Source organism: Rhinoraja longicauda, chromosome 13, assembly GCF_053455715.1.
Source record: "Rhinoraja longicauda isolate Sanriku21f chromosome 13, sRhiLon1.1, whole genome shotgun sequence".
Classification (NCBI taxonomy): domain Eukaryota; kingdom Metazoa; phylum Chordata; class Chondrichthyes; order Rajiformes; family Arhynchobatidae; genus Rhinoraja; species Rhinoraja longicauda.
Genome location: NC_135965.1, coordinates 31,226,523 through 31,346,836, shown reverse-complemented (window position 1 = coordinate 31,346,836; position 120,314 = coordinate 31,226,523). Strand labels below are relative to the sequence as shown.

The 120,314-nt window shown below is 42.0% G+C and overlaps 3 protein-coding genes and 2 non-coding genes across 6 annotated transcripts; 4 read left to right on the top strand and 1 right to left on the bottom strand.

Annotated features, from left to right (window-relative positions):
- Nucleotides 1–3,032: 3,032 nt before the first annotated feature.
- Nucleotides 3,033–37,735, top strand: atg16l1 (ATG16 autophagy related 16-like 1 (S. cerevisiae)). Of its 2 annotated transcripts, XM_078410725.1 has the most exons (18): nt 3,033–3,173; nt 3,338–3,431; nt 5,827–5,929; nt 8,590–8,663; nt 9,249–9,500; nt 12,343–12,408; nt 12,913–12,999; nt 13,781–13,831; nt 16,322–16,427; nt 21,802–21,907; nt 24,120–24,190; nt 25,214–25,285; nt 26,391–26,511; nt 29,278–29,383; nt 29,886–30,035; nt 30,550–30,597; nt 32,519–32,620; nt 33,668–37,735. In XM_078410725.1, the coding sequence occupies exons 1-18, from the start codon at nt 3,074–3,076 to the stop codon at nt 33,759–33,761; spliced, it is 1,803 nt and encodes a 600-aa protein (XP_078266851.1). In that variant the 5' UTR covers nt 3,033–3,073; the 3' UTR covers nt 33,762–37,735. The 2 variants fall into 2 exon arrangements, with proteins under 2 accessions (XP_078266851.1, XP_078266852.1); XM_078410726.1 differs by lacking the exon at nt 13,781–13,831.
- Nucleotides 22,889–23,165, top strand: LOC144599730 (small Cajal body-specific RNA 6). The gene has a single exon (XR_013548030.1).
- LOC144599731 (small Cajal body-specific RNA 6) lies at nt 25,676–25,941 on the top strand. Its single transcript, XR_013548031.1, has one exon.
- Nucleotides 37,736–43,973: 6,238 nt separating the features above from the next.
- On the top strand, nt 43,974–74,079 carry LOC144599075 (S-arrestin-like). Its single transcript, XM_078409797.1, has 16 exons — nt 43,974–44,115; nt 46,470–46,569; nt 52,400–52,460; nt 54,292–54,336; nt 56,924–57,120; nt 57,218–57,277; nt 59,478–59,545; nt 61,226–61,361; nt 61,949–62,033; nt 63,050–63,122; nt 64,093–64,230; nt 66,436–66,513; nt 68,060–68,083; nt 68,969–69,015; nt 71,393–71,552; nt 73,995–74,079. The coding sequence occupies exons 2-16, from the start codon at nt 46,504–46,506 to the stop codon at nt 74,077–74,079; spliced, it is 1,323 nt and encodes a 440-aa protein (XP_078265923.1). The 5' UTR covers nt 43,974–44,115; nt 46,470–46,503.
- Nucleotides 74,080–89,257: 15,178 nt separating this feature from the next.
- Nucleotides 89,258–110,329, bottom strand: LOC144599212 (beta-arrestin-1-like). The gene is made up of 12 exons (XM_078409970.1): nt 110,151–110,329; nt 107,053–107,198; nt 105,858–105,918; nt 103,768–103,812; nt 102,978–103,177; nt 100,223–100,282; nt 99,441–99,514; nt 97,098–97,233; nt 96,343–96,427; nt 92,728–92,800; nt 91,981–92,118; nt 89,258–89,339 (listed from the first exon to the last, which is right to left on the bottom strand). Exons 2-12 carry the CDS (start codon nt 107,167–107,169, stop codon nt 89,258–89,260), a joined length of 1,071 nt encoding a protein of 356 aa, XP_078266096.1. The 5' UTR covers nt 107,170–107,198; nt 110,151–110,329.
- Between the last annotated feature and the right edge of the window lie 9,985 nt (nt 110,330–120,314).

Here is a 120,314-nt window from a genome sequence, read left to right as displayed (position 1 = left end):
CGCACAGATTTATGAGGATGTTGCCAGGAATTTAGGGCCTGAGCAAGCCATGACTTTATTCCTTGGAGCACAGGATGAGGGGTAAGCTATTAGAGGTATCAAAGATCATGAGGGTGATAGGGCGAATGCAGTCTTTCACCCAGCATAGGGAATTAACCAGAGGTCAAAGGGTTACGGTGAGGGGGGAAAGGTTTAGCAGGAACCTTAGAAGCAGGTTTTTCCACACAGAGCGAGGTAGGAATATGGAACGAGCTGTATGAAGAGGTAGTTGAGGCAGGTATTGGAATAACAGTTCAAAGACATTTGAACCGGTAAACGAATAGGAAAGGTTTGGAGTGATATGGGCCAAACGTGGACCAGTGGGACTAGTGTAGATGGAGTATCTTGGTCAGCATGGGAAAGTTGGGCCAAAGGGCATGTTTCCTTGTTGCATGACTCTAAGACTCCAGTGTAAAACATACAATTAGAAAACACACCCATGGTAGTGCAAGAAGTGGTCAGTACTGTTCCCTTGCCAAGACGGTATTTGTGTTGTGCAGGACCCTTCAAGAACTTGATGGTTGTCAACATTTTGAGTCAGGATCCTGCTTCTGGCACACGGAGAACTGCTGATTGAGAGAGTGGATCCAGCGGAGGACGAAGAAGAATTGCAGTCAGTGGCACATTTGGAAAAGTGAGGCCCAAAGCTGTGGGGGAGATGGAGAAAGACCTAGGAGGTACTGATGCATGGCAGAGATGGTAGAGTGTAGGACATGGAGGGAAAGACGTTGGGAGAAGTGGTGAATTGAGTGTACGTACCCAAAATCCTGGCTGAGACCGAGCACGTAAATAGAGCTGGAGTCCATGTGGACAAGATGGCAGCAAAGGCAAGTACTGAGGAAGGACCCATGGCTGTGGTAGTGAGTCTTAATGAGAAAGTGGTTGAAGGGCAGAAGAACAGTGGAAACAGTCAAGAGAGTGGGACTTGCAGACCGCCTGGTTGCTGATGCAGTCTTGATCCTAAACATCATCCATCCTTTAGCCTCCACAGATGCTGCCTGAACTGTGGCATTCCTCCAGCAGTTTTGTTCTTTTGCTCCAGATTTCAGCATCTGCACACTATTGTGTTTCCAATAATTAATAACAATTGAGTCCAAATTTATTTCACCAGAGATAAAATAATAAGCAGTAATTACTACCACAAGTTCGTGGCAAGCATACGGTCTGTTTAAGAGGATGCCATATTAATAAGAAAGGAGAAATGATGAGACATTATTCCAATGGGATGAAGTTGGGGGTAAAGGAGTCTTGTTTGTAGCATACGTCCTGTTGAAGGCCAAATAAACTGTCCTGTTATAGTACATTTGAGCTAAATCTACGAATGATTCAATTCAATGATTCGCTGATACTTTATTGTCACATGTACCTAGCTAGGTAGTGAAATATATTGTTTTGCATACAACCTGGTAAAATCATATCGCAGACCCCACCTAGGCAGTGCATAGGTGTCGTCACATTTGGCGCCGACAAAGTTCCAAAAAGATCACTGCAAGTGGCAGCAGCCCCCTCCCCTCCCCTCCCCCCCCCCCCCCTCCCCCCCCCCCCCCTCCCCTCCCCTCCCCCCCCCCCCCTCCCCTCCCCTCCCCCCCCCCCCCTCCCCTCCCCTCCCCCCCCCCCCCCCCCCCCCCCCACCACCACCACCACCACCACCACCATCAGGTCTCCCATCGTTCTCGGCGGCTCCCTGCCCTGCCAGATGCAAATGCATGCATGCAGAGTATTTAAGACTGGGACCAGGAGCACAGAATTGGAAGACAAGTGTGTAAAATTAGCAGACACCATGCTCTGCAAAGGAATATCTTATTCCTTTCAGAATCATGAGGTTTGTGATATAGAGCAGTCTGAAAGAGTAATAAACGGTCTGCTGAATCACAGATTTTGAAAAGCTGGATGAATGTCTGATCTGGAACAGGATTAGTGCTAAGTATAAATATAATCTGATGTATGGAATACAAGATGATTCCAGTGTCATGCCAAGGACAGACACTGAACAGAAGCCAATAATATTGGGTTATAAATTACGAGATTGATCTCTTGAATCAGGAAATATTTATACACAAATTTACAATAAATGGAATGTGAGGGTTACGTGTTCAGGGGCTGGAAAAGTGAATATTCTTGAGAATAGGGAATATGTTAAATATTAAGTGTAGGAAGGAACTGCAGATGCTGGTTTAAACCAAAGATAGACACAAAATGCTCAAGTAATTCAGAGGGACAGGCAGCATCTCTGAATAGAAGGAATGGGTGACATTTCAGGTCGAGACCCTTCTTCGGATTGAGAGTCAGGGGAGAGGGAAACAAGAGATATGGAAGAGTAAGGTGTGAAAAACGAAGAGACTGAAAATGTAAAATAGTTCATTGTTAGTTCGGGGAAGATGACAATGAGGCATACACTGTAAATTTTAATCGGGGCAGTGAGACTGGTCGGAGAACTAGGATAGGGGATGGATTGAGAGAGGGAAAGCGAGGGTTACTTGAAGTTAGAGAAATCAATATTCATACCGCTGGGTTGTAAGCGAAATACGAGGTGTTGTTCCCCCAATTTGCGTTGGGCCTCATTCTGACAGTGGAAGAGGCCCAGGACAGAAATGTCAGTGTGGGAATGGGAGGGAGAGCTAAAGTGTTTAGCAACTGGGAGATTGTGAAGGTCTCTAGGCACACTGAGCGGAGGTGTTGAGCGAAAGGAACGCTGAGCCTGAGCTTGGTCGCGCCGATATGTGGCAGTCCGGACCTGGTACAGCAGATCATGAGGTTGGAGGAGGTGCAAGTGAACCTGTGCCTCATCTAGGTAGATTCTTGATTAGTGCGGGTGTCAAGGGTTATGGGGAGAAGGCAGGAGAATTGGGGTTGAGAGCGCAAGATACATCAGGCAAGATTGAACGGCGGCGGAGTAGACTTGATGGGCCGAATGCGCTAATTCTTGCTCCGATCACATGAATTTATGACTCCTTGCAGCTGATGTTCCGGCGGTCGCGGGGCAGCCTGGTGGGTGCGACGCTGCGCCGGGAGCGGTGGAGGACCCCGAGCCAAGATGGCGGCGGCGACAGCGCGCTGGCGGAGGCACATCAGCGAGCAGCTTCGGCTCCGCGACCGGCTGCAGTGCCAGGCCTTCGAGGACCTGGTCCAGGCGTGTGAGTGCGATGGGGCCCGGCTCGATGGGCGGGCGAGGCCTCGGTCTGTGGAACGAAACTGGCCCGCCTATGCTGGGCCCGGTCGCGGTGACTTTACCGGTGTCAGGTGGGAGGGAGGGAGCGGGCGGGCGAACACCATCTAACATTGAACCTTGCCTCTGCAGACAATAAACTTCTGGAGAAATCCGACCTGCAAACTGTCCTCGCCGGGAGGTTTCAGGGTGAGAAATATGAGCTCCACAACAGATCCGACATTAGGTAGGTTGCGTGAGCGAGCGCTTTAATTAGGTTTTAACCATAGATGTGTGGCTGGTTTATTCAAATGTATTACATATAATGCCTTGTTGAAAATGAGTTTTGAATTTGCTTCCATCGTTCAAGTTCTTTTTTCAGATGATACCCCTTCTGGCAAGAAAAACAGAACAAAATATATATCTTGCCTCATCTCACCCTGTCCTCTGGTCATGGATTTTGGGATGGCTTTATCTTTTGCTTACACTATAAAGAGCCCCTCATTCTGAATGCCGTTCAAACTCTTCTAAGAGTTCAGTTCTCTGAAGGAAAATTAAGCCAACTTTTCTAGTCTCTTCAGGTAACTTGGACCTGACATATCACCCTCTCTACGACCTTGGCATCCTTAGAACGGTGACTCTTTTCCAATGGAAGTGGCTACTTGGAGGTATTTAAAAATGTCACATATCTTACCCCACACCAGATCCCATTTGATCGTCATTCTCTGCTCTTTGACCAATTGTAATTCTCTATTCACCAATAGCTTGATTCCAAAAGTTTTTTTTCATCTTTTGTTGTATAACTTTCAGACCTACAAAGATCTTGCATCATCTGCATTTGAGCCTCAATCCAATCATTTGATCGTGTTGGTAGTTGTATCTTCGTCTCTCTAGATGCCTATAATCGGAACTTTCTTCTGTTAAACTTCCCCCTTTTATAAACTCCATAATTTGTTTTTGGCTGTAACCAAAATAAATACAGTTCCTATTTATGTTCATTCTCCTCCAGTGAAATGCCTGTTGCCTTTCTCTTTATTGAAGTCACGCTTAAACTAACAGGGCAGGGGGATGGGACCCAATGCAAGGAGACCAACGGACATAAAGGAGGACAGAAGTAAAAGGTAGAAGGGAGATAAGAAAAACTAACCTGAAAGCTGTGTGCCTTAACACGAGGAGCATTCGAAATAAGGTGGATGAATTGAATGCGCAGTTAGTAGTTAAGGGATATGATATCGTTGGAATTACGGAGATATGGCTCCAGGGTAACCAAGGCTGGGAGCTAAACATGCAGGGGTATTTGATATTCAGGAAGAATAGACAGAAAGAAAGAGGTGGTGGGGTGGCATTGCTGGTTAAAGAGGAGATTAATGCAATAGCAAGGGGAGACATTAGCTTGGATGTTGTAGAATCGGTATGGGTAGAACTGCGAAATAGCCAAGGGCAGAAAATGCTTGTTGGAGTGGTATACAGACCACCAAACAGCAGTAGGGAGGTTGGGGATAGCATCAAGCAGGAAATTAGGGATGTGTGTAGCAAAGGTACAGCAGTTATCATGGGTGACTTTAATCTACATAGAGTTTGGGCCAACCAAATTGGTAACAGTGCTGAGGAGGAGGATTTCCTGGAATGTATACGGGATGGGTTTTTAAACCAATATGTAGAGGAACCGACCAGAGGGCAGGCCATCCTAAACTGGGTATTGTGTCATGAGGAAGGATTAGTTAGCGATCTTCTGCAAGGCCCCTTGGGCAACAGTGACCATAATATGGTGGAATTCTGCATTAGGATGGAGAGTGACGCGGTTAATTCAGAGACTAAGGTCCTGAACTTGAATAAAGGAGACTTTGAAGGTATGAGATGGAAATTGGCTAGGATAGACTGGCAAATTATACTTAAAGGGTTGACAGTGGAGATACAATGGCGAAGATTTAAAGACTACATGGATGAACTCCAGAAATTGTCTGACGAAAAACTAAAACTGGGAAGGCGGCTCAACCATGGCTGATGAGGGAAATCAAGGATCGTGTTAAAGCAAGGCAGTGAAGAAAGCCAATGGCATGTTGGCCTTCATTGTGAGAGGATTTGAGTTCAGGAGCAAGGAGGTCCTACTGCAATTGTCCAGAACCCTGGTGAGACTGTACCCGGAGTATTGTGTGCAATTTTGGTTTCCTAATTGAGGAAGGACATTATTGCTATTGAGGGACTGCAGCATAGGTTCACCAGGGTAATTCCCGGGATGCTTGGACTGATGTATGATGGAAGAATGGATCAACTGGGCTTGTATTCACTGGAATTTAGAAGGATGAGAGAGGATCTTATAGAAACATATAACATTCTGAAGGGATTGGATAGGCTAGATGCAGGAAAAGTGTTCCCCATGTTGGGGGAAATTTATCCACCCCTTCTTGCCCCCTTCCTCCCGCCAAGAAAGAGAAAATTGTGTCCCTTGTCGTCAAAGCCTCTTGGGTGAAGTCGTGCACAAGGGGTGGAAAGCAGCAGTCACAAAACCTCCGGTCAAACACAAAATCTGTACATTGAATTGGAGGGGAGAAGCATTTGCATGGCTAGAATTGTGCGTTAATCCTTTTTGTCCAAAATTGATTTGTTTTTAATGTTTCCTGCTACTTTTCCTGGTGATTCAGTCCATTATCAGATGGGGTACAGGATGAGATGACGCATGTAGTTGCACAGATGCGGATCCGTCACCAGGAAGAGCTCACTGAGCTCCACAAGAAGCGTGGTGAGGTATGTGCGTGCGTCTTGCATTATTGTCTTTTGGTCCATTAGCTCGCATATGGCTACGAGAGCAAAGAACAACAAAGTGCTGGCGGAACTCAGCAGGTCAGGCAGCATCTGTGGTGGTAGATGTACAGACTCTTTGTTGGGACCTTCTTTACATAACCTCAACATAGTCTGTCGTCCCCCGCCACAGATGCTGCCTGGCCTGCTGATTTCCTCCAGCAAATTGATTTTTGCTCAAGTTTCCCGCATTTGCAGTCTCTTGTGCCTCCATTATAACGGCTACTTGTTTGCTGGCTTTGTGTGGTTATTTTGCTGTTTGACTGCCTGGAAGCCACTTGACTCTCCTTTCATCTTGGTGCTGGCTCCCTGCAACAGCTGCGTAAGCAGTTCCCACCACTAAATTCATTTCGATCTGCAGTTTTTAATGCTTTGAAAAAGGGTTAGAGAAATCATCGGACAAAGTCAGCATGGGGTGAAATCATCGGACAAAGTCAGCATGGATTTATGAAAGGCAAATCATGCCTGACGAATCTTATAGAATTTTTCGAGGATGTAACTAGTAGAGTGGATAAGGGAGAACCAGTCGATGTGTTATATCTGGACTTTCAGAAGGCCTTCGACAAGGTCCCACATAGGAGATTGGGGTACAAACTTAAAGCACAAGGTATTGGGGGTTCAGTGTTGAGGTGGATAGAGAATTGGTTGGCGGACAGGAAGCAAAGAGTAGGAATAAACGGGTCCTTTTCGGAATGGCAGGCAGTGACTAGTGGGGTACCGCAAGGCTCAGTGCTGGGACCCCAGTTATTTACAATATATATTAATGATTTGGACGAGGGAATTGAATGCAATATCTCTAAGTTTGCGGATGACACGAAGCTGGGTGGCAGTGTTAGCTGCGAGGAGGATGCTAAGAGGCTGCAGAGTGACTTGGATAGATTAGGACAGTGGGCAAATGCATGGCAGATGCAATATAATGTGGATAAATGTGAGGTTATCCACTTTGGCGGCAAGAACAGGAAAGCAGAGTATTACCTGAATGGTGGCCAATTAGGAAAAGGGGAGATGCAACGTGACCTGGGTGTCATGGTGCACCAGTCATTGAAAGCAAGCGTGCAGGTGCAGCAGGCAGTGAAGAAAGCGAATGGTATGTTAGCATTCATAGCAAGAGGATTTGAGTATAGGAGCAGGGAGGTTCTGCTGCAGTTGTACAGGGCCTTGGTGAGACCGCACCTGGAGTATTGTGTACAGTTTTGGTCTCCTAATCTGAGGAAAGACATTCTCGCCTTAGAGGAAGTACAGAGAAGATTCACCAGATTGATCCCTGGAATGGCAGGACTTTCATATGAAGAAAGACTGGATAGACTAGGCTTATACTCGCTGGAATTTAGAAGACTGAGGGGGGATCTTATTGAAACATATAAAATTCTTAAGGGGTTGGAGAGGCTAGATGCGGGAAGATTGTTCCCGATGTTGGGGAAGTCCAGAACCAGGGGTCACAGCTTAAGGATAAGGGGGAAGTCTTTTAGGACCGAGATGAGAAAACATTTCTTCACACAGAGAGTGGTGAGTCTGTGGAATTCTCTGCCACAGAAGGTAGTTGAGGCCAGTTAATTGGCTATATTTAAGAGGGAGTTAGATGTGGCCCTTGTGGCTAAAGGGATCAGGGGGTATGGAGAGAAGGCAGGTACAGGATGCTGAGCTGCATGATCAGCCATGATCATATTGAATGGCGGTGCAGGCTCGAAGGGCTGAATGGCCTACTCCTGCACCTATTTTCTATGTTTCTATCTGATTCTCAAGGGGCGAATAGGTTTGAAACTGAAAACTGATTCTTTTGTGACTAGCACAGCTGGTTGACCAGTGGGAAGTGTGGTGAGTGTAACAGCTTTCCTTAGCTGATTCACTGGAGTCATTTCCATTATCGTGACTTGGGATTTCAGTGAGAGTGAAAATGGTGGTCATAGTTTTTTCTTCTTGTAAGGGGGTTGACCTTTGTGAAAAAAAAAATCAAAAAATCACCTTGTTATAATTGAAGTTCCACCAGGAGGCACCTCAGACCTTCCTGGATTTGTAAACTTCATTGTGGCACTCATTTCATTTACATTGGAGGAAAAACAATATATGTTTTTGAAAGAGCCTCATCTTAGAATGGAGAGTTTCCTTAAATACCTACTGTTGGAAGTGATTGGGCAGATTGATTCAACGTGGCAAATAATTTGAATTAGAGCCCTTTAAAGATTTTTGTAAATACTTTTAAGGCACTATGTTACGTCGTGCTTAGTGTAGAGATATAGCATGGAAACAGCCCCTTGTCCATGTCTGGACCATTGATCATCCATTCACAATAGTTCTATATTATCCCACTTTCTCATCCACTCCCTGCACACGAGGGGCAATTAACCTACAAAGTTCCATGTCTTTGGGATGTGGGAGGAAATCAGAGCACCTGAGAAAACACACATGGTCACAGAAAGAAAGTGCAAACTCCACTCAGACAGCACCCGTGGTCAGGATTGAACCCAGTCTTTGGCGCTGGGAGGCTGCAGTTCTATCAGCTGTGTCACTGTTGCCCATTTGAAGGGGGGGGGTTGGAGGTTGTTTGATGCTTTCACTGTAATCTCGCCAAGCCAAAGGTTTTGTGACTGTTTTTGCTCCTCTTTTAGCTTGCCCAGAATGTCATTGAACTTAACATCCAACTGCAGCAAAAGGACAAAGAGATCCATGCCAATGAAGCAAAGTAAGTGACACTTAATAATGATTGAGAGTCATTTCCCTACCTTTATCAAATTTGAAGCTTTCTCTTTTTATATGGATTGTAGGTGCTGGTACGTCATTTAAGCATCAGAAGCAAGACATCGAAGCATAACATCATCTTACAACCCTTGGGTGTTCCTTTATAGCAGAGCCTAAATAAGTAGTGATTAAGAGGAGGAATAATATAACCCTTGGATGTGAGGACCAGTCATTCGCTTTGCACTTGAGATCATGGCTGAGATCAGTTCAGATAGAAGTAAAATGATTGCAGTGACTCTTGATTTGTGAGCCAAGATATTAAATTGGTGGTCACTAACTGTTCAGTGATGTCTTTGAGGAGACGTAAAAGACCAGGCAGACCTTAGACTGACCAACTGCCCATATCTCCTTTATCGGAGTGGAATAAGATGCAGCCTTTGAAACGATCCGCTAATGAGTGGTGACTGTGCTGATGTTGTAAAAATGGAATACAATTGTAATCTTGCTTCTCTGCCTTATTTCTCTTTTAAACATGTTTGTGCTGTCTTTCTGGAAATTGTAATTCTCAGCCTCTTTGTTTTTATTGAAGGATGGCTGACTATGAGAAACAGATACAGCAACTGAGTAATGAGTGTCAGGAGCTGCGAAGCAAGCTCCAGGAGCTGGAGCAAGCCAATCAGACACTGAAGGATGAATATGATGCTCTCCAGATTACTTTCACAGCCCTTGAAGAGAAGCTACGGAAAACATCCGATGAAAACCGGGAGCTAATCACACGCTGGATGGCTGAGAAAGCACAGGAAGCTAATCGACTAAATGCAGAAAATGAGAAGGATACATGGTACAATTTAGACTTAATGTCAATGCTCCTTTATATAGTTATCCTCCTGATAGAACTAAGGCAGTGTTGCAGACAAGGCTGGGTTTTTTGCTCATCCTTGAGTACTGGCAGTCCATACCTTCGTGAATGTTAAATTAAAATAAGTTAGGAATCAACTAGAGATGACTGAAAGTAAACTAGATCAAATTAGTTGATTCCTCTCTCATAAGTGAAGCCTACAACTTTCATTTCTTTTCCAGTCACTACCCAAACATGTGTAATTAAGATCGCTATAGTGCAGCCCATAAACCACTTAACACTGGAATTACCACTATCCTGTTTATATTAAAACCACTCAACATTTTTCCATGATTGAACAAGATTGCCTTCTGGAATGCATATATAGTGTATATTTGCTAATCTGATGTTGAAAGTTTGAAATATATAGTATTATTTATAATATACATAATAAATAGATAGTATTAGCCCCACTGATAAGAAACTGACTGATAAGAAACCTTTCGTGGCACTGGTTTATGTTTGGCACTGTTGTTTGAATGTTGAGCACATAAATGGCAGATACCTAACCAGCTCTTTTTTTGGACAGAGTCAGGTATTTGTCAGTGAATCTTCCAAGTACCAACTTTTTGGACATTCTCCCTATAAATCTCATGTGAACTGGTGGGTTTTGGATGTTGTACTTTATTTCTGTATCAGGGAATTAGCAGGGATGCCAAGGAATTGCAATAGCGCTGCAATATTATTTTTGTAGTTTGCATTAGGACTAAAAATTGCGGTAGGTGGAAAAGACTACATACAAAAATCTAGGTATCAAAAATTTTAATTAATATAATAAAACAATCAATTCTGAAGGGCCAGTTTGCAGAAGAGAAACTAGCCAGATTTCCATCACCGCTGAGAACTGCCTTTGTGCTGAACTCCAAAGGCACTTGCCTCAGGGCCCCACCCTCACTTGAGAGAAACAAGGAATTCTTCTACATCCCGCAGCTCCGCTCTTGCTCCCCCTCCCCCCACTCGCAACAAGGACAGGATCCCCCTCGTTCTCACCTTCCACCCCACCAGCCAGCGGATCCAACATATCATCCACCAACATTTCTGTCACCTACAGCGGGACCCCACCACTGGCCATATCTTCCCATTCCCTCCCCTCTCTGCGTTCCGCAGACTGTTCCCTCCGTAACTCCCTGGTCCACTTGTCCCTTCCTACCCAAACCACCCCAACCCCGGGCACTTTCCCCTGCAACCGCACGAGATGCAACACCTGTCCCTTTACCTCCCCCCTCAACTCCATCAAAGGACCTAAACAGTCTTTCCAGGTGAGACAGAGGTTCACCTGCACCTCCTCCAACCTCATCTATTGCATCCGCTGCTCTAGATGTCAACTTATTTATATCGGCGAAACCAAGCGCAGGCTTGGCGATCGCTTCGCTGAACACCTGCGCTCGGTCCGCATTAACAAAACTGATCTCCCGGTGGCCCAGCACTTTAACTCCCCCTCCCATTCCCAGTCTGACCTCTCTGTCATGGGCCTCATCCAGTGCCATAGTGAGGCCCGCCGGAAATTGGAGGAGCAGCACCTCATATTTCGCCTGGGCAGTTTGCAGCCCGGTGGTATGAACGTCGACTTCTCCAACTTCAGATAGCTCCTCTGTCCCTCCCTTCCCCTCCTCCTTCCCAGATCTCCCTCTATCTTCCTGTCTCCACCTATATCCTTCCTTTGTCCCGCCCCCCTGACATCAGTCTGAAGAAGGGTCTCGACCCAAAACGTCACCCATTCCTTCTCTCCCGAGATGCTGCCTGACCTGCTGAGTTACTGTGAATAAAAGGAATTGCAGATGCTGGTTTACAAAAAAAAGAATCAAAGTGCTGGAGTTACTCAATGGGTCAGGCAGCATAGCATCTCTGAAGGACATGGACGGGTGACGTTTTGTGTCAGGACCCTTCTTCAGACAGATGGTGGTGGGCGGGGAAGAAAACTGGAAGAAAGCAGCAGGCCAAAGCCTGACAAATGATAGGTGCATGCAGGTGAGGGGAATTTTGATAGGCAGGTCGTTGGACAAAGGTCCAGAGATGAAGAGACAAAAAGTGCAGAGCTGGAGCAGCATGAATCATAGATGGGGTGCAGTGAGAGAGGGTCTCGCAGAACTTCCATCAGAGAGAGGAGAGCTTCTTCAAAGTAAGCCTACTTTGAGGAGATTTTGCAGTGGAGCAATACACTTGAAGTTGCTCTGTGCAGGACACTATAATGGCTTGAACTGGTTACATGCTGGGTGCTGCAAGCAACCACTCTGCTATATTCTAGTTGTTCGACACAGAAAATTCTCGAACAGTTTAATCACTTGGCTCCAGAAGGCAATGCTTGAGCTACTTTAATTATGGAGTGTCCCTGTTGCAAAGTGTGCAAATATCAATCTTTTTGTCTTGGAGAATAAATTAAAAGAATGGTTTATGGTGGAAATATGTGGTTTCATATGTGACCCCAAATAAATGTGAGCAATTAATTCTAAATCCCTCAGCGAACAGTCAGGTGGTGCAGCATGGAACTGTAACACAAAGGTTACCAAGTTAGCACGGGAGCATAATGCAGGATTGCTGGCCAAGTAAAGTGGTGGCATATTGAATGTGTGTGGGAGCAGACAGCTCATATTCGGTAATGAAACCATTGAATATAAAAGCTTCAGTCTGAGGTAAATGTTGCACATACCACACTGACGGACATTTGGCTTCTTTACCAAGTGTTCTTTTTGGACCTGATTTCTGTCGTGAAGTTGCCCATTGCTCGTTTGTCTCAGATAACTTTTGTTACTTATTCATGTTTCCTGCACCTTTTTTTCTTCCTCAGGAAACGCCATGCAAAGCTCAAAAAGGATCTGGCTGAGGCTGCCAAAGAACCGTTGAATATTGATCCGTGAGTCACACATGTTGTCATGAGTTACTTTTGTTGAAGTAATCCCTGTAGTGCGTGAGTGGAATTTGCCATCTCACTTGCAGCTTTCGCCAGTGGTTTTCTATTGTAACCTCAGTATCTCGATGTTAGTGAAACTTTGAGACAAATTACATAAGAGATTCTGTTTGCTGTCTGCAGTTATCTTTTTTTTCAAAACTACTTAACAAATGAGAACAATAATCTTGTGGAAAAATTGACTTTGCTTCTAGTTGCAGCTGAAGCATCTTCACATTGTGCATGCAAATATCAATCTTTCTGGCTTGAAGAATAAAATGAAAAAATGGTTCATGGTGCAAAGCCTTCAAACCCATGTTGAGAGTCTCCATTGAAATAACTGATTATCTGTAATAATTCTGAGCAGGTATGATGTTCGTGCTACAGTTCCATCACAATGGTCTCTGCTGGTAACCCATACAAATGGAGTAGAAGACTTATGGTTGCTTTTTTTCCTGCTCTGATTGGCAGTGACGATGATATAGAGGTGCTTGGCGAAGAAGGGCCGGACACAGCGGAAGAAACATCACCGATGCGAGCTAAGCACAGGACTCCCAGGTGAGTGCCCGATATCTATGAATTACAGGGAGGCATGAAGTCCATAATGTGAGACTGTAAACGTTTCTTCTGCCAACGATTGTGACCTGCAATACTTCCCCATTGTTTTGTGGGTTTTTTTACACAGTCAATCAGATCCTGCAATATTACTGGCTGCTTGTAGTGTTTCAATGAAACAAGTGTTCAGAGAACTTGCATAATGTTACCTTTTAGTAAAATCCAAAATTAAATGCTTGATGTTAATCTAACATTATGACTACCATAACCATTGTTCTTGCAACTATTTTGTGGGTTAGTCATGCCTGCTCATCATCCGCCCTTTATTCCTCAGTCTTTTCTCTTCCCACAAATAAAAAATTCTCTTTTTATCATCCTCCATTAATTCCCCTTTGACAGCAAAAAAACCCTCCTGACCTGACACCCTTTTCTTTCGTTTTTCTTGGGAATTATCACAGAGAACACTGTAATTTAGCTCAGTCCTGTTAATTCCTTTATAATCTTAATGAATATGATCTAGTTTCTTATACTTTCTTTGGAAGTTTCATTGTTAGAGTTGAGAGACCATTTTTCTGTCTTTGTATGGTAGGGACTATTGGACAATTTTGTGATCTCGAATTACAAACTAAAGGTGAGTACACTTTAGGTGTAGAAGGGTCCCTGACACAAAATTTCACCTGTCCATGATCTTCCCAGATGCTGCCTGACCCGCTGAGTTACTCCAGCACTTTGGCTCTTTTTTTCTAAACATCTGCAACCATTATTTCTGTTCTGCTTTGTACAGAAGGACGTCACAGGCATCTGGACTCTTGGATTCTATTGGTAATATCTTTGGGTACGTTAAGAATTTATTTTCCCTGTTTCTTTTTTAATGATTAGTGTATTTCAGATCTGATTTACCTTGATATTTGCTCAATCATATATATGAGCTCTGTTTCTTGTTAATGATTATACATCTCTGCTCATCCTGTTCCATACCTAACAAAGAACCTCTACCGACCATTTATGATATTAATTGGTTAACATTTTACTCGGGGTTGTGTTGCCTCTATTCCCCATCTACAGAAATTAACTCAAGTTTAAGATGCTTGTTCATTGAATACACTACACAGTTTATAAAGGGACTTTGAAGAGAGTTTGTGAACATACCAGTAGAAGGCATTTTGTTGCCAGTGCACAGTGACGGGAACTTTGACCAAATGCCTTCATCATTTTTTAAGTTGACGTTCAATCCTGTAAAAATATGTTGGGTCATACTCAATGTGAGCACTTGCCAACATATCCCAGGTCAGCCATTTGTATCCCACTAATTTTTCTCTATTGCCAGTTGCAAAACTTTTTGTGCCTTTTCTTTCTGACAATTCGCAATGCACATCGCAAAAACTCTGTTACAATAAGGGAAGGATCTTGCGCTTCACAGTGAGCTTTTAAACCTGGTCTCATATAGTTATACAGCTCAGAAATGGGCCCTTTGGCCGACAGTTGATTACTGAGTTAATTCCATTTGTCTGCATTTGGCACATACTCCTTTAAACCTTTCCTATGCATGTACATGTCTAAATGTCTTTAAAATGTTATAATCATACCCACCTCTCCCACTTAATCTAGGATTTTTTTCTGCATTCCCACCAACATGAGAAAGTTGCCACCGGGGACCCTTTAAATCTTTCCTTACACCCTTAAACCTTCCAGTTTTAGACTCCTTTTAGACTCCTTTTATCCTGGGGAAAAAGGCTATGACTATTCACATTTTCTATGCCTCTTGTGATTTTGTATATCTTTATAAGGACACCTCTCAGTGTCCTATGCTCCAGGGATAAAAGCCCCACCATCCTGTCACTGTCCCTGAATCCGGAGGTGAGCGTTTTCATACTTCTATACCTTTTGTCCGATGGGAGAGGGGAGAAGAGCGAGTGGCCAGGATGCGACTCATTCTTGATTGCAGGGGCAGCGTGAGGTATAAATGGAATCAATGGAAGGAAGGTTGGTTTGTGTGATGATCTGGGTTGCGTCCACAAATTGCTGCAATCGCTTGCGGTCTTGGATGGAACTGTTCCCAAACCAAGCTGCGATGCAGCCCGATAAAATGCTTTCTATGGCGCATCTAGAAGTTATATATCGATGGTCTGGGAGAAGTCGTTGGTGATATTTACTCCTTGGAATTTGAAGTTTTAAACCATCTCTACTTCAGCGCCATCAGAAGGCATAAGGCGTACTTGTCTTCATTGGTTGGGGTATATAATATAAGAGTGGGACCTTATGATGCAACTTAACAAAACACTGGTTAGTGTAGGAAGGAACTGCAGATGCTGGTTTAAATTGAAGCTACACAAAATGCTAAAGTAACTCAGCGGGACCGGCAACATCTCTGGAGAGAAGGAATGGGTGACGTTTCGGGTCGAGACCCTTCTTCAGATTGATGTAGTTAGACTGTTTTTGGAGCATTGTGTACTATTCTGGTTACCATACTTTCGGAATGGTTTGGTTGGTGGGAGTGCAGGGGAGATTCACTGGAATGTTGTATGGATTGAGATTCTTTAATTATGGGGAGAGATTGGACAAGTTGAACTTGTTTTCCATGGAGCGTTGGAGATTGAAGAGTGACTTGATAAATATAAGATTATGAAAAGCATGAATAAGGTAGACAGACAAAAAAAAACCCTTGATAGGGTTATCTAAAACAAGCCATAAGTAAGGTGAGGGAAAGGATTTTTAAATTGGATCTGATGGAAAAGTTTTTACAGAGAGTTGTTGATGTCTGGAACACAACTATAAGAGGTGATGTTAGAATCCGATACAATCACTATCTTTGAGACATTTAGACAGATACTTAAATAGGTAAGGCATAGAAAGATACAGTCCAAATGCAAACAAATGAGACCAGTACAGATGGACAAAAAGATGGGTATGGACGTGAAGTGGTCGATCGACCGACTCTGCTACAAGACTAAGGTTATACGGTCAACTCCTAAGGTGTAACTTCGGCAAACCTTGTAGTAAGCAGGAATGGAATCTGGCTTACCCCCACTTCAACAACTGAGACCAGTTAATCTCCTTGGTATTATTGACTAACTTAGAAGAGACTGGCATTGCAATTGGATCTTCCAGTCAATGTAGAACGTATTTCTCCAACGGGCACTTCTAACTTAGTACTTTATTTGACCATAATATTTCTGTGTCAATAACATAATGAGTTTCTTTGTGCTTTCATGTCAGAGCACCTATTTAAATACATACTTTGTACTGTGTGTTTGCACCTGATTTTTTATCTTGCTGTTTCTGAAGGTGCTGAGTAAATGAAATGTTCTGTGTTTTCTGCCATTAGAAAACGATCACCCACGTTACACGGGAATGTGATTGATGCCTCCGATGTCTGTGCTGGACCTTGTAATAATCAGACGCAATTACCTACCACACCACTCCACATGTTTGTGAGTATGCCATCAAAGGAAAGGTTAGAAATACATGAAGGGTCAAGTAATACAATAGGACCCTCGCAATAACGAACCAGGGGATGCAGGATGGTGTCTGTTATTGCCGGTTGTCCACTACAGTCGAGAGCGAGAGGCAAAGTTTAACCCGAGGCCGGGAGGGAATAAGCTCGGCTTTGGGGGGAGGGGGGGGTTAAACCCCGAGAATTCATAGTCTTGGGAGACACCGAGCCCATGGCCTCACATGCAGTGTGCTGAGGACAGGTCTTGTACTCACGCCACCTTCATGCTGCTTGTTCTCTCCACTCTTGCGACTGGAAGCACACCACGTGGCACCTGGGTCCACTATAACCTAAATCTACTATATCAGGGTACATTGTTGCGAGAGTTTACTGTACTATACAAATGAAATGTGTTGCAACGAGAGAAACCTCACATGGAGCATAAATACCACTTTAATCATTTTGAACAATAAACCTATTTCTGTACTGTAAATTATATGTGACATCAAAAGGGCGCTAGTTTTTCAGAGTGCCATTTTGAGTCCCGATTGTAAGCAATGAAATGTGGGCTGAGTTTTCATTTAATGATGATGGTGCAGAATTGTCAAAAAGCTAACCGTGACCTTAGAAACATAGAAAATAGGTGCAGGAGGAGGCCATTCGGCCCATCGAGCCAGCACCTCCATTCATTGTGATCATGGCTGATCATCCACAATCGGTAACCTGTGCCCAACTTCTTCCCATATCCCGTGATTCCACTAGCCCCCAGAGCTCTATCTAACTCTCTCTTAAATTCATCCAGTGATTTGGCCTCCACAGCCCTTCCACAAATTCACAACTCTCTGGGTGAAAATGTTCCTTTTCACCTCAGTTTTAAATAGCCTCCCCTTATTCTAAGACTGTGGCCCCTGATTCTGGACTCCCCCAACATTGGGAACATTTTTTCTGCCACTAGCTTGTCCAGTCCTTTTATAATTTTATATGCCTCTATAAGATCCCCTCTCATCCTTCTATACTCCAGTGAATACAAGCCTAGTCTTTTCAATCTTTCCTCGTATGACAGTCCCGCCACCCCAGGGATCAATCTCGTGAACCTACGCTACACTTCCTCAATTACAAGGATGTCCTTCCTCAAATTAGGAGACCAAAACTGTACACAATACTCCAGATGTGGTCTTACCAGGGCCCTATTACAACTGCAGAAGAATCTCTTTACTCCTATACTGAAATCTTCTCGTTATGGCCAACATGCCATTAGCTTTCTTCACTGCCTGCTGTACCTGCACACCAACTTTCAGTGACTGGTGTACAAGGACACCCAGGTCTTGCTGCACATCCATCTTACCTAACCTGACACCATTGTGATAATAATCTGTCTCCTTTTTGCCGCCAAAGTGGATAACCTCACATTTATCTACATTATCATGCATCTGCCCACTCACTCAACCTGTCCAGGTCACCTTGCAACCTCCTAACATCCTCTTCACAGTTCACACTGCCACCCAGCTTTGTGTCATCTGCAAACTTGCTAGTATTACTTCTAAATCCTTCATCCAAATCATTAATATATATGGTAAATGCCCAACACGAGCCTTGAGGCACTCCACTCACCACTGCCTGCCATTCTGAAAAGGCCATTCTGAAAAGGACCCGTTGCCGCAGAACTGTAATAACATTACATTATAAATCACATTATCCTAATTCAGCTCATTTGCCCAATGCTGATTCTCAGCATCACAATCCCATCAGTTCTATTCCGCTTATCTCCTTCTCACCCAAATTATTTTTCTCACATGTCACAATTACATTGTCAATGTGTTTAACGGGCAAACATGTTGAATTGATTTCTGATTTACCTGTTAATTGTGACTCAATACATACAGTCAAGATACAGTTGAGAATATCCATTTGGCCAGATTATCCTGATATTTCACCTCATTATCCAGATTCGAAATTATTTTGTTTCCCTATCCAGGAGATCTTTCTATGTATCAATCACACTGCATGGGACAATCACCTGATGTTTATATGATTTCCCGGATTCAACACAGGCATGTGAAGTTTCCGTGGATTTCCGCGTTTCTAAAATCTATTTTCCGCGCTTTTTGCATGATTTCCGCGTTTTCACTTTGCCAAAATCGCGTTTATCAATGGAAAAATCGGATTAAAAAAAGAACCCCGTTCTACACCTCGCGCAAGCGGTCAGCTCTTTTCCTCTTTTTTTTTTACCTCACTCACATGCCTGGTTCCTGTGGATTGGAGGGTAGCTAATGTTATCCCACTATTCAAGAAAGGAGGGAGAGAGAAAGCAGAGAATTATAGACCATTAGCCTGACATTGGTGGTGGGGAAGATGCTGGTGTCAATTATTAAAGATATAATAGCGGCACATTTAAATAGCAGTACAGGATCGGTCCAAATCAGCATGGATTTACGAAGGGGAAATCATGCTTGACTAATCTTCCGGGATTTTTGAGGATAGAACAAGTAAAATGGACAATGGAGAGCCAGTCGATGTGGACTTTCAGAAAGCCCCACACAGGAGATTAGTGGGCAAAATTAGAGCACATGGTATTGGGGGTAGGATATTGACATGGATAGAAAATTGGTTGGCAGACAGGAAACAAAGAGTAGGGATTAACGGGTCCCTTTCAGAATGGCAGGCAGTGACTAGTGGGGTACCGCAAGGCTCGGTGCTGGGACTGCAGCTATTTACAATATACATTAACGACTTAGATAAAGGAATTAAAAGTAACATGAGCAAATGTGCGGACGGCACAAAGCTGGGTGGCAGTGTGAACTGTGAAGAAGATGCTCTGAGGATGCAGGGTGACTTGGACAGGTTTGGTGAGTGGGCAGATGCATGGCAGATGCAGTATAATGAAGTTAAATGTGAGGTTATAAACTTTGGTGGCAAGAACGGGAAGACAGATTATTATCTGCATGGTGTCAGGTTAGGAAAAGGAAGTACAAGAAGACCTGGGTGTCCTTGTACATCAGTCACTGAAAGTAAGCATGCAGGTACAACAGGCAGTGAAGAAAGCTAATGGCATGTTCGCCTTCATAAGGAGAGGAGTTGAGTATAGGAGCAAAGAGGTCCTTCTGCAGTTGTACGGGGCCCTGGTGAGACCGCACCTGGAGTATTGTGTGCAGTTTTGGTCTCCTAATTTGAGGAAGGACATTCTTGCTATTGAGGGAGTGCAGCGTAGGTTCACGAGGTTAATTCCCGGGATGGTGGGACTGTCATATGTTGAAAGAATGGAGCGACTGGGCTTGTATTCACTAGAATTTAGATGAGAGGGGATCTTATAGAAATATATAAAATTATTAAGGGATTGGACATGCTAGATGCAGGAAACATGTTTCCGATGTTGGGGGAGTCCAGAACCAGTGGCCACAGTTTAAGAATAAGAGGTAGGCTATTTAGAACTGAGGCGAGGAAAAACATTTTCACACAGTTGTGAATTTGTGGATTTCTCTGCCTCAGAAGGCAGTGGAGGCTGATTCACTGGATGCATTCAAAAGAGAGTTAGATAGAGCTCTTGGGGTTAGTGGAATCAAGGGGTATTGGGAGAAGGCAGGAACGGGGTAATGATTGTGGATGATCAGCCATGATCACTTTGAATGGCGGTGCTGGCTCAAAGCGCTGAATGGCCTACCCCTACACCTATTGACTGTGTATGTAAAATTTGCCTTCATAATTTACTCTGACAAAAAAAGAGTCAAAACCAGATTACAATCATAAAGTACTTCATTAGCATTGTCACTGTTTAAATATAAGAAACATAGCAGCCAATTACTGCCTCGCAACAGTGAGAAAAATGACCAAATTAACTGTGTTGGTGGATGGATAATTGAGACAAGTCAGTAAAAAGAACTCTTTACAACAGATATTTAACATGCAGTCAGGAGATCAAATGGGGACTTAGGTGCGGTTTTGAGATTAGTTTAACAAACAGGAAATAAAGTGTTAAAATAAATGGGTAATTTTAGAATTGGTGGGATAAAACTCAAATAATGCCACAAGAATCAGTGCATGGGTCTCGACTATTTGTAATCCTTCTCAATGTCTTGGATTTAAGCAAGCTTTCTAATAATAGCTAAGTAGGAGGAGAATTAAATAGGTCATGAAGGGATGTAAATGGATGGTAGCAGATGAATATAACACTGATTACAGAAAGTTGACATGCAGAATTGATTGAGGAGACTGCGCCTTATGAGGAATCGGTGGTTCTCATTGAAATATAAGATTCTCAGATTTTGGTACTGATGCTGTTGTAATTTTCCATACTTGCTTCAGCCTCAAGGTCATACTTGCAGGACTGAATTGAAATTTATTTGAATGGGTGTGTACTTTTGGAATTCTCTACCTCGGAAGGGTGTGCATGCTTAGTTGTGTATAGTCAAGATTGAGATCAGTGGATTTCTGGAAGCTAAAGGAATCGAGGGATATGTAGATTGTGCAGCAATATAGAATTGAAGGTGAAGATCACCTAATAACTTGCTGGCATTGACCACATGGCCCACCATCATGTTTCATCAGCTTCTATTAACATTGCATTGAAACTTCATAATTGCAGTTTTCTCACATTGCTGCACTGAAAGGTCAATCGCTGCACATTGAGATGTCATCAGTAGGATGCGACACCTATGATTTCCTGACGGGTCTGTGTGATGTTCAGTTGTAAGTTACCCATAGAAAATATAGCTTTGACAAACTGAGATTAAGGATGCGTTGAACAGTATTAAGTTTTAGTCTTAGAGATACAATATGGAAACAGGCCCTTCATCCTCCAGAGTCAACCCGACCAGCAATCAACCTTACACTCGTTTTATCCTACACACTTTACAGGAGCCAATTAACCTACAAACCTGCACGTCTTTGTAACGTGTGAGGAAACCAAGCATCCATTAAAACCCACGCGGTCACAGGGAGAACATGCAAACTCCGTACCGACAGCGCCTGTAATCAGGATCAAATCTGGGCCTCTGGCGCTGTAAGGCAGCAACTCCATCACTGTGCTAATGTGCCACCCTAAGATTGTTGACTAGGATTTGCTACATTGTCAAGTGTCAACATTGGCAGACCCATGTGGAGTAAATGTGAAAGAGCAGACAATTTTGGATTGGTCTGGCTAGGCTCCTACAGCTTGGTCAGTACTGTATTGGTGCAAAGTAGTAGTGTTCATTTAGCCTTTCTCCTCGAGCTTCTGAAACTTGCTCAAGTAGTTGTAATTATTCCTTCCTTTCCATGTTGTAATTTTATATTCGGCTGTGGTACAATTCTCGTACCTAAACCCCTTAAGAAAGTGATTTGATGAGTTTTTTCAATGGGTTTTTTTTCTGACCTTATCTCTGGATTTTATTTATCAGGACGCTCATGATGGAGAGGTGAATGCAGTCAAATTTAGCCCAAGGTCCCGAATAGTGGTGACTGGTGGGACAGACAGAAAGGTTAAACTGTGGGAGATCTCCTCGGGTAAGTGTAAACAAAACTTTGATTTAGAGTGTATGCTGTTTGGAGGGTTGATTCATTTCAATCTAATAGTGAATTTAATAGAGCACCCCCTGATTCTGTTTCCTGGGCCCACTTTACTGTTTTTATTATGTTTTTATGGTGCTCTAAGGTGCTCTGTATTTCTTATTCATTGATATTGACGTCTTCTCGTGTATTTATTTTGCTCGCTTAACATGATATAATCCTTGAGAACCCAGCTGCTTTTTCCTGATTCTTCCCTCTAAGCGATGACTCCTTTTAGGGAGGGTTCCCACCAAGCTTTTTCCATGTACTGAGTGCGATTGATTGTCTGGTGTGTGAGCCAGTTGACTATCCTGTCACTGGGTGGGGTTGCTGGGCAAGTTTAGTTATATAGCACATTTCAGCAACCAGGCAATTCAAAGTGCTTTGCAAAAAACATTAAAGAGCAGTTAAAAGCAATTAAAAACAGTCATTAAAGAGAATAGAAAAAAAAACCAAGCTAAAATAGAATAAGATAGGTATAAAATACAAAATTAAAAGTTACAGTGCGGTGAAAGAAATGAATAATTATTTGATTTGATAAAAGGCAGCGTCAAACAGAATAGTCTTCAGCCTCGATTTAAAAGAACTGAGAGTTGCAGCGGACCTGCAGTTTTCTGGGAGTTTGTTCCATATATGTGGTGCATAAAAACTAAACGCTGCTTCTCCATGTTGCATCTGGTCTTTTAAATCTTACATCTGGTCTTGATGCTGTCCTCATTCATCTTTGTCAAATGAACACCCTAAGTAGTGGTCGAGAAACCCAGCTGAATAGTTCCTGCGTAATACTTACACATCCTTTCCGGACTCTGAATGCGAGCTACGTACTTCCTGCCTGGTCAACAGAATCTTGTGTGTTTATCAACAAGGTATTTGATGCAGACTATTACTAACATTTGTTCCCTTGTGCAAGTGTATCTTCATAAATGTATAAAGTAATGAGGTCAATGATGATAAGTAAAAGGTCCGATAGCACTTTATTAAATGCCCACAAGCCAGCTAGCTCCCAGGAGATCCTATCTTTCCCATCCTGCTCAAGGTGTGCTGTGATGGTAGTAGACTTCCTGACAGTAACTGTGCCACTGATTTAGTTGACATTCTCAAAGAGGAATTTAGAGTGTCTTCATAATGGGCATCACACAAAACTGGCAGCCCAGGAGCTTTGGGTATTGTGGGGATTTACCTCTGGTGCATGACTGCAAGTTTTCAAGCTGAGACCTCCATTTAAAGAGTGAAGTACATGTGAAATTTAAATAATGGAAAAATATTGATGGCTCTATCTGTAATTGGGCTTCTTGCCCAGTACTTGCATGCAAATGCCACAGTGTGAAACACTTGAATCCACTAAGTAATTTGTTTAGAACATTTTGTTCATGATCCTAATGAAAATATATCCATTTTCTGGAAGCCAATATCTGAGATTTAGAAGATTGCTTTGGAGGTTGATCCAGTGCTTAGGAACAAAAGCTGTGGGACCTTTTGCTGGTGGTGATAAATGTTATTATTTCTAAGTTCTTCCGTTCCCTTTTTTGATCCTCACTCAAGTTCTCGCCTTTCACCCGCAACTTTACTGCTCGTGTTCATTCTTCATTTGTGAGGCAATGAAATAAATGAGATGTCCCTATGCTCGAGGCTGCCCTTGGTCATGGATTCAGGCTGAATCGTCAATTTGATGTCCGGCTGCCAAACCCAAGACTTTGAATCCAGTTGTAGTAGAATTAGTTTCTTTGAGGCATCATACTGGGAACCTAACTCTATCAAAGCCACACTGTATGTAGCCTGGGGAGGGCCTAATGATGAGCTGAATTAACACATTCCCAGCACTGAAATCTGGCAGCCTAAGCACAAGGTTTCATGACAGTACATATAAGAAGATAACTGAAGATGCTGGTACAAATCGAAGGTATTTATTCACAAAATGCTGGAGTAACTCAGCAGGTCAGGCAGCATTTTTTCAAGATGTGGTCGTAGAGTAGGAGGGGAGGAGAAATCACAGAGGGGGAGCAACCTTTCAAGATGTGGTTGTGGAGTAGGAGGGCAGGAGAAATCACAGAGGGGGAGCAACTTTTCAAGATGTGGTGCCTGACCTGCTGAGTTACTCCAGCATTTTGTGAATAAATACCTCATGACAGTACATGCTGGATACTGACATGCTGCTGTTTGTTCCCTGTAGGAAGATGTGAACTGAAGAGCTCTCTAGCTGGCAGTAATGCTGGAATTACCAGTCTTGAATTTGACAGCACAGTAAGTGAGAGTTCATCTACTTTGTGACTTTACTTGATGTTTACCAAAGCTGAGATGCTTTTTTTCCCCAAAAAAGACATTCCACCTTCATTCCCTGTAATCCCTCAAGTGAATTTTCCAAGGATTTAAGCAATCTTCATATGCATTAACTGAGTACATGTTTCTCAATTTTGATCTCAAGGAACTGTCTAGATCTATTTTACATTGGCAGCATAATGAAAGAGCCTAATCCTGTCATTATCCATTATCTGTGTTAACTTTCAACTGACAAAAAGTTAGCTTAATGTGGAAGACCCCGAAGAACACGGATATTTTCAATGAAGCAGTGTAGAGGATGACCTTGTGTGGCTAACTCCAGTATGTAATTGAGGGCAGTTTATATAGGTCATTGTCAAGTGTGCTTTGTTCTGCTTGTAACCAGTGTCGTAACTGATTTTGGAAATCTCCACAGACTTTGCTCTTAAGTTCTGAAAACAGTTCTGCTGTCCTGGTTGAATTGACCTTGCCTGTAAAGCAGATACAGCAGGGAAACTGATCTTTGTGCCCAGCTCGTCCATGACAATTACGATACCTATCTTAATCCTTCCGCCAGTGTTTGGCCTATTTTCCTCTAAACGTTTCCTCTGCATGTATCTATCCAAATGTCTTTTAAATGTTGTAATTGTGCCTGCCTCGTCCCACTCCTCTGGCAATTCATTGCGTATACCCACCACCCTTTGTGTGAATAAATTGCTTCTCAGTCCCCCTTTAAATCTTCCCTTCTCACCTTGAACCTATGTCCTTTTATTTCAACACTCCTAACCTGGGCAAAAGACAGGGATCATCGACCCTGTGTGTGCCCATTATCTTATGAACCTTCAGAAGGTAAACCCTCAGCCTCCTTCGCCCCAGGGAAAACAGTTCTGTTTGTCCAATCCCTCTCCAACTTGGGCTGTCTAGTCCAGCTGCACTTCAGTCATTTTTTTCTACTCAGTAGCTCAATTCAATTGTACAATACTAAATCAAAAGAAATATTTGTTTTAGGGAGCATATCTGCTTGCAGCCTCCAATGACTTTGCTAGCAGAATTTGGACGGTGGATGATTCGCGACTACGGGTAAGTAGAAATTATTGAAACCCCTCCTCAGCGTGCTGTGACCTAGAAGGCCTGTATCTGTGTAAACCTGTGCAGCTGGCTTAGTGTGCACCCTCTCTGCACCTGGAACATGATGAGATTGAATTTGAATGTAAAGTTCAAAGGATAATCCTACCTGGCTTCTGAAGAAGAGGGCATTGCCAACTAGTCAATAGATAGTTTTGCCAGTAAATAATCACACATTTATAACTTTCAATTTCTGTTCACAACCTGCCAACTGTACATGTTCCCTGTACGTCTTTAGTGGTTGACAGACTTTCTAAAGTATGCACCAAAACTGATTAATTTATTTAAACTTGCTCTGTCCAAAGATGTGTATATGTTTATGGGCTTGCTGAAGTAACATGTAGAGGTCAGTGATGAGAGGTAAAAGGTCTGACTGCTCAGGGCATTATTCTCACATCCTCACTCGTAGGAAACCCTGCATTTTCTATCCAGCTGGAGGCTTGCTGTATGGATACAGGGGTTCCTGACAGTAATTGATGCTGCTGCTTTAGAGCACATTGAGACATTTTGAGCATCTCTGCAGTCAGCATTTGACACAGTAGGTTCGTCAGGAGTGTTTGGTGTTATGGGATTTGCCTCTGTTGCCTGACTGCAAACTTTAAACTGAGACCTCAGATCAAGACCTTGTACGAAGAGGAAGTCTTGGACCTCTGACAGACATATATCTGTCGCCTTGTTAGTTTTCTTGTTTGCATGTGTCATGTTCTACATGTAGCATGGACTTGGTACTTTGTACTTGGACACTTTCCTACTTTGAGTCCAGAAGCAATTGCAACATTTAAGAGGCATTTAGATAAACACATGCAGGGAATGCGAGGGATGCGGACCATGTGTTGGCAGATAGGTCTGTTAGGTTGGCATCACAGTCGGCACAGTCAGATCTGGTGGGCTGCAGGGCTGGTTCCTGTGCTGCAGTGATCTGCATTGCATAAATTATGGTATTTACCAAAGATATCTGCATTTCTTTAAAAAAATCAGTCCTGTATGAGTAGAATTGTACGATTCTAAACATTAAATATAAATCTGACGTGATTCATTGTTTCTTCTCATTCCACAACAGCACACATTAACAGGACACAGTGGGAAGGTGCTTTCCGCAAAGTTTCTTCTGGACAATGCCCGTATAGTATCGGGCAGCCATGATCGGACTCTCAAACTCTGGGATTTGAGCCGTAAAATCTGTAAGTAAGGGCAATATTAAGGAGAAAGGAACATCAGGACTTGCCCTTCCAGAGCAGTCACAGTCCAAGGAATGCTCTGATTTGAAACTGACTGGAAATAAGCGAGTTCCGCAGCTGAGTGACTACAGCGATGGACGAAAACAACCAGGTGTCATAGATTTCAGTCCCAATCATTTTTGGAGTCACACTAGAATGGAAACAGTCCAGTTTGTCCGCCATCCATTATAATTTTAATCCTCCAGCATATGGTCTGCAGCCTTCTGTGCCTAAGCAATTTAAGAACTCATCTAGACATTTGTATGTTGTCAGTGACACAGCTTCCACCACTCTTTGTCAGTGGTTTCCATGTATTTGCTACTCTTTGGGTAAAAAAGATCCCCCCTTATATCCCCACCTGAACCATATTTGACGATTGGAACCAAACTTGGGATAGAGAGTAGAAAAAGCAGCCAAAGTTCCTAAACTGAATTGTGACACTCCAGCAATTTAATTGGATGGTATTTGTTTCTGCAATGGTAATCCAGAGGCCTGGATTCATCTGGAGCGATGAGACTGAAGATGAGTCCCGACCCAAAATCTCATCTGTCCAATCTCTTCACAGATGCTACACGTACCGCTGAGTTCCTACAACACTTTGTTATGCTTTAATTCAAATATCACCCTGGCTTCTTAAGATTTTAATTCATTTTAATAATTAGCTTGAAATTTAAATAAGATTTAGCGTCAAAGTGGTGTTCCTGTGAATATATGGTTTCTTTTTTGCGGGAGGGGGGAAGGTAATCAGATGCCCTTACCTTGTCTGTCTTGTGCGTGACTAGATTTATTCTCTGACATGGCCGAGCTGGCATCTCCAGTTCAAGGGGAATTGGCGCTTGGCAATAAGTTCTGATCCTGCCTTCAATAACCCAGTCTATTGAAAGGCAAGTTGTGATCATCAATGCTAGTGGAATATTATCCCTGAAGGGAGGGCCAAATTAGAAACTGCAGATGAAATGAAATTAATGGTATGACATGCAAAAATGTGTCAAGAGAAAAGTCACCAGCAAAGTCCAGAAGGCTTATGACACCTAATATGAACCTAACCTTTGTCATAGCCTGCATGTATGACCAGGAATTTCCATTTGGATTTTTGACATTGTCCATTTTCTTTTTGCCAAGGCTGTTTGTTATAACTTGGAGTGAAGTATTAACTAGAGACAGTCAATTGGGGTTAAAGGTTTCTTCTTTCTTTATCCTCCTCTACTACATCTAATTGTTGAGCAAGGCAATGACTTGCACATCAATAATTCCCAGTTGTTTGCATGAGGCAGGTAGGGGCCTGGTGAACAATGTACAGTGTAATAATTAAGGGAGATAACTCTTCAGTGAAACAGTCAGAAGGGACTTGGATCTACGGTTCAAAAATATGTGCAGATGATTGGTATGTTAGTGATGCTTGGGGCACAGTGCTTTATAACTTTTCCAAGATGCTTCTTATGCATCTGCCTGGATGTAATTTGTATTATAGAAGGAACAATAACCTTGGCGTGTGTTACTTTGATGTACAAGCCCACCGACTCGCACAGCTATCTGGACTACACTTCTTCCCACCCGGTCCCCTGCAAAAAGTCTATCCCCTACTCCCAATTCCTCCGTCTACGCCGCATCTGCGCCCGGGATGAGGTGTTTCACACTAGGGCTTCCGAGATGTCCTCGTTTTTCAGAAAACGGGGCTTCCCCTCCTCCATTATAGATGAGGCTCTCACTAGGGTCTCTTCTACATCCCGCAGCTCCGCTCTTGCTCCCCATCCCCACACTCGCAACAAGGACAGGATCCCCCTCGTTCTCACCTTCCACCCCACCAGCCAGCGGATCCAACATATTATCCACCAACATTTCCGTCACCTACAACAGGACCCCACCACTGGCCATATCTTCCCATCCCCTCCCCTCTCTGCGTTCCGCAGAGACCGTTCCCTCCGCAACTCCCTGGTCCACTCGTCCCTTCCTACCCAAACCACCCTAACCCCGGGCACTTTCCCTTGCAACCGCACGAGATGCAACACCTGTCCCTTTACCTCCCCCCTCAACTCCATCAAAGGACCCAAACATTCTTTCCAGGTGAGACAGAGGTTCACCTGCACCTCCTCCAACCTCATCTATTGCATCCGCTGCTCTAGATGTCAACTTATCTATATCGGCGAAACCAAGCGCAGGCTCGGCGATCGCTTCGCTGAACACCTGCGCTCGGTCCGCATTAACGCAACTGATCTCCCGGTGGCCCAGCACTTTAACTCCCCCTCCCATTCCCAGTCTGACCTCTCTGTCATGGGCCTCCTCCAGTGCCATGGTGAGGCCCGCCGGAAGTTGGAGGAGCAGCACCTCATATTTCGCCTGGGCAGTTTGCGGCCCGGTGGTATGAACGTCGACTTCTCCAACTTCAGATAGCTCCTCTGTCCCTCCCTTCCCCTCCTCCTTCCCAGATCTCCCTCTATCTTCCTGTCTCCACCTATATCCTTCCTTTGTCCCACCCCCGACATCAGTCTGAAGAAGGGTCTCGACCCGAAACGTCACCCATTCCTTCTCTCCCGAGATGCTGCCTGACCTGCTGAGTTACTCCAGCATTTTGTGAATAAATCGATTTGTACCAGCATCTGCAGTTATTTTCTTATAGTAGATTTGGATCTGTGAAAGTAAACTCAAACTGGTTTAAAAATAGCGAAAATGACTTTGAAGTTTAATATTCTGATTTCCACTTAATTAATCAATGTTGACCCTCTCTTCCAGGCATAAAAACGGTGTTTGCTGGCTCCAGCTGCAATGATATTGTTTGCACTGAACAGTGTGTTATGAGTGGGCACTTTGACAAGAAAATTCGCTTCTGGGACATCAGGTGAGATGGTTTAGATCGGATTATGGCCAGAATTGCATTGTTTTTCCAATGTGTTTAGTTTGAGCGTGAAAAATCTAATGGAAATGTTGTTCCTGGCCCTTAAGAGAAGATCCTCTGAAAAATATTTGAATTTACCACTGGCTATAAAAACAGGACTACGGGCTTGAGCTTAGAGCAAGGAAGGGCACAGATTGTTATATCTACATTAGATATATAGAGCATACTGCTCAGGAATTAGTGTTGCCGAGTGCATATATTCTCCAAAATCTTAATGGAGATTTACATATTTAAAGGCAACTGAGATGTACTGGATTTGAGACGGGTGAATTGAAGAGTCTTTATGAATACTGCCCTTTTATTTCCGCAATATAGAACACAATGCAAGCTTCATTACTGAATGGAATTGTCTGTGAGACATCTTAAGTTTTCGATATCTCTGGATATGTACTGTGCTGAGATTATTTTATATGCATGGTAATATTTTGCATCTACTCTGCCTTAGGACGGAAAGCATTGTGAAAGAAGTGGAGCTACAGGGTCGTATCACGGCGCTCGATCTCAGCCCAGACCACACGGAACTGCTTACCTGCTCCAGAGATGACGTATTAAAGATCATTGATCTGCGTACAAATATGACGAAACAGTCTTTCAGGTAATTGTGTGGGTCAGCCAAGGTTTCACTTCTTTATAAATGTCAATTGGTATTTGTCATCCTGTTTATATCTGGAACTCCATGTCTATGCATACCCAAATTTATGATGCATTGCGTGTCTGTTCTCTTGCTTATAATTGAAATTACAATGTAAGGCCGCTTGCATGTTTTCATCTGTGTTTCCATCTAGGAATCTGTATTGGTGAACTGTTTATATTCCAGAATTGTTGTCTCAGAATTGGTCTGAAGAAGGGTCTCGATCCGAAATGACACCCATTCTCTCCTGAGATGCTGCCTGACCCACTGAGTTACTCCCGCATTTTGTGTCTACCTTTGATTTAAACCAGCATCTACAGTTTTTTTTCCTACACTATGGTCTTCTCTCACCTTTCTTGTGCAGCTGATATCTCCCTGTCTGAGTCAGATAGTTGTTTGGTGACTATCTTCCTTGCCCATACAGTTGATGTGGATCCTTCCCCTATTGCTTCTGACTACATGCTTTTTTTCTGTACAGTTCACAAGGATTCAAGTGTGGATCAGACTGGACAAGAATAACGTTTAGGTAATTACCACCATCTGGCATTCATCTGGGCAGTAGAGACTGAAGCACTACATGTTTGATAGTGCCGTGCCTTCAATGTTATTTCGCAATGAGCTGCCTATGAAACTTTGGATGACATAAAGGACAACTGGTCTTTATGGCCAAGTTAAGGCTAACATTCTTAACAACTTTAAATTTGAAGGGTGCCGGAATCATGGAGATTCTCATGTACTGCCTCAGTCTAATCTACTAATCTCACACTCTTGTGCTTGTGTATAGTAAGATTTTTACTGAGCTGTCTGCATAATTTCATTGTGCCTAGGTACATGTGACAAGAAGTACTATTGAGCTCCCACCACTAGCTTTTCTATCTTTTCTTGCCCAACACTCCCCCCACAAAACGAAAAATCACTTATCACGGTTGTATTTGTATCATTTTTCCAAAGATATAATAGAATGGCGGCCCTCCGTTTAGTTTACCTTTTGCTCCTAGTTTAGAAACCAGTATTTATCCTTTATTTTGTGCCTCCAACCAAAACTAGTGTCTGGTGGTAAAGCTTAGTGGTATTGTGGATGGATCTGGGATCTGAGATTTGATTACACTGGTCATTTCAAGGTTTCAAGGAAAGTTTATTGTCACATGTACCAATTAAGGTACAGTGACATTTGAGTTACCATACAGCCATACTAAGTGAAAAGCAACAAGACACACAACCACATAAAAGTTAACATAAACATCCATCACAGTGGATTCCACATTCACTGTGATGGAAGGCAATAAAGTTAAATCTTCTTCCTCGTTCTTCTCCTGCGGTTGGGGCAGTCAAACCTTCCGCAGTCGGTGCAATCAAAGCCCCCGCAGCCGACAATCGAAGCCCCCGTTGGGGTGATCGAAACTCCCACGTTGGGGCGATTGAAACTCTCTCCACCACATGGAGCTCCTGAGTTGGCCTCCTCTTACCAGAGACCACGGGCTTCACGATGTTAAAGTCCCGCGGCTTGGAGCGCCCGTCGGTCTCCAGGAAAGGCCGCCAACTACACAATGTTAGGCCGCAGTGCGGACGGAGATACGATACAGAAAGAAATCGCATCTCCGTTGAGGTAAGAGATTGAAAAAAAGTTTCCCCCTCCCCCCACATAAAACAAACCATGAAACACTAAAACATACTTTTTAACACATAGTAAAAATAACAAAAAGAAGAAAGGACAGACAGACCTTTGGCGAGGCAGCAGTCTGTCTGTCACCCGGTTATTTGGGGATATACTTTGCATCATACAGACATTTGAACAATTTGAAGGAAAATGTTAACTTATGTTTTTCAGTTACTATTAATGGAAATGCAGTGAACTGCTTACATTATACACCAGAAACAGTTGAAATTATTTGAGGGTCTATTGGATGTTTCAAAACAATTATGTTATTGCACTGGTGATTAATGAATACAGGAAACCCAAACCGATTTTCAGTAGCCAAACTTCCTCTTTTTCCTTCAATTGTGTGTTTTGCCTAACCATGCCCAATCCCCGTAAGGATGAGCAAGGTTGGTGCTGTCTGCACTCAGTAAACATTCCCTATTTTCTTCCCTGAAGGACACCAGTGAGTTAATTTTTCTGGCATGGCTTTCTGGTCACTTTTGCTTAAGTCATTTAATTTTTTTTTAAATTTAACTTTTCTGAACGGAATTTACATTTTTCAGCATTAATTTGTTTTCTTTGGATTGGTAATGTTGTAACGATCACTACGCTGCTGTAGTTCTTATCCTTGTAAATCCCCATGAAGTTTTCATTGAAAGAGAGGAAAATAAATGTCAGTGTCTCTCAAATAATTTGATTCAACCCCGTGTGGTTTCCCACACATTGTGAAATATTGCTTGAGATGTATTCATGGGAATCCAAAGTCAACAGCCAATTCAAATTATATGTGAATACCTTCTCTCTTCAGCCCAGACGGAAGGTTCATCGCTGCAGGGTCTTCAGATGGAACTCTCTATGTCTGGAGTGTCGAATCTGGGAAGGTGGAAAGATCTCTGGGAAAGCATCACAGGTTTGTCACATATTAGCTGTTGAAGCTGGATTTTGATTCCCAAAGTGTTGCCTACATGTTTATGTGCATATGTATTTGTAAGCCCTGTTAGCATTTGGGCAATTTGCAGATGGTACTTGCTATCTTGCATTCTATAGCATAGAAGGTGGCCATTCGGCCCTTGAGATCTTTATAAGCTCCCAGCAGAGCAATCCCATCAGTTTCATTTTCCCCTCATGTCACTGTACATCCAGCAACTTATTTGTTTGCCTATCAACTCCCCCTTAATTATTTTGCCTCTTACTACTAATGAATGGGTAATTTAGAGAAACCGACTAACCTACCTACACGTCTTTCTGATGTGGGAGAGAGCTGTATCCAGGGAGAACGCACTGAATCAAAACAGGATTGAGTGGGATTCCTGGAGCAATGAAGCAGCAGCACAGACTGTCATGCTGCCCATTAATTATGCTGATTATATCCTCGGGTGTTGGGGAACTTTGTTTCTGGGTGGTTCCCATCGGTGATTAAAACAGTGTTCATGCCATTTTATTGAGTTCCCTCTTCAGATCTATTAAAATTATTGATATTTGCAATGGGTAGTTAGTTTAGATAAGAGACGCAGCATGGAAATAGGTCCTTCGGCGCACGGAGTCCACGCCGACCAATGATCGCCCGTACAATAATTCTATCCTGCACACTAAGGACAATTTACAGAAGCCAATTAACCCACAAACCTGCAGGTCTTTGGAATGTGGGAGACACCTGGAGAAACCCCACATGGTCACAGGGAGAACGTACAAATTACGTGCAGATAGTACCCATTGTCCGGATCGAACCTGGGATTCTGGTGCTATAAGGCAGCAACTTTGCCGCTTTGCAACTGTGTCACCAATATCAGCTTTAGTGAACTTATTTAGCGAAGCCTTGCCCAACAATTGCAAAGATTAAAATAACAGAGTTTAGGTAAACATCGTGGGAGGTCATGCTGGCCAGCATACCATGTTGCAAAGGCACATGCAAAATCAAAACTAACATGTTTTTCCATGCTTGTTTTTCTCCGTCTAGCTCCTCTATAAACGCAGTATCATGGTCGCCATCTGGGGAGCATGTGATCAGTGTGGACAAAGGCAGTCGTGTGGTACTTTGGTCAGGGATTTGAGTGAAAACCACCAGACGCCGGCCAAGTAGTGCCCTTGCACTTAATGCACCTTCTAGCTACACAGAGGAGATTGCCCACGACATGCTTGGAATTGGAACATAGTATGGCAGAGTAAGCCTTGCAGAACATCCCTCTTGTATATCTGAGCTGCTGCCAAGGCATTTGGACAATGGTGGGCTCTTCTGCATTTACAATCATTCACAAGAAGCATGCTCTCTGTCTGCTGGAGTAAATCATTTTATGTAATATCTACAGGGCTTTTTGCCGTACCAGCTGCTGTGATTAACTTCAGGACACAAAGCCACTCTACTTGGCCTGGGTTTTCCACCGAAGGTGCCTGGCTGCCTTCTAGCCCTCTGCTTCCTTTTTGTTGCTACCATATCAATCACAGGATCTGTTGATATATTGTGTCCATCATTCCCCAACCTGAGTAAAGATATTGATTTTAATTCTTCAGCAGACTCTGGAATGGGAAGTGCTGAAAGTGAAATATAGTTACAGATGGCTTGTGCTTTGTTGGTGAAATAGTTTGAAGTGAAGAATAGCTATTGCATTATATTGACAAGGAAAGATGTTTGCTTGTACTGTGAAGGAGTTATGCACCATATACTATATTATTGCGAGAAACTTTCCCTGAAAGAGAAATTTGGTTTCCTACCACTGAGGGCAGATGTTAATTTTTAATTATTTGTTCTTTAAATGTGGAATTTCTGCATTTGTAGCTTAATTGCACTGAAATTATTGCTTGTTCCCAATTACTCTCAGCTAGTGGTGGGTTGCTGCTGTGAATCATGTGATTACACTCCCATAGTGCTGGCGTCCAAGGGGAAAAACTTCCAGTTATTACTCTCCATTAATGGGTAATCTGGCCACATTTGCACGATCAGCAGAACTGCACGGTTTCTCCTCAGTTTTAGCAATCCACCAGTCAAGTCTTGCTATTTACCCCTCTTTACTCATGCTCCCAACCTTCCATGACTTATCCTCAACGGTCACTTGTTCCTTGCATTTTATTTTCGACAACTCAGTTTCTATGATCAAGCTAGTTTGCAGACTTTATTTCAGAGGACTAGCTTCCAAACTTTGCACTTTAAAGTAAGTATTTCTAGACCCAGTCAAGCATTGTCCAGCTTCTTGTTCCATGTATCTCCTATAGAGGCAGCATGCCACCATTTGTGTCATGTGACATGATACAGTTGAATCCATAAGACAGGTTTTTTGTCTGTATTCTCTATCTGATGATTGAGAGAAGAGCTTGGAGAGTTAAAATTGGCATCAACTCTCCTGTGCTAGGTAAACATTAAAGTAGCCAGGCATACTGAAAATGGCCATTACATTGTGACTCACACTGGAAAGTATGTCTATGTGTGTTGGTTGCGTGGGAAATATTGAATGGAAGCATCTACCTCGTGATGCACACCTCACTCACCCCCCCAACCAACACCACATGCTCATGCCGCATGTTCTGTCAATACCATCTAAGCACATTTCTAGATTGAGCATTTGATCAAGTCACCAGGAGGTGACGGGTCCACACCCAGCAGACACTAATAATTTCAGAAGGCTGTTGGTTTAATTTTCAGTGAAACCATAGCAATCCACCATCCAAGTGCTTGGAAATCTGGATGGTTTGACATCTCACTGGGTGATGGTGCCCACGCCTGCTTCAGCACATTAGGCCTTGATGTCCATGTTCATTAAATACACTGTGGTGCAGGTTCCAGTGCTTGCTTCAACTCTAAGACCCGGGGTTCCAATTGTCCCCTCAACATACAGCGGCCTGGTCCCCGCACACATCCACAAAGCACTGGGACAGCTGGAAAAGTTGTTATATTAAGTGTAACATGTGTAAGAAAGTGACTTAAAAGTATGTTTGAGTGTTAATTAGAATTCAAGTGTGCCTGATTATTGTATTTGGACAGCAGTATTCCAACTGCATATCATTTCTACATTGTCCACACATTTCATATGAGCTAGATACTGGGCAAGAAAGTTCAGCAGCATGCATTTATTATTTCTTCATGTGACTCATGGTGTGATCCAAGCTTATATTGAAATACTGACCTTATTCTAGTACCAGGTCTTGTAAGAGCTTTTGCCAAACTGAGGAGGAGCCAACCACATGTTAAATTACCAAACATTGTTTTCACTTTTAAAAAGATTATTGCAATTATATATTGTGGTTTTATAAAGTTGCTCAATGATGAGTGAAAAGAAAATTGCACCAATGCAGCAAATCAATTGGTATGTGAGAGAAATCGCAAACGGATTTGTTGTGATAGAGGATCTATAGCGAGAATGATGCTGAAAAGGAAATTGCAATCTGTTGAGAAGGAACCGGCTGAGATCTAAGTTCAAATTTAGTTCTGACCCTGTAATGAGAGTGAGTTTCGTGTGCCCTGAATGGAAAGAAGCTCCCACTGTTGTCCTTGGGTAGCTGCAAGACCACTTCCAATAATGTGCACCAAATTGGCGGTCAGTCCAAGTAGTGAGGCAAGGGAAAATCTTCTCTGCCTTGAAGTTCTTGGCGTCTCAATTTGCTCATATCTAATCTGTGCTTCACCTAATCCAGGAGTACTTGATGGCAAAATATTTACTCTACAGGTTTACTCTGTGACCCATGTAGCTGATGTGTTTGTTAACTTACATTTAACCCAAGTTGCATGTAATTTTGGAATGATTTACGAGAAAAAGCGAAAAGGCCATTTGTGGTACCTAATGGAGGAATGCTTATTGCTGGGGTACTTTTACTCTGAATCTGATTCTTGCTGAGTGCACACATGGCAAGATCTAGAATACGTTTCCATCAGTTCATGCATGTCCTATCTTGACCTCAGGCACCACCTGAGTGGTCCACCTGCACCACGAAAAGGACTGTTTGTGCGTTCAGATTGATAAAGGCCAGTAGTTAAGCCACTGCTCTGTTCCTTGACTTTCTACGGAAAGCGATGAATCAAAATAAAACCAATAACAGTGTCTCCGTATATTGTTCTCAAGGAATATCTGACCTTTCATCACTGTTCATCGTTGAACTTCAGCAGTGCTGAAGAGTGTTGAGTCCTTGGTTGTTGACCATGTGTAAAATTGCTCATATCAAACCATATTGGAGTCCACTTGGTAGTTCCATCATTGCATTCCAAACAAAATCCACTCTTGTTGAAAGTAGATTTAAGGGTGGGGCTGGTAGACAGTGCACGCTCTGAAGATCAAGGCTTCATACTCTTCCTTCACAGCTGTAGATGCGATGTTCCGATGTTGAGCACCTGTATTTGCTATGGGAAGAGTTTCATTTGTTGCTGTTCATTGTTCAGCGAACCTAAGCCATTTGGAATTGGGAAGAGAGCGGACAAGTGTCTCCTGCCTTAGCTGAGTCTGCAGATCTACACCTTGCTTGGAGTGTATAGTTCTACCAAATGTGCAGCAAACGCCCCCCACATTACGGCCATTCGGTTAACCAAAATTCATCCTTGCAGAATTTGCAAATCACCATCAAAATATTTGAGATACAGAATAAAATGTACTCTCACCGATTTCATGTGAGGGGGGAGCAGGGGGTAGTAAATATATCAACACTTTTCCAGCACGTTTCTTGATAATTTGAACAGATGACGCAGCTTTGTGTTACGGAAAGCCTGATTTCTGGAAATACAATCCCCCCACGTCTCCATAAAGCAGGGGTTGCCTGTATTCATAAAAAATGTTGCACTGATTGTAGATGAAGTTGCGTATCTGTTCTTGTCTAGAGAGCAACAATACCAGGGTCTGATCTTTGGTCTATGTGTGTGCATCTCGTTAAGTGGCATGTTCCAATTACCTCATTTGTATCAATGCTTTAAGAGTGCTCTCCAGAGTCTTATTTGCACTTTATATTTTTGTTCTGAAGAGCACAGCATAACAACATAGTTGTTTGGCTGAGATTTAGCTCGCTCATGACTGAATCTCATGTAATCCCACCAATTTGCTCTGTAAATCATTACAAATGTTTTTTTAATAAAATTTAATTTTAAATAATGTGCCTGTGTCAAATTCTGAATTGCCACATCGGTACTGTAATTTCAGTCAATGTTTTCGCCTGCAGATTGTGTCTGTTAAATTGTTATAAATGTGTTGATCGTCTGAGCTGCTCTGCAATGCAAATGAGTTCATAAGCCATAGGAGCAGAATTGGGCCATTTGGCCCATCGTGTCTACTCTGCCATTAAATCATGGCTGATCTATCACTTTCTCACTTTCGTTCACATTGCATTTGTCTTTACTGAGATAACAATGGTATCCTCAGAGCAAAGTAGGGTGGTGGCAAATTGCAGTTACCTAGTGAATGACAAGTGTAGCTACAAAATTCATCTCCATAAATTATGATTTTCAAAAACTCAATTTGATTCAAAGTGACATCTGATGCATCAATATACTTTGTGGTCTGAATTCTGCACGATTTTATATTAATGTGCAACTAACGCCATCCAGAGGTGTGGAGAGTAGGGAAAGCCCCCCAGCAAAACATCTCTTCACCACTGTAACCAAGTCTATTATCAGGTTCTTTCAGGTTAGCTGCTATTTGGCTTTTTACAGTGCTATGATTTTTAAAACTGTAAGATGCTTTCAGGAGTTCTTTAAAGTTCCTAAAGTCTGCGTGGAACATTATATTGTTAGGTGATGGGTATTGGCCTCACTGAGGCTTTTGCTAAACCAGGTACACTAGACAAATAATTGAAAACCAACTTCAGATGCTGGAAATACTCAGTAGGTTTTGATGAAGTGTCATTGAATCCGAGACATGAACTGTTTCTTGCCCACAAATTTCCATGAACTGTTTATTTTGAGCATTTTTATTTAATCTGTGCTTCAAGAAAAACTTAGTGCCATATAGTGGCAATGCAATTCTTGTCACCCAATAAGAGACTGGCCAACTCTCCAGCTATTAAGCCTGTTGATGGCAGTGCTTTAAAAATTTGAGGATAGATTTGGGAATGAATTTCAAAACTTGTGTAGAAAGGAACTGCAGACGCTGGTTTATACCAAAGATAGACACAAAGTGCTGGAGTAACTCAGCCGGTCAGGCAGCATCTCTGGAGAAAAAGGGTGGGTGACATTTTGGGTCAGCACTACACAGATCATTTAACTGATAACTACCAATTGTAACCTTCAAAAACTGAAAGATTTGTCAAAAGTTTTCCCTTTCATAAAACCAGATTAGAGTCAGAGTCTTACAGCATGGAAACAGGCCCTTCAGCCCAACTTGCCCACACCAGCCAATATGCCCCATTTACACTTGTCCCACCTGCCTGCGTTTGGCCCATATCCCTCAAATCTGTCCTATCCATAAGCAACCCTCTGCCAATGCTGTTGTTATTTTCTACACGTCTGGTTACTACTTCCTAAAAATAAATGACACCTTTTCCCCTCCCATTGACGTTTGATTAGGTGACTGTTGTTCTGTTATCTTGTTTCCTCTTTTTAAACAGTGGAGTTACACCTGCTACCTGCCAATCTTTGGTCACTGTTCAAGTATCTATGAATTTACATTTTTCTTAATATTAAAATAGTGATTTCACTCTATTAGGAAGTCCTGAGGTTGTGAAAGGCCCCATCTAGAAGTTGTTATTTGATTGTGTTGGTTAGATAAATAATCTTAATGGCGTATTGGTCATAACGAGAGGATTTGAGTGGGATAACATTAGCTACCCTCCAATCCACAGGAACTGATTCTGAATCGATTGAACATTGGAAAATGATCACCAATGTATCCACAATTTCTAGAGCCACCTCCTTGAGTACCTTGGGATGCAGTCCATCAGGCCCTAGGAATTTATCAGCCTTCAGTCCCATCGGTTTACCCAATACTATTTCTCGCCTAATGCAAATTTCTTTCAGTTCTTTTGTCTCCCTAGATCCTCCGTCCTCTAGTACATCTGGGAGATTGTGTCATCCTTAGTGAAGACAGATCCAAAGTACCTGTTCAACTCTTCCGCCATTTCCTTGTTCCCCATAATAATTTCACCCGTTTCTGCCTTCAAGGGACTCACATTTGTCTTTACTAATCTTTTTCTCTTAACATACCTAAAGAAGCTTTTACTGTCCTTCTTTATATTCTTGGCCAGCTTTGCTTTGTACCTCATCTTTTCAGCCCATATAGCCCTTTATGCTACCTTCTGTTGTCCTTTGAAAGTTTCCCAATCCTCTGGCTTCCCGCTACTCTTTGCTATCTTATACATCTTTTCTTGTAGTTTTATTCCATCTCTAACTTCCCTTGTCAGCCACTGTTGCCTCTTACTCCCTTTAGAATCTTTCTTCCTCTTTGGAATGAAATGATCCTGCATCTTCTGGATTATGCCCAGAAATTCCTGCCATTGCTGTTCTACCGTCATTCCTGCTAGGGTCCTTTTCCATTCGACCTTGGCCAGCTCCTCTCTCATGCCTTCATAGTCCCCTTTGTTAACTACAGCACTGACATTCCTGGTTTAACCTTCTCCCTCTCAAATTGCAGATTAAAACTAATCATATTATGGTCACTACCTCATATTATGGTCACTACCTCCAAGCAGTTCCTTTACCTTGATTCATTGGACAATACTAAATCCAGAATTGCCTTCTCTCTGGTAGGCTCTAGTACAAGCTGCTCTAAGAATCCATCTCGGGGGCACTCTACAAACCCTCTTTCTTGGGGTCCAGAACCAACCTGATTTTCCCAGTTTACCTGCATATTGAAATCCCCTGTAACCACAGTGGCATTACGTTTGTTACATGCCAGTATTAACTCTTGCTGCAACTTGCACCCTATATCCGGGCTACTGTTTGGGGGTCTGTACATAACTCCCATTAGTGTGTTCTTACCTTTACCATTCCTCAACTCTATCCACAGTGACTCTACATCGTCAGTCTCTGTCACCTCTCGCAAGGGACTGAATTTCATCCCTCACCAACAGGGCTACCCCACCTCCTCTGCCCACCTGCGTGTCCTTTCTATAGGACGTATAACCCTGAATATTCACTTCCCAGTCCTGATCCTTCTGCAGCCACGTCTCTGTAATCCCCACAATGTCATATCTACCTATCTCTAACTGAGTTTCAAGCTTGTTTGCTGCAGACACTCGTCTGTACCTCTCACGATGGAGTCCCCTACTACCACGGCTCTGCCTGACGTCTGTCTCTTCGGCTTTGCCTCAGCGCCACGTTTTGCCTCGCAGACTTGTCCACCGCTCAGACTGGCAGTGTCCTTTGTCCTGACAGCTTCCGAGAAGGTGAACCTGTTTTCAAGGAGTTTCATCCCCCGGGGTCTCCTGTACTCCAAGCTTCCTTCCCTTCCTCACGGTCACCTGCCTTCTCTCCTCCGGTACCTTCAGTGTAACAATGTTGCTGAAGGTCTCGTCCAAGAACATCTCACTTTCTCGGATGATCCTGAGGTCATCCAGTTGGCTCTCCAGTTCCCCAGGAGCTGAACCTGGACGCACTGACCACATTTGTAGCAGCCAGAGGCACCAACAGTGTCCCTGACCTCCCACATCCTGCAAACATCACACTGACTCAGCTTATGTCATTTCCTGATAGCGTCTCACCCTCTCCAACTTTTGGCTTGGCCTCAGCCTCCTGGCCGAAGATGCAGCAGAATAACGCACTATAGATTCTGATGCCCAACAATCAATACTCTTATTTCCACTTTAATTTTCCCCTGTGTATTGTGTTCCAAAATTGTATCTGCCTAGCGGGCTGTGGAAGAGACGGCCGCGGGCACCCTCAGGCTCCTGCCAGCCTGTCTGCCCGCTCTCTCTGTGCGTCTCTGTCTCTGTCGCTGCCCTCCGCCTGAGTGCTGCTCCCTTGCAGCTCCGGCCGCCCGAGCTCTACTCTAGCTCATACTGACCATGTACTGTTAGAATATACCCATTCCATGGCAAGGGTCAAGTGTTTTATTGTCGTACGTCCTGAAATGGAACGTCCTGAAATTCTTACCTGCAGCAGCACAACCAATGAACATAATAATTTATAAACACCATAAACAAAAAAAGTTCAGTATACATATATATAACAAAAAGCATAACAAAGAAACATTCAAATATTAATAGTGCAGTATGATATCAGGGTTCAAAAATGATGAGGAAATAAACACAAAGTTGTAATTGGCTCAACTCAAGAGTATTTTATTGTTATGTACCTGATAACAACAGTGAAATTCTTACTTGCAAAACATAACAGGCCTGTAAGTACAGTACACAGACAATACATAATAAACAAATGTACAATAAATTAATAACCACAATGCTAGTGCAAAAAAACTCAGTTCATAGTATAACCAAAGATAGCCCATAGAGGTTCGTAGTTGAGATTAGCGGTGTGTAGTGTTCAAGAGTTCAAGGTTGTTGGGGAGAAGCTATTCATGTACCTGGCGGTCACTGAAAACAAGTTGGGAGCTGCTGATAGAAAAGCAAGCCTTGATTTCAATATGGGAAGGATGAACGAGCAGTGAAAGTTCACGGGCACTGAGTATGGTAGAGAACTAATAAATGACAAACTTTGCACTTCCATCTCCTTAGCTCCATGTCCATTGAAGGACAATTGTTTGCAAGTCTCAGTGCTCCCTGTTCTCATTAGTGATGAACCAGGAATGTGGCGGCTGATGAGTCAGGCAGGTGGGATTACTGAGATATTCTTAGCTTCAACTGCTGGGCTGAGTTGAAAACAGATTACCTTTGTGTGGGAATTTGCTCTTTAAGATTGTGGGGAATTAGTTTTATAAAACAGCTAGTATGTGAGTAAAATTATTTTCATAAGCACAAGGCCCCAGATATCATGTCTAATAGAATGGTCCTTTCTTGAATAAGGTGCATGATCACAGTTCTCCTCAACCACTTGCGGAATGAAAATTGCGGAGTGGAGCAGAGAGAGAAGGTGAACATTAGTTAAGGTCCACATTAGTTAAGAAATAAATAATTGGGCAGGACAGAACCGGGAGTAATGGGGTGGGAAGGATAGGTGGCCGGGGATGTAATGATTGCCATCTTCTTTGCTGAACTTCTCAGCAGTGGCTCAGATAACAATGAGCGTTTGAAACCATACTGGAGTGGGTTTCAGTTCACAATTAAGACTTGTTCCAGTATTCCCGACAAGCCTTATTCAATGGTTCAAAGTCATGCAAGTAATGTCAGTTACAAATTTATGCCAACTAGCATTCCTGTGCACTGCACTAGCTACTGCACACGTGTTATTCAGACCGAGGACCCAGCTCAACCTTTTGCACATGTCCCATGGATGCACAAGATAACAAATTACTTTTTGCGATCAGACTTTAAATAAAAGTCACTTGGGTACCAAGAGATTACAAATGCTGAAATCTTGAGTAAAAAGCAGTATTGGAGAAACGCGGCAGGCCAGGGGTCAGGGGTCAGGGAAGGAACAATGGGGGCCCCAGCATAGGGAACCTGGCATGGATACTCTAACTTTGTCAGCGCTCTTTATGGGCGACTATTTGCATTCCTTGGGTATGCAAGCAAAGAATTTCACTGTGGCTTGTCACATGTGACAATAAAGTATTAATTAATGAGTTAATTCATTCATTAATTTGTGGATGAAAATGGACTGATGTTGTTTTGGGTCTAACCAAAACTTAGTTTTAACCCACCGAGTTTCTCCAACACCATTTTTTACTCAATTCACCAGCATTTGTGATCTTCAGCATCTCTGTCGACCAGATATTCTTAGTCTTAACATCCTTTTTTAACTGAGTTGATAGCTTCCAATGCAAGAGTTGTGAGACCCACAACTAGCCAGTAGTTTATCCATTTCTCTCCACAGATGCTGTCTGACTCACTTAGTTCCTCCAGCAGGATTGTTCTTCATTGACAATCCAGTCAGTTTGGTAACTTCCAACCAGAGGCATTTAATTGAGTGGGTTTGACAGATGGAAATGGTTAATATCCTCATAATATATACATACACTATTACGCATGACGTTGTTTATTTCTTGAAGGTGTCAATGGATTATATGTGGTTATTAAAAGATTTACTACCAGATTTATTAACCTTGATACGAATCTGCTGTGCTGACAATGCACCCTATAATCTGCTCAGTCTGCTGGTCAGCAGAGGTTTATTAGGTCTCACAGGATTTCTGAGCTTCATTACGTAAATGAGACATGTGAACCTTCCCTCAACAGCTTAAGGATGAACTCACTAAGTTGACTGTCTATAAATAATTCCAGTTCTCCACGCGCATGTACCAGTATTGGCTGACACAATCGTGAGAGGAAGACTTCCTACTTGGAGTGAGAACAGGCTAAGAAAAGTTCTTAACCGAGGGAACATTCCAGGAAACGCTGAAGGGTGTGGAATAGCAATTATCTATAACTGTCCTGTGGCTCCTTCAGGTACACAGAGTTCCCATTGCATAATTGCTTTATTATTGTCTAATTTATTATTATTACCGGGAAGAAAATAGTCTTGGGAAAAGGTCCCAATGGACCTGTCTTTCGCTCTTGGTAACATCAATCCATGTGTTTCTATAATGCTAACAATTGTGCATTTGGAACCAAAAACAGTATTTGGATTTAATTACTACTGCAATTATTCTGTTAGTAAAAGTGGCTGATTCTATTGCAGCATCCATATTCACCCAGTAAAAGCCTCTAGCTCTCATCTAGTTCAGTTATTCTAGATCCAAGAGACCTTTCTCACTCATCCACGCTGCTAATTCTAATTTAGCACTGTGATTGCGAATGATAGCATGTCCTAATGCGATAATATTATCTAAATTAATGTTAGTGTCCAATTCCAATGCAGGAATGTTATTCACCAACTAATAACATTCTAGTTCTGATTCAGCACCATTATGCACAGTCATATTGTGATCCAGTGTAGCAGACGCCCATAGAGTCCATCGTGCCTGCAGCAGTTCTTTGAAAGAACCATCTAGTTAGTCTAATCTCCCTGCTTAATCCCATAGCTCTGCCTACCTATTCTTCTCGAACTTTTATCTAATTCCTTCTTGAAAGTTACTGAATTTGGTTCCAACACCCATTCACAAAGTGAATTCCATGTCCCAATGAGATGCACAAAAATTGCTTCTGCATGTTACATCCAGTTTATTCAGTAATCACAAACAGTACCCGAGGTCAGGATCGAACCCGGGTGTCTGGTGCTGAGAGACAGCAGCTCTACCAACTGCACCACTGTGCATGTTCTCCCTGCGGTTGTGTGGGTTTCCTCCAGCTGCTCGAGTTTGCTCCCACATCCCAAAGACATGCAGGTTTGTAGGTTAATTGGCCTCTGTAAATGATCCCTTGTTTGTAGAGAGCGGATGAGAAAGTGGGATAACAAAGAACTTTGGTAAATCGATAATTGGTGTGGACTCAGTGGGCTGAAGGGCCTATTTCCATGCTATATCTCCCTACCCAGCATAAATATCCATTCTCTGATTATTGACCACCCTGCTACTGCAATTATTCATGCTCTCAAAGTTTTGAATAATGCAATTTAACCAATTTTTAATTCTCTTCTGAGCAATAACTTCTCTTCAGTTTCTTGGCACCTAAAGGTTCCGAACCCTGGTGACTTTCTAATAAATCTCCGCACCTTTTAAATTCAAGTGCCTAAAATTGGTGATAGAATTTGAGCTGGGGCCTATTCAATAATTTTTTAAGATTTTGCAAAACGTTTTTGTATTTGTATTCTAAAGCAATTGTTTCTTTAACATGGCCTGCCTCCTCCTAAAGTCTTTTTGTTCCCAGTCTTTTTGTTCTTTGATGCACTCAAAATTTTAGCTTCTGTATCTTTCTCTTTTTTCAACAGTAATTATGTGTGTTAACTTTATGTTGGTTACTCCACTTGTTTTAAATTAACACAATCTTTTGCATTAATATTTCACCGTTAATCATCAATATCCACATGGATAGTCTCTGACCCATTGTATCACCCAGTCCCAGAATGTGTCAGGACAGTGTGTGACCCAGGTATTACCCACTCCCAGATTGTAAGAGGCCAGTTTTTGTGTCATTCAATCCTGGAGTGTGAAAGGATGTTGTTTGACCTTTTATAACTCATAGTGACATGACGTGCCAAGATTAAGCGGTAAATGTAAGTATATACATAGCTGCCTGCGATAAATATACCTGGATACAAAGACTCATTTGTTTCTGAAATCTTTTTGGGGGATAATCATTGCCTCATGTGTGGTCTCCTGTTAATTGATTATATCATTTCTTTAGTTTAGTTTAGTTTAGAGATACAGTGCAGACTTACTTGGATTGAGTTTAGTTTAGAGATCCAGCGCAGAAACAGGCCCTTTGGGTCACCGAGTCCGCACCGACCAGCAGTCCCCACACATTAACACTATCCTGCACACACAAGGGACAATTTTTTAACATTGATACATTTGTACCAAGCCAATTAACCTACAAACCTGTACATCTTTGGATTGCGGGTGGAAAACGAAAATCTCGCTGAAAACCCACCCAGGTCATGTACAAACTCTGTGCAGCCAAGCACCTGTAATCAGGATTGAACCTGGGTCTCTGGCGCTGTAAGGTAATAGCTCTACCGCTACGCCATTGTGTCGCCCAAATATTTCTCACCCAACGTGCGGCTCGAACCAATGACCTTGGGATTATGGGTCGCGCACTCTACCGACTGAGCTAGCCGGGCACTTCATTATTATTCATGAAATACAGTACTTTGATACGTTCAGTCGAGCAACTCTCTTTATTTTGTCTCCTCAACAACCCAGATCCTGCAACAATTGACCACCCATTGTAGAAAGAATGAGTGCTGACGGCAAGAATTCCAAAAAGCACGTTGTCTACAAAAAGGTGTCTCGTGACAAATCGGTTTGTACTTTCTTATCTTTTTATTGTGTTCCTGTCCCTTTTCTTTATCAGAAGCAAAAGGGAAATGCCAAAAATGTTTCTGTCCACATTTCCTCTATGATCTCCCCCAATGACCCACCCATTTCACTTCCAGTCCGATACGGAAACATAGAATGCAGAAAAAGACAACCTAAAAAAGTAGTCAACTTTTCTGGCTGATGGCATTTCATCAGAACTGAAAAGTTTGAAAAAAAAGCAAGTTATAGAGAAATATAAAGAAATCGGGTTGGCCAGTAAAAACGTAAAGGTCTCAAAGTCTTGTAGAGGTGTAGCACGGAAACAGAACTTTCAGTCTACACCAACGTCATCCGTCTACGCTAATCTCGTATTTAAAATCCTACCCACATTCCTATCAACCGACCCAAAGTTCTATTGCTCACCTACATATGAGCAATTCACAGTGGCTAATTAACCTACCAACCCATGGCTTTGTGTTGTGGGAGGAAATAAAAGCACTGAGAGGAAAATTGCATGCCACAGAAAATGCCGCTCTTTGGCACTGTGAGGTGTGGCTCTCTTTTATAGACAATAGACAATAGGTGCAGGAGTAGGCCATTCGACCCTTCGAGCCAGCACCACCATTCAATGTGATCATGGCTGATCGTTCTCAATCAGTACCCCATTCCTGCCTTCTCCCCATACCCCCTGACTCCGCTATCCTTAAGAGCTCTATCTAGCTCTCTCTTGAAAGCATTCAGAGAATTGGCCTCCACTGCCTTCTGAGGCAAAGAATTCCACAGATTTACAACTCTCTGACTGAAAAGGTTTTTCCTCATCTCCGTTCAAAATGGCCTAATTTAACGATTATGGTCCACTTAGTTCATCTTCTACCCTTGCAGAATGTGCATGAGAGACAGCCAATGGAATTATTGACAAATCCTGGCAATCTAATCATGTTCACATTCACATTTTTGTTAGCCACATGTGAGGTGCCAGAAGACTGGAGGATAGTTCATTTAAGAAAGGCAGCAGGTATAAGCTAGATAACTACAGGCCAGTAAGCCGTATGTCAGCGGTAGGTAAATTATTGGAGAACATTCTAAGGAATAGGATTTATGTACATTTGGAAAAGCACCGGCTGATCAGGGATAGTTGGCATGACTTTGGGCGGGGTAAATCCTGTCTCACTAATTTGATTGATTTTTCTGAGGAGATAACTGGGTGGAATGAAATCAGGGCTGAATGTGTTGGTTGCCTGAATTTCAGTAAGGCTTTTGACAAGGTGTCACAGAGTAGTCTGCTGCAGCAGGCTAAGGCATGTGGAATCCAAGTGAGTTATCTCATTTGATCCAAAACTGTTTTAATGTTGGGAGGCAGAGGGTAGTGGTGGAAAGTTGCTTTTCCAATTGGAAGTCTGACCAGTAGAGTACCACAGGGATTGGGGTTGAGATCCTTGTTTGCAAGGTTCCTATTAATTTTTGCCCTCTCACCTCTGCTCTCTAGTTCTTAAATTTCCCTACCCTGAGAAAATGATTCGGTGCATTCACCCTATCTATTTCCTCCATGATTTTTTACGGTCACCCCTCAGCCTCCTGCATTCCGAAGTATAAAGTTCTAGCCTGCCCAACCTCTTCCTATCGTTCAGGTCCTTGAGCGCTGGCAACATCCTTGTAAATTTCTGCACATTTTTGTACTTTACCAAGTCTTTGCTATTGCAGGGTGACCAAAACTGAACGAAATATTCCAAGTGCAGCCTCATCAACATCTTGTACAACTGTAACATAATGTCTCAACTTTAATACAATTCCTGACTTATGAAGGTCAATGTGCTAAAAGCTTTCTTTACCACCCTATCTACGTGCGATGCCACTTTCAGGGATCTATGTATTTGTACTCCTAGATCCCTCTGCTCTACAACACTCCAGGGCCCTAACATTCATTGAAAGTTCTATCCTGATTTGACTTCCCAAACATTTAAAAACGCCATGTGAATGAAGGAGACGTGATTAGTAAGTGGTGGATGATGAACAAGGTTTTCCAAAGCTACAGCAGGATATGGATCAGATGGAAAATTGTTCGAGTAGGACATATACAGTAAATTGTAGCACACTAAGGAATCTTGATGAACAGTGTGACCTTTGGGTTCAAGTCCATAGTGCCTTGAAAGTGACAACACTGGTGGAAAGGTGATTTAAAAAAGGCACATGGCAAATTATCTATAGTATTTTCTTTGACTAGATAGCGTGCAACCACTGTACATGTGACAATAATAAGCTAAACTAAATAGTAGCATATTAAGGAATGTTGATGAACAAAGTGACCTTGGAGATCAAGTCCATAGATCCCTGAAAGTGACCTGAAGGTGTTAAAAAGGTCACGTGGCCTGCTTTTATACATTGGGGCATAGAACATAAAATTTGGGACATTATATTTCAACTTTTTTAAATGCTGGTTTTATTGTAACTTGGAATATTGTGTGATATTCTGGTTGCCACACAATAAGAAGGAGGATTTTAATTATGGGGAAAAAGTAGCTAGGCCGGCTTTGTTCTTTCTCTGTAGTGAAGGAGGCTGTGGGTGATCTGACAGAGATAAACAAAACGTATAAGGCGTTGATTAGATAGATAGTCAGAATCGGTTTCCCCTGCGAGGAGTATCGAAAAGAAATGTAAATGTAAATGTTAAAAACCTTTATTGTCACTACACAAAGTACAGCGAAATTAAAGCAGTCCAGATGATGCAATCACACACAGCAGACAGTACAAAGGATAAACCTTTATCCATAACAAGCTAAACCTAATCTACTGAATTAAACAAACTGACCTCTAATACAATATAGACAAAACAATTACAATACGGTCAAGGCAGTGTACAGTGCAATCAAGACAGCAAGTTATTGCACAGCAATGAGAGCTAACATATTGCAAATGCATCGGTAGTGCCGTTTTTTTTAATAAAATAAATAATGTAATTAAATATAAGGTGCGGTCGGGTGTAACATGTAATAGGTTTAGCAAACGTTAAGCAATATAAGTACAGTAGGATGTAAACATGTATTAAATTGAGGCTTATGTTTTCTGACAAGTAACTGACAGTGTTCCGATCAGTTCCGTTCCTTCCATTCAAGATTCAAGATTCAAGATTCAAGATAGCTTTATTTGTCATCCAAAAAGTTTTTTGGACGAAATTCAGTCACCCACAGTCCAACAATAAAAGCACTAAAATAGGCAGATTACACAATAAAGCATTAAAATAGGCAAATTACACAACCCCAAAAACACACAAAAAAAGAAACATCCATCACAGTGAGTCTCCTCCAGTCCTCTCCTCACTGTGATGGAAGGCCACAATGTCTTTTCCCTTCCCCTGCCGTCTTCTCCCGCGGTCAGGCTGTTGTGGTTCCAGGCCGCGCCGGACGGTCCGCTGCGGGCCGACCCAAGCCCCGCGATCCGGGGCGGGTGAACACGCTGCCGCTGTTGCTGCACGTCGGGGCGGTCGTGGCTCCCGACATTGAAGCCCCCGCCCAGCAGAGAAATATCCTGCGGCATATTTTAGGCCGCGCCGGATGGTGAAATGTCCGCGACCCAAGCCCCGCGATCCGGGGCGGGCGAACACGCTGCCGCTGCCGGAGCTCCCGATGTCGGCATCCACGCGGCCCGAGCCTAAGACGAGTCGCAGCCGCTCCCGCAGCCTCCGAAGACGGCCGGCTCCGCTGATGGTAAGTCCGATCCGCGGGCTCTGCGAACCAGAGCCCTGGAGGCCGCCAGCTCCAGGAGTTGGGCCGATGGTAGGCCGCAGCAGGAACGGAGACAACACCCAGAAAACAAAGGTCGGGTTTCTGTTCGGAAGGGACACATATTTACAATTTTACAGTTCCCCCCCTCCCCCCCACACCCACACATAGTACACAAACACAAAAACACAACATCACATCGACAATTAAGACACAAAAAAACAACAAAACACAAAGACAAATGGACCGCAGGTAAGCCGCAGCTGCTATGGCAGCGCCGCCATTCAGTTTTATGTGAGTGTCTGGCAGTGTTCAGCTCACGTATGACGCTGGGGTAGAAGCTGTTCTTGAGTCTATTAGTCCGTGATGTAATGGATCTGAACCGTCTACCAGAGGGCAGCAGTTCGAGCAGCTGATGACCAGGGTGGGAAGGATCTCTCAGGATGTTGGCTGCTCTGCTGAGGCAGCGGACGGAGTAAAGTTCTTCTAGAGAGGGCAGTGGGCAACCAATGATTTTCTTTGCAGAGTTGATGACCCTCTGAAGGGCTTTCTTGTCTGCCTCTGAGCTGCTGGTGTACCACATAGAAATACAGTACGTCAGCACACTCGATGGTGCAACGGTAGAAAGTCACTAGCAGCTGCTCTTGCAGGTTGTTCTTCCTGAGGATCCTCAGAAAGTAGAGCCACTGCTGTGCCTTTTTGACTGCCGCTATGGTGTTTGTGGTCCAGGAGAGATCCTCAGCAATATGCGTGCCCAGGAACTTGAAGGCAGGGACTCTTTCCCTGCGGGTAAGAGGGTATCGGTTTAAATTAAGATGAAAGAGTTTTAAAGAGGATTTGAGAGGAAGGTTTTTTTTGACAGTGGTCAAACTCTGGAACTTGCTGCCAGAGGATGTAGTGGAGTCAGAAACAATAATTACATTTAAGCGACATTTAGATGCGTATTTAAATAGGCAAGGCACAGAAGATATAGGCATAATGTGGACAAATGGGTTCAGGAACGCTGGACAAAATGGTTGCTATGAATATGTTGGGCCGAAGGTCTTATTTCTGTGCTATATGATTCTCTGAGAATGCAATTCAAGTTTGTATAAGTTATCCTCATAATCTAATGGGTTAAATCTCAGAATCATTTGCTTGAATCTCTGCTACACTGTCTTCAAGGCTAATATATATCTCTCCTGAGGTTGCATCCCCAAAACTCCTGAAGGGCAGGTACATTTGGAATATATCTTGCTCCCTTTTATATCCTATCTACCTTGATATATGTGGAAACTCATGAGGCATTTTAAGTGCCCTTTGTATGATTATGATTTAAATTACTTGTTAACACAGATATCTTTTGCTCTCCATGATTACCCCATCTTTTCAGAAAATTATAGATTATAGGCTTTGTGTGGGGCTCCATCAGACCCTGTTTCTCCCCATTGCCACTCTCACCATTACCATTTACCTTTGCACTCATACTGCTGTGTTCTCTACATCATAGTTATAGTATTTAACTCCATACTGGTCCTGTCCCTATACCCCAAACAAATTGAAAGTCTACACTGTCCATTCAGTTCAAACACTATACTTTTTTGTCTGATCAGTTTAAAATCAGTTTAGAAAACAGATTCTATAACTAAACCTGTCTTATCTTTACACTGTCGGCTGCATTCTTATCAGAGTAATCCCTAGATCACTTCTGTTTTCACCTCTAAATTATTGTAATCACTATATTATGCCTGTCATTGTACATCAGCATAATTTCCACACATATCTGACTCTCAAGTCAAGTTCATCCTCTTCACTAACCCTCTCTCCTTTAGCTCATCATGTAAGCCTCTACATTGCCTCTTTATATTACTGTTTACCATTTGTCCAGTCCTATCTCCATACTATGAGCAGATTAAACTCCATACAAACCCTGTCTCTGTATTCTCATATGTTTAATCTCTAAACTGGGCATGCCTCTGCATTCTTATCAGTTTAAACTCTTACATGATTTTGTTTCAACCTTTAACAATGTTTCCTTTGTTATTTTCATGCATAAGTTGTTTATGGCCATTTAATTGATGGATATAGTGTAATCATCATCCTCTTCTGCCAATGATTTCTACTTCTGATCTTTAATAGATTGCTGCCTACTTGAGCAGAAGAAATTTTGTGGACCATGGCAGCCATATTGACCCTGTGGGTAAGTGTGAATCACTTACAATTAACTACTCACCAAGTAAATCTTACAAATAACTTTATTTATTCCCACAATAACTCAGCAATTTATGTCCTTCCTTAGCTTTCATTATCATCTCTGTTAATAAGGAATTCTCCTTCCCATTCCCACACAGACCTTTCTGTCCTAGGTCTCCTCCATTGTCAGAGTGAGGCTAAATGCAAATTGGAGGAACAGCATCTCATATTTCACTTGGGCAGCTTACAGCCCAGTCTTCTTCTTTCTTTCGTATGCCAACTACAACAATCAAAAGTGGCAATTGGTGCTTCAGAGTACCGTAGTTGACGCTTTGCTGCAAATTTTGCCAGTTCTGTAGAACTACTCAGGGTGGACGATGAGGACGTAAAGCAGCCCAGTGGTATAATTATTGATTTCTCTCACTTCAGTTAACCCTGGCATTCCCTCTCTCTCTATCCCTCCCCCACCCAAGTCACACTAGCTTCTCATTTTCACCCTACAAACAGTTAACAATGGCCTGCTTCCTTTATCATCGTTACTTTTTTACATATCTTTCATTCATTGTTCTTTATTTCTCCACATCATCGCCTACATCTCTCGTTTCCCATATACCTAACCTGTCTGCAGGTAGAGTCTCGACCCGAAACGTCACCAATTCCTCCTCTCCAGAGATGCTGCCTGTCCCACTGAGTTACTCCAGCTTTTTGCGTTTATCTTCGGTTTAAACCAGCATCTGCAGTTCCTTCCTATAGAAGGCCAACCAGTTTCCCTCTCATTGCAACAGCCACCTATCATCCAAGGGATGCTTGTGTCTGATGGTGTCTTTCACTCTGAGGGGCAGATTCTGACTGGTAATGACCCTCACCGAGGTGATGTTACTCACCTGAGTGTGGGGGTAGGCCTGATCTTGATTATCCGACAATGGGGGTAATATCTCTCAGTTTGGGGGGGGGGGTGGCTGCCTGTGGAATTATGTCCATTGGATGATGGTTTACCTTAATGACCTATCTTTGGTGTTGCTTTGCACTGACAATGCTCTGTGAAGGAAGTTGCGACTTTGGAGAGAGCAGAGACATAATTTTAAGAACAATGACAGGCCTGAGAACATTCAGTATCCCGGAGAGGCAAGCGTTATTCTGCCTAGAGCAGGAAAAAGTAATGTGATGTTTAAGAGGTCTTCCTAGTTATTTTCTGTCAGTGGATGGGGAGAAACGTTTACTACTAGCAAGGTCAGTAAACAAGAGTTAAGAATATTTATTTGTCAAATGCACGAGGAATGAAACAATGAAATTCTTTCTTGCTAGCGCTTTACATGCACATTAATGCAACTCAACAATAATCCAATAAATCTTCAGTAATGCAAGGTAACCAAACCATAATAGTGCAAACTAAAGTATGTAGTATAACCTCAGCAAAGTCCATCGCAGATCTTTGCTGAGATAGTTTCGTAGTTGAGGTGTGCAGTATTAGTTCTCTCTCACACGCACAAACTTACATGTATCCTAGGATTGTCATAGAACAAGGAAGAGTGGTCAAACCTTTGCTCATGTTTCATTCAAAATCTATAACTATATATATCTAATACCGACGGATATTTTGTTGACAGAATTTGGAGAATGTCCTCCTCTAAAATGTAGTTTCTTGTGCAAATGGATATTTTAAAATGATTTTTTCAACAATACCAGACAGCTTGGAATGAGTTACTGAAAGTTATGAGCACAGACTGTATTGGTTATGATCAACTAATTCCAAGAATCTGAGCTAATTATAATTTTTTATGGGATATATGGTTTGAATGTAGATTCGGAGTAACCAAATATTCTGCTTCTCTCTGTAGATGGTGTGCTTTTGGTGGACACCGGTTATGTAAGGGACCAAAAAGGTGAGATCTTTACCATCTGCAGTATTACAACTTCCTGGCATTATCAATTGTACAAAATTCTTTAACGAAAAACTTCTCAAGATTACATTTTTAATCCAATAATACTTGGCAACCTGTGGAAGTGGAATGACCAGAATAAGGGGCAGGCCATTTAGAACGGAGATGAGGAAAAACTTTTTCACTCAGAGAGTTGGAAATCTGTGGAATTCTCTGCCTCAGAAGGCAGTGGAGGTCAATTCTCTGGATGCTTTCAAGAGAGAGCTAGATAGAGCTCTTAATAATAGCGGAGTCAGGGGGTATGGGGAGAAGGCAGGAACTGGGTACTGATTGTAAATGATCATAGAAACATAGAAAATAGGTGCAGGAGTAGGCCATTCGGCCCTTCGAGCCTGCACCGCCACTCAATATGATCATGGCTGATCATCCACCTCAGTAGCCTGTACCTGCCTTCTCTCCATACCCCCTGATCCCTTTAGCAAAAAGGGCCACATCTAACTCCCTCTTAAATATAGCCAATGAACTGGCCTCAACTACCTTCTGTGGCAGAGAATTCCACAGACTCACCACTCTCTGTGTGAAGAAATGTTTTCTCATCTCGGTCCTAAAAGACTTCCCCCTTATCCTTAAGCTGTGACCCCTGGTTCTGGACTCCCCCAACATAGGGAACAATCTTCCCGCATCTAGCCTCTCCAACCCCTTAAGAATTTTATATGTTTCTATAAGATCCCCCCTCAGTCTTCTAAATTCCAGCGAGTACAAGCCCAGTCTTTCCTCATATGAAAGTCCCGCCATCCCAGGGATCAATCTGGTGAACCTTCTCTGTACTCCCTCTAAGGCAAGAACGTCTTTCCTCAGGTTAGCAGACCAAAACTGCACACAATACTCCAGGTGCGGTCTCACCAAGGCCCTGTACAACTGCAGCAGAACCTCCCTGCTCCTAAACTCAAATCCTCTTGCTATGAATGCCAACATACCATTCGCTTTCTTCACTGCCTGCTGCACCTGCATGCTTGCTTTCAATGACTGGTGCACCATGACACCCAGGTCACGTTGCATCTCCCTTTCTCCCAATCGGTCACCATTCAGGTAATACTCTGCTTTCCTGTTCTTGCCGCCAAAGTGGATAACCTCACATTTATCCACATTACCCACATCAGCCATGATCACAGTGAATGGCGGTGCTGGCTCAAAGGGCTGAATGGCCTACCCCATGCACCTATTGTCTATTGTCTATTTGGTTAGAGTTCTTGCTCAACATATATATATGATATGATATGATATGATTAAAAACACGAGACCATGGAGCCCCCTGCGTCTGATGTTAGGAGACAAATATTTTACTCACTTGCACAGCTTCTTTCCATTCCTGTTTTTGTGGAGATGTTGATCTGTTTAATGTAATTTATTTTTAAATTCATTCTCAACATGAGGACCTATCTGTTAAGGCCAATGTTTATCACTGAAACCTAGTTGCCCTGGGAAACCTAGTTGCCCTGGGTTTGATTTTGCACCCAAGCAGACGACTAGGCAATGCCCTGAACACCTTATTCAATCAGATTTAGTCCCAACCTCCACAATTTATTTCCTTATCAAGTATTTAAGCAGTCCTCATTTGAAAGTTATTTCTGGATTAAATTCCACCACCCCAACAGACAGTGCATTCCTGTGCATAGTACTGATAACACAGAAACCTCATCTACCCATTGTTAATGGTATTCAATTATAAAGTCGTTTCCTCAGATTACCAACCTGCTTGGCAGTGGAAAATGAAAATGGTGCCTAAAGAAAGAAGGAATAAACCACCCACAGACAAAAGACCCACAATGTGCCTTTTACCAAAATAAGATCAATGAGTCTGATTATCAGGAGTCAAAGCTCATCTCAATAGTAATAATCTACAGACAAATAAATACAGATTCAGGAATGAAAAGCACTGCCTGATTAATATAATTTGAGGGAAGGGGTTGTGCTGTATGTTTGAAGCCCACAAAAAACTCAGCAAAGTTGCTCATGAAAGGCGCTTCATCGAGCTTAAATAGTAGGAATTCAGGTTAAATCCCAAGTAGCATCTAAGAAATCTGTGGAAAGATCACAATGAATTGTTAGTTCCCTCTGATCAGGTTCCCACATCTAAACGATCCAGCAATAAGCAGCACCTTTGATCCTTTATAGAACCAGCTATCTTATCATATCATATCATACCATATCATATATATACAGCCGGAAACAGGCCTTTTCGGCCCTCCAAGTCCGTGCCGCCCAGCGATCCCCGTACATTAACACTATCCTATACCCACTAGGGACAATTTTTTACATTTACCCAGCCAATTAACCTACATACCTGTACGTCTTTGGAGTGTGGGAGGAAACCGAAGATCTCGGAGAAAACCCACGCAGGTCACGGGGAGAATGTACAAACTCCTTACAGTGCAGCACCCGTAGTCAGGATCGAACCTGAGTCTCCGGCGCTGCATTCGCTGTAAAGCAGCAACTCTACCGCTGCGCTACCGCCCAGTATATCCAGTATATCCAATGTAACTTAAATTATTTTCTAACTCTCTAATCTTCACTATTATTGCCTCCCCAGTTTATTGCAGACTGAAATGTACTTTCCATTATGGACCTGAGGAAATTGAGATGATCGGAAAGGCTTTTGCAAGGGACCTGTATGTGTCTACAATCCAGGTGTACCCTCAAACAAGCGAGGAATCAAAATCATTAAACAAGATGCAGGAACGCTTGATGAAGAAGATTGGAGGCCAAGCTTTGCCTTTCTCTTTTCAGGTTGTTAATAATCTCGCGTAAAAAGAACCAGGTGTTCTTATTTTAAGTGTTATTTATGTCCTGCCATAATATGTATTTCTGTCCTTTCTCTTAACAGTTCCCAAATTATCTGCCCTGCTCTGTTTGTCTTCAGCCTGGTGTCAATGATCCAGACAAGGTAAGGTCTCTAATGCCAGTCATGATTCAACGGTACAGTTGGCTGAATGTTCTATAACAGTCTAAAACTGCTCCTTATTAATGCCACCAAAAACACTCAAATAAAGATCACCTGATGAAATTGAAGCTGGTCCAAATTCAAATGTTGTTTTAAATTTTAATTTCTAGATTTCCCTTAATGCTAATTTACATTAAAAAAAATATTTTGGTTGTGTAGAATAGGCCAAATGCACCTGGTCCACATGCAGAATGAGTTACAGAGTAGCATCCAAACCGATGTACTGTAATTTTGGTAACTAATATATCGAATAACATGCAATGAAATTGGGGATGCCAATCTTTGAGTCACAAAGCACGCTGGACATGTTACACTACAGAAGCAAGGGAAGCCATGTTCGAGGTCCCCACTAGGGACGACATGGTAAGAAATTTATTGCATTTAAGGTCAATAAATCACTTGGTCTATAGAGTGAGAGAAATAAAGATAGAACTAGTAGAGACAGCAGCCATAATCCTTACAGTCTTGATGAATGCAGAAATCATACAGTAGGCCAGGAATGCTACAGATATGAATGTGAATAGGAAGGAAAGGGGGCAAGCAGGAGAAATCTGCTAGTCAGGTTAAGATCACTGGTGAAGTAAAGATTAGAAGCCATTATAAGGGACAAAATAATGTGTGAATTAGAAAGGCAGTGAATGACCACAGAGAGGTGAAATGGATTTGCAGGAGGTAAATTACACCAACTCACCTGATTGATTCTGCTGAAGATAATAGAGTGAAGCAGTTCAATGAAGAGCCACAAGGTGGCTTGTTGAGAAGACCTAAGATAAATTAAGGGGAAATTGGCAGTCTGTAGGTGAAGTAATTAAGAGGCAGGAAACTGAGGATGGCAGCAATAGTGCTATTCAGATGTGGCTGTTGTGCGTTGTTTCGCGGATGTCAACTTTTGGGGCCAATGCTCTTCAATCCTTATGAACTTGGATGCTTGGATACAAAATTTGAGGACAATCCAAAACTTTACAGTGTAATTGCTGAGGATAAATTTTCTTGCTACACTTAAGAATGAGAAATAGGATGATAAAATAGGATGAGATATGTCAGTTGTAGTTCAAAACTGAAAAGTATGAAGTATATCAGTTGTGGAAGGACAGTGTTGGAATACAGTTTAGTACAAATGGCACTATTTTTCAAAGTGTGGATGAGAAGAAACATTAGTATCCCTCACAGAAATCCTTCAAAATAACAGAAGAGGTTGATGATGTGGCTTATAAGGCATATTGGTTATTTGCATTTCTGAAGGCATAGAATATGAGATTAAGTGGATAGGTTAAAAATTAATTACTTAGTCAAAGTATAGTGGCCAATGTTTGGTGCACCGAGTCAGGAAAGTCCTGAGAAACAGTTGAAAGGATGTTTACCAGAAATGAGGATCATTACAAGATGAGTTTTGCATTAGGACTTTTCTTCTTTGAAGTGAGGTCAAGTGATAATCTCATAGAATGAGATACCCATGTTCACTTTAAGCCCCCATATCAAGAATCCTTCCAAACATATATTCAAAGGCACTACTTCCAAGATCTTTGTGGAAGAGTTGCAAAAGATGGCGATTCTGAGAGAAAATAAATAGTTTCCCCTATGTCTTAAAGTGGTGAATCTTTATTTTTAAACAGTAGTATTAATAACTGACCACTGATTCAATATAATTGGCAAGAAATCTAAGTGAGTGGTGAGGCATTCTTTGACTTGGAGTTGTTGGAATCTGGCATATTCCATCTGAAAAAAATGTCACAAGCTCATTCTATAAGTGACTCTGAAGATAGTGAGCAAGTACTTGAAAATGAGAAATTTAGTGCATGAATTTATAATCTAGAATGAGACCCTGAATCTGCAATTTAGAACAAATTATCATCAATTAATCAGCGCAGATGATTATAATCTAGAATGTGTCACTTGCTCCACAGACCATGAATTCATAATGAATCATCATTCATGGTCCTGTAACCTAGAATGGGTCCACTCTGGTGAATACATTAACTGGAAATGGTCTGTACCCAATGGACTGATCACTTACAATGAATATTCTTCCGTTGATTTGTAACCTGACAGTGTTCATGAACTCACAGCCTGGACCTGATCTCTTTATTACCTACCCTCCCCCGCAGGAAAACTGCAACTTCTGATGTTTCTGATTTCTCTGCAGAATTGTTCCGTAGATTTTGAGGTAATAGCTTTCTGTGTGCCCAATCTTGAGGAAAAGATCCGTAAAAGGTACGTGACAATAAACTCAGCCAAACTAACGTTCTACAATAAGTGATCAAGTGACACATAACATACCTCTACCTGTCAGGTCCGGTGCACACAAATATTTGACTGCCTGTCGGTATAATTAAACGTTTGATAATTACCGGCTGAAATGAGATGAGTGAAACAAAGATGCAAAGCATTGTGAATTGTCAATGGGCCATTAATGAATCATTGGTGCAAGCTATTTGCTAGTTTAGTTTAGTTAGTTTTAGTTAATTTATCATAATTCATCATCAGCCTCCTTGGGATCACCACTAAACAGAGGTATAACTAGACCAGACGCCCAGACAAGTTAGAGGCTGTATACCCAATAGTGCGTGCATTAGCCCAAAGCTTTCCCACTCTGCATGGCACAGATCAGAAACATGATGATAGATGTTCACTTCTCTAAATGAACGCAGCTCCAACACACTCAGAAAGTTTAACGTTACCCAGGGCACCCACTTGATTAGTACCCAATTCATCACTTGAAACATTAATTCTCTCCTCCCGCCATGCGTAGTAGCTGCAGTATGTACCATCTATAACCGCTTTTGCGGTTGCAGCTCCTAGACTGTGGAACAGCATCCCTCTCCCCATCAGAACTGCCCCCTCCATCGACTCCTTTAAGTCCAGGCTCAAAACCTATTTCTACTCCCTAGCGTTTGAGGCCCACTGAGGAGGCGCTGTGAACTGTTTTGTATGTGCTGTTATGTTTGTGTGTTACTGTATGTTTCTTTTTTTCCTTAGTACCTAAACAGATGTACAGCACTTTGGTCAACGTGGGTTGTTTTTAAATGTGCTATACAAATAAAATTGACTTGACTTGACTTGACTATAAAGCACATTGCAGTTACTTGTCTAGCGCCGCAACAGTACTTCCAAATACCTCTAAAACCCTTCATCACTGCAGCTATGAGGGACAAAGGTAGCGGGCGTGAAAACATCAACACTTGCCTGTAACAAGGCACCAGCTTATTAAAGGCAATTTAGAATGTACAATCATGCTGGCTTTACCAGCGATATCCATGTTCAATAAAGATATTGAGTACTGCGTAGGAATTTTTACATTGCATCTAACCTTCATCTGCCCTGTGAGTGGCTAATGAAACAGAGCAAAAAGAGTTTTGCTGTGTATCTAAATTGTGAGGTGTAATAAAATAAATCACTTTTTGAATGCAGGAAGAATTTGTGAATCAGTTATTATTTCTAATCAAGAAGTCCATTTAGAGAGTTAAGAATCAGGCAAGTACAGCTTTAAGGTGAAAGGAGCAAAGTTTAAAGGAGGTGCAGGGGGCAAGTTTTTTTTTACACAGCTACCACAGCTGGACATGCTATCAGGAGAGGTGGTGGAAGCAGATACACAATAGTGGCATTTTAAGAGTTTTTTTGATAGGCACACGGATAGACAGGAAATTAAAAGATGTAGATCATGAGCAGCAGGAACGGATTAGGGAAATGTAGCATCACTTTCAACACAGAAATCAGGAGCCGAAGGACTGGTTCCACTGTACTGTTTTACATTCTATGTCTGGCAAGCATGAAAAGGTGAAAAGTTCCTTTCTGTGACTGATATTACTGAAATCAACTTTCATAATCAGATTTTTTTTAAATTACTTTAGCTGGTTTCTGACTGATAAATGTCTGTCTTGTTTCCTTATCTAGAAGTTCAGTCCGCCTGACTATCCGTAAAGTCCAGTATGCTCCAGATCGAGCCGGGCCACTGCCAACTGCTCAGATCAGCAAGCATTTCCTCATGTCCGACCAGCCTCTCCAGCTGACAGCATCCCTGAATAAAGAGGTGAGGGCCGCACGATAGAAGCCTCGAGTAAATACTTCACTCCTTGAATGCTGGCTTATCTACCAAACAATATCTTTGAACGACGGGCGATAAATGCTGTCATTGCCAACAATGCCCAAATCTGAATTTTTAAAAAAAGATAAGAGTCCACTGGCACAGCTGGTAAAGCTGCTGCCACATCTTGCCAGAGACCTGGTTTCGATCCTGACCTCAGGTGCTGACTGCGTCGAGATTGTACATTCTCCCTGTGACCGTGTGGGTTTCTCCCAGGTGCTCCAATTTCTTGCCTCATCCCAAAGACGCAATTTTTTTTAGGTTAATTGGCCTCCGTCAATTGCCCCTAATATGTGGGGACTGGGTGCGAGAGTGTGATAACATAGAACTAGTGTGAATGAGTGATCAATGGTCAATGTGATCAATGGTCAATGTGGACTCAGTGGGAGAACGGGTGCGTTTCCATGCTGAATTTTTCTCAGTCATTTTGTGAATGAAGCTTGGCAATTGAACGAGGAACTAGAAAGAGTGACTGGTTTCAGGGGAGGCAAAAAAGGACAGTATTTAAGCTGATGATTATTTTCACTCCTCAGATATATTACCACGGGGAACCCATCAGCATCAATGTTCAAGTGACAAATAACTCCAACAAGCATGTGAAGAGCATCAAAGTTTCAGGTATGAGTACACTGGTGATACAAGAAACTGCAGATGACAGAATGTTGAGCAAAACGTAAGGTGCTGAACTCAACAGGCCAGGCAGCATTTGCGGAGGGAATGGGCAGATAATGTTTTGGGTCTAATTGGAGTTGGGTGGGGAGAGCTGGAAATTAGAGGTGGGGAAGGAAGAAAGTCTAGCGGGTGATAGGTGAATACAGGTGAAGGGTGGGCTGATTGTCAGGTGAGTGGAATAAACGGCAAAGGCTAGAGGTGAGAAGGAGACAAAACGGTGGTTACAAGACTATATGACAAAGGAACAGAATTAGGACATTCGGCCCATCGAGACTATGCTGCCATTTAATCATTGCGGGCCTATTTTCCCTCTCAACCCCATTCTCTTGCCTTCTCCCCATTGGACGGCTTTGTTGTACATAAAAGCTGATCAAGATTTAATCTGATAAAGCTCATGCCGCTGTCCCAGCAGCCAGTGATTGCATCGTGGGCTTCTGAGTAAGTGCCTGCCTTAGTTTCTGTGTAAACAAAGCTGCACGAGTGAGTGTCAATGTCACATCAACTCTCTAATATAGAAGGCATGAACAAGCAGATGGATTAGGAGGTCTGGCAGCCTTTTCCACCATTTACTGAGATTAACTGTAACCCAAATATCACATTTCTATCTAGATGTAATAACCTAATTCCCCTCTTAATCTTATCAAGAATCTATTCCTGCTCTTTGAGGAAGAGTGGCAAAGATTCTGAACCCCAGAGAAAATAAAACATTCCATAGGTGTTATAAATGAACAACCGTGTATTTTAAACAATGATCCCTAGTTCGAGAGAGTCAAGTGTGTTTATTTGTCATTCTGAAAGTTTCTTTATGTTGCCTTCTAAATTGCCTTGGTTCTTCACATTTTATTAACCACATGTCCTAATTTGTCACGGTGGAAATGTTGATACTTTGTCTGAGAAAATCAGATTATTTTTTTTAACCGATAAATACCACATGGTCTAAATACCTTTTTTTTCATTTTCAGTTGAACAAACAACCACTGTGGTGCTGTATTCGAATGATAAATACACTGAGGTGGTTGCAGAGGAGAATGCAAAGTAAGTACATGGTTGTACAAGTTCAATAATCCCTTTGGACTGCCAGGGCTAAAAAAAGCTATAAAACATCCTGACATCTGTATGACTGCCTTAGATAATTTAGGAGCCTGATACAACAAAGTTGTGTTGGTTCACTGTTATTTTAATAATAATGTAATATCTCTGCGTCTCATCACTTTCACTTTTAAATAGATTAAATCATACCTCATGTCCTTCAGCAAACAGGCCCTCAGGCACAGCCGGTCCATATTGACCATCAAACACCCATTTTCACTAATCCAATTGTTTTCCCCCACATTCCCATTAATTTCTCCAAGATTCAACCCAAATAATCTTTCTGGTACGATAGAGTCTATTTTCTTCAGATTTCAATTGTTAGAAATTCTTCTTTAACATTCTTTCTTTTTTATGAGTGCTTTCTTTCCTTCTGTTTCTTTTTTTGTGCCTTACTTGATCTTGAATTCACTCTCTCTAATTAAACTTATACTTTAGTTCTTCCACTGTATATTTCTAAATTCTTCAGTTGGATTGGTTGAAAAGGTACATGGTTGCTCTCTCTGTAGCGTTTGGATATCAGAAGGGTCCCAACATGAAACGTCGCCTATCCTTGTCTTCCAGAGATGCTGCCTGGCCCGCAAAGTTACACCGGTACTTTGTGGGTTTTTTTAAAGTTCTTTGAGGTCTGGACAGAATGAGAAGAACATGCGTAATAGGACTTTACCTCCCCAACATACTCCAAAACTTCATCTAAGCCATGTAAATGTATGACTGATAGATGGACTTACATAAGAAATGTGCTACATTTATTACATCCCTTGATGGAATAACACCATTATTAGAATATAACTTCTTGCTGTGTGGAGTTAGATGGGATTCAGGATGGGATGGGATTCTGATTGAATGAGAGGAAATATGCTTCCATCAAATAAAATTGTGATTCTAAATATTACCTTTTGTTTTAAATACACAGTGATCAGATTGCTGCAGGCTCCACTTTCTCAAAGACCTATGTGCTCTTGCCCTCATTGGCCAGCAACCGAGGCAAACATGGCATCGCGCTGGATGGGAAAATCAAACTGGAGGACACTAACCTGGCTTCTTCCACCATGTAAGGAATTTGGACTTGACTTGGATGATGACATCGTATGTCGGGGAGGCAGTGAGGTGCAAGGATGAACCTGGTTGGGTGAGGAGGGAGGTTGGGCAAAGAGAAAGCAATGGAATGGGGTTTGGAGGGAAATGAGACTTGAGGGAAATGTGCGAATATGAAAGAAACAGACAGACTGTCAGAAAAGGGCAAGATGGGGATTAATATAAAAGGGAAGGGGATTTAAAGGGCTGTCAACACCTTATTGCCAATCTAGGACTCCAGATTAAATTATGTCTCTCCTATTTAGGTCTTGCCTATTCAATCAGTTTAAATGTTTCATATGTCAGTTGGAATTCCACCTGGTGAACGCACATGTTTAGCACAGTACTTCATTTTGAAGGCTGAGTGAGTGAAAGAGTGTGTGGGAATGAACTGCAGATGCTGATTAACACTGAAGATAGATACAAAATGCTGGAATAACTCAGCTGGACAGGCAGCATCTCTGGAGAGAAGGAATGGGTGATGTATCGGGTCGAGACCCTTCTTCAGACTGAGAGTCCCCTGAATCCCATTAGCTTTCTTCACTGCCTGCTGTACCTGCATGCTTACTTTCAGTGACTGGTGTACAAGGACACCCAGGTCTCGTTGCACTTCCCCTTTACCTAATCTGATACCATTGAGATAATAATCCGTCTCCTTGTTTTTGCCGCCAAAGTGGATAACCTCACATTTATCTACATTATACTGCATCTGCCATGCATCTGCCCACTCATTCAACCTGTCCTAGTCACCCTGCCACCTCCTAACATCCTCTTCGCAGTTCACACTGCCATCCAGCTTTGTGTCATCCCCAAACTTGCTAGTTTTACTTCTAATTCCATCATCCAAATCATTAATATATATAATAAATAGTTGTGGCCCCAGCACCGAGCCTTGTGGCACTCCACTCGCCACTGCCTGCCATTCCGAAAAGGACCCGTTTATTCCTACTCTTTGCTTCCTGCCTGCCAACCAATTCTCTATCCATGTCAATACCTTACCCCCAATACCATGTGCTCTAATTTTGCTCATCATCCTCCCGTGTGGGACATTATCAAAGGCTTTTCGAAAGTCTAGTCTCACTTCCCTGTCTCCTTTATTATAATCATATTGTTAGAGACAATATGGAAACTGGCCCTCTTGAGTCCACGCCAGCTGTCAAACACCCACTTAAATTAATCCAACACTAGGTTTGATATAATTTTCTTTACATTCACATCAACTGTCCCTTGATTTACACATTCACCTGAACAATAAGGTTAATTTACAGTGGAGTGTTAACCTACAATCTCTGGGATCTGAGAGGTAACTGAGTCATTCAGGAGAAACCCACATAGTCTCAGGAAGAACACTCAGGCTCCACACAGACAGTGCCAGAGGTTAGGAATAAATTTGCGCCTTTGGACCCTTGAGGAAGCAGCTCTACTATTTACACCAGTGTGTCACTAAAATGCTCCAGGGATTGGCAGATAAGAAATTCAGCTTGGATTACAACTCCAGATCACAAGCCAATAAATCTCACTGGAAAATGTTTGTTTCCCTTCCTCTTCCAATTCATCTGTATCTTACTCTTTCTCTCCAATCTCTCTTGTTCACAAAGTTATCTTCTTTCCTCTCCCTCCTTAACTTTCCCCTCATTCTTTCTTCCTCCTCTCTCTTTCTCAAAGTGAATGTAGAATTGGGCTCAGCTTTGATGCTCCTATTGTTGAACATCTTGCTGAACGTGGAAGAAGCCTTAAGGAGAGGTGATGCTGGAGAGAAAGAGAGAGTTTTGCCATGATGCTTTGGATCAGAAGAGTTTTCATCAAATAATGAAAAAGAAATCAGATTCTATTTTTGGTGCTATAAATCTGCAATACATGAGATTTGAAGGGGAATGATGGAATTGGAGTAGAATAAATCATGAATTCAAGCCATTGGTAGGAAACAGACTATTGATGATGTACTGTGGATGAAGACCACTGCTTAGCATGATGGTGCAGGACCAGCCACAGAATTCAACCACTGCAATGTTTTGGAGTGCACAATCTGTGGCATTAAAAAATTGTTCTTATGGAACTTATTCAATTAAGTGCCTAGCTACAACTTAAACAATTCATTCAAAACAGCTACTCCTTCCCTAAAACTGAAGGACCTCTATGACCTGGTCAGTGCAGTGTAATGCCATCCCTTCCTTCATTGCAGTTTAAAGGAAGGAACTGATCGAGAAGTTCAAGGGATGTTGGTGTCCTACGCCATGAAAGCCAGCTTGCTGATCCCTGGGTGAGTGGTGTACAAATTGGTTTTAACTAGTAACAAATTCACACATCTTACACTCAAAAATCTACTTTGCAACTCTGTATGACCCTGTGTACAGGATCATATTTTATTTTGATTTGTAATAGCGATGATAGTTTTGTTTATATTCACAGAGGGAGATTAGTGGGAACCTAATCCAGACGCACAAGCAGAGTCTGGATGCACTCACACACAAAATCACAGATTCCACCATCAAGGACTGAAAGTTGTATTACACTTGGAACCGCATGTTATACAGGCACTGTTCAGTGGACTAGCTGAATAGCTCCCCCATTTCCTCTGAGACAGTAGGGAAGTTATTTTCTTAGGAACCACCACTACAAGTGGTAAGGTGATTGTGGTTCACCGAATGATGGGAAGGTTGGTGTGGTCGTAGAAGTGAACACTCAGATTTCCAATTCTCACTCTCACTTTCTGGCAGTTAGGAATTGGGAATCATGACCATTACACGATTTAGCCCCTTCCTGCAGAATCAATTGTTGGGTACATTAGAAAATAATCTATCCCTGTCGAGTGTGGGGTCTGAAACCCACACTTCCCACAAATGCTTACTATCCCTTTCAATGGCACTTAGCTGGCCTGTCCACCTGCTGTTAAGGCTCACTGTCATGTTCAGTTGCCTATGGACACTCCAGTATTGCAGCAGCAACATCAGACATGCCTTGTATGCAAATTAATATCAATGATGCATGCTCAGCTGCCTATGCAATGAAGCATCATGCACATGGAATCACACAGTTCAATTTCCTAATCTACACCTTGCACATTTGAAAATGCTAACTTTAGTTAATCTTTTTATTATTTTTATACCACCATTTTTATACCACCATTTAGTCCTTATGAGCTGTATGATTGACTTTCTAAGCCAGGTAGCCTCGGTATTCATCTGAGTATAAAATCTGAATCACAGGGAGTCTGAATCTCTCCTGCAGGCAGTCCCAGAACTTCAATCCAGGACAAACCTTAAAGTTTAAGCGTAAATCTTTTTAAGTTGTGGTCTCTGCTTCATTACAGTCATGCTTGACTTGATGGTTGCACTGTTAAATCTGGGTCAGAAACTCATGGCTTTAAGCTCCACTTTGGAGACAAAGTTCACCATGTAATGCAGGATGACATGTTAAACAGATGCTCTGTCAGCCCTTTCAGGTGGATATAAAATTATCAAGGTACCATTTAACAAGACCAATCAACATCACTGAGAGCTGGTCATTGTCGTTGCTGGTAACTTGCTGTATATGAATTAGAAACAGTTAAGTAGTTCTGAGGCACCTGGCTCTTCATTTATTAAATGCCAAGCTGTGCTCTATCTCGCATCTCCCTCAACTTCTATCACCAGACCACTCCTCAGACACTCTTGGTGCATTGCAACTTCTGGTGTGTCGCTACCCAGGGTACACTCCATATTCTCTCTGGGAAGATATTTAAATGTAAGCTGTGTGGAACGAATTGAAATACATTCATCAATCATGCATGATATTAACCTTGACATTTCATCTGTTCTGTCTTGCAGCATGTTGGGTGACATTTCTACCAAGTGAGTACTGTTATATTAAATGGCCAGTATCCTTCCTTAATTAAAGCCTCTCGCTAAACTTTTTACTAATTTCTCTGAATCGGTGATACATGTGGAACAAGAGTATCTTCTCTTATTCTGCACATAAAACAGTGCAAAGTATGCAGGCTTACCACATAAAGTATCTGACAAATTGTGTGCCATGAGTTAGCACGATGTAGCTGAGGAAGAACAGATAATGTGCAGAATGTATAAGGTATGCACGCATTGTATTATGTACCATTCAATCTCCAAGCCTCCTGGGGTATTACATAATACATTGCATGCATCATCATATAGTAAATGACCAAGCCATATGAGCCAGTGAATGCTTTCTATTCTCTGAATCAAAAGACTATGGTTTAAAACTCCATTCAACAGAGTAATTTGCATTTTAATCACCCAGGGTTATGCACCACTTGCTGGACTTGCCTGATTTTCATCCCATTGTCATCTGTTCTGTCCAGGCAGTCAAGCTAAACATTTCCCCTCGTGTACAGAAATTAGGTTGGCAGAAAGAATGCTGCACTTCCACGTAAGCACCAAAAATCCCAAGACATTACCTGTAGCTCAGGGGAGATTACTCAATGTCCTGGCCAACAGATTTTCCTCATCCCCATCACAAATGCAGGTAATTTGGTCTTCTATTTTATTCCCATTGTGAGAGCTCTCTTTTAAAAAATGACTGCAGGCATTCCCTGAATGGGACTGAAAGGTTTCATATCCACGCAAATTTGTTCTTTTAATAGCTAGAGATCAGGAAATCCGTTTGGATTTGATGCAAAGTGTGCTGCTGACCCAATGGCAGCATTCTTATATCGTGAAATGTTTAAGTCTCAACTGCTGATGCCTTTTCTTTGTTTGCAGTGAGGCCACTGTGGAAATACCCTTTCTGCTCATGCACCCCAACCCTGGTGGGTATCAATTATGAATAAGATTATTGCGGAATCTTCTTTGGCCTGATCTATTTGTGATTTGTTACCATGGTGTACAACTTCATATTTGGCGAGAACTTTCACAGGGAGTTGCGCCACAAATGCAGCACGAGTGATGGCCTCATGATCCCCCTTCTCCTCCCCCCCACCCCCTCACCCCCCCAATAAATACTGTGCTGCATTGGCCTAATGTCCCTCAAGTTTGGTGATGGTAAAGACCTGCGGTGAGCTTTAGGAGTGGGGAAGCAACATTTACCTGCAGCCAACTACCTCGTTTGCTATCTGGTCTGACACCTCAATACCCACAGCCACCTTTTTTCCCCAAAGCCTAACACAATCATCTGAGTCTAGTCCTAAACACAATGACGAAAATGCTTGAAGATTTATTTTTGAACCTCTGGGATTGAATCAGAAATGAATGGGAATTAACCTTGAAACTTCTGTGGGGATTATCCGTCTGTTATTGTGATGACTGGGCCTATTTAACAGATCAGTAAGACGGGCTCTCAGGTGCCTATAAACCCCATGGCAATAGTCAGTAGTTTAAAGGCATCATTCAGTCAGAGTCTTAAAACACAGAAACACCCTGACCATACTGACCATCAAATACCCATCAAAACCAATGCATCTATCATCACTGGGTTAAGTAGTATAATTAAATAAGTAGGCAGATTAAATAAAACTTACTCAAAGTAGAGCAATTAAATAAATGAAACCTGAACAGCTAAATCAAAATAATGCCAAAATACATTTTTATATTCTTTGGCAGCCTTAAGCATTCTACTGGTCAGTACAGACTGGAAGAGATTTGAAGTGGGTGAATGAGAATTCAGTAATAGGAGTAAGAAAGAATTAGTGGATCTTGTGTTAATCTAATCAACAGAAACTGCTGGGTGACTCCGCAATCTTGCATTTCATTGCAGAGAATTAATCACATGTGAAGTGATAACTGGGCTAATTTTATTTTTCTTGCATGATGCCTCTTTGGATCTCTCACCATGGAATTCCTTTGCACAGAATGTAACAAGTAAGAATATTTATTTTAATTTTTTAATATCTTTTTTTGACAGGCTTTATTAAAAAACATGGTTTGAGGAAGTTTGCTTTGGGCCTGATATGTTATAGATAGGTCTCGGCAAAGAAAACCTGTGGGACACGGGATTATATTTCTAATTTTTAATATTTATTTTCCAATGCTGGTAAGCTGTTAGCAAGAATGTACTAGAGTAAATTACTTCTAACCGCACAGTATCGATTGGAAAGTTACTCTGCTGGACAAGGAAAATAATTTACAATAGACAATAGGTGCAGGAATAGGCCATTCAACCCTTCGAGCCAGTAACATCATTCAATGTGATCATGGCTGATCATTCACAATCAGTACCCCGTTCCTGCCTTCTCCCCATACCCCCTATCTTTAAGAGCTCTATCTATCTCTCCATTGAAAGCACCCAGAGAAGTGGCCTCCACTGCCCTCTGAGGCAGAGAATTCCACAGATTCACAACTCTGACTGAAAAGATTTTTCCTCATCTCCGTTCTAAATGGCCTACACCTTATTCTTAAACTGTGGCCCCTGGTTCTGGACTCCTCCAACATTGGGAACATGTTTCCTGCCTCTAATGTGTCCAATCCCTTAATAATTTTGTGTGCTTCAATAAGATCCCCTCTCATCCGTCTAAATTCCAGTGTATACAAGCCTAGTCACTCCAGTCTTTCAACATATGACAGTCCCGCCATTCCGGGAATTAACCTAGCAAAACCTACTCTGCAAATGGGTTTTATCATCAGTTTATGGAAATGAGATCACTGGCCGCATTCACTGTCGTGTTTTTATTTCATAGGATTTAATATTTAGCAAATGACATTTATATTTTATACTTTTCTCTTCAATGATTGATATTTAATTTTCAAAGTTTGGACAAAGGTTTTATTGCTTGGGAATTTAATGTCTTTTGAACAAGGTCAAGACTTTATTGAATTATTGTTTTTTATTGACTGGGATGGAAAATATTTTGCCTTTGTTGATATTCAGCTGTTCATTTGGATTTACCGTAGTTGTTTACACTGCTATTGTCATTTGAGCAGATAATAATGAGAGCAGCACATTTATTGTGGTCTACATGGATTATAGCAAGATTTTTGACATGGCCACATATGACAGGGTATGAAAAAAAAGTAAAAACCCAAGGGTATAATAAAGAATACCAAATGGAATTGAAAAATTGGTTCAGTGGCAAGAAGCAAAGTAATGGTGGTTGGTTGTTTTTGTGACTGGAAGATTGTTACCAGTGGGGTTCCACGTACTTCCATGCACAGCCCCTTGCTTTTTGTAAAGTTTTATTAATGACTTAATAGACCTAAATGTGGGGGTGGGAATGGTGAGGAGATCTGAAGTGGATACAAAGATTGGCCGTGTGGTTGACAGGGAAGAACAAAACATGAGACTGCAGGAAGTTATAGATGATCTGGTCAAGGAGTGTGGAATTAGCCCACTTAGGGAGGAGCAACAAGGCAAGTAAATAAATAAGTAGCAGGACATTGAATGATGTGGAGTGCTGTTACTGTGACCAGGCCACTGGAGAATGAAGATGCTAAATGTAAAATGATTTTATTCAATGCAAGCAGATCCTCTGAAGAATCCATTTATCCTCTTCTGACACTCAACAGTACTGTAAAAGAGTCATAGAGTTCATCAACATGGAAACGGACCTTTTGGCCCAACTCATCCATGCTGATCAAGATGACCATCTCAGCTAGTTACTTTTGTCACTTGAGGTAGTCAAGTATGTTTTCTGTTTTAAACACAAAGGCAACAAGAAACATTTAACAGCAATTTCAATGTAGTTTCAATGGCTACGATTATCTTTAACATTTTGATTGTAGATGGGCAACTGTTGTAAAGTTGCCATTTACCATGGAATTCATCCAAATGGAGAGAGCCTCTCTGAATATTCAGTTGCCAGGGGCTGATACAAGGAGTGTGGAGCATGAAACCCCAGACACTCTCACTGTTCCCCTCTGTGCTTCCTGCTGTTCACTTGTCTGGTTTTGTCCCACCCCACCATTCTTCCAGCTTTCTCCCCAATATTAGCTAGAGATCAGTCTGAAGACCTCATCTATCCATTACCTCCATTACCTCCAGAGATGCTGCCTGATCTGTGGTTACTCCAGCACTCTGTCTTTTTGTTTGTAAGCTAGCATCTGCAGTTCCTTGTGTCTACCAAAAATACACATCTTTTGTTACAGAATTAGGTCCAAGAGCCAATGGCTGGTTTCTTTGGTCTTAAAACATCAGTGCCTGTTGCACTGTGAAGTTTTTTTTAAAGACTGGTTCTTATTTGGATTAACTAGCTTCTACCCCTATTCCATAAGTCCTGAAGATGTCCAAATAATCCCCAACATGGAGGAGCAGAGAAACTTCTGAATATATATCCACAGACCCCACATGTAGCAGGACAGATCAATAAGGATATTGAAGTGATATTTAGGAAGCTTTCCTTTATTTGTCAAGGCACAGAATAAAAGAGCAAAGAGGGTTTACTAAACGTACATAGAATATTAGTTAGGCCTGGGCTTGAGTCAAAAATGCTTTTCTAATCACTACTCTATAGGAAAGATGTGATTACGTTGGAGAGGAAGGTTTTGAAAATGTTGTCAGGACAGAGAAAATGTGGCTGTGAGGAAAGATTGGATAAGCAAAGATTGTTTTCTCTGGAACAGAGGGAGATAATTGAAGGGCCTACCTAAAGCACTGGGGTTCCACAGGGAACAGTTCTTGTTCACCCTGTACACTGCGGACTTCAGGCACAGCTCTGCAGACTCCTATCTACAGAAGTTCTCTGACGACTCTGCCATCGTCGGCCTCATTACGGGTGACGAGGACAGGGAGTACAGAGAACTGATCAAGGAGATTGTGGACTGGTGCCAGCGGAACTGCCTCCGGATCAACGCGGGGAAAACCAGGGAGATGGTGGTAGATTTCCGCAGGCGCCGCCAGATCCCCCCGACACCGGTGAACATCCAGGGAATGGACATCGAGAGGATAGATTCTTATAAGTACCTGGGTGTCTACCTCAACAATAAACTGGACTGGACTGAAAACACCGATGCGCTGTACAGAAAGGGCCAGAGCAGACTTTATCTGCTAAGGAGACTCAGGTCCTTTGGAGTGCAGGGGGCACTACTAAGGACCTTCTACAACACGGTGGTTGCATCAGCCATTGTCTATGGAGTGGTCTGCTGGAGCAGCAGCATCTCAGCGGCGGAAGGGAAGAGACTCAACAAGCTGGTCAGGAAGGCCAGCTCTGTCCTGGGTTGCCCCCTCAACGCAGTGCAGGTGGTGGGAGAGAGGAGGATGATGGCAAAACTAACATCGCTGTTGGACAACGTCTCCCACCCCATGCAGGACTCTGTCACTGGACTGAGTAGCTCCTTCAGTGACAGACTCCTTCACCCCAAGCGCGTGAAGGAGAGATATAGGAGGTCCTTCCTTCCCGCTGCTGTGAGATTGCACAACCAGCACTGCTCCCAGCAGACGAGTCAACAATAACAGCTAAGAACACACAGAAAACTGATGACAATTTATGTATCTTTTATTTATGATGAACGATCTCTTGCTCTCTTGAACACTGTAAATTTCCCCGGTGTGGGACGAATAAAGGAATATATTATTATTATTATATATGATGAACCTTATAACTTTCACCTGTGACATTTACAAAAAATATTTATATGATTGCAGCAGAGGATTTTTCTGTTGCTGGCATTGGATAGTAATTGCATGTTCCATTTGAACGATGTTTCACTGTAATAAATAAACATTGATTGATCCCTCATCATGATTTATTCAGCATGGAATAGAATTTGTTGGATAATTGGCATAGGCTACATGTTGTTTGGTGGACGTGTGGAGTTAGGCTGTGAACATAATTTAAAACTCTGCCGATTTTACCTTCAGAAATCCAGAAGATGATGACTTTGCCATTGAAGAAGCTGGAGGACTGTCACCTCAGGGGACAGTGGACGTGGAAGACGATGAGTGACGTCGGCCGCACCCTGAAGAGCCATGTAGATTGTTGTTTGTAGCTCAATATAATATGACTGAGAATTGTTTAACTGTTAGGGGGTAGGATTCTGATTTCTTCCACAGACCCAGGAAGGAGTCAGAAAAGCTCAGATTGTGGGGCAGCTGGATCATTTTATCCGATGAAACCCTACTGGCTTTGGATTGGCTTCAGTTCCAGGGATGTTAGATCGTGTATGGAAATAAAATGTTTATGGAAAGACAGTGCACAGAAAGATTGATTAAATCTTTTGTAAGCGAGTTCATTGACTTGGATTGGTGATGATACAACTTTACTGTTATTTCATGGTATTGAACTGTGAATTATCACTTGATAAATTTGCATTGATTATACTGGGATCATAACACTTTCAGAGAAATTGACAGTAGAGTCATAGAGTGATACAGTGTAGAAACAGGCCCTTTGGCCCAACTCTCCCACACTGGCCAACAATGTCCCAGCTACATTAGTCACACTCGCCTGCGCTTGGTCCATTTCCCTCCAAACCTGATCTATCAGTTCTAGTAGGTATAAAAGGCAAAGTGCACAGGCCATGAAATCTGCCACTGTGAAACAAATGAGTATCTAATGCAGTAAAAGCACTCCCACAAACTAATGAAGCACTTTTTTAAAAAAAATAGAATCCGTGCATGTGAAAATCAGAAATAAATTTAGAGATTCAGTGAATTATTTGCAAACCATTAACTCAGCCTATAATATTATTTGAGTTCTGTATTTGCTTCCTAAAAACACAAAGTCTTAGAATATATTCCATTTTGTAACTCAATCCAAGATACATAGAGCAACAGATATAAACCATACATACATACAATGTTCTTTCCACCAGCTTGCTCTGGAATGTCACTTATGCATCAGATAAATTACCAGGACTCTGTCAGATTCCAACCTGCCCTTCCTTCAGAGCAAATAATGCTCAGAAATATGACATCCGCTTGAAGAAACTATGATACTATTTCTCCAACTAATTCTTGGGTGGCTTAGGGCATTATTGTGAATGGGGCATATATTAACCATTCTGATTTGTGAATGGGATGAATAGTTTGGTAGAGGTATTATTTCATATTTGCAACGTAGTCTAAAATAAAGTGCATTCAAGATAATTGTCTACTCTTTTTGTAATCTTTTAATATGTAATGTTTCTGCATAATGCAAATTACTTCATAATTGCCAATCAAGAAAAGTGCATCCACACTTGCAACAGGAGGACTGAAACGGGTGATTTCTTATTGGTTTTAGGCAGCTTCTCAGGATTAAGAATGATTTCCTTTTACTCTTTGTTTTTTGAGTTCTGAGCCTCTAAAAAGATTAATCGGGGAACTATAGTGTTTCCATAGTTAGGATGGAGGTGGCTGATGGGGCAAAAGCAGCTGGGTATCTTTTATTTTAGTTTACTTTTGAGGTACAGCATGGAAACAGGTCCTTCAGCCTACTGAGTCGATGCCGACCAGTGATCCCCATGCACTGTCACTATACTACACACTAGGGACAATTTACAATCTTTACTGAAGCCAATTAACCTACAAAACTGTACATCTTTGGAGAATGGGAGGAAACTGGAGCTCCTGGAGAAAAGTCACGCGGCCACAGGGAGAACGAACAAACTCCATACAGATAGCACCCATACTCAGGATGGAAACGGGAATCTGGCGCTGTAAGGCAGTGTAGATTAGTGTAATGGCTGAGTCACATAGCTGAATTGACTGATGACCACTGCTTGCGAGATTCGGGTTAGTGTAAGTGGAACGTGCAGGCGTGAGGTCGGGCTTGCTATGTAGTTAATAAAGTCTTCGTATTGTGTCAGAACTTGATGTGTAAAATCACAGTCTGTAGACAGAGGACAGACAGAAGGGCTGAAAGTTGTCAGCTTAGAGGAGTTATGTTCCAGTGGAATCTGCCAAAATGAACTCTTGGCATCTAGCACCGTGAATACAGTTGCTTCGGCCATCTGCGCAGCAATCTCATCCACAGTGCGCATGGGATAACGTGGTCGTTTGATCGCTGTGTTTAAGTCCTTGGGATTGATACAAATTCGTATCTCGTCTCTGTTCTTCTTAGCAGCGACAACCATTGTGGAGACCCAGTCTGGGGGCTCAGATACGGGAGTAAGTACACCCAGAGACACCATTCTGTTAAGTGGCATGCTTTTGCCAACTCAACAATCTATGTCTGCAATAGCTCCTCTGCCTGTTCCATCTTCGCCTCCATCTTCATCGCCTGTTCCACAGTTTCCTGCTTCTTCTCCAGGGACATTGATTCAGTCTCCCTCACCTGTGGAATCACCTGCTCTCTCCCCGGTTAAGAAGAATGGAAATGGTTTCTATCGTACACGTGCTGGTCGTGTTTGCAGGCCGGTTGTGAAGTATCCGGACTATGTTTAACTTTCCTCCAGTTTGTCATCGGTTGTTATACATGACGTGATTAGTTTATGGGTCTGTATCGCTGTTGATTCTTTAAGAGGGGGGTGTAGATTACTGTAATGGTGTCACTCATGTTATGCGTCATGCTTTTGTAGTTACGCCCCTTTAGCTTTTGAGTGACCACTGCTTGCGAGATTCGGGTTAGTGTAAGTGGAACGTGCAGGCGTGAGGTCGTGCTTGCTTTGTAGTTAATAAAGTCTTTGGATCGTTATCCAGGTGTAAGGCTTCTGTTATTATACGGTCACCACAACAGGCAGTAATGCTACCGCTGTTGTGTGTTGCTTCTGCCAATTACACAGGGCCTCTGAGTGCACCTGATGTTTATGCTTGAAATGCTCAATGCTGTCCAAATGTGCCTTTTCTACTTGGAGTGGTCTTGGCCCAGGAGTCAGTGGGAGTGAAGGGGGACGAGGGAGGAGGTTGGGGTGATTACATTTCTGCAGGATAGTTTTGAGCACATTCTTGAATCTCTTCCTTAGTCCACCTGGTAATCTCTTTCCATGACAGCTCAGAATAGTTCATCTGTTTAGGGAGTATGGTGCTGGCTAACCTAATGATATAGTCTGCCTCAAGTCATAGTCATACAGCACAGGAACAGCGCCTTTAGCACACAATGTCCATGCTAGACATCAATTACCTCTCAACACTAATCCTATTTGCCATCTGTAGAGGGTATGGCCCTGCAGAAGCTGTAAAAGCACTTTAGTTTAGTTTAGAGATACAGTGTGGGTACAGCGATCCCCTACACTGACACTATCGTACACACGCGGGACAATTTTACAGTGCTACCAAAGCCAATTAACCTTAAACCTGTACATTTTTGGAGTGTGGGAGGAAGCAGGTCCACCCAGAGAAAACCCACACGGTCAGTGGGAGAACTTACAAATTCCATACAGACAACACCAGTAGTCAGGATCGAACCTGGGTCTCTTGCAGTGTAAGGCAGTAATTCTACTGCTGCGCCACCGTGCCCTCATTCAGTAACGTCAGCTGTAGGCCTTACAGAATATTTGTAAACATGCGGAGGTTTACATAATCCTCTCAGTACGTGGTTCCGAACTGAAATAATTCCTGCTCAGCTTTCTGCATATTTCAGGCATGTGTCAACTCATCACAGGTATAACTCTATAAATCCCAAATGTATCCTATCCATGGCAGGATATCCTTTTATACCACAGGTTGCTCACAACTACAGGAAAAAAAAGTGGTAGTTTCAGCAGTTCAACATCACCCCCTTTGTTTAACTCAAGGTGTCCTGTTAATTCAAGGTGCCCTGTGCAAGCTTATACAGAGTGTCCTTGGGTAATGAACATGTTTCTGTTATGGACAACCAAAAGTTTGATTTTGTCTGTAAGTCGAAAAATAAATGAAATCACTCGAGATACTGGTATATATACCTTCACAGTTTTGTTATGAATGGCATCAAAAGCACATCAGAAGAATATGAATGAAAAACTATTGAAAGTGAAGAGAGGGAGAGCAAATTTGTTTTGCCATTTGTAGGAATGCACATATGTACGGATGTTGAATTTTTGAATTTATTATTACGGGTTCTCATTCGTATATAGTCTCACCAACAAGTCAAGTGTTTGTACCCAGGGACAACCTGTACATTCACAGGTATACTTTATAGAGCATTTATTTTATAAGATGCCAATTTCTGTGGGATTTCATTTAAATTTGCAGTCTTTCATTGTAACAAATAATAAAAAATTCCATAAACAGGATGAGTTCTTAGTTTGATTTTAATCTATCTCATTGTAACCTTTATTAAAACAATCAAATAGCAATGTTATATTCAATGTTAAATGCACATTCCAGTCAGTAAATGATGGACATCTAATAGTCAGAGCAGGTCCAAAACTGGTGATATAAAATACTTGTTGTGTTAAATGGATAACTAATGCCTCCCTACCCTCAAATTCATCTGGATAACCATGGATGAGTCTCACCCCGGACACTCCCTCTCCTACCCTCTCCCATCAAGCAAGCGGTACAGAAGTGCAAATACGCATACCTCCAGATTCAGGGACAGTTTCTTCCCATTGTTATCAGGCGACTGAACCATCCTATCACCAACTAAAGTGCGATCCTAACCTACCATCTACCTCATTGGAGACCTTCAGGCTATCTTTAATCGGACTTTATCATAAACAGAACTTTATTCCCTTTATCCTGTATCTGAGATTTCAAGATTTCAAAATTCAAGATTAAATTTATTGTCTACATGTACCGATTAAGGTACAGTGAAATTTAAGTTAAGGTACAGCCATACTAAGTAAAAAGCAACAAGACACACAGCACATAAAATAAAATTTAACATAAACATCCACCACAGCAGAATCCACATTCCTCACTGTGATGGAAGGTAATAAAGTTCAATCAACTTCCTCTTTGTTCACCCGCTTTCGGGGCTGTTGAACCGTCCGCAGTTGCCGCTGCCGACAATCCGATGTTCAAGCCCTCACGTCGGGATGGATGGAAACTCTCCACGGCATTGGAGCTCCCGAGTCAGCCTCTTCTTACCAGAGACCGCGGGCTTCATGGTATTAAAGTCCACAGACCCTGGGGTTGGAGCTCTTCACAATCCTCGGCAAAGGATCGCAGCTCCCGATGTTCAAGTCTGTGCCATGCCCGCGGCTTGAAGCGGGCTGGTCTCCAGGAAAAGCTGCACCACTCACGATGTTAGGCCGCAGTGAGGACGGAGATACGACACGGAAAAAAATTGCATCTCTGTCGAGGTAAGAGATTGAAAAAAGTTTCCCCCAATTCCCCCCCTCTTGTCAATTAAGATGCCTATCTACGCCAGACCCATTCGCTAGCATTTGATCCATTTCTCACTAAACCTTTTCCATTAATGTACCTGTCCAAATTTTTTTAAATGTTATCATACCTACTGCAATCACTATCTCTGGCAGTTTGTTTCCATACACAGACCACCTTCTGAAAAGTTACCGCTCTGGTTCCAATTAAATCTCTCACCTTAATCCTCTGCCCTCTATTCCGTGATTCCCAAATGGATAAAAGACTGAGCATTCACCATATATATGCCCTTCATGATTTTATAAGCCTCGACAAGATTACCCTTCAGTCTTCTACACTCCAAGTAATAAAGTCCTAAGCTGCCCAACCTCTCCCAAGAGTGCTGAGATAACTTACAAGTTTATTCAAAACAAAAGAACTAAAGCAATTACATTAAATATTGAGATAGTTTGCATGCATTTCTTTAATCGACACACAAATAGTTGGATTCTAGTGGGAGTTGAAAGTCACATCAACCGTCTGATTCCCTCCCTTCCTTGAGGTCTTCAGTTACCGCCATAGGGCCACCGTGATCAAAGTCTTCAAAGTCAATGTCATCATCATTAGCACTGAGGACAATGCAGGAGAAAAATAAATAATAATTTTCATCTCGTTGGTATGAGGAATGTAATGGAAATTCATTGGTCGTGTCATAAACAGCAGCATAACTACTGATATCGAACAAGATATAATCCATCGAAGGGCCGAATGGCCTACTCTTGCACCTATTTTCTACGTTTCTATGTTTCTATAATAAACACAAAGTGCTGGAGTAACTCAGTGGGACAAGCATCATCTTTGGAGAAAAAGGATGGGTGATATTTCGGGTCATGCTGAATGTTGGGACCTAGAATAAAATGGGCAAGGATTTGCTGCCAAGATTACAGGTAAGGGTCTGATGAACAGTTTGTCAGAAGCTTCTGGTGGGCAAAATATGTCCAGTGCCACATTTCCTAGTATCTCATAATCCATTTATGGCAAATAATCGATTATTAACAACTTTGGGGCTTTAGAGTATAAATTCACGTGGAACAGGGTTTTTAGGTTTAAGTATATTATTGTCATTTTTTGGAATTCTTATTGGAATTTTTTTGAGGATGTAACTAGGAAAATGGACAAGGGAGAGCCAGTGGATGTAGTGTACCTGGACTTTCAGAAAGCCTTTGATAAGGTCCCACATAGGAGATTAGCGGGCAAAAATAGAGCACATGGTATTGGGGGTAGGGTACTGACATGGATAGAAAATTGGTTGGCAGACAGGAAACAAAGAGTAGGGATTAACGGGTCCCTTTCAGAATGGCAGGCAGTTAACTAGTGGGGTACCAAAATGCTCGGTGCTAGGACCCCAGCTATTTACAATATACATTAATGACTTAGATTGGGGTTCCCAATCTTTTTCATCCTGTTTAACCCTGGCAACTTTTCGAAAGTAAATTTACCCCCACCCTGTTTTGTTCAGTAATTTTAGTTTACACTTCTATCATAATAAAGCAACCGACAAAGGAGAAATGTTAAAATACTGTTTTTCTAACATTATTATTTTAAGTTCAAATAACAATAATAATAGCACATAACAATGTTATTTCACTTATTTATGAACAACTAATGATGAACAGGTACCGTGTACCAGAACCAAACACAGTCAGTCAATGAGAACTCATCGAACAACATTTCTACCTCTAAACTAAGTTTTTTTTAAAATTGAATTATAATTGAACAAAAAATGTACAAATCAGGAATCAACAAATTTACCCCCTGGGTAGGCAAGTTGGAAACCCTTGACTGAGATGAAGGGATTGGGGCTCACGTTGTCGACCTCCCCGTGGTGAGCCCTGTCAACTGACCTCAGTCAGGCGAACGACAACAAACAGAGACAGCAGAAGCAGAAGCAGCTTCATAACAATAAATGTGAGGTTATCCACTTTGGTGGCAAGAACAGGAAAGCAGACTATTATCTGAATGGTGGCCGATTAGGAAAAGGGGAGATGCAACAAGACCTGGGTGTCGTGGTACACCAGTCATTGAAAGAAGGCATGCAGGTGCAGCAGGCAGTAAAGAAAGCGAATGGTATGTTGTCATTCATAGTGAGGGGATTTGAGTATAGGAGCAGGGAGGTTCTGCTGCAGTTGTACAGGGCATTGGTGAGACCACACCTGGAGTATTGCGTACAGTTTTGGTCTCCTAATCTGAGGAAAGACATTCTTGCCATAGAGGGAGCACAGAGAAGGTTCACCAGATTGATTCCTGGGATGGCAGGACTTTCATATGAAGAAAGACTGGATAGACTCGGCTTGTACTCGCTGGAATTTAGAAGATTGAGTGGGGATCTTATAGAAACTTACAAAATTCTTAAGGGGTTGGACAGGCTAGATGCAGGAAGATTGTTCCCGATGTTGGGGAAGTCCAGAACAAGGGGTCACAGTTTAAGGATAAGGGGGAAGTCTTTTAGGACCGAGATGAGAAAGTTTTTTTCACACAGAGAGTGGTGAATCTATGGAATTCTCTGCCACAGAGGGTAGTTGAGGCCAGTTCATTGGCTATATTTAAGAAGGAGTTAGATGTGGCCCTTGTGGCTAAAGGGATCAGGGGGTATGGAGAGAAGGCAGGTACAGGATACTGAGTTGGATGATCAGCCATGATCATATTGAATGGCGGTGCAGGCTCGAAGGGCCGAATGGCCTACTCCTGCACCTATTTTCTATGTTTCTATGTTTCTATGTTTCTGTTGCCTCAAACGCAAGAAGAAGAAGCAGCTGAAGGGATTAAAAGTAACATTAGCAAATTTGCAGATGACACAAAGCTGGGTGGCAGTGTGAACTGTGAGGAGGTTGCAGGGTGACTTGGACAGGTTGTGTGAGGGGGCAGATGCATGGCAGATGCAGTTTAATGTGGATAAATGTAAGGTTATCCACTTTGATGGTAAGAACAGAAGGCAGTTTATTATCTGAATGGTGTCAAGTTAGGAAATGGGGAAGTACAAAGAGATCTGGGTGTTCTTGTTCATCAGTCACTGAAAGGAAGCATGCAGGTACAGCAGGCAGTGAAGAAAGCTAATGGCATGTTGGCCTTCATGACAAGAGGAGTTGAGTATAGAAGCAAAGAGGTCCTTCTGCAGTTGTACAGGGCCCTATTGAGACTACACCTGGAGTACTGTGTGCAGTTTTAGTCCCCAAATTTGAGGAAGGACATTCTTGCTATTGAGGGAGTGCACTAGGTTAATTAGGTTATGGTGGGACTGTCGTATGTTGAAAGACTGGAGCGACTGGACTTGTATACACTGGAATTTAGGATGAAAGGGGATCTTATTGAAACATATAAGATTATTAAGGGATTGGACATGCTAGAGGCAGGAAACATGTTCCCAATGTTGGGGGAGTCTAGAACCAGGGGCCACGGTTTAAGAATAAGGGGTAGGCCATTTAGAACAAAGATGAGGAAAAGCGTTTTCACTCAGAGAGTTGTGAATCTGTGGAATTCTCTGCCTCAGAAGGCAGTGGAGGCCAATTCTCTGGATGTTTTCAAAAGAGAGTTAGATAGAGCTCTTAATGATAGCAGAGTCAGGTGGTATGGGGGGAGGGCAGGAACGGGGTACTGATTGTGGATGATCAGCCATGATCACATTGAATGGCGGTGCTGGCTTGAAGGGCCAAATGGCCTACTCCTGCACCTATTGTCTATTGTCTATTGTTTATTGTTACATGTACAGAGGTACAGTGAAAACCTTTGCTCTGCATGCTATCCAAGCAGATCAGATAAATCATATTCTAGGTTCCCCATTGTGTCTGCCACTAAATCCACAGGGGCCATTGGGCAATATGGTGGTTTTCAATGCCACACAGCATGCCAATATGCCACTCTGGTGTTTTCAATGAGAATGTAGCTTGTTAGTCACCCCGGCAGAAACAGGCTCTTGATGCATTAATTAAATCTTGTCCTGTTAAGACTACTTAAGGTGAACTTCCATTAAGAGGTTCTGAGCCAAACTCAGGTATGCTCCCATTTTGTTACTTTTTTTAAAATTTCCTGGTAACTCTGTGCCTCCACCCTCCTTCCAAGCTTGTGCCTCTTGCCTATCTGCTTTTTACTGGCTGACCCTTGACCTGACCTCCACCTTCTAATCCACAATCTTCTACCCCAGCTCCCTGTGATGCCCAGGCCCAATTATGGGCCTGTATTTACCTGTTTCATTGTAATGTCTGCACTGGTGCAGTGCAAAGGACAGATAAAATCCCATATAAAGCTTCTTCAGCAGGGTGCAACATGATTGAACGTAAGAAATTAGGAGCAAGAGTGGACCACTTGGCTCCTTACTTGCTTCACCATTCACGACTGATCTTCCCAGGCCTCATCTCCTCTTCTTTGGCAATTCTCCATTGCCCTGCTCTGATCTTTATATAATTGTGTTACTTCCTCGTTAAAAACCTAAATGATATCACCTCCACAGCCCTCTGGGATAGAGAATTCCAGAGATTCACCAACCTATGTGAGAGGTTCCTACACAACACCTTTCAATGACTGTACCTTGACCTTGAAACCGTGTCCCCCCATTAAAAATGCTCCCACTCATGCAAACAGCGACATATACCCTAACATGCACTTTAGCATCATATGTATATGAAGGAACTGCAGATGTTGGTTTCAACAGAAGATGCACACAAAAAGCTGGAGTATCTCAGTGGGACAGGCAGCATCTCTGAAGAGAAGGAACGGGTGACATTTCAGGTCAAGACCCATCTTCAGACTGACGTCAGGGAGAGGGAGATACATAGAGAAGGAAGGTGAAGGTGTGAAAGCAGGGCAATGAAAATATAGAATAGATCATTGTTAGCTGGGAGAAGGCAATAACAAAGCAAACAGAGATAAAATGTAATTGGAGACAGTAAGACTGGTCAGAGAACTAGGAAGGGTGAGGGATGGAGAGAGAGGGAAAGCAAGGGTTACTTGAAATAAGAGAAGTCAATGTTCATACTGCTGGGGTGTAAGCTGCCTGAACAATATAGTGTTTTTTCTCCAATTTGCACTGGGCCTCACTCTGGGCCTCAGTCTGACAATGGAGGAGGCCCCCTCCATTTCCCACACTGACCTTTCTGTCCTGGGCCTCCTCCATTGTCAAAGTGAGGTCCAGCGCAAATTGGACTAAACTAAACTAAAGTGCTTTCACAGCTTCTGAGGGCCATTAGTATATAATGCCATACAAACCATGGCCCTATCCAAATCAAACGTAAGTTCTCTATTCTTCATTTGTGTCCTTTTAGAAAAGAATGTCAATGCTTTATGTGCATTTAAAATTTTTAAATTCTGTGTCTGGAATAAAATAAACACAAAAGTGCTACATTTCAAGATTGCCCACTAACTAACAATGTAAAGTGTAAACATAGGTACTTACATGTTTTCTGAGTTGCAGATGCCAGGAAGCATAAGGAAAGAAAATATGGAAAGGTGCATGTTTCATTATCAAAATTCAATATGCTGAGAAACCCTAGCATGGCACCATGAAAGTAAAGTCCATCAGAATCTGTCAGCTGCCCAACCTCAGAAATTGCATTTAAATCTCTCCATACGTTCTATCATCTTACATATCCCTACAGAACAACATAACATGATAACTAACAATTCCTTGCACATGTAATCAGACCACAATTTAAAAAGACAAGAATCTCATCTTATTTGCCCCTTTGTGTCGAATTCTAATGGTCCTAAATCTTTTATGATACGTTTAAACAGAATTCTATTAGTTTGTCTCACAATAATTATAAACATTTCAATAGGCTAAACTCCATCTCACTCATCACCATTAAGTGGAATCCTAGTACTGCAAGCTCTCTAAATTTTATCATTGGCACAGAATAGCAATGATTTACATTTTCCCCATTCACTTCCATTATACAGGACTTCAAAAGACTCTAGTACATTGCTTGTGTTCTACAGAATTCCAAAAGATCAAACACAATTAAACCGATTGACTGGAATCTCTTTCTGCATCCATTCTGTTGAATGTGGCCCATAAATGCAGTTCTTCCATTCTATGAGATCATGGCTGATCTTTGACCAACATTGCCTTTTCCCAGTGTTCCTAATGCAATTTGTTATTAAAAATCCACCAATCACAGATTTAAAATAACAATTGATCAAGGTTAATTAATTTGTTAGTAGTGAGTTCTAAACTTCTCCCACCTTTTGGAAGTGTTTTCCAACCTCACCTTCACTCTTGAAAGACTTGAAAGGCAATGTCTATATTAGGATAATCAGCTCTAGACTTGGCCCACCGAGTCTGTGCCAAGTGACATATTTTCTCTCTGTTTCCCCAAATTTGCTACCCTTAGCCTCACATTTTCCAGTATTATGTGCAGTAGTTTTATCATTTGTTTAGTCTATCAATATTATTTTGCTGTTCAATGCTTGTGTCTATGCTGCACACAATGTTGCCTTTTACATGTCATCAAAAAAATCGTGTTGTTTGGTTTAAAGGGTGTTTAGCATTATAGTGAATAGTTGTGAATGCTTCAGAAGCTCGTGAGCCATCCTTTAGTCACAGTCTATCACCTCTAGTAATGCCCTTGACATCTTTGTTGTCAGACAATGTCAGCTTACTCAATCATCTGCCTTCAGCTACAAAAGATTCAACTTAAGCTCATTGTATCTATCAGGACCACTGTGTTATTCAGTCAGCTGGTCTTTATTTTAATTCAGAATATGTCCGGTGCTCACCAGTTGCGACCCCCTGTGGGGGATTCATGAGAAAGAAAGGTAACTCCACAGCAGGATCACTGTAAAGGAAAAACAAAGTAAACAGATCACAAATATCCCAGAAATGCTGGTAAAGAAGAGAACACGTAGAAGTAGTAGCCGGTGTGGGCACCTGGGTCTTCAAGCCACTCCCATGTTCAACGTGATTAGACACAAAAAACTCGTGGGGCAGGCAGCACCTCTGGAGAGAAGGAATGAGTGACGTTTCGGGTTAAGACCTTTCTTCAGACTTTAGACTTCAATGTAATTAACTTCACCTCTTGCCCTCAATTCCCTGATCTTCAAAAAAAAAATCTATTGCCTACCTTAAACTTTTAACCTAGCTTCTCCAATCTCTGAGGTAGAAAATGGCCCGAGGTTCACAACTCTGCGAGGAGAATGAAATCCTTCCGTTCCTCAGCAGCTCACCCCACTCAGTTCTCTCTGTGATCCCCTTTATCTGTGCTATCCGGTACAGAAATCACTGCCTTTTATTTTATAGAAAACATGAGAGAACGTGCAAAGGATTTGCTCAATTCTCTAGAGCTATCAGAGGGAGAACTGTTGAAAAAAGCACACAATGCTGAGAAGAATAAATGTTAACTTCATAACAAGTAAAATAGGATCAAGGGCAATCCATTTGAATTGGTGAAAGTTAAATGTTCAATAACAGGGTCAGGAGACTAAGCACCGCCAGGGGGTCTAGTTGAATGTGGGCCAGGTACTGGGTGTCAGTGGAATGGCAGAATGGGGCTGGAGAATAGGTGTTGGTGTAATGGGATAATGGGGAATTAGGGGAATAGAGGCTGGAGTCCAGGAGTCAAGCCAGAGGCCAATGGCTGGAGAAATGAGTTAATGACCTCAGTAGTTGGGAAATGGGGGCTATGGGAATGGGGCTATGGAGGAATGGGAAATGTGGGCTGGGGAATGGGGGAGTGGCAGAGTGGGTGCTAGGGGAATAGGAGAATAGGGGCTGTTGCAGCTACTGCCTCACAGCAGCAGAGGCCCAGGTTTAAGCCTGGTTCATGATTGCTCTACCATTGTGTGTCATTGTGTGTCATTTTTGACCCTGGGAAGATGCTGGTGTTGCTTTACATTGCTGCAATGATGTGCCACTTGTTCCAAATTCCCCCCCGAGGGGAGGATTATCCCTGGCGTATACAGTGATAATATTTAACTCTCACTACGCTGCTAATCTTTTTTCATGAGTTAGATAAGACAGGACACAGCAACATTCTAATTGGCTGTGAAAAGCATCACAATTCAGTTTTTGCACCTGAATTGTGTATGTATTCATGTAAATCCAATTAAATTCCTTGGAAATGAATTGAACACAGGAACCTGACTCTTGTCTATGTGGGTTTGAGGTGTTGAGGATTATTTTTAATGTTACCGGTCATTATAGTAACAGGACTGGCAGATTTTCCAACATTTAAATTGGGATTTAGTGATTTCTATGATGGTCACCATTCTTATTTTATGCCCGAGCAACAGATGAAAATCAAACTAATGAATCTGACCTTCAAAAAATTGCAGTGTGACCAGACTGTTACGGCAGTGAAGTAGACAATCTATCTCAAAGTTCAATTATTTAATATGTTATTACCTGCACAAAACAACTCCCAGCAGTCTGAAAGATTAAACAAAAAAGGGTCAGTATAAATAGTAATAGTGTTTGTGACATTTCTGAATGACTACTGTAAAATAATGTTAGTGCATCTTCCATCAGGTGGGCACATATGTTTCTACGAGCACACTACCCTGAGGCTGAAGATCAAATTCAAGCTAAGTGTAGTCTGATACTGCCTCTCCTTTGTAGTGGGACCTTCAGTTAGGGAGAAGTCAGCACAAAATCAATGGCAAAGCAGTAATAGGAACCAAAGCTGTGCTAGATCTAACTGAGATCACCATTTCTTCCTATTTTTCCTGGGCATACTTGTGTTTGGTGTTCTTCCTGCAACCTCAGGGCTGGATCTGTGCTTTCCTGTAACATCACAGTGCTAGCCATGAGCCAAACCAATAACATGAAGAGCAAGGCACCCTGGGTACTGAATTTGCAGACAGTTTGGCCGATGGTTACCTTTTCTACAACTGGGGAGAAATCTGGCTGCCTTTTTCTTTTACTGAAGGTCATCAAAATATAAGAGTCTGCATGGCCGAGTTTCACCCAAGGCAGAGCACTCACCCACCAAGGCACTGGAAGAGAATTTCTTATTAAAGTATTTCCCTGCTTTGGGTTTTGGCTTGAGCTGTTCCAACCTCAGGACCTTCACCACTGAATGGGAAGGCTAGACTTAACACTGTGAAACCAACACTCCCCTTCATCCTCCCCATCTGCAGATATGGCAAGGTAGACTCAATGCCTGCCCTGCTTAGTTGAGATTAAAATTGAACCCAGGAACAATCACTGTTTAAACTTTCGCCCAATTTCTCTGTGCAATGGGAGCTGTCAAGTCCCATGTCATTCCAAGATCCCTGCAGCTGAAGTTGGTCTTTCCCTGAACGCTGCAGCAAGAACACAACTGCTTTACTTTGAGGGTGTGTTTCCCAAGAAATACTAGGACAAAGTAAAATCCAATCTTGTTAGATATTTAAACTCTTTGAAGCACCAAGGTGATGTTGCTGGAGGAGTGAGAACTGTGGAAGTTCACTCTGTCTTGCTCAGGGAGGCAAAGCAGCACAAGTTATTTTTGTCAACTTTGCTTTGTCCTCCTGGGTACATTGGAGACGAAAAAAATACCAACACCAATTCAGCTTGTGTTAGTGGCGTGGAATAGTTTCATGGTCAGGGCACCTCACATTCTCCGCATGTTTGATTTATGTGTCTTTGAAATAATGTGCTTGTTGGCCAAACCTTTAATACCAAAGCTTGATTTACGCGCTTGTGTTTTCGGAATACGATGCTCAAACTTACAGCTGACAGCATGGTATGTTTAGTTTATGCGTTTTTTAATAATGTGCCACGTTTCAAGCACTTAACCCCCGAGATGCACGATTTGCCTGTACATCTACTACCTCTTCACCCACTGTAAAAATATCTCAAATTCATTTCACATTTTAATCTCATTGTAATAAAATGAGACAATTGGGAATTATAGTCCAACTATTCATGAATTGTCTGGGGTTCCCAAAAACAGGGAAACCTTACGGAACTTAGATCAAGGGAGGAAATCACAACTGGTGTGTAACACTTACCCAGAAATAACCAGCTTCACCTCAACTTTATAGGAGACAAGAATTCCCAAAACCTTCCGATTCATTTCTTCCTTTAAGCTGGAAACAGAACATTGCTGTGTTAGCTGATTAGTGGAAGGGAAATATTAGAAGCAGACATTTATTTATGTGGGAAAAGACTATCATAAATGAAAATACAACAAACTGGAAAAACTGAAGTGATTGAAGGAGAGTGGGTTAAAGTTTCAGGTTGATAACCAGAATTAGAATGTAACCACAGCAACAGGGAAAGGACAAGGGGAAGGGAAAAGGCATCTGATATTACTGATTTTCCAACCCGTTGTCAGAACCTGTCAAGAATAGCCGAATGTTTGCAACAAGAGAGCAAAGTTTAAAGAAGATACGCCAGGCAAGTTGATTACACAAATAGTGATGAGTATCTGGAACGCGCTGCCAGAAGTGTTGGTGGAGGTGGATATGACAGAGGCTTTCAAATAGGCACATGGATATGCATGGAATGGAAGAATATTGGATCATGTACTGGCAAGTGAGATTAGTTTATCTTGGCATCATGGTTGGAACAGACATTGTCAGTCGCTGGGCTTGTTCTTGTGCTGTACTGTTCTACAGTATGTACTAAGAGTTGAGGTTATCAAAGAATGTGCCATGGCAGGTCAAAGCATCTACTTCCAGTGAAATAAGCATTGTGACAGTTGATGTATGGGCATGTCCCTGATCAAGGCCGTATCTGGTCTACATTTTGAGCTTTGAGTTATTGTAAGGCAATGCCATTATCCCATAAAACATGAGTAAAAAGCACAAATAAATCATCAATTTAAGTAAGTCATAGAGTCATAGAGTCATACAGTGTGGAAACAGAGTCGTTGACTCAATTTACCCACACTGACCAACATGTCTACACGAGTCCCACCTGCCAGCATTTGTCCCATTTCGCTCTAAACCTATCCTATCCATATAAGACCATTTTCACCCCGCTCAATTCCTCTCCCATTGGGCAGAAGATAAAATGCTTGAAAGCACATACAATCAGATTCAGGAACAGCTTCTTCCCCACTGTTAACAGGTTACTGAATGGTCTTCCCATAAGCCAGGGTGAAGTCCCAATCTTCCAGCCCATCTCATTGCTGACCCTGCACTTTCTCTGTAACTAAAACACTGTTATATTACTGTTACAATATATTCTAAACGTTGGTATTTTTCTCTTTGCACCACATGTTGTGCTTGTGTATGGTTTGATTGTATTCATGTATGGTATGATTTGACTGAATAGCACACAAATAAAGCTTTTCATGCATTTTGGTACACATGTCACAATAATTAAAAAAATATTACTATCAAACCAACAACAATAGAAATACCAAGCAAATCTTGGACTTCTACCAGAAATTTTTAAAGGCAGAATACCTGTATCAAGCATGGACATTTCATTACAGTAGTATTTTGGCTGTTACCAACTTGGAAAGACACACACTTCTAGGCACTTTTGATGTCCTTACTGAGTAAAACATCCATAGAGAAAGTGCTATGAAGACTGAGTGGACTGATTTCTGTGACAGCGAGTTTGTCTTTGAGGAAATATTGAGTAGACCAGGTCTGTATTCTTTGGAATTTAGAATTGAGAGGGAATCTCACTGAAGCTCACAAAATTCTTACTAGGCTCATCAAGGTGAATGCCAGGAGGGTGTTTGCCTTGGTGGAAGAGTCAGGAATCATGGCCTACAGAGGCAGACCATTTAGGATTGAGATGAAGAGAAATTTATTCACTCAGAGAATAGCAAATTGTTGGAATTCTCTGCCCTGGAAGGTCGTTGAACATTAAGCCTTAAGTTCATTCAAAGGTGAGATCCATAGATTTCTGGATATTAATGGATATGGGGATGGCATTAAAGTAGTTGATCAGCAATGATCTTAATGATCGTCAGAGAAGGTTTGTGGGGCCAGATGGCTTGTTTCGGCTCCTATTTTTTATGGGGTTGTATTTCTATGATAAAATAAAACAATTGTAACGATAAACAGATATATGTTCCTTAATCCAAACACAAAAAAACCATGGGCAGCACGGTGGTGCAGTGGTAGAGTTGCTGCCTTACAGCGCTTACAACAACAGAGACCTGGGTTCAATCCTGACTATAGGTGCTGTCTGTACGGAGTCTTTATGTTCTCCCCGTGAATGCGTGGGTTTTCTCCGAGATCTTCGATTCCCTCCCACGCTCCAAAGACGTACAGGTTTGTAGGCTAATTGGCTCGTATAAATGTAAATTGTCTCCAGTGCATGTAGGATAGTGATAATGTGCAGGGAATGCTGGTTATCATATCATATCATATATATACAGCGCGGAAACAGGCCCTTTCGGCCCACCAAGTCCGTGCCGCCCAGTGATCCCCACACATCAACACTATCCTACACACACTAGGGACAATTTTTTACATTTACCCTGTATGTCTTTGGAGTGTGGGAGGAAACCGAAGATCTCGGAGAAAACCCACGCAGGTCACGGGGAGAACGTACAAACTCCTTACAGTACAGCACCCGTAGTCAGGATCGAACCTGAGTCTCCGGCGCTGCACTCGCTGTAAAGAGCCTGTTTCCGTATTGTATATCTAAACGCAATTAAAACTATACACAAGACAAGTTTATTTATAAATAAATTAATCTTTGGAAGTATTAAGCCATTGTCCATGAAGTAGCCAGTCCTCTTGTAACGTCTACACATCTTACATGGTAGTAGAAGCTAAATTGGTGTCCTTATCTCTGATTTTTCCATCCAGCGCCAAGCCATGCTTCTCACGGTTGTTGGCAACTATGGGATAGAGTGAGTAGACCTTCTTCAGAGTAGAACCTGGACGGATTCGTTCACTAAACAAGAATGCACATATCAATACAAGTAAAATGCAAAGAAGCGCAAACCAATATCCAAGGGTGCACATCCCAGCAGACTCCACCTGCAGCCTTGCAACCAACATGCACGGTGCCAAACCATCAGAATAGCAAACAAATAATAAACATTGCAAACGTATCCTGCAAGCTTTGCATGTACTCCAAGTAGCACTTAAACTGCAGAAGCTCCTGTTGCGATTTTTTTAACATCTAAAGCTCATTGCAATTTAAAGTGCAAAAAATACAGTTCAGAAAGATACCTGAACCTAAATTTTCAACATAATTTTCACACATATGGCAATGAAATCTGAACAGAACCAACTAAAGTTTTGCAAAGGATTGGTTAATAAAATGTCAAGGAAATATACCCAGACCACAAGCCTACGACATGGATGGATATCAGACGACGCCACTCTCCAGCACGTGAATTTGGTTTTCTTTGGAAGTGAAGAGGTTCTGGGCCTTGAAAATTCGTTATCAGTTGTCAACATTAAAGAAAGGGGATGAAGCCACAACTTTGCATCGGACTGCCTGCTACGTCAGGAAGCTGTACTGAAAACTGAGCCGAGCAGAAAGACGATCACTTACATCACCACCTGCTCGGCCACTCGCTGGCTGTATGTGCCCTGTGAATACAGGAGCACGCTCGCAATCTGATCAGCTGTGGGCATAGACAATGCAGTTAGCCTTCATTGTGTTCAAAGGCAGACGTGGTTCACTTAATGGATAAACAACAACAGACTTAGATAGGACCTTTCACAGATTCACATCATTACAAGATGGTTGTGAATGATTGCAGCAGGATCTGGATCGATTGGCCAGGTGGGAGGAGGAATAGTTGATGGAATTTAATACAGAGAAGTGTGAGATGTTGCATTTTGGGATGTCTAACAAGGGCAGGACCTACACAGTAAATGGTAGGCCTCTGGGGAGTGTTGTAGAGCAGAGGGATCTAGGAGTGCAAGTGCATTGTTCCTTGAAGGTCGAGACGCAGGTAGATAAGGTGATCAAAAAGACTTTTAGCACATTGGCCTTCATGAGTCAGAGTATTGAGTATAGAAGTTGGGAGGTCATGTTGCAGTTGTATAAAACGTTGGTGAGACTGCATTTAGAATATTGTGTTCAGTTCTGGGCTCCATGTTATAGGAAAGATATTGTCAAGCTTGAAAGGGTTCAGAGAAGATTTATGAGGGTGTTGCCAGGACTAGAGGGTGTGAGCTATAGGGAGAGGTTGAGTAGGCTGGGTCTCTATTCCTTGGAGCGCAGGAGGATGAGGAGTGGTCTTCTAGAGGTGTACAAAATCATGAGAGGAATAGATTGGGTAGATGCACAGTCTCTTCCCCAGAGTAGGGGAATTGAGGACCAGAGGATGGACATAGGTTCAAGGTGAAGGGAAAAAGATTTAATAGGAATCCGAGGGGTAACGTTTTCACATAAAGGGTGGTGGGTGTATGGAACAAGCTGACAGATGAGGTAGTTGAGGCTAGGACAATCCCAACGTTTAAGAAACAGTTAGACAGGTACATGGATAGGACAGGTTTAAAGGGATATGGACCAAGTGCAGGCAGGTGGGACTAGTGTAGGTGGGACATGTTGGCCGGTGTGGGCAAGTTGAGCTGAAGGACCTGTTTCCACACTATGACTCTCTGACTCAATGACTCGACAAAGTTGTCTAAAGCTACTGAAGTCATAAGTGTAGTTAGTGACTGCTGGATATGGAAAGCATTGGTCTTCATTCATTTTTGTAATTAATTTGTAATATTTTCACAAAGAGGTCCACACATTCTTAACATCACATATCACTGGATAGGCAGAGTAAAACATTAATGGATGTTCTCAAAGCCATCTTGAAGAAATGCAACATCCTCACGGATGCCTGGGAATCTCGGACCTATGGCCACTTAACATGGGAAGCAGCTTTGGGATGATATTTAGAAGCCGGGGTCCGTGCATCAGGAGTGCACAGAAGCCTCGTAGTGGGATGAGTTCAGCACCTCACACACTACCCATCTGTCCCACCACATAGGCTCTCATCTGCCCCCATGTGGAAGAGCCCACAGTTGTTCCATTGGCCACCTCAAAACACACAAAACAAGAGCATGAACAAGAAAAGTCATCCTTGATCCCACAGGACTGCCAAAGAAGAAAATGCCTTTTTAATACATTTTTAATTCACCAATATAGCTGTAGGCTTGAACTTCCAAACATAACAATTGTGTGCAGACATTGCTTAGTTCTCAAAGATCCACACAAAGCGCTGGAGTAACAGGAAAACTTTCATAGACACAGAAATGTGGAAAATAGGTGCCGGAGTAGAGCATTCGGCCCATCGAGCCAGCACCGCCATTCAATATTATCATGGATGACCATCCAAAATTAGTACCCCGTTCTTGCTTTCCCCCCATATCCCTTGATTCCATTAGACACTACTGTCTATCCAGTAGTGATGTTAAGAATGTGTGGACTTCTTTGTGAAAATATTACAAATTAATTACAAAAATGAATGAAGACCAATGCTTTCCATATCTAACTCTCTCTTGAAAACGACCAGTGAATTGGCCTCCACTGCCTTCTGTGGGAGAGAATCCTACTATTTCACAACTCTCTAATTGATTTTTTTTTAAACTCTCAGTCCTAAATGGCCTATTCCTTATTCTTAAACTGTGACCCCTGATTCTGGACTCCCCCAACATCGGGAACATTTTTTCCTGCATTAAGCCTGTCCAATCCCTTAAGAGTTTTATATGTTTCTCTAAGATCCTCTCTCATCCTTCTAAATTCCAGTGAATAAAACCCCAGTCGATCCATTCTTTCATCATATGTCAGTCCCATCCATCCCAGCAATTAACCTGGTGAACCTACGCTGTACTGACTCAATAGCAATAATGTCCTTCCTCAAATTAGGAGACCAACACTGCAACACAATATTCCAAGTGCGGTCTCACCAGGGCCCTGTACAACTGCAGTAGGACCTCCTTGCTCCTATACTCAAATCCTCTCACTATGAAAGCCAACATGCCATTTGCTTTCTTCACTGCCTGCTGTATCTGCATGTTTACTTTCAGTGACTGATGTACAAGGACACCCAGGTCTCGTTGCACCTCCCCTTTTCCTAATCTGACACCATTCAGATAATAATCTGCCTTGTTGTTCTTGCCACCAAAGTGGATAACCTCACATTTATCCACATTATGCTGCATCTGCCATGCATCTGCCCACTCACCCAACCTATCCAAGTCACCCTGCAGCCTCATAGCAACCTCCTCGCAGCTCACACTGCCACCCAGCTTTGTGTCATCCATAAACCTGGAGATGTTACATTTAATTCCTTCATCTAAATCGTTAATATGTATTGTAAATGAGGCGGTCATACCGAACGAGGACCGGACGGGTTTGTAGGCCACCCGTTAGATATGGCGATTTTGTGTACCGTTGATTTTGTGTAACTTTGCTAGTATATTCTTTACATTTGTTGTTCAGTGTTTAAGCTACTGTTGTTTCTTTATTTCTACAAGAAGAGATGTAGATGTGCTATTGCATGCTAGCCAATTGTAGTGTTTGTTAGTAGTGATGTAGATGGGCTATTGCATGCTAGCCAATCGTAGTGTTTGTTAGTAGTAGTCCCGCCCATTATGTGCTGTATATATTAAGAACTTGCCTGCGTCAGTCAGTAGGTGCAGCAGCTCGGAGCTGGAATGTACTGCACCTCCTGTGGTGTAAGTGTTGCAATAAAAGCCATGTGTTGTATTACAGCGTTGGTATAATCACTTCATTACAGTAAATAACTAGGGTCACAGCACTGAATCTTGCGGCACCCCACTAATCACTGCCTGCCATTCTGAAATTTTCAGTTTGAAGAAGGGGACCAACCAGAAACGTCACCCAGCATTTTTCTCCAGAGATGCTGCCTGACCCACTGAGAAACTCCAGCGTCTTGTGTCTATCTTTGGTACTAACCAGTAGCCGCAGTTCTTTGTTTTTACATTTTGCCTAGGTCTCCTCCCACATAGGAATGAATGCCCTGTGGGACTCAGGACCACAGATTTGGATGGGAGCAGGCCGAGGCCAGTGATCTCATTGTGATGCATCTTTATCTAGTCCCTTTTGGATCCAAATTCCAATACATTTTGCATTTTTTAAATTTACAAGCAGGGTTTGCTTTGACACAAATCTGGGTTCCAATCTCTGAATTTGTTTCCATACCTGTCACTTTGACCTTCTTCACTGTCTCGTTGGAATGGTTGATCACCTCAACACTCACTTCAACTGGTTCACCATGGTAATAAATCTATTAAAAAGTGCATTTCAAATCAGGACAATACTTTCAATCCTTATACCGATCCTACTCCAACCCATTTTATTTATTTATTTAGTCTGAAGAAGTGTCCCGACCCAAAACATCACCTATCCATTTTCTCCAGAGATGTTGCCTGAGCCGCTGAGTTACCCCAGCATTTTGTGCCCATTTTATTCGCCCCATATTACATAAAACCATCCCCTAAATTCTGCCACTCACGTACACTCAAGGAAACAATGCACCGACTCCAGGTCAAACAATGCGGTATTTTGGGGATGTGGGAGAATACAGGAGCATCTGCAGGAAACCCAGGATCTCCAGGTTTGAACCTTGTGATGCTAATCTAATTGGAAGTAAATGCTATTCTCTTCCCGAATTGAATGCTAGGATTTTAGAACGGTATTTCAGTTCTTGATCTTTCAAAATCAAAAGGGCGACTCTGTTTCAACTCAGGGGGGTGCATTTAATCCAAATAGCTATTCTTTCTTTCCTGTAGTGGGCAGAACACTGGGAGGCTCCCTGCTATTATAGCAAATGCTTTACCTCCACCTGAGCAGGAAGAAAGAACCTGCCAAAAAGTTGACAGTGCCCATTTGGCGATTCTGATCTCAGCCTCCTCTCTCACATTGCCAGGATGAGTTATGACTGACCAAACACTTACCTCCTTGTTGAGTGATACTTCCAGGTGAAGAGATTTGTCTGATATGAGGAACTGTCTGCTTGTTTTAGCCACTGGCTGGAAAATCGGTTTATCAGGAGCGTACTGCACCTTACGGATAACCATGGACACCGAGCTCCTGGGAGAAGAAAGAATTCAGCAAATGAACCATCCAGGACAACCAATTGCAAGTGGAGGAATCCTAATGTTTGTAGTTCAATGTTTTTGAAACTAGACCACCATTATTTGCATTATATTTCAAAAAAAGCATTGAGTGTACATCAATCCACTATGTGTGTCTGTATGTATATTGTATATTTTGCATAAAAAGTTCAACTTTGTGCATCTTGTATCATTTTCATTTCTATCACCAAATAGAGTAGAACATTTACTTGTATTCGAACAAATCCTGATGCTTGCATTATCTTTAATCTGGATGGTCTTCCTATGGTCTGAGGAAATCTTTGACACTCTCTACAACTTCTAAGAAAACTTAGGAACTTTATAATCTGCTCCTCATAAACTCTGTCATTAATTATTGCACAACAACACTCAAGCACCTCAACACCATCCAGGATAAAGCAGCAATTTTGACTGGTACCCAAATTACCACCTTAAATATTCCCTTCCTCCTTCGCTGATGCACAGTGGGTGAGATGCAAACTGTCTACAAACTGCACAGCAGTTCCTTGCCTAAGGCATCCTAACAGCATCTCCCAAACCCAGATACTGTATTACCAAAAAGAAAAGGGATAGCAAGTGTTTGGGGAACATATTACCTGTCAATTCCTTTCTAAGTTGTACATTGTCCCAAATTGTATTAAACCTTTATTCCTTCATTGTCTCCTAAGTCACAGTACTGGAACATTGTTGTCAACAACACTGAATATACTTTCCCTGCCAAGTAACACCAAAAAATGTTTCTTAACATCCAAATTTCCAATTTCAATTTCACTCTACCTTAATCGGTACACGTGACAATAGACTGACCTTGAAACCTTGAAATTTGGGGCGGCGCGGTGGCACAGCGGTAGTTGCTGTCTTACAGCGCCAGAGACCTGGGTTCGATCCTGACTACGGGTGCTGTCTGTACAGAGTTTGTACATTCTCCCCTTGACCTGCATGGGTTTTGTCTGCGTGCTCCGGTTTCTTCCCACACTCCAAAGACGTACAGGTTAGTAGGTTAATTGGCTTGGTATAATTGTAAATTGTCCCTAGTGTGTGTAGGAAAGTGTCAGTGTACGGGGATTGCTGGACTGCACAGACTCAGTGGGCCGAAGGGCCTACTTCCGCACTGTATCTCTACACTAAACTAAACTAAACTAAAATTCTTACTTTTCAAGATGTTTTTATGCACAAATATGTGTTTTCCAATTTGCCCATAGGAAGATCCCACAAATAATCCATGAACTGACCAACCAGATAATAACCAGATTATCTAATAATGATGAGCTGATAATGCTGGTTTACACCAATGCAAGGCAAGAAATGCTGGAGTAATTTAGCGGGGTCAGGCAGCATCTCTGGAGAACTTGGACTGGTGACGTTTTGGGTTGGGACCCTTTCTCAGACTGATTGCAGGGGAGGGGAGGGAGGGGCGGGAAAGACAGCGGGATTATCTAGTTTGGTTGTGGAAGACGCGGCCTACAGAGTACCATCACTGAGGGCGATACAGCAGTCCAGAAGGTGATTTGCCATCACTTTCTCAAAGGGGGATGGACAATAAATGTTGACCTTGTTCAGTGACTGACACATCCCTAGATAAATAAAAACAAATCTAATCGTGAAAAATACATCCTTTCAGGCCAACAGAGATTCACTCTTTAATTCTGATCTGACTTTGGTCAACTATTTCACAATGTGCCTATGAAATCAAGCCAAGAGACATGAGTCCTACACACTCTGCCCAAGTACCTACATTAACCGACTTAGACCACACAATTGCTTTGCCCACAAAAAAAAATCTGTGCATCAACAATTTTTAACTGTCTCATTCATAAAACCATGCTGATAAATTTAATATGCTAAAAGTAAATAATAATCTTACATCAATGTGTATTGAAAGCCAAAATATTTTTGCCAATTGCATATGATTGAATTGCTTGGATCAAGAGAGTGCCTGCATAAGCAAATCCATTTTTAAAAGGACAAGAGATTAGCTGTGTCTGCATTAACAGAATTAATGCTCGACACTGATCCACTGCCTGCACTGTGAACCAGCCTGGCTTGCTAATAAAACACTGAGAACTGTCACTTCCTGTTTTTTTGTACGTGCTGTGTTTATTGTTCCGCAGAGAAAGAAAGCAATGTCGATCATTTTCCGTGTTTGGATGAATCTAAATGTACCTTTTGGGGATTTTTGCGTCAAATCTGGAAGATTTTGCACAGAACGCACTGATTTGGAAGTCCACGCCACAACACTGCGGAGAAAGCAGATAATCTTTTCAGCGAAAAGCTCCCGTGAAAAACACCCACTGGAATTATTCATGACCAAGCCCTGAAACGACAGACTGCTGGTCATCCCTCAAAGTCCGAGGGATGACCAGAAGTCTGTCGCGAATGCCCTGACAAAAAGCCTTCCTGTCAAGCAGCTTAGTAGAACTCCGGATCTGATTCTGCCCCGTAGTTCAACCACTGTGGGGACACATGTTAGCATTGAAGCAGATATAAGTCTAGGTCCTCCTGCGATGACAGGTTATATTGCTGCCAAAAGGTCATCATGATCCACAGCGTTTTCCAGCTGAAATCTTATGGACAGATGGTACATTGTATTCTGTTTGAATACAATATACAATGTGCTGCCCTTGGCCAGCATCCAGCTCCTTAATAGCCTCCATTCCTGCATTATATGTATACAAGGCTTTCCAGCAGTATTCAGCTTTACCATTATAACTAATGGAATTATTCATTAAAAAGATGAAAACAAGTGCCTAAAATAGACAATAGACAATAGACAATAGGTGCAGGAGGAGGCCATTCGGCCCTTCGAGCCAGCACCACCATTCAATGTGATCATGGCTGATCATTCTCAATCAGTACCCCGTTCCTGCCTTCTCCCCATACCCCCTGCAACAATGTCTGCAGCAATTGAAGACCTGATCCCAATAAAAACACGTAAAGTATCTCACCTTGTCGACTTCATTTGGACCCAGTTGCAAGGTTATAGAGCAGGGTAGATAGTCTGGGAACTGTCAAGGGAGAAAAGAGAAGTGTTAATATGCTGAGATGACTTCATTTCCATGGTTTTCAACACACAGGCATCAATGCTGGGTCCTTTGATGTTTATATATACTAATGCTTTGCAAGAGAATGTAGGTGGCATGATTAGCAAGTTTGCAGCTGATACCAAAATTCCTAGGTAGACACAAAATGCTGGAGTAACTCAGCGGGTCAAGCAGCATCTCTGGAGAGAAGGAATGGGTGAAGTTTCGGGTCGAGACCCTTTTTCAGACTGAAGAAGGGTCTCGACCCAAAACGTCACCCATTCCTTCTCTCCAGAGATGCTGCCTGACCCGCTAAGTTACTCCAGCATTTTGTGTCTACCTTCGATTTAAACCAGCATCTGCAGTTTTTTTTCCTGCGTACCAAAATTCTTGGTGTAGTGGAGAGTGAAGAAAATTGTCTAAGGTTGCAACAGGATCTAGAAGAATTGGGATGGAGGCCAAGGGAGTGGCAAGTGCAATTTAACTCAGACAAATGCAAAGTGATGCAATTTGGGAAGGACTGGACAAAAATAGTGAATAGCAGGGCCTGGAAAAGTATTATTGCACAACACGACATTGGGATATAAGTACATAGTTCCGTGAAAGTAGTAACTCAGGTAGAGAGAGAGGTGAAGAAGGCTTATAGTACACTTGCCATCATTGGCCGAGGTATTGAGTATAGGAGCTGGGATTTCATGTTATAGTTGTGCAAGTTGGTTAGGCCACATTGGAAGGATTGTGTATAATTATGGTCACCATGCTGTAGTAAGATTCTCATTAAGCAAGAGAGAATGCAGAAAATAATTTTCAGAAAGGTTCCCTGAACTGGCAGGCTTGCGTTAAAGGAGAGGTTAAATAGGCTGGGACTGTGTTTACTGGAGTGAAGAAGGCTGTGGAGTGACCTTATTAAAGTTTATAAAATGATGGACTCATAATAGGGTAGATGGTCTTTTTCCCCATGATTGAAGAGTTTGTAAGTCTTCAAGTAGAAGGCATAGGTTTAAAGTGAGAGGGGAAGGATTTAAAGGGGATCTGAGGGGCAGATTTTTCACACACAGGATAGACAGTGCATATGTGGAATGAGCTGCCAACGGAGGTGATAAAGGTCAGTGCAATTACAACATATCATATCATATATATACAGCCGGAAACAGGCCTTTTCGGCCCTCCAAGTCCGTGCCGCCCAGCGATCCCCGTACATTGACACTATCCTACACCCACTAGGGACAATTTTTACATTTACCCAGCCAATTAACCTACATACCAACATTTAAAAGACATTTGGACAGATTCGTAGATGGGAAAGAGGATTATGGGCCAAATGCACACAAATGGGTCTATCTTAGATAAGCATTTTGGTCGGTATGGATGAGTTGGGCTGAAGAGTGTGCTTCCATTTATATATATTTATGACTCTATTAATATTTCTATATGAGGCTTATTTTTATCTCTGGTATCATATACTGTTCTACAATAGTTAAGCAGGCCAGTGAACTGTCTTACACTTCAGACTATTTCATTATACCATTAATCTCAGTGGCAAAAGGAGCCACCATAATCAGCACTGCAGCTCCTACAACCTGTCAGTAAATGGCCGGAGCACGTACAGATGTCAAATGAAGCAGCCTGACTATTGTTCTTCCTGGTCAAGTGCTCTTTCTGTTGCTGTGACTCTGCTTCATGTTTGTAACACATATCATTCACAGGTTATAGATATCACCAGATAGGCCAACATCTATTGCACATTCCTAACTACTCATTGAACTGAGTCCTTCTGGGCCTTTTCTGGGCCAAAGAGATCATAAGTGAATTAGGTCATTCGGCCCATCAAGTCCACTCCACCATTCAATCATGGCTGATCTATCTCTCCCTCCTAACCCCATTCACCTGCCTTCTCCCCATAACCTCTGACACCCGTAAGATTTAGCATTGTGTAGCCCAGAGTCACATATAGGCTAGATTGGGTGAGGATGGCAGATTCCATTCCCTGAAGACAATTGGACCGGTTAAAATAGGAATCCAGTGACTTTGTGGTTATTATTACTGACAATATTTTTTTTCTTATTTCCAAACTCATTTAATTACATGATTTTAAAATGTTCCACTATTGTGGTTGGATTTAAACCCATATCTCCAGATCTGCACTCAAATAAATTTATCACTGTGCCCTGCCAAACTAGTTAGTTGCTTTTCAAGATGTGATAAGGGCTTGTTAAATCCTCTACTTTGCTACCCACAGATAAATTGCCTTTGATATCATAATAACTCTAATTTCTCACAGTGTCCAATTGATTTCCACTTAAATGAGCACCAGAAAGTGTCTCTTGAGAAGTCATCATGAACTATAGGAGCTTTGTAGTAAGGTATTCACTGGCAGGAATGAGATATTTTGCCTGTATTGTTTTACCGGAATGAATCACATTTTTGTAACCCTTCACTTTCAAGCCAGCTTAGCAATATCACAGGCAGACAAGAGTGATTAGGCTCTAACAACACTTTTATTTTAAATGGAAATGACCATGGGTTTGAATTGCCTTCAGCCAACTAAAGATTGGTGCAATGCTGAAAAGCAACTGTGCCTGGTTGAAATAAGGTATGAAAATGGTCGAATGATTCATTAGCTCATCCTGGTGACAAGTAAATTAATTACTCCATAACATCAAGGGAGAGAGAGAGATACCTGAAAGCAGAAAGGATAAGCTCTGTCTCCAAATTTTCTTGCTAAACATTCTTGCAACTTGGTCAGTGGTTTAGGCTTTTCGTCTGAACGAGGTGGATAGACTTGGATTGTGTACATATACAGATCCCTTCTGAACTTCAACCCACAAACATCAATGTCCTCCCGTCCGTAGCGGAATGATGAGAGCAGTCTGCAAAAAACTGAAATGAAGATCAGAAATAATAGTTGAGAGGTTCTATTCTGGAACTTCCGCTCGAGCAACCTGCTGGGCTTTGCACATGACCAGATCTGAATTCAAAACAAACAAGGGCTTCTTTGTCTGGTGGGCTTGGTGACTCAACATATCAAGTCAATACACCAATGGTCTCCTGCACACTGAGTTGATGACTTCAGCTCTTGTTTTCTTCATCAGGATGTTGGTGATTTTAGGGGTAGGGCTAAAGGTGTGAGGCTGTGTGAATGTGGAGATAGGTGGTGGGGCTGAAAGAGACTGAATGTGCCAGCTGAGTGTGTGTGGTGCTGAGTGTGGAAAATTGTGCACCTGTGGCTAGATTTGCAACGATGCATTGTAATACTGTAAGTGAGCCACTGTATGTACTGTATGTCAAACTGCATGCATGTGAGCTAGACCATGTGTGGGGCTGTGTTTGTGAGGCTGGGAATGTCTGTACAAAATAAAGCACATTCATCTCACCTCTGGGTAGAACAAACCTCTTAAGGCAACTGGACCAGAAAGTAAGTAGACAATTTGCTTGTGCGCAATGTTTAATAACCATGCTGGATTTCTCACCTTTTCTATCCTTTATATAGCCTGTGTCCAATACAAGTACACCATCTGAAAAGTAATCAGATAAAATCAGTCATTGAAATCAGCTTTGGCCGCCTTCCATGATATGTCCATTACTGTGCTTCTAATTAAACAGTTCATGGCTGCTGTGGTGTCATTCACCCCCTGTACCAGCCCAGAAACCTCTATGGTCCATTGCAGGAACACTGTGTAGTTTATCCAGCAGCAACACCAACCCCAAATTTCTCATCAACTAACCCCAGGGAAATTATGGTGTTCACCCAACATTATTAGAGGCCCTGGATTTCCCATCATCTAGCTTCAGGGCACCGTGCGATTCATCTAGCTACCCGTATTAGCTCTGGGTATGTTGGGCTGCAATCAGTGCCAATCCTGCCATCCACCAGTCCTGAGGTGTTGCGTGGACATGCCAACCTCCTTAATATCTTAGGTTCCACTGAGATACACTGCCTTCAGTGAAGGGTGCTCTGTTTATAATTCCACCTCTAATTATTTACTTATTCAGCACAAAAGATCTTGCAGCAGGGAATTAAAAAACTGTTCGGAGGTGAGTAGAGAGTGTGAGAAGATGCTTAATAGGGTTCAGGGAGATGATTGGAGACTCAAGGGCAATAGCTAGGTATGGGCATTGTAATTAGTAATAATAAATTAAAGAAAGAGCCTATCAATAAAGAATGGTGCCTCAAACTCCAAGGCAGTGAGTGGTATGAACCTGTTAAGATTGGTTCCTATAAGTAATGCAAAAAATAAGCTTTGTATCTTGTTGATTTCCACCAGTCTTCAAGACTCCTAATGTCTGAAGGCCTTCATAGAAACATAAAAAATAGGTGCCGGAGTAGCCAGCACCGCCATTCAATATGATCATGGCTGATCATCCAAAATCAGTAATCCGTTCCGACTTTTTCCCCATATCCCTTGATTCCCTTAGTCCAAAGAGCTAAATCTAACTCTCCCTTGAAAACATCCAATGAATTAGCCTCCACTGCCTTCTGTGGCAAAGAATTCCACAGATTCACAACTCTCCGGGTGAATTTCCAGATTCACAACTCTCTGGGTGTTTTAGAGTATCACTAACGGGATGATAGAATGACACCATTTGGCATCAGTGCTTGTGCTAAACAGGTGGGCAGTAGGCAGTAGATTAAACAGGTTCAATCTGTGTAGAGATTGCCTGTTCTCTCTGTGACTGCATGTCCTTCCTCTGTGTGCTCTGGCTTCCTCCCACATCCCAAAGACCTGCTGGTGGTTGGGATAATTACTACTGCAACTGAGCCCCCCGTTACAGGTGGGTGTCAGAGGAATTGACAGAGGGGAGTTGACGGGCATAGAACAGAGAAAAGGTTACAGGGAAATACGTGAGGCAAAATGATTGCTCTGAGAACCAGCATAGACGCAACAGGTCGAAAGGCTTCCTTTTATGTCATGAAGAAATATGAGAAATGCAGGAACCTTGCACATTCTTGCAGAGATGTAGCATTCTCAGAAAGACTCAGTCTGAGGATTCAGAGGTGTGTTACCAGCATATAAAATCCCTAATCCTGTTCAGTGATCACAATCAAATTACCTCCACTTGTGCTGAATGAAGAAAATTTCAGGCCATAGCGATGGATCTAAAGGGTTTGAAATACACAGTAACAGATTCTCCATCCAGCCTCCAGAAGGGCAGTTCATGATTTCCGGAGCTGTCTGTTTCTCGGTACTTTATGGGAATTCAATATTCCAATTCCCATGAATCAGTCTTAAGAAGGGTCCCAACCCGGAACATCACCTTATCTATGTTTTCCATGGATTCTGCCTGACCCATTGAGTTACTCCAGCGCTTTGTGTCCTATCCCAAAATAGGAGCTTGTTTTTTTCATTAAAGACCTTTGGAAGTGTGCTTGCTAATACCAAGTATTGATCAAATGTAAAGCAATTTATCAAATGTAAAGCAATTTTATGTGAGACTGCAATTTGTTAGCATGATTACTACAGGTTCATGCTTGTTAAACAGCTGGAAACATTATCCCTCTTGCAGTAAATGAGCCAGAGAGTAGAATCCTGCTCTGTTGTCCCTCACAGAGCATACATACCTACTGGATCTGTATGGGTGACATGATCCACAAAGTCTCTCTTGCCCAAGTAGACTGCAATCTGTAAAAACAGAAGCACGATACTGAGTGATGGAGATGGGCACTGCCAATTATACCTGCCATCCGTGACTACATGTAAAACATCAAAGGCTGGGGAAATACCGAGGTTGGTCAGTAACCCTGAGAACAAGACAAAGTTGACATTTCAGGCAAAGGGGTCTGCATCAGACCTGGAAAAGTGTGGAAACAGCTGTCAAGTTCTAGAGAGGGAGAGGGGTGAAACGAACAGAGGGAATTGCAGTGATAGTGTAGATCGAACTTGTACCACCATGCAGCCCGAAAAGAATTTCTGTGTCGTGCACACATGACAATAAGCACCATTGGACATTGAAAACACACATGGCCACAGGGAGAACGTAGCAAATTCCACGCAGACAGCACCCGAGTTCAGGATCAAACCCGGGTTTGTGGCGCTGTGAGGTAGCAGCTCCACCAGCTGGTATCTGAGTGTTTCTAGCATTTTCTGTTTTTATTATACTTATATGGTGCCTTGAATAACCAAAATGTTGTATTATAATGAAGCATGTTTCTTTTCTGTATTGTAATCTTCATTGTAATGTAGAGAATTTTGGCAGATGCTTTGATCAAAGCAAAACGACCAGGTAATCTGTTGGGTCAGAGTTGGCTAAGGTACACAGATTGCCTTAACCTAGCTCCCTGTAGTTGTCCATGAGTCTCAGGGGAGCAAATGAGGTTGTTTAATACTCTCCTATTAAATAATCAAGAGATTTTGAACTAAAGACTCACGACATGATTCTACCTCCATATTAGTGACAATTCATAAAACACCAATTAACCAACCAACCTGCATGTCCTTGGAATATTAGTGGAAACTAGAAAACGCGGGGAAAACTCATGTGATCACAGGGAGAAGAAGCAAACTTCTCACGGAGCGTGCCAGAGGTCAAGATTGGACCTGGGTGTCTGGAGCTGTGAGGGTGCAGGCCCAGCAGCTACGCCTCACGTTCACTGGCCTGACACTACTATTTATCCTTCATGGGTAGACCTACTCTCTTATTTCAGCCAACCCAAATCTTCCACACAACCAGGTCATTGATGCGACAATGTCTTATGACATCTGTGAGGAAGAGATAAAAACAAGTAAAACCCTCGGAAGATAAGGGATGTCTCGCACCGCCTTATCACGGGTAGTCTTCCTGAAGACAATGTTTTTGGGTTCAGGAGGTGGGGCCATCATTTTTGCAACAACCACACTGGGAGCAGGATTCTTCTGAGGCTCGGGATTGCTCATCCTTCCTGGTGTGATGTGATGTAAAGAGACTGAAAAGCAAATGTAGGAAAACATTGATAAGTGAAGTTCACAAACTTTGCTCAAAGTTTAGCAAAGCGGTACATCATTTTTCAAACAAGCTTTCCCACCACCACACATTATAATTGTTTTGGATCGTTCCAATATTCTACCAGGCATCTGGATGATCTTGTATTTGGTTACAAGGACACCTTGCCTTCCACAACTGTCTACCATGTCAACTTTGGCACCTATCAGGCCTGTCAGAATGAGTGGCCACTTGGATTTGCAATTTTCTTTGACTTGCCACAGTTTCAGGATGTCAGCCTAGAGTCATAGAGTAATAAAGCATAGAAACCCAACTTGTTCATGCCAACCAAGATGCCCCATCTGAGCTAGTCCCAATTTCCCATGTTTACCAAATATCCTAAATCTTGCCAATCTGTGAACCTGTCCGAGTGTCTTCTAAATACTGTTATGGTACCTGCTTCAACTACCTCCTCTGAAAGCTCATCCCATATACCCGCCACCCTCTGGGTGAAAAAGATGTCCCTCAGATTGGTATTAAATCTTGCCCAACTCACCTTAAACTTATATTCTCTGGTTCTTGATTTATTCCATCAGCAACATTTAAAAGACATTTCATTAGGTACCCAGACAGGAGATCTCTAGAGTGATATGGGCCAAACATGGGCAAATTGGACTTGTTTAGATGGGGCAGTTGCGGAGGGTAACCGGGACGAGGTTGGGCCCAGGTCTCTGGCACTATGGGGTGGCAGCTCTGCTGCAGATCACAGTTCACGGAGGCCAGTGGAGCTGTAGGCCTGCACGTCCTTGTGGTTTGGGAGGGAGGGGGCCTCGGCACCCAGGAGAATCCCATGCTGTCACAAAGTCTTTGTCTTTGCAATGTGGGCGAAAAGATAGAATCACTGTGGTTCCATTTCTAACCACTTGTATCCCTCTAGTTCTAACCACGGTGTTTTTCATTCATATCTCCCGCATTATGAACCCATTATAATCCTACTTAATGATCCTCCATTCCAGATTTCCTTAATCTGAACTCATAATGAATTCTAAAACTAAATTTATGCAAAAATCTTTTCTGCAGCATTGTGTTTAAATAACACGTCGATCAGGCAAAGGATCTGATAATATAATTCAGTTAAAATGTTATGAATACTAAAGTGAGCTGTCTCACACTGTTCCTGTGGCACATCCAAAGTAAATTTGATTTCAAATTTATCTGAAAGGCCCAGCTTTGCAGCTATTTTCACAATCTGGCAAACTGGCTTACACAACAGTGAATTAATCACACACACATCGTACGTGTACTGGCATGGTTGTTGGTGAGATCATTCTTTGTGCAATACTGATTTGACACTAGATCTGCTAAATAAGACATTGCATTCCAGTTGATACTACATGCAGGGCCATCTTAACGCATGGGCCTGATGGGCACTTGCCCGGGGCCCCACGAGCATAGGGGCCCCATGCTGATCTGTGTATGTTAAGTGACTTGCAATAAATAAATACTACTTTAAAAATGTAGGTTCAATAAGTGCTTTTTTCGCAACATTTTCGGTCCCTAAGTGCTTCTCACAGCGATCTGTAAGTGCTTTTCGCAACAATGTAGCACCCTAAGTCCATCGCTAAGTGCTTTTCGGTAAGTGCTTTTCGCCGGCACGACAGGGGGGGGGCTGGTAGGGAAAGGGGGGTGGGGGAGAGTAACGGTAGGGGCCCCAGTACACTGCTTTGCCCGGGGGCCCATAATGCTGTAAAAACGGCCCTGACTACATGTTAATGATTCATGAGCAAAAGCCCTTTAACTGCTGTGAGATGTGGACTAGGAAGATCTGAGTATTGTCATGAAAATTCTAAAGGGCAGGATAAAATATGAGGTGGGTATATATGAATGCTAGGGAACAGTAACGGATGATAGAGATTATTTTTACATAGGCAAAAGGTCAGCATTCCATGGCACAGTGTGCAAACTGGTAGAGCAGATAATGGGAGCAGAGGTAGAGGTGCAACTGACCCTAACTACACGTGTCAGGTCTTTAAACTTTTTTTGCCGCACTGCATCCAGATTCCTGCTGCTACAATCTTGATGTTCACCTCACAATTCCTTCTACTGCAACTTAATCCTCTATATGGAGGACATCCTGGACCGCTGCAGATAATGGATGTCTCTCCTCATTTACATCTCTTTTTTAGAGATACAGCTTTGCAGCCATTTACACGATCTGGCAAACTGGCTTGCACAACAGTGAATAAATGACTTTGACCCATCGAGTCCTCTCTGACCAGTGACCCCTGTACACTAGTTCCCTACACACTAAGGACAATTGACAGAAACAAATTAATCAACAAACCTACACATCTTTGGAATGTGGGAGAAAACCAGAGCACCTGTAGAAAACCCACACGGTCACATGGAGAATGTACAATTTCCGTACAGACAGCACCCAGAGTCAGGATTGAACTAGGATCTCTGGTGCTGTAAGTCTTGTTCACCAAAATCCAAAACCAAATTTAAAAACAGTGCCTGCTTCATCTATGACCCTTCATGATTTCCACCAGCAGGAGATGTGTACTTCTCTTAATGAGAACTATGGCATGTTTTCTGACAGCACTAGATAACATCAGTCAGTAAAATGAGTCCTTGTTGATACACCATAAGGCAATAAGTTACACCTTTTTGCTGGCTGAACAACAGCATTGTGATAACGAGATGGGGGTATAAATCTTCTCTGCAATGGGTTGGTGAAACACATGTCATAACTAAGCTTTCATTTTCTGACACAACCCAGCTTAGATCTTTCAACCTTCTATAATTTTTACACACAATTTTTTGAACTTGCTAATAATTAAGCAGTTAATACAAATATAGTTGGGGTTTTTTTGCAATCCTATGCACTATACCTTTTTACTAGTTTGTTAAAAAAAATAGTTTAAATAAAATTGGATAGGTTTTGATAGAGTACCTTAGGCAGTCGACCTCAGCTTGGGGTGGAAAACCAACAAATGTTTGGAAGAAGAATCCCTTGGCAATCTGTTTTCTTCTTTAGGTAAGTCAGAGGATGAGTCTTAGTCTTGTATTACACTGACTGCAATAGGGCAGCAATGGGGCAAATTTGTATTTGCCAGGAATCAGTATCTGGGCGGATTACTAGTTGTGATGAGGAGAAAATGTAATACAAGAAAATCCTGTCCAAGGTTACAACCCTACATTATAAAGCCTCTTTTAATAATCTGTTAATTGAACCACAGTCTGCAAAATTATTGCAGAGCCTTGATGATCTCTGAGCACTGTCTCCCAACTGGGAGTAAGGTTAGAGAGAGGCCATTCCAAGTTACTCCTGATCTTCATTTCTGATGTAATAATATCCAGATGGTGAGCTTTTGTGACTGACAAAGATCACTGTCTTTAAATGTTTTAAATTTAATTTTTTTAAAACATTTTAAAAATATTTAATTGAATTTACATTGGCTGAATCTTGGCTGAAAAATGCTTCACCAGGGCAATTATCCACACCAAGACGGCATTATTGATTAATATGAGAGGGTTTGTGGTGGGGAGAAGTCCTGTCAAGGGCCCCAAAACAGCGCCTCAACATTAAAATAGAAATTCCACAATAAACACCATAAATACTCCTGACACAATTCCAGTGGGTGAATATAAATAGGTTGGGTAGTGGATGTGCCCAGCCATCTGCCACCAGCTTGTTTTGTTCTGAATTTCAACCTTTCCCTATGCCAACTGGTATGGCACATTTTTGAGGACCGTTCACGAAACTGTCCCATCTTCACAACCCTTGATTTTTCAATCAGATCGGTCCATGTATCAGAAATTTGTTTGAATATCTGTGTGATCTTTTGCAATTTACTGTGACTGAGCATGTACACTTGTTATTGTGATCCCTTTGGTCAATTCTGGAGGACTATTAGTCAGTGCATAATGGACAACTTTGGTCATTATCCACCCCGTTGTTTAGGCTCATAAATAAGATGGCTCCTGCAATTCCCCATATCTGTGATACGCCGGTGAGAAATGCTTGAATATTTATTGATAGACAAGACCTCTCTGTTCAAAATGTGTAGGGAGGAACTGCAGATGCTGGTTTAAATCGAAGATAGACACAAAATGCTGGAGTAACTCAGCGGGTCGAGACCCTTCTTCAGGTCCAGCATTTTGTGTCCAACCTCTCTGTTCAAAATTGAAATGGTTTTGCATTACTGCGTGTCAAAGTTATGAGTGTCAGAAACAATACTAGATATTAGATATTGCCGCTTTATCCAATAAAGAAAGTAACACTGTCACTTGCATGATCAATCAATGCACTTCTTACTTCAACATTTTACCAATGAATTCATAATTTAATAGATTTAGTAGTCAAATCAAAACCCAAAGCAGATGCCTTGCATTCGTTCAGTATTCCCAGCGTTGCTCAGACTGCTCCCATTAGAATTTAGAGCAAGAGGGGTGAGATCGTTGTGGGCGAAGGAGACAGACTTTGATTTTGTTGATGGAGTACAAGAGTCAATATAAAATGAACTGCGATTCTACATTTCACCTACTTTTGCAATGTTGAAAGGAAGGTTCGGCATAGTACAATGGATATCATTTTAATATAGGAAAATAACTGCAGATGCTGGTACAAATCGAAGGTATCACAAAATGCTGGAGTAACTCAGCAGGTCAGGCAGCATCTCAGGAGAGAAGGAATGGGTGACGTTTTGGGTCGAGACCCTTCTTCAGACTGACTCCTTCAGTCTGAAGAAGGGTCTCGCCCCGAAAAATCACCCATTCCTTCTCTCCTGAGATGCTGCCTGACCTGCTGAGTTACTCCAGCATTTTGTGATACCTATCATTTTAATAGATCATCAAATATTAAAGAGGCAACTTATATGGAATAAATTATTTTATTTAGCTGCACCAAACATAAGGACAGGGTAAAGAGAGGCTTATCTTTGATGCACTTAGTTCAGTTAACATTGACTGCCTAGTTCCTATTTGTATAGTCTGTAACTTTTAACACTGGAAATAGAAACGTTCATAAATATTTATTAAATTAAAAATAATCTTCAACACTCTACAAAATGAAAGACAGATTACATGATCTAGATAACAACTTTGTAGCACTTGGAGACCTTTCTAGCCTAGGTCTATTGTAAACCAATGGGGATTATATCAATTTTATATTACATTCTTGCCAGTGTTATTAATGGTTTCTTGTACTCAAGGATGCCCTGTAGCTATCCCTGTATTCTTCTGCCATTGCAATATAAACAATGCTTTACTCAATAAAACATTCCTGCCTGCATCCAAGTATTTGACATAATGTAGGAAGCACTCCATGGGTCATGCAGCATTCGTGGAAAACAGCACTGAGTTAATGTTTAGGGTCAGTACTGAGAAAGCGAGAAATGGGTTGACTGGGCTTGTTTTCACTGGAATTTAGAAGGATGAGAGGGGATCTTTTTGAAACATATAAACTTCTTAAAGGATTAGACAGACTGCATACAGGAAAATGTTCCCGATGTTGGGGGAGTCCAAAACTAGGGGTCACAGTTTAAGAAAAATGGGTAGGCCATTTAGGACTGAGATGAAGAAAAATTTCTTCACCCAGAGAGTTGTGAATCTGTGGACTTCTCTGCTACAGAAGGCAGTAGGGGCTAATTCACTGGATGTTGTCAAGAGAGAGTTAGATTTAGCTCTTAGGGCTAAAGGAATTAAGGGATTTGGGGAAAAAGCAGGAACAGGGTACTGATTTTAGATGCTCAGATATATTGAATGGCGGTGCTGGCTCGAAGAGCCGAATGGCTTACACCTGCACCTATTTTTCTATGCTTCTATGTTTCTAAAGCAAAGGCACAAGGAAATGCAGATGCTGGAATCTTGCGAAAACACAAAGTGCTGGAGCAACTCAGCGGGTTAGGCAGAATCTGTGGAAGGAATGGATAAGCAATGTTTCTGGTCAGAACATTTGGAAAGAGAGCAGCAGGATGTACAAAGGGGAGCTTTGAGAGTGGGTCGCCCAGAACTCCCATTGGAGAGAGGAGAGAAACTTCTTCAAAGTTGGCATACTGAGTAGATATTGCAGTGGAGTAGTAATAGAGAGGCACAAAGAACTACAAATGCTGGAATCCTACATTAAACACAAAATGCTGGAGTAACTCAGCAGGTCAGGCAACATCTGTGGAAGAGATAAATAGACAATGTTTGGGTCCGAATTAATTTTAAGTTGCAAAGAGTATGTGGAAAGGATGGATAGGATATAGGAAATATCTTATAGAGTGGAATAAAAATGAGTATTGATAAAATGTTGATGGATTGATGAGGGAGTTTAAAGACGACAGAAACAAATAGAATATATATAAGCCTTGAAATCTGGGTAAACCTTTAGGAGATGTTCAGAAGAGTGGGCAGAGTCAGTAGAGAGAGAAAATAGGTAAATATTATAGATAGATAACCGACAGTGGAAATGGCCTATACTGATAGAAAATGAAAGATGCTTGTAAGTAATTGTTGAATTTAATATTTACCAGTATGGGAGCTGAGGTCCTGGCGAATGGAAGACAATGGGGAACTAAGCAAGTCAGAAGAACCACGTGTGAGTGTAAATTGCGTACTTTACCTGTTGAATCAGGTTCCAAACAGTCAGAATTTCCGAATGGTCAGACAACAGGTTATTGGAATTTTACTATATTTACTAACAAAAGAAATTAGTTTTGCTACGCCTGCCTTTCTTGACACAATGCTATTTGAAAGGTGAGCATTCAAACTGCAATCTTTGCATGGCTGCTTCACTGAACACAACAGGCTTATTGCTATCTCTATGTACCACCTTAACCTTACCACCTCTAACTCTACTTAAGTATACTTAGCACTCCTTTCTTTCATTGATTTCTCTGCATAACAAAATGAGTTTCCATAGGGATTTAACTACATTTTACACCAGTGTTTGAACCAACACACCAGTGTTATGACAGAATTGATTGCCGAAGCTGCAAATATACATCTCATTAGTATTCATCAGGTGAGGGTGTGATAGAGAGATTTACATTTAATCCCTTTTGTAAATCTTCACATTCAAAACGTTTTTCTATTCCTTCAATAAAGAACGCTTTATAGTCCAGTGAGATGTTTCTATGCACACTCATTTTCAGTAATGAATAATAAATCTGGCCTCACTCCTGCACAGGAGCAATCATGTTAATAATGTTAGACAAAGTCTGATGGGAAATTTAAAAACCCTCAACTGCTTTTAAATGGTAACCCTTGTTGCCGACCAGTTGCTGAACAGAAACGTGTGCCTCCAAATTGAATCATTCCTATATAGCATCTCAAAACATACTCTTTCATAAGCAATCAATGAGTCAATTACATTTGCAAACTGAAAACCAAAGGTTGGCTCTGCTCAAAATTCCAAACATACTGTAGGAACATTGCAGTTCAATGCAGTCCCCAGTTTTCCTTTCTCCTTATATCCTGTTCCCATTCCTTTCTCACCCTTTGACTGAGAATCCAACTCCCACATTCTATTTCTCCCTCTGTGAAAGATCGGAATTCCTAAAACCTTTTTTATTGTCTGTTGTTCCAAAAGTCTGACGTATTATTGCTGTAATTTAGAAAACATAAGCAACTTCTTTACAGTCTCCTGTAAAGACCAATGTAACCACCTTAATATAATATTGTTTTGTAATGTTGGTTTTTGGATAAATATCTTTAAAATTACTTTGCTTGGGAGACCAAGATGGTGTAATATCTCCTCCAAAAGACAATTGTATAGAGATTGCCCCATGTTTTTTCTTAGTGCTAAAACAGCATGTCAATTTCTTTGATGTTGCTCATAAAAGTCCATATAGCGAAAGAACTTAAATTACAAGGTTCACTGAATAACTTTCTCAATTTTTACCTGTGTAAAAACATAGTGGAACTCTTGTTGCTGGTGTCAGCGCTGTTATCCCCATTGATGTTGTGCAAATTGTCACATGTTATTCCTCCACTGCAGAATGTTACTGCAGAACAAATGGATGGCTGTTGTATTAATGGAAATTGGATAGTGTTGTGATTTTGAATGAGCTCCACACAGAGACTGGAACAGTGGATGTGACAAGCCTTTATTTTGGAAAAGCAGAGATTCCAAAGGAGAACTGGTGGAAGAATCTCCTGGGAGAAACTATACTCTTCAAGAACAATGATAACGGTGATTAAATACAATTTTTATAATTACAATTACATAGTTGTCTTAAATAACTTGAGTGTAGGCAAACGGTTCCAGAGAATTACATAATTTAAAATGAGAGCACATCTTAACTGACAAAACCATCAAATACCTTTGTTGAGACAACATAGTTCACATCAATATTCTAAAAGCCCAGACACTCATAATTATGTTGAGAAGCTGACTGGATGCATAAACCTAAATATTGATTGATGGAACAAATATGCCTATAACCATGTTTGATGTGTAAGTGGTAAAGTGAGCAATCTGGGACCTTCCTCGATCTATCACAATGGTGCAAAATATCTGAGATGAAGATGCCTGATGGCTGGTTTGACGTAGTTAGTGCCTATTAACATGGCACCATATGTGTGCATGTTTGGTCAATGCATATAAGAACGTCTCATGGTCATGCTAGTTTCCATACTCCATATCTGAAGTAGGCTGTCATAGACAGTGGTGTCTATCATGCAGCTGTCCTTGTCCTTAGGCAGTTGTGCTTGTCCAAGTTTGAAGACCGGTTCTTGTTTATATCACTAGCAACAATCCCTGAAACACCTGATTAAAATTGTTTAAAAGTCCCTGTTAGGTTGGAGATTGCTCAGTGTTCCCAAGCGAAAGAACCCAGTGAAGAATGGAACCCCAAGAAGACCTGCTCCTTGCTCATGGAGCCACAGAGACCTGCCAAGACTGCATCCCGGGTGCTTTTGGTAGGAAGCTGGTAGGGAGACCACTAGGATGCACTAGTAATGTTATGTAGCTCTAGCAACCTCTAGTAAACAACAGTACTTATCGTGTTCGGAAAGCTATTAAACAAAAGGGCTGACAAATTCCTTTGAGTTTAGAGTGTAAGCTTCAGACCTTATACAGCTGGCATTGTAAAGAAGTAAAAACTGAGAGAGGATATTCGCTATAAGGGATTGAACAAATTTGGTTTATCTGGAGCATTGGAGGCTGAAGGGAGAACTAATAGAAGTTTATAAAATTATGCAAAGCGTAGATAGGATAGACTTTTTCCCAGTGTGGAAATGTCAGAGACCAGAGGGATCTGTTTTAAGGTCAGATGGAGACCATTTAAAGGAGATGTGTGGGGCAATTTTTTAAACAGAAGAAGGCGGTGGGTGCTGAAACGAACTGCCAGAGATGGTGGTGGAGGCAGATATGATAGTGGTGTTTAAGATCCTGTTAAATAGCCACGTGAATATGCAGGGAATAGAGGGATATGGATCACATGCAGGCAGAAGGGATTAGTTTAAGTAGGCATCATTTTCGGCAGGTACGTTGGGGACCGAAGGCCTTGTTCCAGTGCTAAAACTGTTCTGTGATTCATTTTGACTTGCTGGGTTCACTTGAAAACTTAATATTTCAAAGACGATAAACTAAAAGTGGTTAGGAAAAAAACTGCAGATGCTGGTTTAAATCGAAGGTAGACACAAAATGCTGGAGTAACTCAGCAGGTCAGGCATCATCTCGGGAGAGAAGGAATGGGTGACGTTTCAAGTCGAGACCCTTCTTCAGACTGATGTCAGGGGAGGGGGAAGGACAAAGATAGAATGTAGTCGGAGACAAGGAGACTAGTGGGAGAACTGGGAAGGGGAGGGGATAGAGGGGGAAAGCAGGGACTTTCTGAAGTTAGAGAAGTCAATGCTCATACCGCTGGGGTGTAAACTACCTAAGCGAAATATGAGGTGCTTTTCCTCCAATTTGCGCTGGGCCTCACTCTGACAATGGAGGAGGCCCAGGACAGAAAGGTCAGATTGGGAATGGGAGGGGGAGTTGAAGTGCTGAGCCACCAGGAGATCAGGTAGGTTAAGACGGACTGAGCGGAGGTGTTCATGTGGGAGACCTGGGAAGGGGGAGTGGATAGAGAGAGAATGGGAGATTAAAAGTGGTGTTAAACTAGTAATAGAAATACCATTCACCAATCTATAAAATCTATCTGCCCAGTGACAAAGTCTCAAATGTGCTGGATTATTAAAGTTTTACTGTGCAGTGATTATTTCACCATGCCAAATACTAATTGTGGCAGGGTCCTTCAGTATAAAAGCACAACTTACCTGCAGCTTATGTATTGAACATGGCAATCTTGAAGTCAGCTATGGACAGCCTACAGTTCAAACAACATTTAGACATTGGGAATCTCTCCAAAGAGCACTCACATTATTACATGGAAGGCTTTGCACCTAGAGCTCATTCCTTCATTGTTCAATATTTTTTGTCTATAAATATACTTAAATATGAATGTTTTTTGGCTGTTATGATTTATTTTGCTCCAGGCTGCATGGAGGCCATCTAGTATTTGAATTATTGCTCCCGGTGAAAATTCAGTTCACAATTATAAGGCCATAAGTGATAATAAAGTTAAGCCATTCGGCCCATCAAGTCTACTCCGCCATTTGATTATGGCTGATCCATCACTCCCTCCTATCCCCATTCTCCTGCCTTCTCCCCATCACCTCTGACACCTGTACAAATCAAGAATCTATCTATCTCTGCCTTAAAAATATTTAGGCCTCCACAGCCTTCTATGGCAAAGAATTCCACAGATTCACCACCGTCTGACTAAAGCCATTTCTCCTCATCTCCTTCCTAAAGGCTTCTGTAAATGGTAAATTGTCCCTAGTGTGTAGGATAGTGGTAGTGTACGGGGATTGCTGGTCGGCACAGACACGGTGGGCCGAAGGGCCTGTTTCCCCGCTGTATCTCTGAACTAAACTAAACCTGAAGCCTGAGGCTTCAGAATATCCTCTTTGGACCTCCGCCAGTCTAATTATTTTTCCTACTTAATAAATCAGTACTTTACTGCCATTGGTGTATTATTGTCACATGTACTGAGATACATCGAAAAAATATGTTTTGCAAGCTATCTGGTCAAATCATATTATACGTGAGTCCAATCAAGCCAGCTGCAAGTATAACTGCTAGCACAAGGAGAAAAATACAAGATTGCAAAACATGGTGTTACAGTTTAAGTGTTAAAGTTACAGAGAAAGTGCTGAGAATAAAAAAAGCATAAGGGCCACAATGAGACAGGCTAGGGGTTGCATTCTTAGTTTATGGGAGGATAGATCGGTAGTCTGATAACAGAGTGGAAAAAGCATTTCCTGAATTTGGCGAGCATATGCTTTCAATCTTTTGTACCTGTTGCTCGAAGGCAGAATTGAGAAGAGGTAATGGTCCTTGATTATGTTGGCTGCATTCCCAAGGCAGTGTGAAGTGTAGAGTGTAGGTGGGGATTTGGTTGGTTTGTGTGATCGAACTATAATGTACCCTTTTTTTGTACACTTGAAATAATCATTAACGTTGCTAGATCCTCTGCCTTATATGCAAGTTAAACTTTTGATCCCCAATAGGCCCCTCTCTTTTCCTCGTTACCCTTTGGTCTTCACATCCTTAGATTGTCTCTATTTTTTCATGTTTCCTTTTTACTTTTACATGGTGGTACAGCGGTGGAGTTACTGCATTAGAGCGCCAGAGAACTGGGATCGATCCAGACTGCGGGTGCTTATCTGTGCGGAGTTTGTACATTCTCCCCGTGATCTGCGTGGGTTTTCTCCGAGATCTTCGGTTTCCTCCCGTGCTCCAAAGATATACAGGTTTGTAGGTTAATTGACTTGGTATAAATATAAAATTGTTCCTAGTGTGTGTAGGGCAGTGTTAATGTGCAGGGATTGCTGGTCGGCGCAGACGTGGTGGACCAAAGGGTCTATTTCTGCGATATATCTCTAAACTAAATGAATGTTCCTTTTCATTTCACCACGGCATTTGTTTTATGCTTCTGGACTTCCTGCAATATTGAGCTCTTACCTTATCCTACAACATCTTGTCATCCAGGGTCTTCACAGAGTTATCGAATCACACAGCACAAAAACAAGCCTTTTGGCCTAACTCATACATGCTGACCAAGATGCCCCAAATAAGCTTGTCCAATTTGTCCACGTTTGGCCCATATCCCTCCGAACGTTTCCTATCCATGTAAAAAACTCCAGAATTGATATTCAGCCCTTTGAGGGATCTTGTTTACCCCCAAACCCTTTGGATCTCCTTCAATTACTCTGACAGATTTAAGTAGCTGTTTGCAGTCCACATTTGCTATATCACTTTTCAGTTTAATAACATTTGCTTCTCCCAATTTAGAATATTTACTCTTATTTTATCTTTTCCTTGTTTCATAAAAACTTATTAAATCATGATCATCACTGCAAGAATACTTGCTCTGACACTCTTCTGCATGCTCAGTTTTATTCCATAAAACGAATTGCCGAATTTCCCCTAGCCCCAACTTCGAGTTGGTCTTACTACATACATACTGGCCAATAAAGTTCTCCTGGATGTAATTTTGAAATTCTGTGTCTTCTATGTCTGAGAAATTCAAAGTGTTACATTTTGATAAGAATGCTATGAGAGGGAAATATTAGATACATTGGAGGGTACAGTTGTAAAATCACCACAATAATAGGGAGACCTGAGGATACGTGTGCATAGTGCATATTACATTGAAAGTGGCAGAGTTAGTTGAGTAAATAGTTAATGTGCAAATGAGATTCTGTGTTTTTATAAACAGAAGCATGTAGCAAGGAACTACAAGCATGTAAGCACAATGATTTTTTAGGGAAAAAAGCTAGGTCACCCACAACTGGAATATTTAATCCAGTTCTGTGTATCAACTTTAGGAAAGATGTAAAGTCCTTGGTGATACCCCAGAAGAGATTTACCAAAAAAAGATTCCAGAATTGTCAAACTTTAATTTGAATCGATCAAAGCTGATAATCAAATGATAAAATCATCTATTTGTGTCTAAAACAACGATAGAGTATTGATAGTAAACTACAAGATCTGCATTTAAATCGACTTTAATCAATTAAACGCTGAATTTTCTTCCGGTCTAGCATAGTCCTGTGCTCCAACCCTTCTGTTAGA

Coding starts and splice junctions, on each gene's coding strand:
- LOC144599075 (XM_078409797.1), top strand. CDS start 46,504: ATGAGTGCTGACGGCAAGAATTCCAAAAAGCACGTTGTCTACAAAAAG. Junction 63,123..64,092: donor GTTGCAGAGGAGAATGCAAA/GTAAGTACATGG, acceptor TTAAATACACAG/TGATCAGATTGCTGCAGGCT. Junction 68,084..68,968: donor TTGGGTGACATTTCTACCAA/GTGAGTACTGTT, acceptor CTTTGTTTGCAG/TGAGGCCACTGTGGAAATAC.
- atg16l1 (XM_078410725.1), top strand. CDS start 3,074: ATGGCGGCGGCGACAGCGCGCTGGCGGAGGCACATCAGCGAGCAGCTT. Junction 24,191..25,213: donor GTCTTGAATTTGACAGCACA/GTAAGTGAGAGT, acceptor TATTTGTTTTAG/GGAGCATATCTGCTTGCAGC. Junction 32,621..33,667: donor TCTCTGGGAAAGCATCACAG/GTTTGTCACATA, acceptor TTCTCCGTCTAG/CTCCTCTATAAACGCAGTAT.
- LOC144599212 (XM_078409970.1), bottom strand. CDS start 107,169: ATGAGCAATCCCGAGCCTCAGAAGAATCCTGCTCCCAGTGTGGTTGTT. Junction 99,515..100,222: donor GTCCAAATGAAGTCGACAAG/GTGAGATACTTT, acceptor CTTTCTCCGCAG/TGTTGTGGCGTGGACTTCCA. Junction 92,119..92,727: donor GTGGCCGAGCAGGTGGTGAT/GTAAGTGATCGT, acceptor ATTCTTGTTTAG/TGAACGAATCCGTCCAGGTT.